General features: G+C 38.8%; 1 protein-coding gene across 1 annotated transcript; it reads left to right on the top strand.

The window, feature by feature from the left end:
• The first annotated feature begins 46,292 nt into the window (after window positions 1-46,292).
• Window positions 46,293-137,358, top strand: LOC141577579 (uncharacterized). The gene is made up of 9 exons (XM_074363187.1): window positions 46,293-46,371; window positions 47,647-47,813; window positions 48,036-48,181; window positions 89,212-89,697; window positions 99,562-99,630; window positions 115,519-115,658; window positions 116,007-116,197; window positions 116,277-116,392; window positions 116,958-137,358. Exons 1-6 carry the CDS (start codon window positions 46,293-46,295, stop codon window positions 115,577-115,579), a joined length of 1,008 nt encoding a protein of 335 aa, XP_074219288.1. The 3' UTR covers window positions 115,580-115,658; window positions 116,007-116,197; window positions 116,277-116,392; window positions 116,958-137,358.
• The last annotated feature ends 6,821 nt before the right edge of the window (window positions 137,359-144,179 follow it).

The following is a 144,179-nucleotide window of genomic DNA, read 5'->3' as shown; positions in this document are numbered from 1 at the left end:
GCTAGATGAACTGCAGATGAATCTCTGAATATCCAAGAACTTATAAACTAAGACTGTGAAAGACAGCGTCTTCTCAGGGAACCCTGGATGAGGAAGCTTATTGCTCGAGCTGTTAGCACTGCTACCAAAACTGTAACCACCAGCCAGCATGCAGGGGGAACTGGAGACCCAGGAAGAGCTGCAGGCTGCCTGGTGTAAGAAGTGAAGCAGCTACGAGTCTCGATGTAACAAAGAGGCCACAGTGACGGGCACAACCTTACCCCGCTCAGGAAGTTAACACTGGGGAATCCTACTTTTGGAACCAGGAAAGACTATGAAATTTGGTGACCAAGTCAGTAGAAATTCCACATTTGCTCATTTCCTAAATAAGTTTCTTTCTGATCAATTGTGACTAAAGACTTTGTAGACAGATTCTAGGCTGTGATAGCAGTGGTGTCTGTTCCCTTGATTTTATCTAATCTATCATCCGTACTTGCCTAATTGCTCTGCAGCCTAAATGTATTTGTCATTCATGTTCTGGTAATTTTTCAACACTTTCCCATTGCAATAAAAAGCAAGTTCAAAATCTTTAACGTGGTTTATGAAGCCTAAACAATTTCTCTTCCCAGTGTCTTCTCTCACCATTGTCAATATACAGTCATCCTGTACAGAAATGGCATGTTTTTCCATGAATGAGCCAGGCTTCTTCACCTCAGATTATCCCCCCTGCCTAGACCCCCAACTCATTAAGTAAGCTAACTCCACTCCATCCTTCACATTGCAGTTTAGATTTTACTTTCTCTGGAACACTTTCTTTAAATTGCATTATGGAAGGATTAAGGAGATTAACAATTTCCCTAAATCCTTCAAATTACATTATGAACCTCCCCTATGTGCTCCCAAAGAATCTCATATTCCTTCCACAATGGTACTTAGCACACTGCATATGATCATTGTTAACTGATCTATAATCCCTCACCAGCCTGTAAATTTCTTGTGGGGGCTACTACATCTTGTTCATCTTTACAGTCCCAGCACAGAATAAGATCTCTTAAATGAATAAATGAATGAATAAAAACAGCTTTGTCACTTAGTGGCAGGAGACCTGCATTCAAGTCAACGCCTCATCATTTAACCTTGAGTATAAGCAAACCATAAACTCCCTGTAGAAAATAATATAGAAGTTATCCTCTGTCTGCACAAAACCAGCAGGCTGGATTGGACAACACCCTTCTGTTCCTGTCAACACTGATCAATAGCTCCATATGCAAAAGATGGCAAGGTGCACTGGGTTGCTCTAAAACACATACAAGGCAATTATCCCTGGGCACTCTGAAGAAGAGGAAAGATGAAGAGTCTCTATAAATGCAGAGATTCAAAAAAATTCTGTTCTAATTGTTATGGGAAAGAGGGAATTAACTGAAATGGCCAGTATAGCAATGTGAATACTTGGCCAGATTATGCCCCAGCTCAGTTCTCTAAGATTCAAGTGTTATCCCCCTCCCCCCAAAAAAAGCTTTTATTAGGTAGGACTATGATCTTTGTTGATCATAAATAAGAGTTTATTTATTAATTTTTAGCACAGCTTCCAGTTCTCATTCTGGCTGTGAACTGGGCCCCTTTCCTTGAGTGAAAAATGTTCACTTGTGCAGAATTTGAGCACTTCCCAGCACTAACCTCCATGACCCCTCTGCCAGGTTTCGGCAAGGGTGGCATCCTGTCCGTTCCAGCAGAGCTCCATCCCTGTTTGAGCTGGCATGCAAATGCAGAGTGTGATCCATCATGTTTTATTTAACAGAGTCGCTGAGAGAAAGGAGGAAGGAAATTGCTGTGAATTAAATGTCCTTGTCTCTTCAGGCAAGAAGATAAAAGTTCTGATTGATTGCCGGGATGGCTGAAAATGGAAGTATTAATGCAAAACAATGATTTTGTTATGTTTCTATACTCTGGAGTGTTGCAAATGGCAGAGAAAATTTTATTTCGGAAGCAGATTAAGAGAGATTTTCTGCCTTGCCTGAACAAGCAAATTCAGTGAAATCACAAAGCAGATGGTGAAGAACCAGGGAGTAGGGCCTGGAGATTTACATACAGGTCCTGGCCCTGCTCTGTTGCCTTGGTGGCCTTGGACGAGTCATTTACTGTCCTGACCTTAAATTCCTTAATATTCAAAGGTTTGGTTAGATATGAGAGCTAAAGTCTCTTCACTGCCCGTAATGCCATACAACTCTTTCTCCTTCTAAACTAAACCAAGGAACGAGCCTTAAGTAGGCGCCATCCTCTGGATGCTGACCTGCTCTGTCCTCGAGAATCTTGCATAAAATTATCAGCAGAGATTTTACCACGTTCTACATGTCTCTTCAACAATATAGAGAGAATTACTCTACTAAGAATTTTATAGCCACTAAAGAAAGTATAAGGTGTTAAGTGACACCCCCCCCCAAACAGTGGCTTAAACCTGACAATTTACCAGTTAACTCAAGCACAGTTAACTACATTGAATAGGTAGTGTGGTTTGGGTGTTGGCTTCTATCTTTTCCTCGCTTAAAAACTAGGAAAAACTCTTAGTTAATTAGAGATAATGAAAATAGCTCTCTGGTGCCCTGGTCCCAATCCTCCTTATTTCTCCCCTTCCTGAGTCTGTAACTTTCTCTGATTGCATGAATCCCTGAGTCCAGCTGTTTCATCTCCCATGCTTGCTGGATCTCTGATACACCCAGGCTTCTAAATTCCTCACAGAGAATTCCCAAGTCGGGCAAGGTTCAGAGTTTCTGTCAAATGTCTTTATCTACTACACTTCTGTCTCTTCCCTAAAAACTTCTATTCAGCCTTGGGCATTGCTGAAAACTAAGGAATGTTTGATTTTTCTCCAAAGTGGGTTTTTTTCCTGCAGGACACCCAAGACGGTTACCTTAGAATTTGGTCCTGTTACCTCACTTCACTCTGTGGCTGTGAGTGTGTGTGTGTGTGTGTGTGTGTGTGTGTGTGTGTGTGTGTAGGGGAGTGAGAGAGAGATGCAGCACAGAGAAAGCTATGAAGGAACAATTACCAGATTCTATAGCTTAAAACAAGAGTCTGTCTGATCTCAGGCCACGCCCAATATCAGCTCCAGGACCAGAACTCAAATTCAATAGGAGACCAGATTTTAACATGGAATTTAGGTTTGGCCGTCAAACAAAAGCCAGACCACTTTCAGAACTCACTCCAGCAAACATACGCATTACTGAAGTAGTCGTAAAATATTATTTTACTTTATATGTGTCTCGGCTTCCTTTTTGTGAAATACCTGATTCTTAAAACACAAAGTCCTGCAGAACTTGAAATAATTCTGTTTGAATCACAAGAGATGCTGACTTGACTATTGCTTTTGTTCAAAACAAGTTACTTCCTAATTTCAACCAGTAAAATCCGTATGTTAGCACCAGGTCCCCCAGAGTGCACTGGTTTTCTCTACTGCTTTGATGGTTTCATTTTATTCAAAAGTTCCTTCTGGATGCAGGAAGTCAAGTACAGAAAGATGAAGTCCGGTGTTATGGGTAAAACTCAAGAAGACAAATCTTTCCCCTCGGTGAAAGGACTCACAGATGATAAACTACAAGCATTCTCTCAGGCCGCCAGGGGGGAGTCACACACACAGTGTGAGCCATTCCATAACAGAGCAAATTAACAAATGTAACTCAGATGAACTTAACTTGTTAGAGTATAGAGTTAATGAGCCTGAAACATGTGACATTAGTTTAGGGGAGTGAGCTTAGGCAGGCTCCGAAGCAACACACTGCATCCCAAACACCAGGAGATCTAGGCTGTTTGTCACAGATGGAGCAGGGGTAAGAGAGTCAGTGGTCGGCACCCTCACCTCACCCTGCAGGAAGGGCTCCAAAAATGGATGAGTAGGGCTTCCAAAATATCACAGATCCATGCTTTATAGGGATGGGTGGAGCACTCTCAGATGTAGTAGGTGCGCTGGGAAGACAGATTTATATTTGTACACTTATATTTGTATTTAATGATTGTCTTTAGACTTTAACTTTTAACATCTTTATTTCTCTCATAATTCCATCTGATAGTACATAGTTTTGTCCTATTGTTTAAATGTTTATAAGGGAAAACAAAGATAAAAAATATAATTATGAGGAAAATGTTATCCTACTTAAATCACTTAGCATAAAGTTCTAAATCTTCAGCCGGTCTCTCCGGTCAGATTATCTGCTGAAAGAGACTGACTTCCATGATTCGTAAAGCCAAATACTATTACTTAAACTTGGGTAAATCACATAATATTTCTGTGACTTTCTGTGCATCAGTTTCTTCTGCTGAAAAATGGGAATAAAAACAGTGCCTACTCATAGCCTGTTACTATGTGCCTGGTACTTATTGCATTCATGTTTATTATTTCAAAGATGTATTATTCTCAAAATGGAATGAGGTTACATTTCCTTCTTACCTCATACCAAAAAATAATAATAATTGGATTAAAAATTTTTAAGTTAACAATGAAGAAGAAAATTCCATGCAAAGGATACAAAGTTTCAGTTACACAAGATGAATAAATTCTAGAGAGGTGCTGCACAGGGCAGCGCCGTTAGTAAACAAGGCTGTATTATATACTTAATAATCTGCTAAGATCTTGTGTTGTGCTCTTATCACCAGAAAGTAATAAGAATAATAATAAATCAAGAAGGTAAGAGAAAACTTTTGGAGGGGATGGATATGTTTATGACAGAGATTACGACGACAGTTTCACATGTAAATACTTATCTCCAAACTCATTGTTTTATACATTAAATATGTGCAGCTTTTTGTATGTCAATTATACCTCAATAAAGTGGTCTTGAAAAGAAAAGGAAAAAATATACTAAAATATATTTTATGATCCTGAAGTGAAGAAGCCTGTGGAAGGCAGACAACAAAGCGAGGAATCATAGCAGAAACAGGTTCAACTTTATAAAGATTTAAATCTTCCACGTGGAAAAATAGCTTCCATAAACAAACTAAAAAAGAATAATGACAATTATTTTATAAAAGACTTGAAACATATGTGACAAAGAGATAATGTACTTAATATATATTAAAAAAAACTTACAGAAATTAACAAAGAGGACTTCCCAATGGGCGGAAAATTAGGGAGAGCACCTGAGCAGGCTGCTCACAAAAAAGGTGATGTTTCTTTTCTCAGCGCTCTCCTCACTAATAACCAAAGCCATGAAAATTAAAACAACTTTCAGGTCGATAATATCCAGGGTCATGGCAGTGGTGAAATGGGAACCTGGTAAAGATCCGGGAGATGTGAAATGAGGTGCAAGAATAGGGAAATGAGACGTAAACTGTGGAGAATGGAATCAATGGGAGGAAAGAAAAGGAACCAGGCGCAAAGTCTGAGGCAATTAACCTGGAGGCAGCCTACAAGGCATTTAGGTCTAGGCATGAAATAGACTTGGATCTGAGTCTTTTCTCTGATGACCGCAAGCTACACAGCCTTGGCAAGTTACTGGAACTCGTGACGCATCTATAAATTGCAGCACAATTCTGAGGACTGAGTAAACGATGCACTGGCCCCGGTCAGCCCCCACTTGCATCCAGCCTCCAGGGTTAGCACAACCATGTTTACTGATTAGGGCGACTCTCCCTCCTGGCCTTAGCCACACGGCCCTGGAAGAGCAGGCAGGGCTCCTTCGTCCTCATGCCCCATCCGTAACACCGTCAGCAAGGCTAACAATGGCACGCTCCTCCTAGGTTAAAAGCAAAACAGCCAAGGGGAGGTTTTCAGATCTCAGCCTGAGCTGTCTGCTCCAGCAACAGGGAACATTCCCCTCTTGACCAGTGAGGAAGCAAAAGCAGTCAGTTTTGCCAATCACTTTTTCCCTAGGGAGTGCAGGATGGGCTATACTCGCCTTGGGTCTTTGGTTATTTTAAGTAATTTTCTTTTTGGTGGGGGCCTTGTGTTTGATTTTTTAAATTCATCACCTTTTATGTACATTTATGAAGTGTTTAGGGGAATCATCGCTCCTGCTGCTACAGCATTCAGAAACCTCCCCACAACTCCTGGGCTGGAAATAAAGTGTTTAATAATATATATGTTCATAAAGACATAAATAAAATGTTTCTTGGGAATGGCTGGTTAGAAAGAAAAAGGGAAAGAGAGAAAGAGAACAGAAGAGGGGGAGAGACAGAGAGAGAGAAAGGAATAAAAAAACAACTGGTGCTTACAACTGAGAGAGGGGGTTTATCCATCCAAGACTGCCACCTAGGGACACTGTACTGCGCCTGTCCCTTCAGCCTCCCTTGCCCTGGAAGGCCACCAAAAGAATCAGAGGCAGCTGACCTGCAGGCCTTCAAAGCTAAATAAAAAGCAGATGAATAAATGTTGGTGCATCAGTAGATTCTAAATCTTGACAACACAGAGCCTTATTTAATTTGATCCCTGTGCGTCAGAGACTTTAACCGACCATTAGTCAGGCAGGCTGCCACTCTCCTCTCAGTTGCTGAAGGCTAGCCCTCTTTATGGGGCATCAACCAGCCATATTTCATGTGAGCGAGTGAAAGGAAACAAAATCTCTGGTGATAAAATAAAGAATAAATATAAACACGATTCCTTCATCCTGCATAAATCTTCACAGACTTCTTGTTAAGTCATTTAGATAGGTTTCTTTAAAACAAAAAAAAGTATATATATTTGAAATTTTTGAATAAATGAAATGACCTCTGACATTTTTTTAAATGACCAAAGGTGGTTTAAATTAGACTAGATTTTTAAGAGGTTCATTGTATCTGGTAAAAAAAAAAAAAAAAAAAGAATACTGATGAAAAAAATATGTTCATATTTAATATTTTCTCTCTGTTCTATCAAACAAAGCAGAAAAATCATATATATGAAGAATTTATCCTTAATTTTGTGCCTCCACACTCCTTTGCTGACTTAAACAAGGATTAGTATACTATACACCAAGAATTATTTAAATGCCAAAAGCAACTCTGTATTTCTAAGCCTTTGTGATGCCTTTTTATGTGGTAGAGAAAAAAGCAAGTAAGATTTGTCTTTTATTTTTAACTCCTGCCCAGAAAACAAAACCCTCAGAAGCTCTCATATTCTCTTTAATCACATTTTCTACCTCCAGGCTCCAAATTCAATTCTCATGTACAGATTTCTAAGGTTTGCATAATTTTAAAGCACAGCACTATATATTTCTATCCTATAAGTTGAATACTCTGAATTCGCTGTTTCAGTGCACAGATTTAATGACCATCCAGATTCTTGCAAAGAAAACAGGTAAACAGATTCAAAAGGATACTTTCTCAGCTAGGCTAATGTTAACTAAAAAGTTAATTGAATGAAATTAGAACATAACACCTACTAAAATAAAAAACCAAAGTTAACAATAAGATTTTCATTTGAGTACCCAATCTAAAAGTTTAACAAAGAAACAAAAAATAGTTACAGTGTGCATATATTTATCATTCAATTTAGATGAGTCACATTAAAAAAAAAGACAAAATTTATTATGCAATCTAGAAATAGTCTGAGAAGTAGATTAGGACACAAGAAAGTAAAATTTCAGCGGTACCGAAGGGTGTAGAGTTTTTAAAAAGAAGTAAATGCAACAGAGAAGTCCAGTAAAATAGTCCTGAAAAAATGTCCATTAGATACGGCCTTAGGGAGAGCAGTCTCAGTAGCGTGCTCAAGGCACAGTAGAGGGAAGAGGAAGCTGGAATACGAGAAGCAGGGATAGCAATACTACCCTTTCAGTAAACATGGATAATATAGGAAGCAAAATAAAAATGAATGGAAACACAGGGTCCAATGGAGAAATATTTTTAGGGTAAGAGAGCCAGGAACATGTTTATTCACTGCAAGAACGGCCCAGTGGACATGCAGCACTGAGGACACGAGACAGAGGGAATGTCAAAGGAAGTTCATCTTGGAATCAAGGCAAAGGGGTGTCAAGGGCAAAGGGAGGTGGGGAGTGACCTGGAACGAGAGAAGAAATTATTCATTTTTTCTGGAACTGGAGGAAAAGATGGGGGGATAGCTGTGAATATAGATACGTGTTTAGGTTCAGGAGACAGGAGCACATTTGATGGCTTCTATTAAGCAGAAAGTGAGGTAGCTGTTGAAACCCAAGGAGATGGGCGGGTTAGTGAGAGAGCCTAAGGAAAGCAGTGATGATTTGAAGCAGTAAAAGCACTGACCGAGAATCCCCTGCACGTAAGAGGAGGGGAGCTAAACAGTCCCACGGGTCCCAAACTGTGTATTTGCTGGGTAGCTGTAGGAGGAGGATTATGAGGGGTTATTTTCTATACCCAAAATAATCCCCAGTAATTTTTCACAGAATAAGGTGATGATCACCGAGAATTTATGGTTGATCTTTCAAGTCCAATTATACACACCACGTGCTTAGCACCTGATGCTAAGCTTTATCCCATCTCTACCACTATTCTTCTGTTCTCAAAAAAAACAAAAACAAAATTCCATGGCAATTTTTTCTTCTTTTCTTCCCTCTTCCCAGGAAAGTTTCAAAAGTTTTAAAATTCCTTCTGTCACTAATTTGCCACTCGCAGCTCTCTTAAATTTCTGAAATAATATATATTTTCTTCATTATATTTGTATATTCCATACACTAAGAATATTTCATACATGTTTGCATATTTGATTATCATACAGTGGACAGAAAACTAAAAGATGGAAATTCAATCCTAGACAAGAAATTTTTAAGCAGCAAAGATTTCTTAAATACAACTCCAAAATTACAAACCATAAAACACAAAATTGGCAAATGTGACTGCATCAAAATTGATAACTATTGTACTGTAAAAGATAACATTAAGAGGAAAAATAGACATGCCACATAGGGAAAGAAAAATTTGAAATCACGTAGGTGGCAATGAATGAACTTTTCAACAAATGTCAAAAAAATTTTTTTTAATTGAACCTGGAGCTATACTTCATATCACATAAAAAACTCAAAATGGACCACAGATCTAAAGATAAAGACTAAAAGCTATAAAACTTCTAGACACAAAGACATAGAAAAAAAAATCACTGAGACCTTGGGTTTGGCAAAGATTTCTTAGCTACATTACCAAAATCATTATACGTAAAAGAACAAATTCATAAACTGGACTTCACATTTAAGTCTTTACTATTAATTTGCATTTTCATAATAATTAGCAATATTCAGCATCTTTTCATGTACCTGTGAGCCCTTTGTACATCTTCTTTGGAAAATGTCTATTCATGTCTTTTGCCCATTTTTCAATTGAATTGTTTTGTTTTTTGGTATTGAGTTGTATGAGCTGTTTATAGATTTTGGATATTAACCCCTTATCAGTCATATCATTTGAAAATATTTTCTCCCATTTGGTAGGCTTTCTTTTCATTTTGTCAATGGTTTCCTTTACTGTGCAAAAGCTTTTAAGTTTAATTAGGTATCATTTATTTATTTTTGCTTTTGTTTCTTTTGCCTGAGGAGACAGATCCAAAAAAAATACTGCTATGATTTATGTCAAAGAGTGTTCTGCCTATGGTTTCTTCTAGGAGATTTATGGTTTCTGGTCTTACATTTAGGTCTTTAATCCATTTGAGTTTACTCTTTGTATATGATGTGAGAAAATGTTTTAATTTCACCTAATATCTGTCAGAATGGCTATCATCAAAAAACTACAAATAACAAATGGTGGCAAGGATGTGGAGAAAAGGGAACCCTTGTACACTGCTGGTGGGAATATAAATTGGTGCAGCCACTATGGAAAACAGTATGGAGGTTCCTAAAGAAACTAAAAATAGAACTACCATATGATCTGGCAATTCCATTCCTGAGCATATACCCAAAGAAAATGAAAACACTAATTTGAAAAGATACATGTATCCCATTGTTCATAGCAGCATTATATACAATAGCCAAGATATAGAAGCAGCATAAGTATCCATCAGCAGATAAATGGATAAAGAAGAAGTGGTATATACATACAATGGAATATTACTCTGCCATTAAAAAGAATGGAATTTTGCCTTTTCCAACAACATGGATGGACCTGAAAGGTATTATGCTTAGTGAAATAAGTCAGAGAAAGATAAATACCACATGTTATCACTTATATGAGATATATAAAAAATAAAACAAATGAATATAACAAAACAAACAGACTCATAGAAAACCAACTAATGATTATCAGTGGAGAGATGGAAGGGGAGGGGCAAAATAGGGGTAGGGGATTAAGAGGTACAAACTACTATGTATAACATAAACAAGCTACAAAGATATATTATGCAGCACAGGGAATATAGCCAGTATTTTATAATAACTTCAAGTGAAGTGTAATCTATAAAATTACTGAATCACTATGTTGTACATGTGAAACTAATATAATATTGTAAATCAACTATAATTTTTAAAAATAAAATAAAGATAAATCCAACCTCCAAAAATAACATTAAATTAAATTAAATTAAAACTTCTACTCCTCAGAAGACACTGTAAAGAGAATAAAATGGCAAGTCATTAGCTGGAAGGAAGGTTCTGCAAATTATATACCTGATAAAGAACTTACATCTAGAAAATACAAAGAACTATTAAAACCAAACAAGAAAACAAACAGCCCAACTTTTTAAATGGGGAAAAGATTTGAACACGCACTTTTACAAATTAGATAGATAGATAGATAGATAGATGACAAGTACACGAAAAGGTGCTCAACGTCACTGCTCATGGAGGAAATGCATATTAAAACCACAGTGATATTACTATACACCTATTAGAATGGCTAAAAGTAAAAAGCCTGACCATACAAAGCATTAGAGAGGATGTGGAGGAAACAGAACTCCCAAACCCTCTTGGTGGGAATGTAAAATAGTACAACTACTTTGGAAAACAGTTTGGTATTTTCTTAAAAAAACTAAATATACACTACCAGATGATCCAGTCATTCCATTCCTAGGTATTTACTCAAGAGAAATGGAAGCATATGTACACATACACAAAAGCATAAACTTGTACAAGAATGTTGATAGCAGCTTGATTTATGGTAACCAAAACCTGGAAGCAACCTAATGTCCATCAGCAGGTGAATGAGTAAACAAATCATGGTGTATCCATACAAGGGAATCCTACTCAGCAAAGAGGTAACTACTGCTTCATGCAACAGCATTGATGAATCTTAAAATAAATATGCTGAGTGAAAGAAATGAACCAACATGGAGTACATACCATATGGTTCCACTTATAGAAAATTCTCGGAATTGCAAACTAATCTATAGTGACAGAAAGGGAATCAACGGTTGGGAAGGGTGGAAACAGTGTGGAGGGTCAGAAGAGGCAGATTACAGAGGCGCATAAAGAAATTCTTAAGGATGGTGGACATACTCATTTTCTTGATTGCGGTGCTGGTTTCACAGGTGTACACATGTGTCAAACTTTTCAGACTGTATACTCTAAATGTGTACAGTTATGTATATCAACCTCAATAAACCTATTTAAATATTCCATTGCCAACTTTCTTTTTGCCAAAAAAAAGTATAATAAAATAATATAGTGAACACCTGTATATTAATCACCCAGCTTAAAAATAAATCATTAAAAATATATGCGAGACCCCCTCGATTTACCTTTTGCACCGGTTGGAGACCCTCATCACCTTCCTACTGAGGAGGACCCGCAGCATCTCCAAAGCCCACATTTTCCTTTTGTGAATACAGATGTATGACAAATTATATGTAGTTCTCTTTGCAGAATAAGTCTTAATCCTTCCCTACAAATTCTTCTGCCTTCTTCATGTGACAAGTTCAAGAAACCCCCGTGGGTCATGGTAAATATAGAGAGTCCCTTGAACCACACAGGCCACCTCTAAGTTTAGAAGTTCACACGTGGACTGGCCACCGCACTGCGCAGCCTCAGCACCGCCCTGTGCCGGGAGCAGCTCAAGGGGGCAGAGCTGACTCCAAGCAAACTCAGTGCCAGCACGGCCTCTTCTCACCTCTCAGCTGACTGACAACAGTGGGACAGGCTGCTCTGTTACTCAAAGCTCTTCCTGGTTTCATGAATTATATACTCCCTGTTGGAAATGGCAATGTCTCTCCTGGAAAATGAAAAAAGTTCCTTCAGCCTTTTGGTAGTACAGTGGGAAGGAAATGCATTTACAAGTTCCCATGTTATCTGAGCAACTGCTTCTCTACACATTTTGCAATGATACAAGAAGAAAAAGCCTTTCTCCACAATGATATGACCCCAAAGCATCAAAAAATTCATGTAAGGCTGAAATGGGAAGAACAGAGCCTGCCCTAAGATTCATCTCAGAAGTAAACAAGCAGATTTCTAAGTAATTGTATCTCTTAGAGAAAAGATCAGAACATGAAACTCACCATGTTCAAGACTTGCTTTACAAACAAGAAACTGAGGCATGATGCTTTACTGTGTTCTGTTTCAAAAACTAAACCTCTAAAAGGCCACCAGAGTACACCCATATTTATTGTCTTTTAGACCTTTGCTAATGGCTTTTCAAAACTTTCCAACTACAGCACAGTAAGCTTCAAAACAGGGTCAGCGGGAAGGTTCTGAATCAGCGGGGCGGAAGTGAGCAAGCTGTAAAAGCTAACTGCATTTTATCCCCCTAGGGGATGAACCAGCGACTGCTCCTGATCTAAGTTTTCCCAGTTTTCCTGGGTAAGAAAAAGAGATCAGCCACCCAGTCTTCCACCATCTCTCGACCTGCACCACACCCGGCCCCATAATCTAGGGACAGATGATTAATGGCTCATTGGATAGCCTCAAACTGCTTGCTTCTGCACGACCAGAAAAGCTGAGATGCACGTTGATTATGAGAGCCTAATGGGATCAGTTGTAAGTGGAATAAATGAGCCCTTTATCAACACTGCCAAAAGAGTCATCTTCCCACAGTAACTAGGAAACCTTGACTCTCCTTAAAAACCCTAACTGGTTTCCCAGCACCTTGGGGTAAAGTTCAAGCTCCTCCATTTCTCTATACAAAGCCCTCCATAACCTGTATTTTCCCTGTCTTTGCAGCCTCACTCTCATCCACGACCATCCCCTCATCTATCCTACCCCTACACCCTGTGCTCCACCCAAATGCCAAGGTTCCCCATCAGGCCTTGCTCGTGCTGTCATGGCTGAGTTCATCTGGGTCCCTCTTCCTCGGACATGCCTCTCCTCTTCCGCCATCAAGTCTGCCTTGACGAGGCCCTCCGTCCAACAGCCTGAAAGGAACTGAACCTTTCCAACAACCCCACGGGTGAGCGTGGGGGCAGGGCCCTCCCCAGCCAAGCACTCAGGATGACTGCAGCCCCAGCGGACGCGTCGACTGCAGCCTCGTGGCAAACTCTGAGCAAGAACCACACGGTATATCATGCCCAGAATCCTGACCCACAGAAACTATGATAAATGTTGGAAGCCACAAGTTTGGTGGTAGATAATTAACACAGCAACTCTTCACGCTCAGTTCCTAGTACCTACCCGCCTAGGAAGAATTACCTCCCTTCTGCTTTCTAACTGTGTCCTCTCCTCTGACTCTGTCAGAGATTGTCTTACATGAGCTGGCCTCTTCCTTCCTGGCTGAAGCTTTCAAGGCTGGGAGCAGGTCCTTTCACCTCTTTAGTCCCAAGATCCTAGCACAAGGCCTGGCACATGGAAGGACTCCACAAATGTTTGTGAATTGATGGAATAAATTCAATTACAAACTAGTTTCAGAATTGAAATTTAAAAAACAATTTACAAGTCAAATTTGTTTTCTTTCAAGTACAGAAGACTGCTGGGAACTATCAGCATAGTCTGAAACCCCAGCAGAAGTCTTCTTCATTCAAAGGCCACCCTTGCTGACCACATCGTTATCCAGCATGAGGGATGTTTGAGGTAAGTACTCCTGGGTGAGGCAGAGACTCGGTTAAAGTAGAAGTCACCCAGGCTAAACACCCTCAGAGATACACATTGCTCACTTGAGACAAGGAAGAAGCACCTACTCATCCACGTTGTCTCATCGTAACTGCTGAAGGAGGTCCCTTCTAGAAGGAAGAAGCTGGAAGGACAGCAGGCTGGATGAGCCCTTCCCCCATTACCAGGGCACAGGCTGGGAACCTAAGAGGGACTCTACTTACTTTTGCAGAAGGGAATTACAAAATGTTTAGCAGGGACTACATTTATTGTATAAGCCACCTCCTATTTTTGCTTCATATTTTGAATAATATTAAAATGCATACAATCAAAAAGCCTGGGATTTATCTTCTGGGAAACAGAGCGTGTAGAGATTGTAGGCCGCTCTATTGCTTGTGGGTCTCCTTTAGCTGTAGAGTGCCTCAAAAGATTGGAAAAGATGGAAAAGCAGGCTAATTTTCTGAGGCCAGCCAATCAGCTGCATTCAACTAGCACCATCATCTCCCAGTTGTTGACCAGTCCCACAAAATTAACAGCATTTTCCCACGTTACAGATTCAGAATCCAACCTCAGGGGCACTAAGTAACTTGTCTTAGGTTACTCAGGATAGTGATTTGGAGCCTGAACACACTCAAAGCCTTCGATCACATATTCCTTCCCCCCAGACTGTGCATAAGATGGGGGCCCAGACCTTAACTCACTTTTCCTTTATTGTAACATTTACAAGCATTGTCCACATGCCAGGCTCTTTGCCAAGAGAGGGTCTGAAAGATGTGGCGCCAGGGTGCCGCGGTGGGGTGACTCTCCCAGGATGAATGTCCTGCCAGTAGCGGCCCTTAGAGTTCAGGAATTTTTTTTTCAGCTGATAGTTTTTCTGACATTATCTAAAACCTTTATCATCCTGTTTCATCACTGTTACAAGAGAACAGATATTCTAGCACAGACAAGATTGATTTTGTCAAGTGTAGGGAGGGCAAGCTAAGGCAATACTGAGTTAATGACGCTTCCAACAATAAGGTCTATTTAGTTAAACCTACTTCATGGAAAAAACTGTGCCCAGAACAATATGCTCACCTGTCTCACACTTCACTACATGGAGCACAATGCTTGGTAGCTTTGGATTTTAAAATTTGAATAACAGTAGTGTGAATGTTTGAAGACCCAGTTATCAGAAAAGTCAAATATCTACAGGCTCCCAAATAAATAGATGTTGAATAGCCAAATGTCAATCCTTTTCCGTCCCCATTACATGAACACAACACTAGGCATCCCACACAGGGTGGCTGACGACTCAGTGCACCAGGAGCTGCAGCTGGTGCCTTTCACATATTACTGCAACTGATCGCTCCACCAGAGCTGTGAAATAGATAATATATCCAATATGTGATTATCTAACATAGATTGGCATCTATTATGTGCCAGGCACTGTGCTAAACATTTAATATGTTTTCTCTTTTATTCATTCATCCAATAACTGTTTATTGAGAGTTTATTATAATCCAGGAATGGGATTAACCCCTAAGGATACAACAAAAAGCAAACCAAATAGAGCACTTTCCTCATGGAGTGTACTTTTCAGGTGGGTAGAGACAGTAATAAGAAAAAAATACCAAGATGATTGCAGATAATGATGGTACCAGGAAGGAAAATAATTAAAGAGAGAAAAGTGCCTCGAGAAGGGAATGTCCACATTAGAGAGCATGATCAGGGGAGATGTTCTGGGGTGGTGATGTCCAAGCTGAGTCCTGAAGAACATGAAGGATATGGCCATGGAAGGTCCTAGACAGAGAGAACAAGTGCAAAGGCCCTGAGGTAGGAAACAGCCTGCTTGCTAGATGAGCAGAAAAGACACCAGAGATAGAGTGGTCCACAGTGAGTCTAGAAAGCTAGGCAGCAGTCAGATGATGCAGAGCCTTGTTATTCATGGCAAGGAATTTTGATCTGTTTTAAAAACACATGAAAGCACTGAATGTTTTAAGCAGAGGTATGGCATGATCTGACTTGTACTCTTTAAAGATGATTCTGATTTCTGTGTGGGGAATGAACCTTAGAAAAGCAAGAGTGGAAGTAGGGAAACTGGCGAGGAGGCCATTACTGCCACCCAGGTCAGAGATGGCAGAGGCTTGGCCTAGGGAGGTGGCAGCGGGATGCAGAAAAGTGGGTTGATCTGAGACATGATGTAGTGGTGGCACTAAAAGAGCTCATGGAAAAATTAAATATGAAAAGTGACCTTAGGGGGCTGGCAAATTTATTGCCCATTTATTACCCTTTTATACAGATTTTTTTAAAAAACCCTGAAACTTAAGATGTTAAATTACTGTCAATTACATCCCAATAAAACAGAGGTTGAGGAGACTTACTGGCAAGAGCTAGAGAGTGGAAGCTCTGTGAATCACACCAGGTAAGCTGAACATGAAGCCCTTACCCACTGTGCTCCACTGCTTCACATACATCCCTGCTTCTTAGCCAGAATTTCTCTGAGTAATCTCAGGTTTTTCTCATCTTCTACTCCTAGTTCTTGATCTTTCTGTTTTCATCCAGAACTTCCATGTGCAGCTGTGTAAGCTGTGCACTGCACAACTAGGGGAGGGAGGAAACAGTCTATTGTGGAGGTTTTAAAGAAAGGTTTACAAATTCACTGCTACTCTTCTCTTAAAGTACTTAAGTCCCCCGCTCTTGGGTACGGGTGGGACTTAGCGATGCACTTATGATAGCAGAACACACAGAAGTGACAGGATGTCACTTCAAAGATTAGATTAGAATAAGACTTTTACAGCTTCTATCTGAAGGATATTCCCTCTCTCTCTCTCTTTCTTTCTCTCTCTCTCCTCTTTACTCCCCCTCGCTCCTCCTACTCTCTCTTCTCTCCTCTCTCTCTATAGTCACTGGCTGTGGAAAAGCCAACTGCCACACCTAATGGCCCAGAACCAAGGCCTGCCAGCAATCATGTGAGTGAGCTTGGAAGGAGACTTTCTGAGGCCTGCCAACAGGCACCAAAAATGAGCCTAGAAGCAGATCAAGCTTTAAGATGACTCCAGCCCCAATCAACAGCTTGAAAGCAACCCCATGAGAGACTCAGATGTCTGACCCACAGAAACTGTGATAAAATAGTTATCTGTTGCTTTAAGCTGCTAAGTGGGGGGTGATTTGTTACACAGCAATGGATAACTAATACAACTGCAACTGAAGTTATACAGCATGGCAGCACTGTTCCCACCCTTCACTGCTTCTCTATTACCAGCTTTGGACTTTATTCCAGTTGAAATCTAATCATTTTCCCAGATAGAATCCTCAGCCTCTATCTACTGAATTCACATCCCTCATCCACAGGTGAAAAGGTGTTCCACCTCCATCCACCTCAGACTCAAGGGACTGGTCCTGGTTAGACCAGCACCTTTGCCTATATTAAACAATACTTTAATATTTCTGTATATTCCCCGGATAAGATACTGACTGTCAAACAGTGTTCAGAGGAATAATGGTATCAGAATCTCTAGGGAGATTTACATACATAGAGATTCCTGGGCCCCAACACTAGAGAGGCTGATTAGCTAGGTTTTGAGTCAGGTCCAGGAAGCAGTATTTTTAGAGTCCCCAGGTAATTTTGAGGCATGGCCAGGTTTTGTAAGCTCAGGCTTAGTGTTTGCCCCTGACTTGCTGTGGAAACAAAGCCCATTACTGGGACTAGACGCTAGGTTTCCTGAGTCCTCTTCGGGAAATCTCTCTCATACATACAACATAAAGTTTACATTTTTCATCTACACGTTTTCTTGAAGGCAATAACTGAATGTTATTTGCTGAATGTCAGCAAAGATGCAGCAATAAGTATATATTGAATTTACATGTAAGACACTTTGTACTTTCAGGAAACTGGGATCCAATGTGATGGAAGTTAGTACTGTGAACATACAAATGCATTTTCTGTGATCTCACTTTTGCAGTAACAAATTTAATTGGCATCTTCTCTGACTCTGTGGAGAATGTGAAGAGCATCTCAATAAATTAATAAATGACAGCTTCAGGATTATCAGCGATTGAGGCTGCAAAACCAATAGCTAAAGAAAATACAGCAAAGCAAAAACAGAGCCATTTATTCCGTTAGAGTCAAATTCAGGGAAACAAGGAAGTCAGCAAAATGCCGGAGTCAAAGACGCTACTGGAGAGAGTTTCTGGTAGCAAAAAAGGAAACTGCAGTTTTCTAATTAACAGTGCAAAGAATATTGAAAATGACATTAAAGGGGAGCTTAAAAGGTATTTTAATGAATTTTTGGCAGGGACTGATGATGAGCCCTTTTTCATAAGTGAAGACAAATGTCTTAAAATTAACCAAGGCTTATGATCATCATATTGGAATCATATTTCAGGGAAATAAAACCCTTCGCTGGAAGCTAAGCAAAAGGCCCAGTAGGAATACTGATCAAGCTTGTATCTTATTCTAATAACTCTAAGAAGAGCCAGACTCCTGAAGTCTAATTATTATGGCATTGTCTCTTTTTAACCTTCTTTCTGAGAAACTGTCAGTGATCTTAAACACACACACACCCCACCAGACACAGACACGCACACCCCACTCATCGCTCCATGTTTACCTATTCGTCTGTCTCGATGTCTTTCCCTTCCCTTCCAATCATTCTTCAGAATCCTTCCTAATCACAGTTACATTAAACTACACCAGCATCTCACATATTTTGTAAAGCCTTCACTTGCCCTAGACTTCTAGTTTAGCATAATCTGTGAAAATATCTCTGTAGATGGACAGAAACAGCCTACGTTCTAGCGTGCAACCCTATGCCCCCAACAAACTGACCAACTCCCACAGTCACTTCAGAGCTTGAGACTAGGATCACCTGGTCACTTCTGCAGTGGCTCCTCCTTTGTGCTTATGGGAAGCACCTGTTTATCTTCAGCCCTCCTCCATCTGTTTTTTTATGTTTTTATGTTTACTTTCCCCTCCCTGATTTCAGTACTGATATGGAATTCTGCCTATCATCATACTTGTCTTGTCCTTTTTAGGGAGAAAGGCAAAATCAACTTGTGGGCTCAGAATTGATGTTTTTATTAAATAAAGAACAGACCTTTGACCCATTTCTCTGAAACTATAATACAGGTTTAGTTTCCTCCAGGACCAGTCAGTGGTTGGTCTGGAAAATCTATATGGATGTTCACAGTATCCCTGGGGAGGAGGTGGGTAGGTGGAGAAAAGATACTGTATTCTCAGTTTGGTGAAGGCAAAACTAGCTTTTGACTATATAAAAGAGTTCTGTCTTCTGGGGAAACTTTGACAGCAAAAATGAAAGTAGGAATTTTTTTTATTTTAGAGCTAGATAAGTAAGTTATGTAAATTATTTCAGAACAAAAATAAATGATTTTTTAAAAAATAAGTGATTTGTCATCAAGAAATGGGAAATAGTTTTAGACATTTCATCCACAGCGTAATCCATGAACCCTAGGCAAAAACCCTGTCTAGCTCAACAGCTTTGCCAAGAGAGGAGTAAAAGAGTAAAGGAAATTCTCTCCCGCAGAGTCCCTGTGAATTCCACCATCAGTCTGGGGTCTCGGTCTAGACTCTAGATTGGAGCACAGACGAAGTGGAAGGCAGAGACCATGTCAGCCCCGTGCAACTCAGAGTGTGGTCCTTGGAGCAGCACATCCTGGAAGCCAGTTAGAAATGCAGAATCACATGCCACACCCTGGAACTACTGAATCGTAATCTCCCATTTTTAAAACACCTCTATTGTGCTATGATTCCTGTACAGTAAACTACACATACTTCAGATGTACAATTTGATGAATTTTGATAGATCTATACAGCAATGAAACCACCATCACAATCAAGATAACTAACATTTCCATCACTCCCCAAGAGGTGCAAATTTTGAATTTCCAATTTATTCCTTCCCACCTCTTTTACTCCCTGGTAACCATGAGTTTGTTCTCTATGTCTGTGAGTTTGTTTCTGTTTTTTAGATAAATTCATTTGCGTCCTTTTTTTTTTTTTTAGATTCCACATATAAACAATATCATATGGTATTTTTCTTTCTCTTTCTGACTTACTTCACTAAGAATGACAGTCTCCAGGTGACTGGATAAAGAAGTTGTGGTATATTTATACAATGGAATACTACTCAGCCATAGAAAAGAATAAAATAATGCCATTTGCAGCAACATGGATGGACCCGGAGATTGTCATTTGAAGTGAAGTAAGTTAGAAAGAGAATGTAGTCTCCCTTTTTAACAAGATCCTCAGGTAATTTGCATACCCCCTTAAAATTTAAGAGGATCTGCCCTGGAGGACTCTTCTCTAAGCAGGCTCTGCAGGAAAGTGGGACAGCTGGATTGTTAACTTTGCCAGCTTCACGTCCTCCTAGTTCCTCCTCTTCCTCACTTTCCTGGGCCAGAGGGGTAACAGCTTTCATGAACGCAACTGCAGTGGAGCTGCAGGGCAAGGAGTTGGAATCCCAGTGTATTTCCCTGTCATTTGGGGAGTGTCCATTATCCCAATATGATATCTACAATATAATAAGCTCAAATTACATTGAAAGCTATGTGGATTGGCAGCACTACTTGCTTACTTCTTCCAAATGACAAGGTCTGACCCAACAACCTTCCTTAAGAAAGGTGAAAATCATTAGCCAGTGAAACTATAGAAGAAAAAATCACTGTGAGGTTGACAGATCTCTGGGCAAGGCTGTGACATATGCCAATTTGGTCCTAATTAGTGTCCAGTGCCACATGCTATGAACTAACTTGGAAGGTTTTAGCCCTGGCCAAAGTTCTCGACAATCTCCACTGCCTCTGGGAAGTGTGACTTTGCCTCAAGGAAACACTAACCTCTCTCTGTGTCTGAAAAATCTGGATACAGAGTTGTGGGTTGCCTTCAGAGATGTTCAATTTTGTTCTCCACTACTCAACTCTCAAGTGAACTATTCTGTACAAATCTACTTTAATTATGTATTAAATTCAATATTATTACATGCAGAACACAACCGCTACTCATTAAAAATTAATCTGGAATCTATTGGTTTTATTTAGTATTCATTATAAGGCAACATTCACTTTTTTTAAAAAGGCCTCCAGATAAATGTGTTGCTCTACATAACCAAGGAGTGATTTGCCAGAAACAGAAATACCTTAACAAGAATTCTGCCCACTTTTCCGTTCCCTCCTCTCTTTGGCAGCTTCATTCATAACCATCAATAATGAACCAGTGGAAGGAGGAATTGGCAAGGACTAAGTACAGCATTTGCGGGTCCTGATGTTCTAGGATGTTGGAGTTGGACACCAAAATTCTACTCTCATTTTGCTACTGAAAGTAATGATGCTATGTCCTTGTCTTCAACTGCCCTGCTCTGGAGATCCTGCAGCAGGAATGCCATTGTTTAGATACTGACAAGAAGCCCTGTGCTTTACTTCACACCCATTATGGTACTTCTCCATACAGACAGGTTCAGAGTAAAATAAAGGCTTAAATTGCATGTGGGAAGAATCACATGGGATTGCAAAGATAAGTGAGTGAACACTTGAGCTGCTTTCTTCTAAATCTGAAGATAATAGCTGACATTTACAGAATCTTCACTATGTGCCAGGTGCTGAGCACGTATCTTATTTAATCCCACGGTGAGGACTGCAGGTACTTCTCACAGCGAATTTTGCATTGTTGTCCTAACACCTTAGAAGGATGTCTGTACATGTTCACAATTACTGAGTAGTCCTTTGACAAAGAAACAAACCTTAACCCTGAATTCATGATGCCAAATGATTTACAGAGAAGGTTCATTCTTGCAGTGTAGTTGTTGTCTCTTCTGACAGTATCAAATCAACATTTCAAAAATAAGTAATACATTCTGGCTTGAGCATTATTTTCTTAATGTAGAAACTAATGCTACTCTTTAGGTTGTTTCATGAAAATGCAGGTTTCCAATTAGAACTGACTGTTTTGTGGCTTCTTCTCAGTGAGCTACACCTGAACAGATCCCCACCCCACCTTTTCCTTGACTTTCTCACCAGCTCTAGTTAACAAGCAAGCAGAAGTAAAAAAATGGGCCAGGCCAGTGTATTAGTTAGCCTACCAATGCAAGTACATAAAAATAACTTCAACTAACATAAGTAAAAGATAAAATACATGGTGGAGGGGAAGGGGTCTGATACAGGGGTGTTACAAGAAACCAAAGGCAAGAAGCTTCCAGGCTTGAGGAAGTGATGGGAAGAGGAATGAGAAGTTCATTCAGAAGGTCAGGGCCCCTTCGTTGTTCTTCAGCAGTGACACTTTCTGTTCTCTTTGCAGAATAGCTTTCTCTGCTTCTCCACCACATGCCAGAAAACAGCCACCCACAGCTCCCAAGTCTAAATGTCACATGCTGGCCAAGTAGGAAACTATGCTTTCTCCCTCCTTCTTAGAACTAATTTCAAATTCTTGAGATAAATCATCTGAAAGGCCCACCTGGAGCCAGATGTCCACCTCTGGGCTACTCAACTGTGTCTGTGAGGTGGAGTCAAATAGGAGAAAATGGCTATAGGACCCATCAATGCAGGTTGGAAGGCAGATGCCAAAGAAGAAGGAGTGAATGTGAAATGAGAAGGTGCCCTAAAGGATGTTAAAGCTGGTCCGGGTTCTGCAGAGAAGCCAAATCAATAGGATATTGATTCCAGGTGATGATTGATTGGTTGATTGATTGATAGGCAGATAGATAGATAGATAGATAGATAGATAGATAGATAGATAGATAGATAGATAGATAGATAGATAGCTGTATGTTATAAGGAACTGGCTTGCACAATTATGGAGGCTGAGAAGTCTCAGGACCTACAGTCACCATGCTGGAGGCTCGGAAGAGCCAATGCCATAGTTCCAGTCTGAAGGCCTGAGAACCAGGAGAACTAATGTACATTCCAGTTCGAGGGCAGGAGACCAATGTCCACCTCAACAGTCAGGAGGTAAAGTTCCCTCTTATCCAAATTTCTTATTCTATTCGATTGGATGAGGCACACCAACATTAGGGAAGGCAATCTGTTCTACTCAGTCTACCAATTTAGATGTTAGTCTCTCCAGAAACACCCTCATAGACTCACTCAGAACACTGTTTGGCCAAATGTTTGGGCACCCCGTGGCCCAGCCAAGGTGACAAATAAAATTAATCATTACAGATTTCTCCACCACAAATAACACAGTGTCTTCTTGAATCTGATCATATAGACATAATCAGAATGTTCATCTAATGATATTTTAACTTCTTATGACAATATAGATGAATTATGTCAACAATAAAATATTGCTATCTATTTGGAAGGAAAGTAGAATGCCAAATAGGCGCCTTGACCCCAAACTGTCTCTACAATCCAGCTGATTACAGATTTCTCTCAAAAAAGACATTAGCACAAGTAACCCCATCCCATTTTCCTCACCAAAAATGATGATGTAATGACAAGAAAATTCTTGATTCAGATCCTTTCAGATTTATCTTAAGATTTTAGACTTTTTATGTCATAGTATTCTTCTTTCTTAAAGACACATGCATTCCCTGATTCCAAATCCAAAATAATAGAAGTTATCTTAAGACTTACCACAGTTGTGATGACTTTTTGCAGAATTAAGCTTAAGCAGAAGCTAATAAAAACACATTTTAATTCACTAATGTAAAGATAACTTATAGTTTGTGGCTTGCATTATTAAGGAAGTTTGGAGGGTTAAACACTCATGTTCTAAATGACAGAATAAAAGTTACTCTCATCCATCTCCTTGTTGCAGAAAGAACGTGTGTTAAGAAGAAATACAATTTTGCAATATTTATGCTTTTAAATAATTTATAATCATTTATTCACTGAATACTTAAATACCTACTATGTGGCAGAATTAGCCCTAAATATAAGAGATTTATTTCAAATGCAAAATGCACGCTTTTTTATTCTTGAATTATTTGGCTCTATTAAACATTACTGCTATTTAAAGACTTGTCTTTAAAACAAGCCAATACTATTATTTTCAGGATATACCAATCTTCTAAATATTGAGCACTTACATACTCAGAACTCTGAGAAAATCAGGTTATGTCTTATCCATTTCCCACATTCAGAAAAAAAAAGGAAAGAGAACAAGAGCAATAGAGAGGAGAGAATATGATAAAGCAAATGGGGTAAAATACAAACAACTGGCATAACTGAAGTAGAGAATCTAGAGGCATTCTTTATACTGTTCTTGTGATTCTTCCAGGTATATTTAAAATTATATAAATATGAAAAGTTACCCCATATGGAAAAATTTAAAATAGGACCACCACATAATCCAGCAATCCCACTCCTGGGTATATATCCAAAGGAAATGAAATCACTATCTCAAAGAAATATCTGTATTCCCATATTCACTGCAACGTTATTTACAGTGGCCAAGGCATGGAAACAAGTGAAGTGTCCCGTGATGGGTGAATGGATAAAGAAAACCTCTCTCTCTCTCTCTTTCTATGTGTCACACACACACACACACACACACACACACACACACACACACACACAGAGGAATATTATACAGCCATTACAAACAAGGAAATTCTGCCATTTACAACAATATGGATGGACCATAAGGTCATTATACGAAGTGAAATAAGTCAGACAGCTAAAGATAAATACTATAAGATCTCATTATACACGCTGAATCTAAAACATCGAATCATAGAAGAGATTCACGGTTGCCATGGTTGCCAAATGTCAGGGGTTGCCAGGGGTTGGGGAGGCAAGAGATATGTAGAAAGGTAATCGAAAAGTACAAACCTCCATTTATAAAATAAAAGAGTCCTGTGGATTTAATGTACAGCCTGCTGACTATTGTTAACAATACTATGTATCTGAAAGTTGCTAAAACAGTAAATCTTAAAAGTTCTCATCACAAGGAGAAACTATAATTATTCATTTTTAATACATACATATATCAAGCCATCATGTTGTATACCTTAAACTAATACAATGTTATATGTCAGTTATATCTCAATAAAACTGCGAGAAAGAGTTGATAAAGTTGTTAAGTTGATAAATGGCCACAGTCAGTTTATGTAAATGTAAGGCAGGCCGTCGCCAGGAGAATGCTTGAACGGTTTACTGCAATCATGGAAGTCACTTGTATTGAATCTAACTTTCACCTTTCCCTGCAGTGAGAAACGTACCATAGGGACTGTCTGCCTGCCTGGAGCCACGGTACTCCGGGAAGCTCCGACTCACTTACACCTTCAGAAAGTCACAGATAAGCTCTCAAGCAGCGACTGGCCAGCTCCATCTGACTCAGTCTCATCTTTGGGTCTCCAGGAGGCAGTAATAAATCTATCACTGAGGAAGACACCAAGGAGGATGAAAACCACATTCAAATTGAAAGTTATTCAAATTAAACTAAGCTGATGAACAACAAAAAAGGAAGGGTAACAATTTTTCCACTTTATTATACAGAGGGTGGGAGGATTAATTAGCTTATTTTTATAAAGCACTTTAAAGACAAATTGTGCTGTTAACTTGCCAAAACTCATTCTTATTGTGCTTGTTTGCTGTGTCCTACATAAATATTTAACAGTTTCCCTGGGAAAGTAACTCTTGTTTAATCTATCATCCTTTCCTTATTAGTAGATAGTATATAACAGCCAATTTTTTCCCTTGAATATATTATTTTTAAAAATGCCTGCAAGATAGCTTCCTATCAACCAAGGAATAATCCACAAATGAATCACTATTTTGATCTCTCTAAACAATGAGAATCACATAATATGGCTGAACTTATATATTGGAGTTCTTTCAATGTAAAATAGGGGTTAATTTTCCTCTGCACCACTGTGGTCATAATCAAATTGGTTCTTGCTAAGGTAAGCTTTTTAATAAAGAAGAAACAATACAGGTTCTGATTTATTCAGCTATTTGAAAGCCATTACTGACCACAAAACATGCCTTATTTCTGGAAACAAGGGTTTCACAAATTAAGGGAAGACTCCTGATGTCACCCAAAGTGGTAATTTTCAACTAGCATGTTTCATGTCCTACAAATCAATCTACTTGTTGAGAAGGGAGAGGAAGGAGGAAGGAGTACCAAAACCCCTTTTTACTGGATTTTTAACTCTTGAGTGAGATCAGCGCAGGCCCCAGGCTTTAGCCAGGGTGCTCAGCTGTGCTGCGTGCAGGATCCCTGGCTGGCTTGCTTCTTGCTCTGCATGTCCCTGGACCTCTTTATGTGGCCTTGGCAGAGGCGCATCCTGGCCTCCCACTGCTGCAAGAGCAGACCCCTCGGCATACGCAGCACCGGGCACTGGAAGGCATCAGGGCAGAGAGCCAGCAGATAATCCCTGGCAAGTAACGTTGGCAGGAAAATAGCAGGACGTGAGCAACGGGGTGATGATTAGGAGAAATACCGGGTACACAGTGAAACTTCCCAGGCTGCAGGGTTACAGTGTGCCTGTCACACTTACCAGTGAACACGGGAACAGAGAAGTGGCATAGTCTTAATATTTTCACGTGTCACCAGGAAAACTCTGTGTCCCTAATACACGAAATCTAAGTCCAACCAGTTCAGCACCACTGACCCAAGGAACAGAGTAAATTCAAGAACCCTAGATAATTTCCTTCCCAGATGAAGCCTTCATGATCTGGCAAGATCTCCCTCCATGAGCAGAAAGGTCCTAACTGGGAGGCCAGGCTGCAAACATGGAAATGAAGATGGCTCCCCTTTGCCCCTAGCACAGTCTCTACTGACTCAATCAAACCAGAAAATCTGACCCAACTTTTCCCTGGAAAATTTCTCGCAGCCACAGGTGGCAGAATCAAGACTATTATCCCTGCTTCCCCCTGGGTGACCTTGGTCTTGAACTCATCCTTGGAGAAGCAGGGCTATTTGGGCAGGTTGAAGACCCAATTCTGTGCCCTTTAAAGAGTCATGTTCCCTCAAAGGGATGTAGTGTTCATAGGGTAAGCCTGTAGCTTGCAGACGAAGCTGAATTAGAATCTAGGCTTGGGAGCTGTGTGACCTTCAAAAGTTAATCAGCATTTCTGAGGCTCAGTTTACTCACTATCAAAATGAAGAAATAATATTTTAATGATTAAGTGCCAGCTATTACCATCTTTTCATTCTAAAGTGCAGTCAATTATATTTTAATGTAGACAATAAATTTAATGTAAATGAAAAGGAATACAGATCTATTCATACAATTATATCCATCTCTCTATCCTTAAGTACCATAAAGAAAATTTAAGTGATGTGTTCTTTAATTGAGAATCTAAAGATGTTTCGAATTCATTTGTGGCCATTTTCAGTTACATACTTTCCGTTTTTTTAAAACCTGTGCTCATGAGTTGTTGTCCCATTTCAGGTTTGACAATGAAATTCCTGAGCATTCAAAGCTGCTGTCGATGGTTATTCAGGTTATGCACTGACAGCACTGAAAATGTCATTCACGCGGTCTGTGAGGGTGTGTCTAAAAACACCACATTTCCTTAAATGAATCATGTATTGCTGCAAACAAACCTGCTCTTCATGAAAGCTACCAGACCCTGGTATAGACAGATGCTCAGGTCCTGTGGCATCAATGTCTGTATGATGCATAACTTGACTGAACTAACCTCTCTTCGTGTTGAAAATTTTGATTTATTCAAGAATATAAGGCTGGCTGATACTTTAATGAAACAATTATTTGCAATCACAAATAGAATTATCTTACACTGCTGGAAAGAGACAACAAGGAAGATGCATGGACTTTAGTATGGTTTTAGAGACACACTTGTTCTGTTGGATGTTCTATAGTTGAGTGACCAACAAATAGTCCAAAGAAATTTTAAAATCCCATCTTGGCTTTCTAAATTATATATACCATTATTCAAAGTTCAATGTGCCTGGGAGAAATACTTTCTATACAGTAATATTAGACTGCTATTCTTATGAAGCTATTTTTAATATAACACATTTAACTAATCATGAAATATTATATACTCATTGCAAACAATTCTGGAGTGAACGAACAGCAAGCATAATAAAAAAAGACCGTTAAAATCACACACACTGTTTCCACCTCTTTAAACACTTCACTGTATTTGTTCTCATCTTTCTTCAAATAGTATACTTGTGTATATGAAACATTTCTATAAATTCAAAATTATCCAATTATATATGTAGTTTTAATTTTAATATCATTAATATCCTATTAAATATCTTCAAAAATATCACTTTTAATACTTGCATGTTATCATGTATTAGATGTTTTGGTTTCTTTCAATTTTTAACTATTATAAATAATGTGATAAATGTCTTATGTCAAAGATCACAAATCTTTGATCAAATATCTGTTGCATTCTCATGGGATAAACTCCTACAGGTTTTGAGGAACCTGTTAAGGACTTTGTCACACATTATCAGGTTCCCTCCATAAAGTTCATGCCTATAGCCATTCCCGTCAGAAGAATAAAAAAGCATTCATTTTCTCACATACTTGCCAATATTCGATTTGCAAAAATATTTCTATCAATAAATTAAATATCTTGAAGAGATATCTATACTCCCATGTTTATTATAGCATTATTCACAACAGCCAAGATATAGAAACAACCTAAATGTCCTTCAATGAATGAATGTATAGAGAAAATATGATAAATATATAACACATGCATAGAAATATTAATCAGCCATTAAAAATATACATACACATCCACCCAAAAGCAGTACACTACACATTCTTCTCAAGTGCACATAGAATATTCTCCCGAATACATCACATGCTAGGACACACACAAATAAAGCCTTGATAAATTTAAGTAAATTGAAATCATATTAAGCATCTTCTCCAACCACAAGACTATGAAAGTAGAAATCAACCACAAGAAAAAAAACTGCAAAAAACAGAAACACATGGAGACTAAACAATATGCTACTAAACAACCAATGGATCACTGAAAAACTCAAAGAGGAAATCAGAAAAATACCTAGAGACCACAGAAAATGAAAACACAATGATCCAAAATCTATGGGACTCAGCAAAAGCAGTTTTAACAGGGAAATTTTAGCAATACAAACTCACCTCCAAATGAAGAAAAACCTCAAATAAACAACTTAATCTCACACCTAAAGGAACTAGAAAAAGAATTTTAAAAAAAAGTTAATTGAAGGAAAGAAATCATAATAATCAAAGTAGAAATAAATGAAACAGAGACCAAAAAAAAAGAAAAAAAAAGAAAGAAAGAAAGAAAAAAGAAAAGATAATGAAACTAAGAGCTGGTTCTTTGAAAAGATAAATAAAAGAGATAAGCCTTTAGCCAGACTCATCAAGAAAAAAGAGAGAGGGCCCAAATCAATAAAAATCAAAGTGAAAAAGAAGTTAAATCAATACCACAGAAATACAAAGGCTCATAAGAGATGACCACAAACAACTATATTCCAATAAATGGACAACCTAGAAGAAATGGGCAAATTTCTATAAGCGTACAATCTCCAGACTAAACTAGGAAAACACAGAAAATATGAACTGACCAATTACCAGTAATGGAACTGAATGAGTAATTTAAAAACTCCCAACAAACAAAAATCCAGGACCATCACAGAATTCACAGGTGAATTCTACCAAACATTTAGAGAAAAGTTAACACCTATCCTTCTCAAAATATTCCAAAAAATTGCAGAGGAAGAAATGTTTCTGAACTCATTCTAAAAGGCCAGCATCAGGGGGAGGGCATAGCTAAGTGGTAGAGCATATGCTTAGCATGCATGAGATCCTGGGTTCAATTCCCAGTACCTCCATTAAAATAAATATATAAACAAACAAAAAAACAAACCTTATTACTTCCCCCACCAAAAAGTATTTTTTGTAAAAGACCAGCATCACTCTGATGTCAAAATCAGACAAAGATATCACAAAAAAGAAAATTACAGACCAATAACACTGATGAGCAGAGATGCAAAAATCCTCAACAAAATATTAACAAACTGAATCCAACAATACACTGAAAGGATCATACACCATGATCAAGTGGGATTTATCCCAGGGACATAAGGATGATTCAATATCCACAAATGAATCAGTGTGGTAAAACCACATTAACAAATTGAAGAATAAAACCACATAATCACCTCAATAGATACAGAAAAGGCTTTTGGCAAAATTCAACATTCATTTGTGATAAAAACTCTCAACAAAGTAGGTATAGAAGGAACATACCTCAACATGATAAAGGCCATATATGATAAGCCCACAGCTAACATCACATTCAATGGTGAAAAGCTGAAAGTATTTCCTCTAAGATCAGGAACAAGACAAGGATGCCCACTTTTTTCACTTTCATTCAACATAATATTGGAAATCCAGCCTCACCAATCAGACAAGACAAAGAAATAAATCTATATTATAGGAAAGGAAAAAGTAAAACTGTAACTGTTTGCAGATGACATGATACCATACATGGAAAATCCTAAAGTCACCACCAGAAAACTATTAGAGCTCATCAATATATTCAGTAAAGTTGCAGGATACAAAATTAATATACAGAAATCTGTTGCATTTCTATACACTAACAATGAATTATCCGAAAGTCAAATTAAGGAGATATTTACCATCGCATCAAAAAGAATAAAATACCTCGGAATAAACCCACCTAAGAAGGTAAAAGACATGTATTTGGAACTACAACACTGATAAAAGGAATTACAGATGACATGAACAGATGGAAAGATATATCGTGTTCCTGGATTCGAAGACTATTTTTAAAATGATCATACCACTCAAGGCAATCTACAGATTCAATGCAATCCCTATCAAAATACCTATGACATTCTTTACAGAATTAGAAATTTTTTTTTTTAATTTCTATGGAAACACAGAAGATCCTGAATAGCCAAAACCATCCTGAGAAAGAAGAGGAGAGCTGGAGGTATCATGCTTCCTGACTTCAAACTATACTACAAAGTATTCAAAACAGTACACTACTAGCACAAAAACAGACACACAGATCAATGGAACAGAACGGATAGCCCAGAACTAAACTCATTCAGTTACGGTCAATTAATCTATGACAAAGAAGGCAAAAATACACAATGGAGAAAAGACAGTCTCCTGAATAAATTGTGCTGGGAAAACTGAACAGCTACATGTAAAAGAAAAAAGTTAGAACAATTTTTTACATCATATATAAAGTAAACTCAAAATGGATTCCAGAACAGAAACCATACAACTCCTATATGAAAACATAGAATACTCTTTGACATAAACTATAGCAATATTTTTTTGATTTGTCTGCTAAGGCAAAAGAAACAAAAGCAAAAATAAACAAATGGAACCTAAATTTAAAAGCCTTCGTACAGCAAAGGAAACCATCAACAAAACAAAAGGACAATCTACTGAATGGAGAAGATATCTGCAAATGACATGACTAATAAGAGGTTAATACCCAAAATATATAAACAGTGCATACAACTCAATATCAAGAAAGCAAATAATCTGATTAAAAAATGCGCAGAAGACCTAAATAGACATTTTTCCAAAGAAGACATACAGATAGCCAACAGGCACTTAAAAAGATGTTCAACATCACTAATTATTAGAGAAATGTAAAATAAAATCACAATGAGGTATCACCTCAAACCTGTCAGAATGGCTATCACCTACACTGGAATTTGACACAACATTGTAAAATGATTATAAATCAATAAAAAATGTTAAAAAAAAAAAGAATGGCTATCACCAAAAAGACCACAAACAAATGTTCATGAGGATGTAGTTAAAAGAGATCCCTTGTATGCTGTTGGTGGGAATGTAAATTGGTGCAGCCACTATGGAAAACAGTATGGAAAGTCCTAAAAAAAAAAACTAAACTAAAAATAGAACTACCATATGACCCAGCAATCCACTCCTGGGTATATATCTGAAGAGAACAAAAACACTAATTTGAAAAGATACATGGACCCCAATTTTCATAGAATCATTATTTTCAATAGCCAAGACATGGAAACAACATAAATGTCCATCAACAGATGAATGGACAAAGAATATCTAGTGTATATACACAATGAAATATTACTCAGCCACAAAAAGAATGAAGTTTTGCCATTTGCAACAACATGAATGGACCTGGATGGCATTATGCTTGGTGAAATAAGTGAGACAGAGAAAGACAAAAACAGATTGTTATCACTTATATGTGGAATCTAAAAAAATAAACTAGTGAATATAACAAAAAAACAAACAAAAAAAACATTTAGACACACACACACACAATGGAATATTATTCAGCCACAAGAAAAAGGAAATTCTTTTCAGAGTCATCCTTTAAACAGTTAGAAGGACTTGCTGAACATTTTTTGGTAAATGGTACTACCATTTTTGTAAGTCTTCTAAAACCAAGAAAAAGATAAGTAACGTGGAAATAATGCAGGCAAATTAATATCTGAAATTTCAATGCACCTCAGGAATACAAATACAAAATTTCAGTGTAAGTTGACGAAAGGCATGAAGTTACAATCAGCAAGGCTCTCAAGTAGAGAGCAGCAAATGTAGCCAAAAACGTTCAAAGAAAACAGAGCGGAACTAAATTGAATAGAAAGGAATTTAAAACAATGCCAAAATGCAAAATTAACCTTTCTTGTTCTCTCATTTTGCAGTTAATTTACCCTATTATAATCCTTTGACCTATCATTTACCACTAATTTTACTGTCAGCATTTTAGCTGTTCTGTTAATATGCCCTCAGTTGAAGATATATTAACCTCAGACATAGATGACCTTCTGAAAAAAGAGAAAGAACTCATTGTACCCAAAGCAATGCATGCTTGCCACACTCTGCAATTCCTCCCAGCATCTGGAAGTACTTGTGTGTGATTGATCCTGCTCTGGGCCATTGTTCAAGCAACAAATTGCAAAATATAGATGCCAAGGGATATTTAATGAGACTCTAAGAGGATACATCTTTGCTTTAAATTCCAACATTCTGTGATTTTGGCAAATCACTTAGTGGTTTTTTAAGCCTATAAAATGTGTATCACCAAAATAATACTTACTCAAGAGTTGTGAAAATTAAATGAGATAATGCATGTTAAAAAGTCTTAGTATATAGTACAATATTATCACTGTTGTTACATTGTACATTTGTACATCATTGTAGTACAAAATAATCATTGTTGTTATGACTATTTGCTTATTATGCTTACAAAACAATTTCTAGTCTTCTTATATGTCACAGCAACTACTTGTTGAAATATCCAGGGAAATACAATCATTCAAGATCTTGCTTTGCCCAAATACAAACCTCGAAAAGTATAATTCTCTCCTCACATGCAGTTAGTTTCTAATAGCATGTGATATTCGAAGCCTACCTAATATTTCTTATTCCTGTCTTTAAGTGTATTAACCTCAATAAGGTTCATGAAGTGCAAATGAAAATGCAGATTTCCAGGCTTCAGAAACATTTACTTTTCAAATGTATTACTCGGGAATGATTTTTTGCTCTGAATTTAAAATTTAAAAAAAAAATGTGTCAAAAACCACAGACATCAGGCCATCTCAGAGGGGCAGGTACAGTCTGCTTAGACCCACGCTGACACTGCCTTCCCTACAGGACAGCGGAGTAGGACAGCCTGTGCCAGAAGGATGAGGACCTCTGGCTACAGACTCTGTCTAGGGTGATGGCTTTCCTAGGTAGACGATACTGATATCTGGGCAAGTAACAGAGAGCTCTGTTTTAATCATAAAGATAATGACATCCTGCCTGGCTCCTCTCTGCAGATTGCCGTCATGTGGAAGTCAGCAGGATGTCTGAGATTCGAGACCACTAGGATGAGGGAGGTAAAGAGGGATCCTGCCTACAGCACCAAGTTGTTGAATCAAAGTTTACAGAATGCCTTACAGGATCCTATGCCAAAGAAGGCATAAGCTTCTCATTGAGACATTAGTGAAATCTGTCTCAGTGTTTTTGAGGAATGATCAAAACACAATGTGTCTGGGAAATAAAATTCCCAAACCAAGGCTCTATGTACTTCATTCTTCACTGTGTTTGTCTATCTAGATTCTCACCCGGAGAGACGGGGAGGACCAAAAACAGAGAAAGTGCGCCTCTAACTGCAGGTTGCTGTGCTTATGGAAGTCGGAAAGCCTGAGTCATTACTGGAAAGATAATCTGCATCTCCTTCACATCAGCACAGTTCCACGTGGGCAGCTTTCTTTCTAAGTCAGTCTTGGCAAATGAATTTAACCCAAAGAAATGCATTCGCTTACTATTCCCTTGGACAAACAGATTGTTGGTGTGCTTTGGCACTCTGAAATAGTAACCTTCATTATTTTCTCTGTTTGTTATCCACAAACTTTGACATCTTCCCATCAGTAGCATTATACATGCAATTCATCAAAGCTTCAGTTCCAACATAAGCTCCTCGAACACACCTCGCTTGTGAAGTATCCTTGCTGGCTTTCTTCTGTTATATCCCTTCAAGTTAACTTCCAGCTGACAGACCAAGATTTTTTTTTTCTCTTTTCTGTAACCATTAATCTTCACTGAAAAGCTGTTCAAATGCCTTCCAACAGCTTCAGGGGCAAAGCCTCCTGCTGGTACTAGTAACTCCCATAAATATTATTGGGATTGTACGTGTACATCAGGGAGAGATTTTTAACCCCAGAGAACATGAAAGGAACACCAGCAGTCTCATTCTGAGTGAGGATGTGTCATGCACTGGAGCGCAGGTGAGAAGGCAGACAGGAAATTAGTTAGCAATTGAAAGGCCAAACAGGTGTTCCACAAAGGCTCTGCTTCCAGGGAGCAGTAACAATGTCACACTTTATTATATACTATTGTTCCTTATTATTACATCTTATCTCCCCTGGTAAATGATAAGCTCCCTGCAAGAAGCATCTTTGTCGTATTCATGAAGTGTTTGGCAGATGGGCATTCAGAAGATGTTTGTTGACTAAAGTAATGGATGAGTGGATAAATGGGCGGACAGCCAGGTAGCTGGGTGAATAGCTTGTGAAATAAAGCTTATATTATTCACATGTCAAAATAGTCACTGATAAGAACATACTCCCCAATATCAAGATGAATAAAATATTCTTTTAAAGGTCTTTTTTAAAAGAACTGTCACATTATTTGTGTGTGTATCTGTTTATGCTTCAAAGCCACCCACAGAATTTTTGCAGCTGACTCTTCAGCAACCAAAAACACCACTGTAATTTTGTCTTTTTTAAATTTTATTTTTATTGAAGTGTAGTTGATTTACAATGTTAGTTTCAAATGCACAGCAGTGATTCATACATATACATACATATTTTTTTCAGATACTTTTGCATTATACGTTATTACAAGAAACTGAATATACTTTCCTGTGCTACACAGTAGGTCCTTACTGTTAATCCTGTTCATCTATTTTATATATAGTAATGTGTATATGTTAGTCCCAAACTCCTAATTTATTCTTCTCCCACCCTTTCTCCTTTGGTAACCATAGCTTAATTCCTATGTCCAAATACTACTGTATTTTGAAAAAATCTTGGTATTAGTTGTCTGGCCGTGTGCTGGAGACTTAGGGGCATTTTCTAAAGACATACTGCCTGTAGAAATTAGTGAGGGAATATTATGATGGAAAAAAAGAAACATTCTTAACAAATTAGGACAAAAAGAACCTATAATATACTCCTTAAAAAGTTACACTTAAATTAATGCTCAGAGCATTTATTTAAGAGCTAAAGGAGGAATAAAGCTCTTGTGATGAAGAGCTTATGAATTTAGAGTAGTGGAATTAGGTTTACCAGGTTTAAGTGTTCTAGTGAGAATAAAATCCTAATGAAGAGATTGCCAGAGTGTTTCTACTATTATCTCAGTTTCACTCCCAACAAGCTGGCCAGCTAAGCATGCTGGTCTGTGATGGTTCTCTATAAACTCACTTAGGAATAAGCAACTCTGAGCACAACTGAAAACCCTATGAAAATCCAGCTTCTGCCCCAGGCAGAAGAAACTATTTGGCAGAGAATTTAAAATACTTTTGATTAACAAGTTAAAGTTTCTAATTTAAAAGGTAGAAGACATCCAAGATCAGAGGGGTAATTTCACCACAGAGATGCTGGAAATGAATAAAACAGCAACAGAGATAAAGAACACCTTCAACTGCTCATCAGTAGACTTATACTTGAAAGAAAAAACAGACTTGAAAAAAAGTCAACAACAATTACCCAAACTGAAATTCAACAAGAAAAAAGGAAAGAAAAATTTTTTTAAAAGAACATCCAAGAGATTCTGAACAATATTGCAGAGGATGAGAAAGAAAGAAAGGTCCAGAAGAATGTATTTGAAGAGATAAAGGACAAGAGTTTTCCAAATTAGTGATAGTTATGAAGCAAACAGATCCAAGTCCAGAGAACAGCAAGCATGATAAACATTTTTTAATTCTAGACCTATCATATTTGAACTACTAAGAACAAAGGCAATGAGAAATTCTTGAAAACAGTCAGAGATAAAAGAAACATTACATACTGAGGAATAAAGACAAGAATTACAGAAAACTTCTTATCAGAAACATCCAAGCTAGAAGATAATATCATTTAAATGGTAAAAGAAAAACTGTCAACCCAGAATTCTTTATCCAACAAAAATATCTGTCAAAAATGAAGAAAAAACACCTTTCAGACAAAAACTAAGGAAATTTATTGCCAACAAATCTAACAAGAAATGTTAAACTTCTTCAAGCAGAAATAATGTATCAGACTGAAAACTGTATCTACCAAAAAAAAAAAAAAAGAAAAGAAAAGAAAGAAAGAAAATGGAATAAATGAAGATAAAATTAAATTTAATTTTTCTTATTTTTCAATTACTCTTAAGCAAAAATTATAGTAATGTAGTAATGCATTCTATGTTAATAGCACTTGAAAACATAAAAAGTATGACAATAGCACAAGGATGGGAAGAAGGAATTGAGAATATACATGTGAAGGCCCTTTCAGCACACATAAAGCAGTATTATATCATTTGAAAATACTGTTAGTTAAACATGCATATTATAAGCCCTAGGTTAACCACTAAAACAGATTTTAATAGAAGTATAAATAATCAGTTGGTAGAGAAGATAACATAGAAACATTGCAAAATGCTCTAGGGAGAAAAGTGAGGAGTAAAGAACAGATAGAAGAAATGGCAAACAGCTAGGAAAAAAAACAGTAAGTTTTAATACAATCATACAAATAATAACATCAAATGTAAATTTAATTTTCAAAACAATTTTCAAATTGGATTTTAAAAAGCAAGATTCAAATATGTGCTATCAACAAGAAATCTACTTTACGCTTAAAGACGTATAGGTAAGAAGGAAAAGGATAGAGAAAGATGTACCATGCAAACATACAAATGAAAGCTGGAGGAACTATATTAATATCAAAGTAAGCCTCAGGAGAAAAAGCAATATTGGGGATAATTAGGGACACTACATAATGATAATAAAGTCGACACTCCAGGAAGGCTTGTACCTAACAACAGAGCTTCAAATACATGAGCCAAAAACCAAAGGAGCTAAAAGAAATTCAAAAAATCCATAATTACAGATTAACATTTCAATATTGCCCTCAGTAATTGATAAAACAAGTAAACACAATATCATTAAAGATTACAGAAGAACTAAACAACACTATCAAACAGCTAAACTTGAATAACATACAGAACACTCCACTCAACAGTAAAATTTAATTTCATGTCCCCATAGAACAGTCACCAAGAGAGGTTATATTCTGAGACATGAAACAAAGTTCAAAAAATTTAGAATAGAAATCATATTATAATATCAGAATACTATATATATTATATATAATATAAATTTAATATAAAGTCTTATTATTACCAAATGAGAGTGGAAATTTAGGTTCTCCTCTCAGTCCTTGCTGACTAGGGTAGCAGGGGACCTGTGTTTTTCCATGATATTTGGTTGGAAAGCTTGTTACTGTCATAAAATTTTCTGTCTTGCTAAGTAGCTTTTTTCCCACCTAGAGAGAGGAGGCTTTTCTTTGGGCTTTTAATCTGAAGCCACTGATCTTTTCCAGGGTGCAGGTTTCTCCAACACCCAAACTGGAATATATGGGAGCCAAAAAGGAATCTCAGGAAACTCACCACTGTCTCATTCCTTGGGTCCCAAGATCCCTAAATAGCCTTGTCTTTTTCTCTCCACCTTTCAGAGTCTTTTTTCTTATTTTTTCAGATTATACTATATTTTAAGTTTCTTACATTTTAAAATTTTAAATATATCATATTTAAGTTTCCTATATTTTAAGACTATATTATATTATAAAACACTATATTATATTATAGGAATGGAGGTTAAAGAGACCTAAATGGAGGTAAATTTTCTAAACTTACTTGAACTACAAAAATGTTGACACCAATAGATTGTGAATAATTTCTGTATGCATAACTACAATCACTAAAAGAAAAAGATCGATACAAAAAGGTCCACTCAAAAACACTATACCTGAATCAAAATGGAATCAAATTCAAAAATTCTACAATATGTTCACGTGACTCACAAAAAAGGCAGGCAGGGAAAGGAAAATAGAGAAATGAAAAACAGAAAGCAAATATTTAAATGGCAAGGTTAAGCACTAACATATTAAAAATTACATTAAATGTAAACAGTCTAAATATATAATTAAAAGACAAAGATTGAAAGAATGGATAAAAACAAAAATGACCCAAGTCCTCTGCTATCTTAGAAAAATTCACTTCAATTATAACTAATTGAATATAAAATGATGGGAAAAGATATATCAAGCATTAATCAAAAAAGAAAGCAAGAGTGTCTACATTAATAACAGAAAAAGTAGGCTTTAGAAAAAAGAAAATTACCTAGAACAAAGTGGAATATCACACAATGATAAAAGGGTAGATCCACCAAAGAGATAGAGCAATCCTAAACATGAATACACCCAAAAAACAGCTGCAAAATCAGTGTAACAAGAACTGAGAGAACTGAAAGGAAAAGTAGACAAATTCACAACTGTAACTGGAGACTTTAACACTCTTGTCTCAACAACTGACAGAACTACTAAACAGTAGTCTTCACAATCAGTAAGGACACAGAAGAATCTAACAGCCCCATCAGCTAACAGAATCTAACTGATGTGTGTAAAACACTACACATCTACAGCAGAATACACATTTTTTTCAAGTAAATAAGGATACAAACATGCACTGAAGCATTTACTACATCCACTACACTTCTTTTAATTACCTTTTTCCAAAGAGAAAACATAATAAATACTTGTTAATTATAACCAGTGAAATAATATAATACAATGATAAATAAAGGTAAATGTAATCATGTCAGACCCACTCCTCTACAATTCCTATCCACATTGTTATTGTGGGCATGAGAGATCTGCAACCCACAGACTTACTGGCTGCCTCTCATACTGACAAATTCTCAGATTCTCTAAGCATCTTTTCCCTCATCTGTGTAAGAAGGGAAAGAATTACACCTACCTTACAGGCTGTCTTTACTCTCTCTCAGGACCTGCACTGTCTCACAATTGCTTCTCTGTAAGTTTGTTCTTTTCTTCCCTCTGCAGACTAGACAAAAACAAACAAACAAACAAACAAAAAAACGAAATGGAAGGAAACTTCTCTACAAATATGGCAAAGTTTTAAAGTTCTTATTACATAAATTTCAATTAAAAATGAATATGGCAATGAAAAACTTGACAAAGAACATTAATGTGCAGTTTAGAAAAAAAGGAAATTTAAAGGGTCAAAAAGGAATGAAAACCTCAATTTTATTCAAAAATTAACTAAGATAAAAACACAAATGGACAGAAAATACTCACCTTAATGACCAAAGAAATGAAAACTATGATTTTTCCTTAAGAATTGGTCAAAATAAAATGAAACCAGTATTATTGAGAATGCAGAATAATTTACTTTTGATTATACTAATGATAATATAAATTGATAAAATTTTCTACAAGGAATTTGTCAACATCTATTTCAAATTTTTAAAGTAGTAATCCCCCTTCTTGATGTTTATGGATCATTTGTATTTGTTTTAAGGAGTTATTATGCCACAGAAAACATCAGAGATTCACACAAAGACTCATAGAAGGTAGTTCTCATGTTTTAGCTATGGTCTAGTGAAAAACTAGAAACCTAAATTTACAACAAGGAGAGTGATACTGAAATGAACTGTGATCTGTGCATATGAGGTAAGCCCAGCCATTAAAATCACGTTTCCTAAAATTATTTAATCATATGAAAAAATGAATGCAATATAATGTTAGGAAAAAAGCCTTATACAAATCATATATTCAGTTTATATGTTAAAATATATAAGGAAAGACTTAAAAAATCAAAACTGTAAAGAGTGAATTACTTCTGGGAAGTGAGATTATATGTGATTTTTTTCCATCCTTCTTTATGTTTTTATGTCTCTTACAATTTTCTTATTTTTAAAAGTACTAATCTGTTCATCTCTTGATATTTTCTACTAGACTAGGCTCCTTGTAGAGGGGTGACATTATCTTCACAGGGGTGCTCTCCCTATCAGCCCAGGACTGATACAAAATAGGAATTCCCAGATGTCAAATCAATAAAGCAATGCTTTTGTAACCAAAGAAATTGCAACTGATTTTATTCTCAAATTAGCTGTGATTTATTCAGGAAATAATTATTTTTATGTAAATGGCATTAACAATCCATTGAACCTAACTGATCATTTCTCAGTTATTTCTGGATTTTCATGCAAGTCAAAAATCATAAAGAAGACACTATTAACATGACATTATAATAAATTAAAGGAGGTTATGTTTTTAAAATACTCTTATTTTCTATATTATGTCTCATTCCAAACAAAGTCTTTATGTGGCTTAAATAAGAACATACAATAATAGCGTTTACTTTTGTCACATGCTTACTAAATGTCAAGGTTTCTTCTAAGTGCTTTAACCCTAGAAGTTATTTAATCTTCATAACAACACTATTATCATCCCCATTTCACAAATGAAGAAACTGGGGCACCATGTTTAGGAAAATATACAAGATCACACAGCTGAGAATTAGATGAGTTAGGATTACACTCTGGCCCCAGAGCCCAAACCCTTGAGGCTACAGAACTGCCTCTGCCTGAATAGAGATTGGAGGCTGTCAGAATCAGCTGAACTGAAGCCGAAGCACACTGACCACAAGCTGAGGTGGAGAGTGCTCCCATTTATAGCCCAGCCTTCTCTCAGGGCTTGACCTCTCCCTTAGTTGTCACCTTCCCTTCCCAAAGCAACACCTACATCCTCACGTTCTGTCTGCCCCCAACTCCACCAGCACTTACAAAATTGAAAGGACCTTCTCCAGTTGTTCACTCTAAAAGATACAATGACTGATGTGACACTGTTGCCTCTCCCAAGGAATCTGGAATTTTGACAAGAAATAGATTCTTAAAGCAAAAGACCAAATCTCTAACAGTGAGGGTTTCAAGGACTCGCAAGGCTGTGATGGAAACAATTGGATCGAGAGAATTTCTGTTGACACTAAATTTATATCCACAAAGGAGACAGTCTGGGCTTCTAAAAATAGTATGCATTTTGGAGTCTACAATTTTCTAGCTGTGTGAACATAGGAAATGTAGTTAATTGGGCCTGTTTTCTAATTTTTAAAGGAGGACACAAAACCTATCTCCAGACATATGACAAGATTCAGTGATAATGCGTATAAATTAGCACCCACAGTCTCTGGTGTAGGGTTAACACTTTCCATAAATTGTTGGTATTGATATTTAGAATTCATTTTGGTATAGGTATTAATATTAGTGTTATTAACACTGACATTAATTAACATTAATGAAAAAGTACTGAAGCCAGCATCAGAAAACCTAGATTTGAGCATCAGCTCAACGCTGACTCTGTTGAGCAGACAATACCCATGGGCCCTGAACACCCTTGCACATCCTTTCTGAGTGTGCCAAGAACAGAAGGCCCTGGGAGCTCTTTATCTGGGCCACTTCTCAGGGCTGTTTTTGCAACAAGCAACTTTGAAGGATAAGGTAATGTCTCCACGCAGACGAAGAGCAGGTTTGCTTAGCGCTCGCTATAAAAACAGTACGTTCCTCTTCTGTGACACAACCCGCTGCAAAGACAGCATCCAGCCAGGTCGATCTGTGTCATCCCATGGGACTCAGAGGGCATGAAGAAACGGACGTGATACCACCACTCTCATGCTGTTTGCTGTGTGGCCTTTACCTCTGACCTGGGAGTCTTACTTCTGCTGTCAGCATCCAGAGAACATAAACAGGCTAGTTTGTCAGCTTACAGGTAGGGTAAAATCTGAATCTTCACAGGTCATAACAGACCCCTAATTTACCATAGAAGAATGGAGCCATCTGCCCTCTCTCCCACAGAATTATTGGAAGAGCTAAACAAAATATATATTCATGAAGATTGTCAACTTTTAAATAAGATGAGAAACTAGTTTAACATAAGTGACTGCAGACATAAGGAGAGCCTTGTGTCATAGCATTGAGAGACTCTCAAAAAAAGTAACACTTCATTGTTAATTACAGGTCAGTTAGTATCTGTATTTTTTAGACTCCATCTTAAAAGCATTCTATGTGGTTTAGGCATCAAGAGATACCAGATCCAGGGAATGGCATGTGAGTGATACAGTCCTATGTGTGCATGCCAATGAACCTTCTAGTTACTCCAACTGAAACAAAAATAAAAGTTTCCAAAATATCAACTTTGCTCTGCTGAGAATTATATCATCTTTTTCATTTTAGTTTTGATGTAATAGCTTACAAGTTCATTTTTCACTCACTCAAATGAACTGTATCCTGTGAGGATTCTGTACTGCTTTCCATAAGTATTTGGTCTTTTCCTTTTGGATTAAAAACCATGAAGATTTACATAGATAATCAGATTTCCCCCACTCCTCCTACCTCACACGCACCAAGGCCAAAGAAAAAAAACATCTGCTCTGAGACCTACTGCCAACTGCAAAGAACTAACAGAAAATCAGGGCCACTGAGTGGTGTGAATGCTAGTCACAGTTTGAATCTATCAAGTAATTACTGAATATGCAATGACACATATGCTGAACTTTTCAAAGGACCAGATGGGTTCCTACCCAAATTCAGAGAGTCACTGAGGTCATTCAAAATCACCGTAACTAGTACCCTCAACATTTACCAAACCAAACACCAATCTCACTTACACGAAAGTGATTCAGGGAACAGTCACTAATACGGTTTTCATATTTCATTAGAAGTCTCTCATTCAAGGGTAGCCTTTTGTTTCAATAGTAAACCAAAGTGATAAGAAATCCATATGCATGCGAGTATGATGACTGTTTTATTAATAACAAATGGGCCCACAATGAGATCCACACGTCTGGGAAAATAATGGGAGGCCAAAGGGAAGTAATTTTCCTGAATCAGTTTACAGGTGAGTTTTGCTGTTGCTGTTTTCTTTTGACTGATGAAAGAAGGAAGTTTTGAACGGCACCTAAACAAACCTGAGAAGTGGACGAGGGAATACGGTGCACACACCTCCCATTTGCCACTGGACTCCTGAGCACAAGGAGGACGCTGCCTGTCAGGCTCTGGGAAATTTCAGAGTACAGACTGCAGCACTGATTCCAAGTGACAGAATGAAAGCTCAGAAGGGACAGCCTCCCTGGCACTCAGAAATTGTGTCCGAGAGCTTTTGTTGCTCTTACGCTAACCCTTTAACCACGTGTCAGCTCTATGTGCTCTGGTTCAGTGAGCTCTTGACAATAGACTTTAATGTGAAAAACAAACAGCTCAGTATTACTAACTGAACACTACAATAATTTCTTCAAGGTTTGAGGGGTTTCTTTGCAGCTGGCATTTTCTCATAACAGCCAATCAAGAGAGTGATGTTGGGCAATAATTTCTCTCCACCCCAAGTTGTTCACTCACATGGGGTAAACCCCCTAACTCAAAGGTATTTCAGATTCACCTCTATTGCACAGTCAAATTTCCTCAGACACTGTAGAAGGCCTCTTACTGATGCAATTGAAGCCAGAAGTTCATGGGTTAAAAAAAAACAGAAATATGGAGGAATATTAAGAATTAATAATACTTAATGTGGTAAGCAAACAACAGCTTCACAAAGATGTCCACACCCTAAATCCCAGAGCTCGTGAGTATGTTATGTTACACTGGCAAAGAGAAATTAAGGTTGTTAATCAGATGCTCTTAACATAGGAAGATTATCCTGGAGGGCCCAATGTAATCACAAAGGTCTTTAAAAGCAGAAGAGGATGGCAAAGGAGGAACCATCAGAGAGATGACAGCATGAGAAGGATTCCACCTGATGTCGCTGTCTTAGAAGATGGAGGAACAAAGCCATGGCCAAGGGGTTTGGGAGCCCTCCAAAAGATAGAAAAGGCAAAGAAATGGATTATCTCCTAGAGACTTCAGAAGATAAGTGCCCCTGCTAACACTCTGATTTTAGCCCAGTAAGATCCTTCTCAGACTTGTGACCTATAGACCTTGTAAGATAATAAATTTGTGCTGTTTTCAACCACTGTGTTGGCAATCTGTCACAGCATTAGGAACAAAATGCACATGTGTTACATACGAACGTATGCCACAGATTGCAGTTACATAAAGTCCTTTCTTATCAACGCATACCCATATGTTTGGTTACAATTTCCAACTCAATTTCTTAAAGTGAAGCAGATATCTGCTAAGACTGTATCTAAATAAAAAATAACTCTTACAACTCAATAAGAAGAAGAAAAGCAAGCCAACAAAAAGTAAGCAAAACAGTTAAACAATTATTTCAAAAGAGAAAGGACAGGAATGTTCAATGAGCATATGAAAAGATGCTCAACATCACAAGTCACCAAAAACCCCACAAATTAAAATCACAATGAGATAACACTACATACCCATCAGAATAGCTAAAATTTTAAGAGCTGACAATACCAAGCGTTGGAAAGGATTATACTTTTAATTATGTAGCATTTGAAATATATTTTGCTATCTTTTTTTGGAAGTTTCATGAGTAGTTCAACTGACTCTACAATTTATTCAAGAAGCAAACTGATTTTCAAAGAGAATTTTTACATATTTTTGGAGATTAAGATGTACATTCAAAGAAAAACATATCAGATTAGCATGACACGTCTTTCCCAAAACAATAATTCAAAAAATATAGAAGCAACATGAACAGAGTTTCAAGGAAAGAATATTGTGACCCAGAATTACTGTTCATGTGAAAGGGAAAAAAAATTAAAGCATTAAAGAAATGCTGGTAAGCCATGTAACAAGAAGGGGGATTAGGAGAAGGAGGAAAGAAAGGGAAGGAGGAGAGAAAGAGGAAAAAAAGAGGAATGGAGAAAGTAAGAAGTGAGGAAGGAAGGGAAAGGGGAAGATAAATTGTTTTGAATATGTTCAATAAAATGGAACACATATCAAAAATAATCCTTTAAAAAAGGCAATAGGACATAACCAATAATAATAATATGGATCTAAAATACTATGTTTTAATATCTTAAGATATCATTAATGATATGAGAAGTAAAAGGACACTAAGTTTCTTAGCTTTTAGGCTCTGCCATAAGTGAAATGTTTTAAATTTTTTGAGGACTTTCACACAGCTAAATGTTATATATTCATTAGAAATATGTATTTCTGCAGCCATAAAAAGGAATGAAATCTTACTATTTGTGAAAACAAGGATGGACCTAGAGGGCATTAATAAGTCAGAGGAAAACTATCACTGTATGATTTCACTTATGTGTGGAATCTAAAAGACAAAGACAAATGAACAAACAAAACAAAACAGAACAGACTCAGATACAGAGAGCAAATAGGTGGTTACCAGAGGGGAAGGGGTTGGAGGATGAGTAAAATAGGTGAGGGAAATTAAGAGGTACAAACTTCCAATTACAGAAGAAATAAGTCATGGGGATGAAATGAAAGATGTGGGGAATACAGTCAATTATATTGTAATATCTTTGTATGGTGACAGAGGTAACTAGACACATCATGGTGATCATTTTGTAATGTACAGAAACATTAAATCACTATGTTGTGCAACTGGAACTAACATAGTCAGGTGGGTAAATCACACTTCAGTTAAGAAAACATATGTAGACACTGGGAATAAATACATCAAAATGCTAACGATGGTTATCTCTGGGGGGTGGAGATTATGGGTGATTATTAATTTTTATTTTATGCCTTTCTGTATTTCTAGTTGTCTGTAATGAACATTTTGCCCTGTATTGCTTGTAAAACTGGAAAGGAAACAGTAAATGTCATTAAAAAATTTTTATGTATATCTGCTTGAAGACAGCACAATAAATCCATTTTCCCTCAGGTAACAATGACCAGATTTGGTTCCCATGCCCACCCCTAAACCTAACATTTGCAAAGACCAACCATGAGGTGTTCTGGGTTGGAAGTGAGGCTGACCTTCCTGAAGAACAAGAGGGTTTCCTAACCAAACATCATGGTTTTGTTTTCAGCAAAGAAGGGATGGAAGGACTGGCTATTGAGAAACCAGTGAATAGTACCAACGGCCTCCATCCGAAGACCACCAGGAACACACCTCTAGGTGAGCTAGCTGGGTCTGGTGCTCATAGCAGGGAGCGAGACACACAGCACCGGGACTGCAGGGCACCTCGGTAAAAGTGAGAAAGGATTCATTCCAGAAGTTAGGCATGGGTTAGTGATCAGGGGAGGCTTAGAGGAAGCAGGATGCTGCTATGGATTGGATACCATCAGGAGAGCAGAGCAATTCTAGACTGAATTCCTAATAAATCTTATCTGTGAGGCCAAAGCTGTGAAAGTCACTCACAGTAGCCAAGACAGAAGGATGTCTGGTATTTGTGTTGTTTGTCTGTATCTGTGTGTAGACAAAGTTATCAGGTTCTCTCATTTGTTTTTTCTGTCACTTCACTGTGGTAACAGAACACCCTCGTCTGACGTCAGTGCCCTATGAGATTGTTAATGTCCAACAGCAGAACATGTGGCCCAGTTGTGAGTGTCCTGCCAGCTCCCGAAGGTCAGCAGCTGCTTCCCTCCTTTACCATCATTTTAACCAGATGGTGGGGGTGGAGTGAGAGTTAATCTCAATGCTGTTATTTGTACCTAATATTCTTGATGCTTCATATACCTAGTAAGAGGCACAAATTTGGCAAGATTAAGCACTATTTTTAAAAGAAAAATGTGTCTGTATCAAAACTAATGAAACACTCCATTTCCTCTGTGCAGGAAATGATGACCCCTCTCCACTCCTCAGTCCCACCAGGAAACCTCAAGAGTGGTTCTGTTTACAATAAATATTTAGGGCTCTGTTTACTTGGTCTTCCCTAATGCTCACAAATACTGATCTATATCAGTGGATTTATTTAAATGGCAAACAAAAAAGAGCCTCCCCAAATGAGCATTTCTAAGCTGCGTTTCTGGCCTGGGGGACTATGTTTCCGTTTCAGTTATAATTCTCACCAAACAAGGTACCATCAGGGGAAGCCTAAGGTATGTGACTTAGGCATATGTGACTCTGCCTACTGTGGCTTTATGTCAAGTTCCAGCTCCAACCAGGGCTGAGTCACAGAGCACAGAAACCAACAGAAACAAAAAAGACTCCATTCTCATTGAAAAGAGGAGCTTCTAGGCCTCAGTGGACAACAAAAAGGAAAGAGTCCTTCCTGGAGACAGAAAATGAGGCTTTTTCTATTCCTAATCTACCTGCAGAGTGCTACCCTGCTGCACTTTCTCACCACCTGAACCCTCTCAGCTCAAGGGAACCAAAATAAACTGGCAGTCGTTAAGTCCGCTAGACAAATAAACCCCTCGAAATGGCCTGTTTGGTAACTACCTTCTACAGTCTCCTGGGCTGGCACAGAAGACAGCCTGAGACACAAGTCAGGCGAGCGCACCTCTGAGGAGCTGGAGAGCCCAGGAACCGGGACAGAGCTGAGTCTCAGCTGCGCCAGGTCACCCAATCACCCGAGACACAGCAACAGCCAGCGGGCGAAGCTCGCCTATCTGAGGGTGTGTCTTGCCGTGTGATCGCTCGATGGGCTGGAGAACCCACTCTCTGCAGTTTTCCTTCCTCCACCCATCACTGCCCGTACTGCCCTATATGTCTTTTTAATCCATGGTCAGCTGGTTTTTTAGGGCATTAGTCGATGACAGTCTTTCAAGAAAAACTTCACAAAAGATCAGTTCCTGCCTTGTTCTTCTGATTTTGCCTTCCCCATCCCTTCCCAACAGGAATACCCGACGACCCACGTACAGCCCAGGTCCAGTGTGGCAGTGACAGGCATTACAACAGCAGCTTCAGATTTCAGGGTGGTGGTGCCTGGACCTGATACTGTTGCCCATGGTCTTGGGATCTGGGCTCTGCCCTGTGCCATCTGGTAGACTCCAAGTCACAGGTGTTCTTTTTGTCAACCCACCCCCCCCCACACCTGGCCCCATCCCCTCCCTTGTAGTGTTGATCCAGACCGTGGAACAGAACTTCCTTCATTTCCCTGCCTTAAACTCCCACTGCTCCCTAGGGCCACCTGAGCTCAGGGAAGTCTGATTAGGGCACAAAGATCAGGGAGACTGGTTACTATTACATCTCCCTGTCCCTGGCTGGGGACATAGTTTAAGTTTAATTGTCTTTACCTTTTCCAAAGTTAAGCTTTTTGCACTTATTCTGACCTGAACCAAAGGTTTCCATTCCTCTATTCTTCTTCAGAATATTGTGCACTGACTAGGAAATAATAAAAACAGATTCACAGCCTTTCTCTACAAACCTCAAACCAATGATGTAATGTAATCATGTCATCATTGAAAGAGGGAATGGTGTATGTGTAATAAAGGGGAAACTAGTTTACTGTGAATCATGAGTCTGAGTCAGTTTCTACTCAATGCTGGGGGTAGAGATGGCCCCGGAACAAGGAGCACATATATCTGAAATCAAATGCCTGCCTAGAATACATCTACATGTCAATCGTGTGATGAATCAGCTCCACACAATGGTCACATTATAAATATCATTACAGACGTTAAAGGTGAAAAAGTATGGCCCCTTCTAATGTGGAGGCGCTCACTTCCTCCCCGAGTTGGTAAATCACAGGCCCAAGGCACCTGCACGGCCCTCCCTCTCCCTCTTCCCCGGACTGTTCTGAGGGTTACACTGTGCCCTTCAGCCGTGATGAATGGAGTGTTGTGCTAACCTGGGCAGCTCCATTATTCATGTCCCCATCCTCTGTCCAGGCTGATAATTGCAGCATCCAGGAATTAGAAGCAAAAACTGTATTACAGTTGAAAGTTTCATCTTCCTGATTATAATATCTGACAAAAGGTAGGCTTTTCTATTAATCTCAGCTCCCTTCCACCAGAGTGGCATTTATTCACTGGTCGTACCTGTGCAGGGCCCGCATCCAGGCAGCGTCCCACAGAAACGGAATAGGTGACTCTTGGGATCTATCACTTCAGCCTGGAGAAGCTGAGGTGATAATCACATCACTCCATTAATAGGATGATAAACATATCAACCCTTAATCGGCCCACAACAGGCATAAACTCAGAGTTTTACTGGAGACAGTCTGTGTCCCAGAATTCCTGACTGCCAGGACCCGAGTGAGCGCTGCTGAATATAAAGCATTCCAGTATATTCAGGCTCTTTCACTGCAGCCTATTAAAATCCAATTCACACTTACTCAGAACTGCCCTGGATTTGTCAGAGTCATTTATTTCCTCCTTTTAGTTCTTAAAGCAATACTCAGAAAAGGGTATTCAGTTACACAAATTATATCTAAAGGATACTGGTCAAAGATTCATTGTTGAAAACGTATAATTATAGGGATTTTTTCATAATTAACAAAGAGGCAGAACAAGTGACAAGCCCATCAGAGTACAATAAAAGCATCAATTTGGGTTACAAGGCAGTCCATTACCATAGTTGATCGTGGTTTCTATTAAGTCTTAGAGCGACAAAGGTTGTAACTTTGCCATCTGCTACTTCATCAAATGGTTTATAGGAAAGCTTCTGGCCTAGAGGAAAACTGTAATACAGCTGCAGGCTGCTCACTGCTCTTTTTAAATTAAGACTTTTCAAGGAAGTCTAGCATTCAATCCAAACTGCAGAAAAAAGGTAAATGAATTTGTGTGGTGTAGTACCCACAAACCCTGGAATTCACAATTGTAAAACTTCAGCCATGAGTCATTTCAAATTTCCTGTATATTGAGCATGGGGCATATCTAGAGAAAGAAAACAGAGTGAGACCTGGCCCATTAGCCAGGTGGGATGTCTCTGCAATTGCTTCCCATCTGAGACACATCTGTCTCTCCAGACAGACGCAGCAGACTTCCCTCCAGGTTGCCAGCAACACTGGAAGCCCCTACCTGACATCTTTATAGCTGTGGAGACATCAGGAGAGGAAGGTAAAGGCAGGGCCTTCGCCCCTCCATCTGCCCTGGCTCTCCCTTTTCCTGAGTCCACAGCAGAACTGTCTCTAGACAAGACTGACTCTCAGCGAACAAAGGAGAGGCAGGGTCTGCTCCTAGACTACACACAGACTAGTGTCCCAAAACAGGCAACTTCAAGGTTTCTTTAAGTAACTTAAGTTTTACTAATTAAGGTGTCTTTGTAGCCTTAAGACTGAAGAGAAAAGAAAATCAACTACAAGATATTAAAAAAAAAAAAAGACAGGGTCACAGAGCAAACAGGGAATTACTCATCTATACGTACCATTTTCTGACAACAGGCCCCCTTTCTCAAGAGCTGAGGGTGGATCTGTTCCTTCAATATCTGGGGAAAAACTGGCTCTACCACCTCATGGTGGTGTACAGGGAGAGGCAGTCAAAAAAGATCCCAGATCCCAGTTGGTGCAAATGGCCAAGGATCTTGGCCAGCAGCTTCCTATTCTATCCTGCAATATCCTTCTTTTAGAATTGATAATGTGTGTATGTGTGTGTGTCTCTGTTTGTGTATACACGTGTGTAGAGACAGAGAGGATCAAAGTTACAGCAAGCTTTTAGAGAGTGTCTATTCTTGCAAGCATCTCACAGTCTAATCAGGGAAATGAACAAGTAAATTGTAATAATTAGAAAACATCGTATGACACTTCACAATGGAAGTGTCGTGTGGGCGCCAAGGAAGGAGTGGTTGATGCTGTCAGATGAAGGCAGAAAGGCTTCATGGAAGAGGTGATGATAAATTGACTCTTGAAGGACAGGAATTTCCAGATACCTTAGGGGTTATCTGCTTAGGTGGGTAGTTCTCAGCCTTGAGCACGCACGGAGTCACCTGGAGAGTTTATTAAAACACAGATTGCTGTGCCTCACCCCAGAGCTTCTGACTGGATAGGTCTGATATGGGCACACGAATTTGCATTTCTACCAAGTTCACAAGTGATGCTGATGCTGAGAACCTGAGGCTTATGTGCAGAGTAAGGAGTGGAAGCGGAGGGAGATGTGCTGGGAAAAGGCAGACGCTGGATCGTAAGGAACCCTGGGGTCGACGGAGAGACCATTCACTATCTGGACTGTAAGGACCCCTCGACAGGTTTTAAGCCACAGACTGCAATTATCGTATTTGTGTTTTCGGAGGGCAACTCTGGGGAAGGAAAGAGTAGTTATAACATGGTTCCAGTCAGCCTCTCAGGAAATGAAGTTAGAACAAAAGCCCAGGGGAGTGATAGGAACGTGGAGGATGGATCTGTGGTTACTTCTGTGAAAATGAGAACAAAAGCCTGGTCTCTTGAGCTATCCTCTCTAAGGGGAAAAATAAATCAACTATCTCCTTTGCCTCCAGAAACTGTTATTCCTTCTCACCCTTTATTAAAATATGCATGAAGTCTCTTCTGGGAAAGGACACACTGATTTTAGCATCATTTCCTTAACAGCCATAGTTTGTTAATTCTCTTTTCCAAGAAAAAGGGAAATATCCTAATTGAATGAAGTCAGAGGATCCCCATGGGTCTTTCATATGCCTGTCTGTTATCCACAAAGCTCTCGGGTAAGGGCACGTGGGGAACAAAAAAGATGGGGTGGGGCTGGGGCAGGGGAGTCTGTGTGTTCATAGTTTGGGAAGAAGCCCACCAGAGAAGGCAGGAGGAGGACAGAGCAGTGATGTAGAGAAGGCAAGAGGAGCAGCAGAAATAACAAAAGCTGGGGCACCTGAGGATTTCTAGGAAGTCTCAGAAATATTTGGTAGGCAACTGAATTTCCTGCAGAACGTGCTACACAAGGGAAATACAAAATTATATTATTTTACAATATTAACCAAAGCCAACATTTACTGATGTTTACTGTCTTAGCTGGAGTTTCCCCATCAGCAGAGCCTGAGGTTCACCAGCTGGTGGTTTATTTGGGAATGGGGCCAGAGGGAGCAGGACTGTGGAAGAGAGGAGGGGCTTGGGAGCAGGGGAAGCCAATCCCAGGCTGCAGGGTAGAACTGGCAACTACCAGGGGCCACTGCTCACTTGATCTCACAGGACCTCCTGAGAAGCTCTAGGAGACACTCCTCAGGACCATCCACCCAGGGAAGAAAGGGCCCGGGATTCCCGCAGTTGTCAAGGGATGGCCTGCAGGACATTAAATCTCTCACCCTTCTGAGCTGCATACACAGGAGTGCCCACTGCAGGTGTCAGAGAGCCCTGGGTAGGAAGTGAGGACAGCAAGGACCTGTCAGGGTACACCTGCACCAAGCAGGCAGGGCTTGGGCAGGACTGGCTACCATGAGTAACCATCAGAGGCAAGACCACAAGTATGTTTGGTCCGGGAGGCCTCCAGTGTGGCTGAGATGGGCCAGTTCCTGGGCTGAGGGTTTTACATGCATTATTTTATTTAAGCCACACAACAACACTGTAAGGCAAGCATTGCTATCCCCATGTGGCAGAAGAGGGAATGAGGGTTAGAGGCCCAAGGTGAGACAGATGGGAAGTGGTAGGGTTAGAGCCCAAATCCACCTCTTTCTGACTTTAAAGCCTGTGCTTAACCACAATATTAGCCTGTAACCAACATATTCAACTAGATGGTAACTCAAGAAGTTAGTTGAGGAAGCCATATCAACAGTCTTTAAAACAGTTATTAATTTTATTTCTATTCTAGAAATCTACCTTAAGGGAACAATCAGAAATGTGTACAAAGAATGTTTATTCCAGCCTTATTTATATTGGAATAGATAGAAAAATAGATAGATACGTGTATACATATATGTACATACATGTGGTATCATGCAATCATTTAAACTGATGACTATTAAAAATATAATATGGAGAAATACTTGTGATACAGTTAAAATATAGCTTAAGAACATACAGTATAAGATTAACAACATGTAAAACAGAAACACACAGGGAAAAAAGACTGAAAGGAAAAGACAAAAAGGCTAAAAGGAAAAGGAAAATTATTAAAGTGGGTGGTGGGAGATAATACTAATTTTAAAACTTTTTTCTTTATACTTCTTAGTATTTTAAATGTTCTACAAAAACACATATTACTTGTATACTCAGGGACATATTTATTTTAGTTTAATAGGCAGTGGTTGAAGTGGCTGTTACCCACCAGGGGCTCCCCACCAGTGCCCTGGGTCACCTTCCAGCACCAGCTGGGCGGGGTGGCCTGCCCTGCCCTGCACACCTCACAGCAGCTGCTGTCAGTGCTGTCACTAAGGGTCCTTTGTGGCTAAGAGAAGGGTTTGTGTTCTTCACAAAAGTCTCCTTCAAATATTCTGCTTGAGCCTACAGCCGTGTCTCTACCCACGGGCTCCAGAGACATCTCGGCCATCCCAAGCAGGGCATCACCGCAGCCTGGCCACTACTCTCCGTGTCCACAGCAGGGCTAATGACCCCGGAATGCTTGTGTCTGAGAAGATCTCAATGAGGGGCAGCCTTGCTGCAAGTCTGGCCTGTCAGGATGAGCTCTCTGTCCCGGGCAGGGCTAGAGCTGTTTCTCCTGAATTCCCTGAAACCCCAGGTGTTTTCCTGGTGCCTGGAGAAGATAAGGATGTGGGAGGGAAAAGGGCATGGGACCTACATCTTCTCACCCTTCACTAAAGACTAGATGTACAGTTGGCCCTCCATATAGGCAGGTTCTGCATCTGCAGATTCAACAAACCATGGATCAAAAGTATTTGGAAAAAAAATTTCCAGAAAGTTCCAAAAAGCAAAACTTGGATGTGCTGCACACCAGCAACTATTTACATAGTATTTACATTGTATTACGTATTATATGTAATCAGGAGCTGATTTAAAGTATACAGAAGGATGTGTGTAGGTTATATGCAAACACTACATCATTTCATATAAGGGACTTGAGCATCCTCGGATTTTGGTATCCTGGGAGGGGCACGGGACCAATACCCTGCAGTAACCGAGGGACGACTATAGTTCAATGTTCACACCCTTGCCAACCCAATTTCCCTTATTCCCAATGGAGAGTCTTCATCTTCATCTATAGGATTTCTCACTTCTAAATCTGCCAACGAAGTCCCTCCTCTTTTTTTTTTTTTTGCTTTTTTTTTTTTAGGCATGGAGGTGCCCTACGCTACATCTGTCTCATCATTGCTCTGTGGCCATTTCTATCATCATTTTTATCTTGGAGTCTATCCTCTTGACATCCCTCCTAGAAATAATTCCCAGAGTCCCAAAACTAGAAGACTACCATGCTCAGGATGGTCATAGCCCAGGGCCTCAGAGTGATGTTTCCTTAGGCCACATGGTTCCCTTCTGCCCTTTAATAAACAGTCTGAGCAATTTCAGGGAAACACAGTTGCTTGGCAGGGTGCCCAGTGGGGCAGACAAACATGAAAATTTTGGCTCTAACCTGAAGCACACTCTCAGATCTACTTCACTCCACATTACCAGACATCAAAAGATACCCTGACAAGGGAATCACTTGAAGGAAACCTTGCTATATGGCATATTTTAAATAGCATTCCCCTATCTAGAGAATTGCACCCACTATGAGGTCCACCTTCCCAAAGGAACTGTGAGATCAATCTACCCAGCATCCTTTGCAATGACGTGATGGCAAATATTTCTCAATTCCATTACTTTGTATCACTTGCCAACTTCCATGGCGTAAACCCCCCTACTGTGGCCTACTTCAAGTTACCAACAGTTTAAAAACTGGCCTATAAAGTCGATGAAACTTAACTGTCACTGCTCAGAGCTGGCTTGAGCCAGCTTCAACATCCCACTAGGCAGACGTGTGACTCATATTCCATAATGAGATGCACCTGCATGAAACTTCAGTTTTGAAAAGAGAAGAGAAACATATTAGGAAGCAAGCTCCATAAGGAATCTGTCTTTTTGCAGTGTGGCAGGAGAAGCACCCTATTTCGGACTGTGGAAGACACGGTGGTCCTGGTGCCCCATGGTAGCACCTGCAGCATGGGCTGCTATGTTTGGCACCACAGCAACGGTGACAGGGTCCTCCCTGGAGCAGACTGAGGTGTTTTTGAGCACTGTTCCTGACTTCAGGGCCTCCAAGCCCACCCGGAGGTTCTGTGAACTTCTTTATATTCTTTAATAAATCCCTTTTGCATTTGGATTGAATAGAATGCATTATCTTATTTGCAAATAAGAGCCCTAGTCGATTCTGCCTGAGGCAGAGATACATAATTGTAAGCAGAATTAAATACTTTTTCCATTAAATCTGTCTTTAGAGTTAACGATTTTCCCCCATTGGGGTGAAAATTCAGGTTCATTCAATCCTATTGCTCCCCATTGATAGGAGTGGTGGACAGAAACAACTTCAAAACTGATTACTCTGCAGCTCAAGATGTAGGAAGGCTGTGGCTGTATCACCCAATGAAGCATCGAATGAGAGTCCTAAAAAGACCAGGGGAGAGTGAAGGTAATACCTCCACTCAGCTGTGCCATGTCTCACTTCACCAAAGAAACTGAAAAATTCCTCTGAAGAGAAACACAGGAACCATGACGATTATCCATTATGTACATTTTGATAACCTCTCCCAAATAAGTAATTCTTCCAACTTTACTTTATATACTGTTTTAGTAATTTCTGGACCACCCACCTCCAAGATGCCTGAAATATTTGTTAAAATTGGTTAAAATAAAATTATCTCTGCCTTGCCCGACCTCTTTAATCAGAATCTCTAGGGATAAAGATCAGGAGTTTATATTTCCAAATTGTGCTTAAATTTTTGAGAACCTAACTTTTTTTCATTAATATCACAAAAAAGGGCCCTCCCCAAAAACATACGTTAAAAAGTTTAACAGAAAACCCCAGGCATAAAACACAAATTATATGTTTAGACAAGCAGATATAACATTGTCATGAAATGTTTAATTAAAAACACTTAACCCATAGTTTTAGGCCAATAAAATTGGATTTCAAGAGAAGGTGAGAGGAGCCCTGACCATTTTGCTGGAAGTCACCATCTTCCCTTACTTTCTCTCCACATCCAGAAACCTCCTGTGTCCCTAGATAGCTCTCTAAAGAGCGCTCTACCCAGGGCGGATTCCAAACACTGCTGCAGGTACCACGCCTGAAGATGTGGTGGAGCTTAAAATAGCTAAGCTTCAAGGAGGGCTGTTTACAAGATACCATGCTAAGCACTCCGAATGAATTGTTTCATTTAATCCTTACAACATTGTGATGCAGGCACAATCATTACTGTCATTTTACAGATGAGGAAAGTAGACGCAAACAAACTGTCCAGGTTCTCAGTGAGTTAGTGGCAGAGGCAGGTCATGACCTGTGGGAGTCTGACTCCAGGGTCTACACTCTTCAGGATGGCACCATACTGACAGAACTGGACAATGGTCAGAGCAAAGACAGAGGAAGGAAATGCGGGCTGCTGCAAGGAAGCTGCCCCCATGTGCATAAGGATCTGTCCAAAAATCCCAAGAATCACAGAGAATCTTGGAGAATTTGACAGGGAGGCTGGGTTTTCTCATTAGCCAGTGAGGACCAGTCTCTGACACGTGGATGGCAGCAGCGATTGGGACCTCACCACGGTTTGTGGCCTGAAGAGTCACAAACCATATATGTAAAGTGGTGACAGTACTTATTACAGAGAATGGACTCTGTCACTGCCATCTGATCCTTTTGTTGTCTTCATTTAAAAATGAGCTAAGATAAAAATCGAAGACTGTACAGCACAGGGAACTATATTCAACATCTTGTAATTATGTATAATGGAAAAGAATCTGAAAAAGAATACATATATGATTTATATATATATATATACATGTATAAGCATAACTGAATCACTTTGCTCTACACCTGAAACTAACACAATATTGTAAATCAACTGTACTTCAATTTTTTTTAAAAAAGCAGCTAAAAAACACCTTCCAGGGTGTTTTTGCTGGGAAGAGCGGACACAGGGTGCTTGCTGAAGCAGCCCTTTACTCAATTCTACCTCCTCTTCTGTCTTGTGTTCCTGGGTTTCATAGGAACTGAAGCCCTCCCCTTGAAGCAGTGCAGCAAGGACCTAGGCTCAAATCCTAACTCCACCACACAAGATCCGAAACCTTAAGCAAGTTAGCTGACCTCTCTGAACTTCAATTACATCATCTGTAGGGGGAAAAAATAACCTTCTTAACTCACAGGAATGATATGAGGATTAAATGAAACCAATAATTAACAAAAGTTCTGGCAAAGACTAAATGCTTAATATATAGTAACTACTTGGATTGTTATAAGAGCCCACATCTCTCCCTGCATCACTTGTGCATTAATTCCTTTATGCCCAGCTCCCTTCAACAGATATTTCTGAGTTCTGCGCTTTTGCTTTGTGGACACACACAGCCAGCAGGACATTGACAGAGGGAGGGTGCGGGTGAGTCATCAGGCCTCTGCTCCCGTTCTCTGCAAAAGCCCTACCTGAAAGAGCATGCCGGCCACTGCGGTTTGCTTTCACAGAGACGCCTGCTAGGGAGCGAGGCCCAGGGACCCAGGGAATCAAGCTGTCTCTTCCTCAGTGCTCTTTATTTTTTCTCTGAAAACAGCAAAAGCATGGCTTCTTTTCACACGGGAATAAAAGGGATGCAGAAACTTTCTCTTCCCTTTCACAGCTTCCCTCCCATCCCTCTGCCCTCTGTGCACTGGCTGCCTGGCTCTCTGTTTCTCTCCATACTGTGCTACCTCAAGACTGTCCATAACAGAGAGCAGCAAATCAAGTCCTCATCCCAAAGTCACACGAAAGGGTAAAACAAACTCAGATAAGAGACTGCGCCTATTCTGATGAGTGAGGACTGCCAGTCCCATCAGCTAAGACTGAATGACACCTTTCTAAAGAAATGTTACATGAATTTCATTTTCTGGCTTGCCCCTAGCACCCCTCAGGTTGGCTTTTTTCATGTTTTTTGATGTTTATTCATAGGAATAAATTGTTTGATGTTTCTGGATTTTTCTTTCAGTGACTAAACAAGAAAAGAAAAAAAAAAGAAATACATAATTTCAAGCCCTCATACCACTGGTTGCAATGGTAAAAAGTGATAAGAAAAAAACAGACTTTGTTCTTTAACCAACTGTTTGGTTTATCACTTACTATGTCTCATGTACCTAGCTACAGGCCCCCTGCCCTCAAATCTCATGGACTAGAGCAGGGTTTCTCAAACTCATCATTATTGACATTTGGGGAAGGATAATTCTTTATTGTGGAGAGTCTTCCTGTGCAGTGCAGGATTTGGTAATATCCGTAGCCTCTCCTTTCTGGATGCCAGTAGCATCCCCACCCCAGCTGTGCCAACCAAAAGTATTTCCAAACATTGCCAAATGTCCCTTGGGAGACAAAATTTCCCCTGGGTAAGAACCAGTAGACTAAATACACATGAAAACAAATGCAAATAATGAAATGAAACAGATACCAAAATGAAATGAGATCGTGATGGAAGGCAGAAATATGATAAGTGCCACAGAAGGGAAAACTAACTCCACCAGGCAAAATGAGGAAAAAAGAGAAAATGACGGAGACGGAGGATCAAGCCAGATTTAGAGCTTTTGTTGTCTGAAATAACCCCCTATGTTGAACTCAAACTAGCCTTCTTATACAGCTACTATCCTTCAGTCTAGATCCTCTCATTTGATCCTTTGAAGTTAGTAAATGCAAAAACTAGTCGTCTATGCAAGTATTTCCCAGCTCACGTGATACAGTCTGAATTCTCTACTCCAGACTCCAGTCCTCTAAAAGAGAAGCATGGGGCAGAGATCACTGGTTGAGCCTCAGCCATTGCCAGTGAAGAGGAGGGCAAAGAAGAGAGCAGCCCCTGGGGAAAAACTTGGGGGAGCATAAGTGTATAATCCAGCACTAAGCATAAGCATCCGAATTTACTTTTAAAGTCAAAGTCTGGGAAAGGATTTTACCAGCCTGATATATTTTTCTAATGTGCAATGAAATAAAAATGAGCTGTAACAATGGAGTTTTTTGAAATGTCATAAAATTAAGGTACTTCATTCAACACTTAACCAGAAACTTTATGCACACAACCACGCTGTTTAGTGGTGTTCCCTTTGCTCTCCTTCCATGTTTTAACCATTTGCTCCTCTCCAAGTTAAGAAAAATTCCAGCTGAAATAGCAGCCACTCAGACACTCACTGCCGTAGGTCATTCATGCCAGCCAGCCACCCAGGATCACTGTCCCACGTGTGCAGAGTTGTGTGAATACACAGGAGTCTGTTTAATCTCACTGATCTTAATGCTGATAAATGTACAAAGTGAAAATGAAGGGACTGGAAAGAAGCATTTACAGAATGGTCAAGTAAGAACTGAAACTTAGCAGGACCTTGCGGGACCTTCCTGGCTACAAGCCCTTCCGTGTAACCTGCTCCTTGTTTGTAAAAAACTTCAGTCTCCTAGGCCCTCCTCAAGTTCCAAAGAGCAGACTCGAACAGTTAATGATTAGAGAAGGGAGAAAATGCAGAAAAAAAGGAAAAGCAGTCAAGCAAATAAAGTAATACTGGTTTGAACAACAATTCAGGGATAAAACAAAGTCAAAGGCCTCCCAGCTCCTCCTCAAGGGTTGTAGGTAACAATCTAATGCATATCTTTGAGTCATTTTGCAGAAACAAAAACCCCCACCCAGTGGAAGTTGTTGATTATATGCTGATCACAAGCATATGGATCCCAGACTGGTTGAAACCAGAAGATTAATGATTAAAATTCCCAGAACATCACCCTGTTACCTCACCACAAATCAATCAGAAGAGTGTCCACAAGGTGATTACACACCCAATGGCCCTACTCCTAATGTTGCCTTTAAAAACCCTTGCTAAAGAATATACCAAGGAGAAAGATGGTCTCTTTAGCAAGCAGTGTTGGGAAAAATGGACAGCTATGTGTAAATCAATGAAGTTAGAATACTTCCTCACACCATATACAAAAATAAACTCAAAAAGATTTAAAGACTTAAATAAAAGACAAGACACTATAAACCTCCTAGAAGAAAACATAGGCATAACATTCTCTGACATAAATCTTAGCAATGTTCCCCTAGGGCAATCTACCCAGGGAATAGAAATAAAAGCAAAAATAAACAAAGGGGACATAATTAAACTTACAAGCTTTTGCACAGCAAAGGAAACTATACACAAAACAAAAAGACAACCTAGAGAATGGGAGAAAATCTTTGCAAAAGCTGCAACTGACAATGGCTTAATTTGCAGAATATATAAATAGCAATTTTCATAATATATAAACAGCTCATATAATTTAATACAAAAAATCAAAGAACCCAATCCAAAAATGGGCAGAAGACCTAAAAAAGCAATTCTCTAATATGGACATACAAATGGCCAATAGGCACATAAAAAATGCTCAATATCACTAATTATCAGAGAAATGCAAATCAAAACTACTATGAGGTATCACTTCACACCAGTCAGAATGGCCATCATTCAAAACTTCACAAACAATAAATGCTGGAGAGGCTGTGGAGAAAAGAGAACCCTCTTATACTGTTGGTAAGATGGTCTGGTGCAACCATTATGGAAAACAGTATAGAGATTCCTCAAAAGACTAAAAACAGACTTACCATATGATCCATCAATCCCACTCCTGGAAATATATTAGGAGGGAACTTAATTTGAAAAGATACATGCACCTCAGTGTTCATAGCAGCACAATTTACAATAGCTAAGACATGGAAACAATCGAAATGTCCACTGACAGATGACTAGATAAAGAAGTTTTGGTATATTTATACAGTGGAATACTATTCAGCCATAAAAATAATAAAGTAATGTCATTTGAAGCAACAATGGATGGACCTTGAGAGCATCACTCTAAGTGAAGTAAGCCAGAAAGAGAAAGAAAGATACCATATAATATGACTTACATGTGGAATCTAAAAAAAAAAAAAAAAAAAAAGACACAAATGAAATTGTTTACAAAACAGAAACAGATTCACAGACATAGAAAACAAACTTATGGTTACTGGGGGGAAAGGGGGTGGTAAGGGATAAATTGGGAGTTCAAGATTCGCAGATTCTAACTACTATATATAAAATATGTAAATAACAAGTTTCTTCTGTATAGCACAGGGAACTATATTCAATATCTTGTAGTAATGTATAATGAAAAAGAATATGAAAATGAATGTATGTATATGACTGAAACTTGCTGTACATCAGAAATTGACACATTTTAAACTGACTATATTCAAATTTAAGAATGGAAAAAAGTAAACAGAAAAAAAGAAAAGAAAAACCCTTCCCTAAAAGCCACTGAGGAGTTCCAGCTCTTTTGAGCATCAGTTGCCCACTCTCCTTGCCTGTCTATCTGAAAATAAACAGTGTACTTTCCTTCATCACAACCCAGTGTCAGGAGATTGGCTTTGCTGTGTGTCGGGCAAGTGAACCTGAGTTCAGTTAGGTACTAGAACCTCCGAAAACCTATTCCTCCATAAAAGCAACCAGAACACTGGCAAAGAAAAGAGTCAAAATTAACTTTTTCAGAATTCTATGAATTAACTCAAGGCATGCAATGATCCAAGGAGTGTTTATTTAAGAAAAGTGGCTGAATCTCAGTTAAAAATGGCAAGCTTTCTGACATTTGAACTTGTCCTATTACCATTTTGTTTTGAATCAGAAAGTCTGTACCATTATTTGTTGAATAGATGTAGTTTGCTCTGGTTGATTAAGCATCAATCAATTTATAATAAGGCTGAGTATACACAGTAATAACAAAGCAATTTCACCATTCATAAATCCATTTTTGGCCACGTGAGGTTTTCACCAGTAAGTGAATGGACACAGTAATTGTTCTCACAGCCTACTAGAGTTCATGTGGACCATAAGAGATGACTTTAATAAGGAGAGACTCTGAGAGATTTGGGTACATGGCACACATTTAGTTTTGATATGCTACCATTATCACTACCTTCACTATAAAACATGTCCATGATCTTTTAACTGGGCCTCTGCCACTAAGCTTAGAATTAGAAAATAAGAGTTGTAGGGGAAGCAACAACACCCTTCACTGTAACTACCACTCCTGCTGGCATGTAACTCTGCCATCAGAATGAAAAAAGAAAAGTTAAATTGCCTAGAACTGTTAGTGAGTGTTTCAGGACTTTTCACGCCTTTTTTTTTCCAATTCATTTTTACCAAGAGTATAAGTTCCTTTCACATCATCTCTGACTAAATTGGTTGCCATGGTTTTCTAGCTTTCAATACCCCCTGGAAACAAACAACCCATTAGATTTATGTCATTGTTAATTTGTCTCTTTGTATAAAACACATAGGTGATTTGTAGCTTGGAAATCAGCACTAGTCATCTCAAGTCTCCCTTTGCCAAAAGTTGGCACCAGAATGTTTTAACCATAGATAAAATAGCATGACTTCAATTTGAAGAGCCCATGAAAAGATAAGTACCGTTTTTAATTAGTATGTCAATTTTGCCTGCTTTTAGAGTTGCTAGAGACAGTTTATTAATCATTTATGCATTTTCAGTATTATCCTGTGTCCAAGCCTCCTTTTTTTTAGATAATGTGAAAATACAAATTATCCTAAATTTTCCAAAAAAATCACAAATTCCAAATTGATAGACTCCAAATTTCTTAAAAACATATTTACTTGAAAGTGATATTACAGCATTATCTGAGTGTTCTTTCTGGAGGTTCTAAACTGTTTTTACTCACAAAGCTTCTGACACCAAATATGTGGGGGGTTTTCCCCACACCAACCAATTCTCCAACTTCTCCAAAGACAATTGGGTGTCTACAATTCAATCCTGACACTAACTGCCCAGAGTTCAACAGACTCCACAGGCTAAGAGCTCCGTCCCACAAGACTACTCCCACTTCAGATGCCAACAACAAGCCATGGCCTCTCAAACTTCTGACTGACCACCTATAAATCTGGGTTCTCATGATGGCCTCCTCAGATTTGATGATTTGCTAGAATGACTCACAGAACTCAGGAAAGGTTTACTTACTATTAGTGGTTTATTCTTAAAAATACAACTCAGATGGGGAAGGTATAGCTCTAAGTGGTAGAGCACATGCTTAGCATGCACGAGGTCCTGGGTTAGATCCCCAGTACCTCCTCTAAAAAAAAGTAAGTAAATAAATAAACCTAATTACCTCCCCTCTCCCAAAAAAATACAACTCAGAAACAGCCAAATGGAGAAGATACGTAGGGCAAGTTACAGGGTCAGGAGCACAGAGTTTCCATACCCTCTCCAGGCAGGCCACCTCCCAGCACTTTTAAGTGTTCACTGCCCAGAAGCTCTCCAAACCCCATCTTTAGGACTTTTTATGGAGGGTTCATTAAGTAAGCATGATTAAATCCTCAGCTATTGATGATTAACTCAATCTCAAGCCCTTCCCAGAGGTCAGAGGCTGAGGATGAAAGTTCCAACCCTCTTAGTCATGCACTGGTCTTTCCAGCAGCCAGCCTCATCCTGGAGCTATCTAAGTGCCCCCAGCCACCAACAATCTCATCAGCATACAAAACACACCCAATCACACCAGAGAGTCCAAGGGTCTTAGAGGCTCTTGTGTCAAGAACTAAGGACTAAGGCCAAATGTTAAAACAAAAGATGCTCCTATCATCTCTATCACTCAGGAAACAACAAGAGAGTTGGGAGCTCTAGAACTGAGGACAAAGGCCAAATACATATTTCTTCCTATATCACAATATCACAAAGGCTCATCAATTCTTTCAAGCCACGAAGAGAACCAGTCTACATCTGGTGGGTGTGAATCTCCCAATGACTTCAGCCCCATTCAGTTCAGGCCCAAAAGAGAAGTCAGTCTAGAAGAATATAAACAGCTTCATACCCACGAGCAAGAAAGAAAGTTGGTAAAAAGTTTATTATGTCCTAAGGGACCAGGTCCTATTTCCTGTGGAAGTTATCTTAAAAGCTCCTGAATCATGACTGACCGGACACTGCCCCCAGCCCCAGGCCCACTGTTACAATTAGGGTTAGAGTCAGAGTTCGTAATTTCCCTGTCTGTTTTACCTTACTCTGGCAATTGAAATTTACAATCATGTTTGGATTCTGAGTCATTCCCCTAGGAATGGAGTCACCGGACGACAACCTCAGGAGAATGACCAGACCCTCCGAAGTCCCTCCTGGCACCTAACGAGTCTGATCAGATAAAGAAGGTTGCACTGATAAAGAAGGTTGTGGGCTGATGACCCTCCAGACCACTGGATGGCCCCATGACACCGGACAGACCCACCAAGATTCAGGAGGAAGCTTCACCAGAGACTCTTGTTGATCAATATCCCCTTTTACTCTCCAGTTTGTTCACTATATAATCACTAAGCCCCAACCCTAAGATGGGCTCTCAGCTTTGAAGGCACTAGTCTGCCAGCAGTCCCCTTTGCCTGGCAAAGGAATAAAGCTGCCTCTTTTCTTCTAAGCTCCAAGATCTTGTCTCTGGGTTATTTGGCTCCTCAGGGACAGGGGCCGATCTTTTGGCAACAATATTCCCCTCTGATGTCATGGAGAACTGCTCCCAAAAATTTTAATGCTGGGACTTCCCATCCATCCACTCCTCCCTACCCCCACCATCTCTGGCTCAGCTGAACCTTGGCAGGTGATACTTTCTAGTAGCCTAGGGCAGAGGTCCTGTCTTATGCATTCTTGTATTGTCAGCACATACCACAGAGCCCGGGCAGAGGAAGCTCTCACTTGTGTTGAAATAAGAGGAACTGAAATATTTGTTAAATGAGTGATGTATGCACAGGCCTACAATTGTAACAACTTGAATGTAGCAAAAGTGAGATATTTAAGAGAGTAGGCCAACGTGCCCATCCTAGCCTAAGCCCAGTCAGCCTGACAGAAGAAGGCAGGATAGCAGATCTGAGGAGAGTGGCCAAGAACCAGAACTAGGAAAGTCAGGTCCAACTTGGCCACTGGCAAGTCCAGGCAGCACTGAAGAGTCAAGGTCACACATTAGGATTCACTTCCTTCCCTTCTGGCTGCAGGATATAGACTTGATTTCCAATGCTTATTGTTTGATTCAGTTTATTCTTTGATTCAACATTCAACAGGCTCACTTACAAAACCCCTATGTGAGCAACACAAGGAAACGGAAGGCTTTCCAGAGCCTGCGATGCACGTTAGTCATAATACCAAGTCAAGTGGTCACGGCCATAAGAGGGAGATGAATGAAGGTCTACCTGGTAAGAGACCTGTTAATAATCATCTGATTATTACAGAGAAGCACTTTCTCACCTAATACATATATATCTGCACAGCAGAAAGGAATTATGAAGTGGTCCTCAGACTGGTCCTCAGACTGGTCCCCCTGCTTACAACACTGGTCTCTCCCCACTCCCCTTTCCTAACTCCACTTATCTTTAGGTCTCAACTTAGAAGTCAGTTCCACCAGAACAACTTCTTTGATCCTTCCAAGGTCCCTACTACATGCTCCCAGACACACATGACCTCCCTTATTAGAGCACTTACTACACTGTCTCCTAATTATTTGCTTAATTGTCTGTCCCCCTAATTGGATTAAATTCCACAAAGACAGAACTGCACATGGCTGGGTCACCCTGTATCTCTGCTCAGGGTTTGGTGCATGGTAGGCATGCAGTGAACGTTTTATATGGATTTCTCAGTCAGTCAACAAGTGCACATTTAAAGGGCCTCAGCAAAATCAAAGTGGAATAACATGGAGTGGTCAAACTGCTCATCAGTCGAATTGGACATGAAAATAGACTAATGCAAATTTTCCCCCAAGTATATAATTCAAGGCTATAGGCCACACCCTCATTCCAGAAAGGGGTTCCCTTGTACTAGCAATAATTCACTGCAGAAATGGAAGCTGCGAGAGCATTTGAAACCCCAAATTATCCAACATTTGTTTGTTCCTATGACTGGTTTCACCACAATACCTCTTAACAGAACTACTAATAAAGAGGAGAAATCATGCCCCATCTTTCCTCCCCTCCTGCCTCTGCCTTCTGAGCGCCTTGAGAGCCAGCTGGCAATAGCCAGAAGAAGAATGAAGAATGAAGGGAGCGAATAATCCCTGCACTTCAACTTTCAGTTGTTACACACTGTCAGATTCTGACAAAGGGTCAGAGTCGTGCCCAAGGCTTGAACAACCTGGGATGCCTGTTCCCAGGGCTCTGTATTCCCAGTCCTGGACCCCCTGCTCAGGAAGCTTCCCCATACAGCCTCTCTACCTAAGAACCAGGCTACCAGAGGTGGCTGGGTCCAACACCCATCAGCATCACTGGGTGTCATACACACCTGGACACTGCTGAATGTGACCCTGAGTAGCCATATTACCACTGGGATGCAAAAAGCAAGCTGCACTGCACTTTTCAATGGAAATGCTCCTATTTGATCTGTATCTGTACAGACTGCTTTTTCTACAAGCCTGTCACTGTATGTGATGTCTCTATTACACACACACAGCCTCTGGCACCATGGACGAGGTTTAATCCCTGCCCAAAATCAAAATGTGCCAGAGCAGATCAAAATACGAAGCAGTGCTTAAGTCGAGGTGAAGAGCAATTCACAGGTACAGACATCTAACTTAACTCTTCCTTTGCTTCTACGGCTAATTTTCAATTGGACTGTAGCAATCTAATTGGATGCCACATCACCACCCTCTCCTCCCTGCTCCTCAAAGCCATTATCAACACCTAGAATCACCAGATTCTACTACATCACACAATGCTAGTCATTGGATTCTAGCAGAGAGGCAATGCAAACACCACAGGGTATCTTCCATTTCCAAACAGAGCCCAGGGAAAGCATCGTTCCACCGTCAGTCACTCCCCACGATCCCGAGGTGGTTCATATGCAACCCAGTTGGAAAGTGGCACTTTCCAGTCTAGAGCAGCTGCTCCACTGAAACTCCCACCGAGAAGGTTGCCTCGTCTGAAAGCCAATTTTCTATGGCAGTGCCCACAGATTAATAAAACATGTGCAAAGAGACAGTCCTCCAAATAATCAGCCTTCCTATTCCAGATCTTGGGAAGTCATGCCTGATCCAAGCCCGTCTGCAAACTTGGCTCCTTCACCAGCCCAGGTGCGAGCAAATAAGGTCTTCTGTTATAAATTTCAAGTGCCTTTCTTAAAGCACAGGTAAGAAACATGGGACAGAGTAACTTGTCCTAGCTCTTACCAGGATGCAAACGTGCTTCTCCCTCTGACCCAGAAAGCATCCATGGAGTGGCCATAAATCTCCCAATTAACATAAGTCCACAGTAGGAGGAGGGTGGGAGCAAGGACAGACATTACAGCCCCTTGAGCCCGTATTTGAGGAGGCATGAGAAAGAGGACTGGTAACAGACCTTGCTGGGATTGATTCTTATAGCTGTTTAAAGAATGATGCGGTTCTCATTACAAAAGTAATCAGTGTTCACTGTAGAAATAGAGACAAGCATGGCAAGAAAGGTAAATTAGCAGTAATCCACTTTCAAAAAGTAAGCACTGTTAAGATTTTAGTGCTATTCCTCCATTCCACGTTAGTGTGTGTATGTTTTTTGTTGTGAGTACTATTTTGTAACTGACATTTTTACTTATAAAATTGTTATATGAATATTTGTGTACATTTTTTAAAGGTCACATGTATGAGTACTAAAAAACAGCTAACATTTATTGAGCCAGGAATCTTACTGCATTAAAGGTAAACTGAGGCACAATAGACATTTTAAGAGTTGAACAAAAGTCTATTCAAATTCTGTAGCGCCAACCTGAAAGTAGTTATTAGCGCTCCACTGACAGGAGCTCGGGCAGAAGCAAATAAAGTGCTGAAGCGAAGTAAGAAAATTATTGATTGGCTGAAGCTTACAGCCTAGCTGGCTATCTGTGACTAGTTTCCCTTAGCATTTTGATTTCATAACTTTGAGGCATTTACAGGCTTAGACTTTGATTTTCTTACATAGGCACAATGGCATAAGAACCAGGTCAGCCGAATGGCCTCCTTCTTTAATTAAATTAGTATTCACTTACTCTTCACAAGGGCTCTCTGAGTTAGATATACTACATTTCACCCTTTTATAAAAGAGGAAACAGAGATGTAGAGATAAGCTCTGATGCCCCATCAGCTCCTCCTCCTCCGCTATACCATCCTCACAGCAACAGTGAAAAGACAGTTTCCAGGTGCCTTCTCAACTCTCTGAACACCAGCTAGACCAGACCAGAAACAACAGGTCACCACAAAGGTCTTCCAAGGCCATCTCTGCCAGTGCAGAGCAGGTAAGTCTGCCACACAGACCTCGGGCTACCAACTTCTGCCCCCTGACACTTTCCTGCCCTGCTTCCACCCTGGGTTGGACCAGGACTCGGTTTTATTATGAATTTGGGAGACACAGGGTACCATTTTCTGTGCAGTGTTCCCTCTGTATCATTTTGAAGCCAGAGTTCATGCCCTTGCCAGGACCAGAAATCACATTCACCATATCTTCTCTTGTTTGTACCACCTCTTAATAAACAAGTGATTGAATCTTGTTCTCTCCTGCTTTTTGTCTCTTGTTTTGAATTATTTTTCACACTGTTTTAGTTACTGCTTCTGTCTTTGCAAGACAGTATTTGTTCTCCGTTCTTCTCTTGTTCCCTTTGTTCAATGCACCTCTCCCACACCCCAACCAGGTCTCCTCCACTAACTCGTGGGTTCTGGGCTTCACTTTCTGTAGATATCATGCTGGTAGAGAAGCTTCCCTTCCTTTTCCCCTGGGTCTAGCATGATCATTCAAGGCTGCTTCTGGCACACGAAGGAGTCAATGGCACCAAAATTGACAAATCCCAGCTTCATATAATAAAGAGACAGAAACCATCTCATCCCATACCTAGCTGCTGCCACACACAAGCACTTTGTGTTTCTCTGCACTCTTCCTTGGTGATTTCCAGCTCCCACAGTTCCTCATACAACCAAAACCTCCATGATGTTGCTAATGCTACAGGTACCACCTGAAGGCAGCCCTCTTAGCTTTCTGACAAAGGCCGAGGTGTTCCGGAGACATTTCACTGCAATCCAACCTGCTACCTAGAAACCAGGCTGCTTAATATCACTTGTCACCAATAAGTCAGGGTTAGGAGTCAGAATACTGCAAGCATTTTAGGGTGAGGTGGGAGAGAGGAGCAGTCTGAAATTCAATTCATTTTGCTTCTGGGCTGGCTCTCCAGTAAGACTTTAAGGAAGCATTTGTTTTGCAGTCTGATTATATTCCCATATCCCTCCAGTGTCTCCAGCACCTCCTTTTTCTTCTCTGCACCCTGCTGACCCCCTAGTTTGCACACAGAGACACACACACATGAAAATAGACACCCAAGATTCCAAGGTTTTTGAAACGTACTCACTGATAGGAATTAAGTGCTGATTATAACAAGTCTTTCTGTGTATTTGTCATTTTTACCATAATAGAAAATAAAGAAGAGAATTAAAGATAGGTGGCACATATCATGAGGACAAACCCTACATATCTGCTGAGACCTGATCACTGAACATCTCCTCAGAGGACTGGGCAGGGCAGCCCTGATGAGACTGGTCCCCACAGGGTGGCTGCTTTAGGGTCCCAAGTTGTTGGCAGCACCACCTGAAAACAATGAACGAACCCAGACTTTGTGCTGTGGCTACCCGCTGGGTGTGCTTTCTAGAAGCAGAGCCAATCCTGACCCATCCTCTAAGGGTAACACTGGAGGGCTATAGCACAGACAAAGGTGTTGCACTCAGGAGTAAAGGGGCTCCCGTTTGAACAGCGTAAGATCAAAAGCGTGTGGCTGCTTTATCTCAACTCAGTCTCTCACTGGAAGCTAAATGGCAGGGGTGCAACTCTGCTTTGCACTGAGCTAGGAAAGAGCTGGTGAGATTTTCTCAGGGATGACAGAAGCATGCAAAAATATGTCAGGATACACATATCTTACTTAAGACAGAGTGCACAGGATTAAGACAAAAGTCTATGGAAAAATGAGAAGAATCATTGATTTGGGATGATCTCAAGCAGGTAGGAGTGAGAATCACAGTTTTAAATAGCTGCCACCAGCTATAAAAATAAGTGAACTGTAAATTCTTCTGACTGGAGGTTTCATAAAACAGCCGAGATAGAAATATTCCTAAAATCCAAATGAAGGGAAAGTCACTCAAATAAATACTTCTTAAGGTAATCGATGCATTAAGAGGAAGCATTTGCAGACGAAAAGCCACATAATACACAGAGGTTGCATCCTGACAGGATAGTTGTTAAAAGAATCCATTTGTGGATTTCAATATTCAGGGTCAGTAATTTCTCAGAAAAAAGGTTAATGGAAACAAAACAGAATTCAGAGCACATTCTCCCAACCAGCATGTAGAAATATAAGCAAAAATACACCCTTAGCATATCGTCAGCTAATAGAATGTAAAATTGTTGCAACATTCTATTTAGTAGAATTTGCCATCAATAAAATGGAGAACAGAGGGAGGCCAGATGTTGGGGGACATTTGTGTGATTTGGCAGGGGAACTAAATGACCTCTGGTCACTTTCAGCCTGAGGCTGCAATGATTCAATATCTGAAGGCAGAAAGGATGGATGGGAATAAAGCAAGTGGTGACTGGATGGACCAGAAGAAATTTTCTCAAATCAGCTTCTAGTCCCAGAAGCTGCTCTGAAAATATTAGAAATATGTCACAGACTCAGAGAAATTATAGTAAGTTGACCGAGAATGAAGCCATAAAAGCTAATGGCTGTGGTCTAATTTTCCTTCCTGGAAAGAGGAAAATCTGAAATGGGCAGCAATGTGTTAGAAAGGTTGGGATAGTGGGAGTCTGGTCTGGGTTTCAGGGTCTAGAGCAGCAATGTCCTTTGGAACATCACAGCCAGAGCAAGAGAAGGATCAAGCTAAGGAAGATGTCAAGAGAGTGTCCAGAAACTCAGACAGGACCCAGGAACTTTGTATGAGAGGTTTGGATCCAGATGAATGAGCAAACGTGAGGCTGAAGTGAATCCTTTTGGAAGGGGATGTCAAAGCTATCCCAGTTCAAATGACTTTTGAAAAATACACCGCTGCATGTAAAAGACCACAAAGATAACCACACGAGCCAGACACAGCAAGTAGCGTGTGCCCTTTGGCTGAGGGTGGTGCATGGTCCAGGCAGGTCATGAATGGCTTTTATCAAGGCCTCACTCTCTCAACTCAGAGCTAGTGTTGTGCATGTAACACATTATTTACTCTTCACAGCAACTCTCCATCCTTATCAAACCTTTCAGTTAGAGAAATAGTATTTATGGAGGATTGGTAGATTGTAAATTGTATATGTCAATTAAACTAGACAATGAGGGAGCTATACTACAAGGAATGTCTGGAGTTACATGATGCTTTCCCACCCTTCTCTACCTCCAGCTCTAACTGAACAGCACTGTGGTACCACCCACCAGCTGACACTGAATGACACAGTCATGTGAAAAGTATCATTGTGCTTAATGTAAGAATAATACCTATTACATTACACAGTATCCTCTTCGTGAGTCCTCAGGTGACATAATTCCTGACCTTAGTGCCATTATAACTAAGAATTATTATGGCTCTCCTAGCACTTGGCATGTGTTATGTTGTAGACACTAGATTATGCAACTGATACTGTTTCCTTACTAGCACTGGCTGCTAGGAAGCTCCAGGCCAGATTTGTGACCCAACTCAAGACATGCTATTACCCTCACTTCACTTCATTCTTCCTTGACTCACTTTTGAAATTAGTTATGTTTTATCTTTTTTATCCTACAAAATTGTGTATATTGTTTAAAATCCTTTGTGTACAAGATCAGGTATAAACACATACATACACACATTTATATGTACAGATCTAAAAGTGCTACAGCCTAATTATAAAAATGGTGCAGGTACTAAGGCTTTCTTTCATGTAGATAAAACTGTCCTCTGTTAAAATTATGTCTTATTAAAATTTATAAGTAACCGACTTTTCCTGTTTCACATTTTTATTGAGGAAATCCATTTTCAACTTCCCAGAAACCTGTATTTCTTTAGTCCTCCTGGAGGAACCAAGCATTCTAATTTATATGGAACAACTTCTCCATCTATTGGCACAATTTAACATTGGAAATAGTATCTCAAAATCAAATGTTCCCTTGTTATCCTATGGAAATTTTTCCCCCACTAAGAATCTCAAAAAGTTGCCACTGTCAGTAATTAAATGCATCTCCCCTGTTTTAAGCTCTTTGCCTTTAGGAGCTAATAAACCCATGGAAATTAAATTTATGGCACTATCACTGGGCTGAGAGGCTTCCTGGACCACAATCCCTATCTCCTAAAGGAAGTCAAGCTAAATTTTCCAGAATAAGATATAAAAGAATGAAGAAGTATTATATATAGACTTAATCTAAACCAACTTAGGATGTGATAATTATTTTTAAAATGTATTTAAAGACAGTGAAATACTGGACATGACAACATTTCAATCCTCATTTGTTTGTTAGTTTTTCTCTTGCAGAAGCAGGTAATTAGGTTTATTTTTTAGTGGAGGTACTGGGGATCGAACCCAGGACCTCATGCATGCTGAGCACGCACTCTACCACTGAGCTATACCCTGCCTGCTCCCACCATTTGTTACAGATTGTAAGTGACAAAACACATGGACATCCAAAAGGGTCAGTGAATTTTATAAGTATGTATCATAAACTAATCCTGAATATTGAGACAGAACCAGTCTTACCATTCCTCACCCACCAACAAATATCCAACTTCAAATGTCATTCCCTGAAGCTAACAAAGCAATCCCACTTTCTCATAAATAAAATACATCATCCTTAAATTTTTTAAACATAAGATGTTTTCAAAATGCCTGTGATGTTGCAATCCCTATATGACTATACAGCTGCACTGAATTTATTTGTAGGTACATCTCTTATATTATTACTCTGTAGATCTGAGCTTAAAAGCCAACCCTTCCACTTATATAAGTTGTGCAGCCTTGAGCAAGTTACTTTACCTTTGGAACCCTCTTTCCTCATGTATACATGAAAATAATACTAATTACCTTGTAGGACTATTGTGAGGATTTAATAAAATATTTTTGAAATACCTAGAACTCAGTAAAAAATACAATAAATAGTAGATTTTAGTAATAGTTATAATTGTTGTAGAAAAAAAAAAGCTTTGTTAGGTTTTTCCCTTCAGTCCCTTCACCTCCCAATCCTTCAGAAATTTAATCTCTGGTCTGAAGAAAGATTTTAAGAGGACCTAAAAGCAGAAAGGTTCATAAACAACAAGAAATAAGACACTTAATGAAACCTCTTAAATTTCAGACAGAAAGAAGAAAATGGGATCAAAAGAAAAAATAATAAGGATTCGAACAGAAGTCAATGAAATTGAAAATAGTAAGTCAATAGGGAAAATCAACAAAACGCAAAGTTGGTCCTCTGGAAAAAAAATCAATAAAATTTTGATAAGCCTCTAACCAGACTAACTAAGCAAAAAGGAGAGAAGACATAAATTACTAATATCAGAAATGAAAGAGGGGACGTCACTATAGCTCTCATGGACACTGAAAACATAATAAAGGAATACTATGAACCTCTATGTCCACAAATTTGATAACCTACGTGATACAAACCAATTCTGCAAATGACAATATCTGCCAAAACTCACACAAAAAGAAGTAGACAACCTGAACATGCCTACAAAGGAAAGTAAACACATAATTAGTAACCTTCCAAAACAGAAAGCGTAAGACTCAGATGCGTTCACTGGTGAATTCCACTGAACACTTAAGGAAGAAATTTTCCCAATTGTCTACAATCTCTTTCACAAGATAAAAGCAGAGGAAATACTTCCTAACTCATTCTACAAGGCCAGCATTATCCTAAAAGAAAACCAGACAAAGACATTCAAGAAAACTACAGATCAATATCTCTCATGAACATAGATGCAAAAATCCTCAACAAAATATTAGCAAAAGAAACTCAACAATGCATGAAAGAAAAAGAAGTGGTACACCACAACCAAGTCAGAACTACCCCAGGTATGCACAGCTCGTTCAGCATTTGAAAATCAGTGAATGCAACCCATCACATCAACAGACTAAAGAAGAAAAATCACATGAGCATATCAACATATGAAAACAAAGCATTTTTTCACAAAGCAAAGTCCAACACTCATTCAGGATAAAAACTCTTAGCAAATAAGGAACAGACAGGAACTTCCTCAAGTTGATGAAGAGCATCTACAGAAAAGCTTATAGCTAACCTAAAACTTAATAATGAAAAACTCAAAGATTTCCCCCTAAGATTAGGAAAAAGGTAAGGATGTCCCACCTCCACTGCTTTTAACACCTTATTGGAAGTTTTAGCTAATTCAATAAGACAAGGAAAGGAAATAAAAGGCATACAGATTGGGAAGGAAGAAGTAAAACTCTCTGTTTGCTGAAGACAGGACTGTCTATGCAGAAAACCCAAAAGAACCAACAACAACAAAAGAAATTCTAACACTAATAAGCCATAACAGCAAAGTTGCAGGAAACAAAACTAAAATATAGAAGTCAATCAATTCCCTATATACCAGCAATGAACAAGTGGAATTTGAAATTTAAAACAAATTACTATTTACATTAACACCCAAAAAAATGAAATGCCTAGGTGTAAATCTAACAAAATATGAACAGTGATGAGAGAAATTAAAGAAGAACAAAATAAATGGAGAGATATTCCATGTTCATGGATAGTAAGATTCAATATTGTCAAAGTGTCAATCTTTCCCAACTTGATCTATAGATTCAACACAATCCCAGTCAAAATCTTAGCAAGACATTTTGTGGCTATCAAGAAGCTGATTTTAAAGTTAATACAGAGGGACAAAAGACTCAATAATAGCCAATTCAGTATTAAAGGACTGACTACTTGACTACTCGACTTCAAGACTTGCTATGAAACTACAGTAATCAAGACAGTATGGTAGTAGTGAAAGAATAGACAAATAGATCAATTGAACAGAACAGAGAACCCAGAAATAGACCCATATAAATATAGTCAATTGATATTTGACAAAGGAACAAAGGCAATACAGTAGAGCAAAGATAGTCTTTCAACAAATGGTGCTGAAACAGCTAGATATTCAAAAGCAGAAAAAAAAAATCTAAGCACAGACCCTTCACAAAAATTAATTCAAAATGGATCACAGACCTAAATGTTAAATAAAAGCTATAAAACTCCTAGAAGATAACATAGGAGAAAACCTAGATGACCTTAAGCATGGCAATGACTTTTTACATACAACACTAAAGGCCTGATCCATGAAAGAAAGTTTTGAGAAGCTGGACTTCATTAAAATTAAAAACTTTTGCTCTGTAAAAGTTAATGTCAAGAAAATGAGAAGACAAGCCACACACTAAGAGAAAATATTTGCAAAAGACACATCTGACAAAGGACTGTAATCCAAAATACACAACGAATACTTAAAACTCAACAATAAGAAAACAATAAGAAACAATCTGATTAAAAATGGGCAAAAGCCCTGAACAGACACATCACCAAAGAAGATATACAAATGGCAAGTAAACACATGAAAAGATGTTCAATATCATAGGTCACTAGGGATTTGCAAACTTAACAAAAAATGAGATACCACTATATACCTTTTAAAATGACTAAAATCTAGAAGACAAACAACATCAAATGCTGGAGAGGATGTGGAGCAATAGAAACTCCTATCGACCGTGGGTAGGATTGTAAAATGCTACAGCCACTTTGGAAGCCAATTGGCAATTTCTTACAAAACTAAACATATTATCACACAATTCAGCAACTGCACTTCTTGATATTTACCCAAATGAATTAAAAACTTATGTCCACACAAAAACTTGCATGCAGATGTTTAAAGCAGCTTTAGTCGTTACTGCCAAAACTTAGAAGTAACCAAGTTATCCTTAAATAAACTATGGTATTCCAGACAATAGAATGTTACTCAGCACAAAAAAGAAATGAGCTTTAGAACCATGAGAAGACATGGAAGAATCTTAAATACAAATTAGTTAGTGAAACAGTGAGTACAGAGGGTACCTAGGAACTCTGTACCTCCCACTCAATTTTGCTGTGAACCTAAAGTGGCTCTAAAAAATAAAGTGTTCATTTCTTTTTAAGTTCCTGGTAGTTTCTCTGACAGGTAATAATAAAATATAAAAGATACTTTCATATGTATTATGTGCTGTCAAGGAAGTAAAGAGGGATGTGACAGAATGTGACAGGTGGGGGGAATCTCAGTTTTTTTCTTTCTTGCTTTGTGCTTTTAGTGTCATGTCTATGAAATCTATGCCTAACCCACATAAATATTTTCTCCTATGTTTTCCTCTGAAACTTTTATAGTCTTTTTAGATTTAAGGATATGATCTATTTTGAGTAATTTTTACTATGATTTGAGGTATGGGTTGAAGTTGATTTTCTTATATATGGATATCTAATTATTCTTACCTTTTTTCCACTAAATTGCACTTGCATCTTTGTTGAAAATCAATTGTCTTTGAAAAAAGATACATAAATATATGTATATGCATATCTATTTCCAGACTCTCTAGTCTCTTGCACTGATTTACGTGTCTGTTCTTTTGCCAGTACTACATTATCTTAATTAAAATAGTTTCAGAATAAATCTTGAAATCAGGCACAGTGAATGCTTCAGCTTGATTCTTCTTTTTCAAAATGTTATAGATATTCTATTTCATTTGCTTTTTCATCATAGAAAATTTTAGAATCAGCTTATCAACTTCTACAAAACAAAATTCCTGCTGGATTTGATTGGTACTGCATCAAATCTGCAGTTCAAATTGGAAAGAACTGACATCCTAACCGGTTATATTGAGACCTCAAATCCATGAACACTGTATGGCTCTCCATTTACTGAGTTACGCCTTGATTTCATTCATCAGTGTTTTGTAGTTTTCAGCATACAGATCCCACATGTATTTTTTGAGATTTATGCCTAAGTATTACATAATTTTGTGCTATTATAAGTTGTACTGATCTTTAACTTTAATTCCCAATTGTTTGTTGCTAATATGTAAAAATAAAACTGAATTTTATATATTGACCTGGTATCCTAAAATCCTGCTAAACTTATTTGTTAGTTCTACTAATCTTTTTGTAAATTCTTTAGGATTCTCCTCATAGTCATTCATGTCACCTACAAATAGAATACAGCTATTTCTTTCCAGATTGCATGCCTCTTTCCTGGCTTATTTCACTGGCTTGGATCTGTAACAAAACTGAATAGAAGTAATGACAGTAGACATCCTTGTCTTGTTTCTGTTCTTACAGGGAAAGCAGTCTTTTATCATTAAGCATGATGTTAGCTGTAGGTTTGTTGAACCTGCCCTTTATCAGGCTGAGGAAGTTCCCTTCTGTTCCTAGTTTGCTGAAGTTTTTATTATGAATGGATGTTGAATTTTTTCAGATGATTTTTCTCCATCTATTGAGGCAAATATAGTTTTTCTCAGTCTGTTGATACAGTGAATTACAGCGGTTAATCTTCAAATGTTGATCACCCTTGCTTTTCTAAGATAAATATCTTTTTTTCAGGATATACAATCCTTTTTATATATTGATAAATTTGACTGACTAATATTTTGTTGAGGATTTACCTGTTCTGAACATTTCATACAAATGGAATCACACAATATGTGGTCTTTTGTCACTGGCTTCTTTCATTTAGCATGACGTTTTCGAGATTCATCCACAGTATAACACGTATCAATACTTCATTCCTTTTTATATTCCAAACAATATCCCATTAAATGGATATATCATTTTTTGTTTATACATTAATCAGTTGATGGACATTTGTGTTGTTTCTACTTTTGGCCACCATAAATAATGCTTCCATAAACATTCATGTGTAAATTTTTATATAGACATATGTTTTCATTTCATATCTCTTGAGTATATACCTTGCAGCAAAACTACTGGGTCATAATGGTAAGTATGTCTAATATTTTGAGAAATTTCCAAACTGTTTTCAAGGTGTTTGCACTACTGTATACTCCCACCAGCAATGTATGAAGGTTCCAATTTCTCCACATCCTCATCAATACTTGTTATTGTCTGTATTTTTAAAATATGGTTGGATTTTAAATGTTTCTGCTTTAAATGCCATATATTTATACCATGCAGCCCCATTTATTTCCAAGAGAATCTTTTATATGGTTTGTTTAATTATAGCAAGGTCAATAAACACATAATCAGTTAGTGAAATAGTATAAAATTCAAATATAAATGTCTATAATTGGTGTTAAATAAATAAAATTTTCTACTCCAAAATGGTTTTTAAAAATAATCTCAAGGGTTGAGATCAGTGGGTCACTGGAGAACATCTTCCTGATGAACTAGTCAGATCCAAATTCATGATGACAAAAAATAAATTCTCCAACCCTTATTAATATTTATATTTTTTTCTCAAAGAGCTAAATAATGTTTTCTAGCTGTATCAAGGTATAATTGACAAATAAAAATTGTATCTATTTAAGTTATACAGTGAGATATTCTGACATATGTATATAGAGAAATTATTACCATTATTACCACAATCAAGTTAATTAACACATCTAACACCACGTAGTTACTCTTTTTTGTGTGTGGTGAAAACACTTAAGACCTACTCTCTTAGCAAATAAAACAATAAGACATTGATTAAACAAACTAAAGAAGACATAAATAAATGGGAAAATATCCCACATCTATGTATTGGAAGAATTAATACTGTTAAAATGTCCGTACTACCAAAAGTAAGCCATAGATTCAATACAATCCTCATCAAAATTCCAATGGCATTTTTCACAGAAATGGAAAAAGCAATTCTAAAATTAACATGGAACCACAAAAAACTCCAAATAGCCAAAGCAATCTTGAGAAAGAACAATGCTGGAGGTATCATATTTCCTGATTTCAAACTATATTACAAAGCCATAGTAATCTAAACAGTATGGTACTGGCTAATATTACACTTTGAAAATATCAAGTGTTTAGCTTTGCCCTCATCTCCTTAATAGCATAAAACAACCATCTCAGTGCTTTACATTTTCAAATCACCCATGTCAACAATTATTTTTCTCCCCAAGATTCCTGCTATTGAAATGTGTGGCTTCTGGTTTCAACTATAATTTTGATCAAAGCTATATCAGGAATATTTTGGTCTTATAATTACATTTACAAATTAATATTTAAGAAATATACATTTTTAACAAATACTGATTATCAATTTCTCCCATCAAGTTAACACACACACAAAAATGATAACATCAAGCATTGTGAAGGATCAAAAGACAGTTATTCTGCCTCAAAAGGTGGAAATTTAAACTAATACAAGTTTTCCAGAGGATAATATGGAAACATATTTTTTAAATTTTAAGAATGTGTATACCCTTCAGCCCAACTATTCTTCTAGGAATTTGTGCAAAGGAAATCATTAGAAATGTAGTCAAAATTTTATGCATAAGGGGGATATAGCTCAGTAGTAGAGTGCATGCTTAGCATGCACAAGGTCCTGGGTTCAACCCCAGTATCTCTATTAAAAAAAATTTTATGCATAAAAATGTTCATCTTTATAAAAGGAAAATAAGGAAATTATTACATAGCTAAAGATGGGGGATGCTCAATTGTTAAATAAAATACAATCTATTTGTGTGATGCACTATTATGCAGGAGTACAAAAATCATGTTTTCAATTAACTTTTAATGGCCCTAGAAAATTTTTTGTCATTGTGTTTTGACAAAAATGCAATACATAAAACTTCCTGCTATGTGTTGCCCGCTTATTGAGATAAGACAGAGACCAACAGAACAAAATACATTAACAGTGATAAGTTATTCATGGGTGGTGGAGATTATGGGCAGTTTTTATGGAGTGTGTGTGTGTGTGTGTGCACGCATACATGTGCACATGGGTATATTTTCAGTTTTCTGCAGTGAACGTGTTTTACTTTTATAATGATAATTAAAGTAATGTACAGAAATGTTCTTAATTTCACCTCTGTCTAAAATCACTTTTTTATTTTACTGCACAGCCATAAATATCTTCTTCAAGAATACCTCATTTTGCTTTCTCCAAAAGCTGCAAAAACAACTTAGATAATGAGCAGTTTATCTGCAGTAATAACATATTGGCTCCACTTAGGGAACCAGCTCACAGAACTTTTCCCTATGGCAAAACAAAAATGTCATACACGGAGGCATTACAATGTTTATGCTAACACTGGCATTTTACATGCTTGAGCTCATTATTATTCTCATTAATTTTGTGATTGTTAATAGCCCTGCTATTTATATGGTGACTTAACCTTTACAGATTTCAATCAAAGATTTCAAAACTCAGCGGAGAATATGTCTAGAACGTAAGAGGATATATCTCTGAGTGATTTTCCCCAGTAGGGAGCATATTTAGATCTACGATATACTTAAATGACTGGGACACCTAGCTAGAGAGAAGTCAAGAAACAATTATTTTCATCAGCAAAGATACAAAATTTTTAAATGATTAGTTGATTTTCATAAAAATATATATGAATGTTGAAATTACATGTGAAATGAAAACAACCTACAAGGCTATTTTCTAGGTGTTCACTTTTATATAGCTAATCTTAAAATAAGCAAGGAAAAAAACCTTTTTTTAACAAAGATCCTTATTTTACAGCAAAAGCTGTTCTAGGCTTAAATCTGAGCAGGAAAAATTTTAAATTTCCAAGGGATAAAAATACAGAAGATTCCACTGTTCACTTTTGCCTACAGGCCATCTTGCATAATCATTTTATCCTTGGTCACAGAGCTATCCATTAGTCTGTGACATCAGTTATGTTTCTGTAGAGTTGTGAAGTGTTTTACAAGAATCATTAAAGCCATTATGTATAATAAGCCTAAAAGCAGTAAGAACTATTATATCTTCCATCTTTTCCTATACTTTACAATAGTTTATAAAGCATGATAATTATCCATTGTTTAAAAGAACCAGCTGATGGTAAAAATCTACAAGTCTGACAAAATATCCTGTTGCTGGTGCCATGGTGAAAAGGCACTTGGTGGTGGAGATGCTTCACAGTTCTACCACACCTACGGAGATGCTACCTGCGGGGTTTTTTAATTGCTTCCTCTCAGCTCCAAATCCATCCTTTTTGCACTGTGTTTTGATGATGGGGCGGGGACTCTCAGACCACCTTTCTGCTTGGTCGGGTGGTTCTAAGTTGGGATGTGTTACTAGGGGCACCAGAGGGAGGACAAAAGGACATGCTCCTTCCTGTCTGTTTCCTGGGGGCTTCCTGCCTGCTTGCAGCTCCCGGGAGTCAGCCCTGCAGCGCTTCACCCTGCGGGAGAAGTATCTGTCCAGGGCACCAGCCAAATTCAGTCTTCAGTGTCCTCCACACGTGGAAACCCCTGTCTCCCACAGAGACAGCAGGATCAGCTGGCTCTCTCCTCCTTCAAGGTCTGGGTCCCAGGCCCACAGGACTCCCCATTTCAAACTCAGAAGCACCCACCAGTCCAGCAGCAGCACCTCCTAAGAGGTCTGAGTTGCGGCTCCATAGGTCCTCTCTGCTATGTGTCCTCAGCTGAGGGCTGGAAGCATCTTCCCACAACTGCTACCTTTTGATACCTTAAAGTTCTCTTTTTATCTTCAGCAACTGATAGCACTACATCTAGCCGACAAGTCATATATTAAATTCTTTTGGTTCAAAAAATAGTGTGCTTTCTGTTTCCAAATTTGACCTTGTCTTTGTCAGTTTGGGCTGCTATTACAAGTTACCATAGATGGAATGCCTGAAACAACAAACATTTATTTCTCAGTTCTGGAGGCTAAAAGTCCAAGATGAAGGTGCTAGCGTGTTCGGGTTCTGGTGAGAGTCCTCTTCTGGGTTGCAGAAGAAGTTACAGGGGCTAATACTGTATCTTCACAAGGCAAAAAGAAACCTAGCTAGCTCTCTGGTCTCTTCCTATAAGGGCACTACTCCCTTTCATGAGGGCTCCACCTTCATGACCTAATCATCTCCCAAAGACACCCCCTCCCCCCCACTTCAAACACCATCACATGGGGACGGGTAAAGATTTCAACACAGCAATTTGGGGTGAGGACACTAACATTCAGTCCATTGCAGAACCTAACTGATACAGAAAAGAATTTGGCAATATCTAATAAAAATGACATGGATTTATCCTTTGACCCATCAATACCACTTCCAGTAATCTATGCAAAAAGATATATGGTCTAAGAGTTTGAAGTGCTACTTATAATGAATACTAGAGAAAAAAATGTCTACCAACGATACACACACATAATAGGGTATTATAAACTCATATAAAGGAATGGTAAAACGCATTGTATACTAACTGCTATGCAGTGATCTCCATGATATGTGGTTAGGCAAAAAAATAAAAATCAAGAGGAAGAAAAATGTGTTGAATGATGCTATTTGTCTAAGAAAGAGAAGAATAAGAACATAGTCATATACTCACTTTTGTTAAATTCAATTGATTAATAACAAAACTAAAAAATACAGAGTACCTATTGGAGGTAGGAAGGAATAGGTTGAAGAAGACTGAAATAGAAGCTAGACTTCTCTGGCCATACTTTGCTTTACAGATTTGACTTTTTAAAGGTTTTGGTGAACAATTCCAACATTTGGGTGTGTGTGTGGGGTGGGGGTCACCACACGCACAAGCAGTTCTTCAACACCAGCTGGGTGTCCTACAAATCAACTGAACTCAGACTCTATCCAGACACTGCATCAGACCCCACAGATTAAGGGCTACAATACTGCCTCCCCCAGCTTCAGACACCATCACAAGGCCAGGTTATCACCTATACTTCTGAAAAACCAGCAATAGATTGGAGGTTCCAACAATCCCTTCTTTGGGTTCAATTAATTTGCTACAGCAGCTCACAGAACTCAGAGGAACATTTTACTTACTAGATCACCAGTTTATAATGCAAAGTTGTAACTCAGGAGCAGCCGGATGGAAATGATGCACAGGAAAGGGCACTGGGAAAGGGCATGGAGCTTCCATTCCCCTTTCCAGGCACACCACTCTGCCCAAATCTCCACGTGTTCACCAGCCTGGAAGCTCTTCAAACCCTGACCTTCTGGGGTTTTATGGAGGCTTCATTATATACACAGGATTGACTAAATCACTGGCTGTGACAGATTCAACCTCCAGCCACTCACCACTCCCTAGAGATCAGGGGTGGGACTGAAAGCTCCAACTATAATCACAAGGTGGGCTCCTCTGGCAACCAGTCCCCATCCTTGGGTACTCTCCAGGAGCCACCTCATTAACAAAACAAAAGACACTTTTAAGCTCTCATCCTCAGGAAATTCCAAGGGTATTAGGAGCTCTGCCAGAAACAAAGACCAAATATATATTTCTTACTACATATCACAGTATCACAACTTTGAAACCATAAAAATAATTTCCATAATCATAAATAAAATTAAAGTTTTTTAAATGATGTATTTTATAAACAAACAAAGACTCTATCCACTGAAAAGGCACTGTTTCTACAAAGACCAATGCAACAGCAATGAGGACCCCTAGTGCCCAGACGATGCCTCTGGGTACCATTTCCCACTAATGGGGATCAGGGCTTTTTTGAGAAATGGCAGATTCTAGATCTCGAGAAGAAAATATACAAATTGAGTAAGGAACCCCTCGTTAGACTGGAAAGCAAGGCTACAACCCAGGATGGCTGGATTATGTCAAAAGGACTCAGGAGTCCACTTGAAGAGATTCTATTAGAATATCTTCATTTGCAAACCCTAGTGATTAATCAGTCTAGGCTCTGATCATCAATGCCTGCTCACATTCACCCAGAAAAAGTGACAATCAGATATGATGTATGTCCTGATAAAAGTGCACATCATCGATGAAGTATTCTCATGCAAAACATGGAAGCATAATCTAATCAAGCTTCAAGATACATGGGTCTATTTGCAGGGGACAGAAGAACGTATTAAATGACATCATGGAGATGCAATTAGCAAAATCCAGATGGTAGAACACAAACAATTATTTCCTCAACAAACTATAAGGAAAAAAATAGAGTGTACATCTGTAAATTAACAAAGAAAAGATTATGCACCTGATTTAAACAAACAAGTTATTTTAAAAACGTTGGAAGACTGTTCGGAAAATCTGAGCACAGAAGGGATATTTTATATTTGGGAATTATTTTTAACTTTGTTGTGTGATGATACTGCATTTACATTTTTAAAACAAAATCTGTAATACATGAAATTGTACAAAATCAGGTATTTGCTTCACAATTATCAGGCGTGAGGAAGAACTGAGTGAGGATATAGAAGAAAGAATACTGCCCAAGTATTTATAATTATAGAGTGACATGGAGGGGCTCAGAAGGATGTAATACACATACTGAGTTTGTGCTGCAAACAAGGAACACTGAGTATGGGGATCTACCATGTTTATGGGAAACGTAAGTAAGAAAGCCTGCACTTTGAACCTACCTGCACCCATGACTCAGACTTGACAATTTTTAATTCTTAGACGATATTGTTTCCTCACTCAATTCCCTCCACCCCACCCAATAATTTTGAAGCCAACGTCTCACTTTCTATAACTCAACACTCAAAGCTGCTCACTGTAAACAGCAGCCTGAGGAATGGAGTGGGTAAAGTGCATTCAGGAGCTTGCGTTCCTGCCACACCCAGCAAGAGTGTGCAGGGATGCTCAGGGCACATGGCAGTCACCTTCCCCATCACTCCATCTGTTGTCCCCACGTCCTGGCTTCCGGCAAACTTTTGCAGAAGTATGCCACTCTGCTGGCCACTCTGATTCATTTGAACAACGAAGGCTAGAACTGAATCTGTTCAATTGGTCTTATACAGCATTTAATTAAGGCTACTACCAACTGGACTCCAAATAACAAGATGAAGGTAACGTGCAGTACTGACTTCAAATATGCCAGCCAGTCAGGATGTGGCCTAGTCTAAGGCCAGTCCATTATCCATTACCACCCACGCAAGGGAGTTTACACTGACCTGCTGGTCTTTGGTGTCGGTGCTGATAATTACAGAAAGCAACAGATGGGCCAGAAAACCACCTCCATCCCCAATGGAGAGAGATTCTATGGCCCACTTCCAGCCACACGCAAACATAAAACCCAAACAGGCACAGGTAATTCCTACCAGGATTTCTCATTAAATTTGATTTGGATCAGCCTTACATTGGTTTGGCTAAGTCACACGGTCAGTGTCACTGAGTGGTTGTAGCCCCCTTTTCCATACATGGCATAAATCAAGACCTCTCAAGCACCAGAGTAGCATGTAAATATATGTCAGAATGAAATGAGGTTCATACCTGTTTAAAGGGGGTCCATGTCGAGGGCTGCTATTGATGGCATCAGGTACAGGAGAACAATTCAGGGTCAGACATGTCCACAGAATGTCAGCTGCAGTTGCCATTTGACTCCAGTGGCAGTGTTGGACCTAGGCGACAAAGAGACTATTAATCGCCTCCACCCTTGTATATCTTGGGTCTAAAGTGTCCCCACCTCAGGTGCCAGGGTTGTTTAACGTATGAGTCTGTAGTCTTCCAAGTAGCAAATCAAATAGCAGACCAGGCAGCTGAATCATTGGCAATACCCCAAGAGTCAGTAAAAAATACTCATTATCAAATCATTTTCTGGAAAAAAACGATATTAACTCAGTAGCAGCAACCTCGGAACGGTGACAGTTCTGCTCCCGATTTCCAGCACCTCCATCTCCAGGATGGGGAGCATATTTGTCTGTGTGCACTTCAAGTACATGGCTGCAGCAAAGATCTAATATCAGGGAGAATAAAATAAATGAACAGGTGTTCACCAATCTGTGGACATGCTAGGGTGAATAGGGCCCTGAAAATAAGTGAATAGGTATTCTAGACCATCTAGTAATAAAGCTCCCACCCTGAACATTTAAGTTGCTCTTTTCTGCAAAGAATCAATGACTTCTAACCTCAGAGTATCCAAAGATTTCACTTAGATAAAATTATACTTGATGGCATAGAGTGTAAGCCCCCAGCTCTGGAGCTGGACCAGCCTTTGCTCAAGCCCCAGCATCACCATTTATGAGTTACATGATCTGAAGAAAGGTATATAAACACTCTGACTCTCAGTCTCCTTATCAGTGAAATGGCAACAACATCATCAGTCTGGAAGTGTTGTTGTGAAGATTCAATGGGACATTTCATCAGGTTGAGTTGTTATGGGGAACACTGCTTAATTGTAAAGCAGGTGTCTAGAGGATCCTGGTTCCTGGGGAGGCAGCTCAGGAATTCAGGCACTTAGGTGATAAGACAGAGTGCAAAAAATTAAGACAGGCAGGGAAGGGGGTGGCAGTTGGATATTTGTGCGAGGCCAAGATAAGCCTAAAAACTGCCTTTCCTTGTTACGAATGGAGCATTTTCAAAAAGAGGAACAGAAAACATTTATTTCAAACTTCCTCTGCCATGAGGAAGATGTACAGCCAGTGATGCACTTAGGCATTCCAGAGTCCTCTCCAACAGGAAGTTCAGGAGGGACCACCTTTACTTCATTCATTGTCATACAGTTATCTCCCCTCTGGGTCACGCTAGAGAACACTAAACAGCACGCAGGCCAGCAAAGTAGGGGACAGAAAGAAACACACAGTAAGTTAATCAACAGATGTACTGAGCACCTTCTGGGCTCCAGGCTCTGAGTTAGGGGTGATGAACAAACTGACATGGTACCCGGTTCATGGAGTAAGTATTTTCAGGAGCAGCTCCCTGATGGCAATCTGTGGACATGCTCAGGCAGCATCTCCTGTAGTATTTAGATTCCTTGGACTCTAAGCACAGATCCCACCCCTGACCTACTGAATCAGACATTCTAGGAAGTGGGGACTCAGGAGACTGTATTTTTAATAAGTGCCCTCTAGTGATTCTAAGAAACACCCAGTTTGGGAACCACCACCGGTGTTTCTCAATGCGTGGTGAGACCCTCACACTCAGCGTCTCTAAGAGTGCTGTATAGGAATGTGTGTCTTCAGTGAACCTCGAGGCTTGAGAACCGCTATGCTAGGCTGCCCTTCTCTTACACTTCTTCCTTTCTATTAGATATTACGTGTGCAAGTGCATTATGGATTACAAAGCATGATACAAAGTTCATGGGCTCTAGTTTTTAGGATGGCCCAGTTTATACAAGTAACTGAAGTCAGTGTGGAGCATAATGAGGCATTGCTCAGAGCTTAACATGTCTCCGACCAAATCCTCATGATTCCTTTTATAGTCACAGAAGCTTCTGGCAGTTAAGGCTAATAGAACAGTACTATTACCTCTCTGAAGGCCCTTCCTCCTGCCACTGGCCCCTGCAGCAGACCCACGGTGCCTGAGCAGTTACCACCCCTGGGTGGCTTCCTCTCAGAAGGGCCTTAAAGTCTACCCACTCTTCTGGACCACTTGCAGAATCTTTTGATCATGACAGAACTATGTATCAGGTGAACCTTGTATGAGCAAAGTGATACCGTTCAAACCTCCTTAAATGTTTAGCTCTCTCAATACACCATGAAATCCAAACTCAGGATGTGGGATTCAGGATGAGGAACCAACGATGGGTTGGTAGGGCAGACAGATGGCTAGAGTAGATCTGCACTGCCACCGTACACCTGAAGAATGTCCAGTGCCTTGGGAACACCCAGGTGGTGATGCCCCAGGAGCGGCTGTCACCAACGGTGTGGAGATCTGTGAGTGTTAAGGTCAAGGACAGAGACAGAGCGGGCTTCAGCTGCAGGTGGCAAGGGGTTCATGTAGAGAAAAAATAAACAAAGAAGAACCCATGCGTGTGTGGAGTTACGTGTAAGATGAGAGGAGGAAAAGTACAGTGAAAAAGCCTAAGAAAGAGGGATCAAAGAGGCAAGAGGCGAATCATGAGAGCGGAGGGCTCAAAAGCCAAAAGGAGGTTAAAATTTCAACGAAAGATTTGTCGCCAGTGCCAAATACCACAGAGCAGTGAGCAAGGGCAAGAACAGAAGAGAGGACAATGGATGTGCAAATCACTGGTGATATTTCCAAGAGCAAAAGAGCAGAGTGATGTGGGAACTATTTCCTTCATGCTTCTGGCCAGAGTGTTTACCAATAAATCAATTCCTTTTATAGCTTGGATTTAATTCTTTTCTGTCAAGGATTATCACTTCTCATTTTATACATATGTTATCACTCAACACTAAGAAATTCTGCTTTCCGAAAGGCTGCCTCAGAAGAATCAAAATTTAGCTGGATGTGTTTTCTCTCTACCCCTCAGCCTTCCCTGCACTCCCCCTAACTTCTCAGGGGACCCCAGTGTTACTATTTTTCAGGGTTTGTGGTGACCCTCTGGCAGTGGGGGCACTCAAGGAGTTTGTTCACTGAATGTGAGTGGAAGGACTTTAGGAAGTGGGTGGAAAGAAAGTCTTCTCCTACATTGCAAGTGTAGTAAATAGCTTCTTCAAAACTAAATATAACCGTTTATATTTAAACATTAAATATAACTAAGGTGGCCTACAGTGTAGTATGATGAGAAAAGCGTGGGCTTGGGAATCAGACAAGCCTAAAATTGGAAGCCTTGTTAGCAATATTTCATGCCTGCAAAATAGGATCATCTCCCTCACTTCATGGGGCAACTGGAAGAGCTGAACTAAATAATTTATATAAAGATCCAGAGGGCTCTGAACAGAGCAGGGCTGTGGTAACTGGCAGCAGTCGGTATCAGTATTAGCTATTAGTTATTTGTCTTATAAGCTGCTTATTCAGATACTCGAGACAGAAAACTACAATAACTCGCCATCTGAATTGGGCAGGAAAACTCACCTTTCATCTAGAAAGGTCTCAGCACTCACATTTGCTTGAGCGGGCACAACTCCAAACAACCTATCAAAAGCAGGTGAGATGAAGGCCTACTCAGTGCCAACTCGGCCATTTCTGACTTCTGACGGGTGAACAGTCTTCAATAGGAAGTGTTGTTACACGTTAAAAAAAAAAATTAAACACGTGAACTCTGCACTCGTAACCGTGGGAGCGGTGGGGTCCGGTCAGCTCGCTCGGCTCTCCTCACAGGGAATTAGGGGGCAGCGGGGAGGCAGGGGAGGTGGCCGCACGTACCGGGGTGTCAGATAGTGAAGCCTCCACCGTGACGGGCCAGTCACTTTTACAAGCAGCATTTCTTCCCCGCCCCTCCGGCTCATTTCCTAGAGCGCGAGCTGAGCGGTCACCTTCCACGCCACAGAGGGAGCGCGTTGCAGGCCCCGGGCCGCGGGGAGGACCGGCCCAAGGCGGCGTCGGGCGGCTTCCGGCGGCTGACCCCGAGCTGCTCCCTCCCGCCCGCAGACCTCGCCCCGCCCCCTCGGCCGCGGCCCCTGGCGGCTCGGGCCCAGCGCCCCGCCCCCCGCCCGGCCCCACCCCGGCTCCGCCCCTCGGCCGGTGGACCCCAGGGCGACAGTGTGGGAGGAGCGCGGAGGCGGCGGCTGGAGCCGAGCAGCGCACGGGAGCGCGCCCCGCAGCCTGCTTCCCGGCCTCCGGTCAGAGCCCGCCGTGCAGTCCGCGGTGAGTACGACGCGGCCCGGCCGACGTCCCCGGGCCGGATGGTCGACCGCCCAGGCCCCGGCGGGGTGGGTGCCAGTCCGCCGCTCCCCCCCGGCACCTTCCTGGAGCCGGGCTTCCGTGCACAGGACAGCCCGGGACCGGGCGGAGGGGGCGTCCAGGGAAGGCCGAGGGGAGAGTCGGGGACTAGTTTCCGAGAACCGAATCCTCCGCCCTGTCTCCAGTCTGTGCTGCGCCGAGGACAGGGTCCGGGGACTGGAAACGGCTCTCCTTTGCCGAGCCTGTGCCGGCCGCCGGGGCAGCCCTCCCTGAGGCTGTTCGGGGCGGCTGACCTGGGAGTCCTCACCCCGAGGAGGGCGTGCGGGCCTCACCCGGGAGTCCTCGCCGGCCCGGGTGTGGCCAGATAAGAGAAATCCTCAGTGGTGGGGACAGATCGGGAATCCACAGCAAGTGGCAAGGGGAAAATGGGGTGAGGGGGAAGGGACCCTGGGTAGGAGGTTTGGGCACAGAGCCCATACTAATAGATTCAGAGATCAGGAAGGAGCACGCGCTGCCTTTCCTCACTCAGCCAGCACATCAGAAGGGCACTTCTCTCCTGCAGCATACGTAACACTCCTCACCTGTGTGTGTGTGTGTGTGTGCGTGTTGTGTGTGGGGAGGGGGGAGGGAGAGTGTGTGTGTGTGTGTGTGTGTGTGTGTGTGTTTGTGTGTTGCGGGGATGGGGGTTAGGAGTCGGGGACAAACTTTTGAGAAGCCTCAGGAATCCCTTTATGCTCTTAAAAGTTAGTACACTAAGGAGCTTTTTGTGTATGTGTAGGGGGGATTATCTGTTTGAATATTTACCGTGTATAACTAAAACTCAGAAGTTTTTTTCTGTATGTAGTAATTCACTTAAAAATAATGGTGGACCTATTATACATTAACATATTTTTGTGAAAATAACCATACTTTTCAAAACAGAATGTTACTGACTGGCACTGTATTCTATTTTTTGCAGATCTCTTTTAATGTCAGGTTTAATAGACAGCAGCTACATTCTCGTATCTGCTTCTGCATTCAGTCTGTTGCAGTATTACATGTCAGACAGCCTCTGAAAAACTCTACCGTATACCTCTGAAAACGTGAGAGTGAAAATGGCAAAGAGCACCTTGCCATTATGAAACTGGTTTTGACCTTGTGGGTCCCTAGAGTCCCCTGTCCCACACTTTGAGAACCACTGTTGTGGGAAATGCTTCAGAGGCTTAAGTGACTGGGCCTATTTCTTGTTTGTGATTTTTCCTGTGAATGTGAACCACCCCATGCACCGGTGGTTTTAACATCTAGTAGTTATGAGCAAGCTTGACCTCACTCTGGAAACCAAGTGATAGGTCCCATTTAAGAGATGGTGAGCCCTGCTGGCCTCTTGAAAACCAGCAAGGCTCTCATATGCCTTTGGTTGTTTTCGTGCCTGCATAGCTGAGCTGTGTGTGCACCCAGGTCGCAGCAGTGATGTGGCACACAGGACCTGTGTGTTCAGAGAGATGCCCGTGGGGAGCCCATGCCTTGGGGGGGTTCAGAGCAGGGGCAGGGGGGAGGGTTGTTGTAGGAGCATTTCCAAGTGGTGGAGAAGCGATTCCCAGAAGAACTGGGAGGCATGTTTTGGCCTTCGTCTCGTCCATGTTCATTTCTGTTTGCGGTTGTGCAGCCTTGAGTTTATTGGACTAGGACTCCCCAGTCTTGGGGCTCTTTCCCTTTCCACTTTCAGAGGGGTGTGTCCCTGTGAATGGCCCTTCCTCAGCCCCTGCCAGAACCCAGTGTCCCGCATGCTGGTGTCTGGTAGGTGGGATCCCTCACTGTATCGTTTCCTTCGCTTCTTGTTCTGTCAACATAAGTCCCAGCTAGAAATGACATACAAACATAACCTGATGAAGGTTTGCAAGACAGACATACCAAACTATTAACAGTAGCCGGTTCTGGGCAGTGGAGTCTGGTGGAAGGCAGGCAGGCAGGGAATTTGTACTTGTTCTTTGTAATACCGTATTTCTGCCTGGCCTGCAGCATTCCTTCGTTGCTTTTACAACCTGAAAACAGACAAACTAAAATCCCAAAAACCTATACTTTGTAAAGGAAGATAGGATTATTTCTCTGGGAAGAATGGTGGTTAACCACTCCCTCAGCTCCAGTAAAACAAATTAATTGTCACATCACGTTTCTGAACTAGTATATATGATACTAGTATCTATAAATTCAAAATAATATTGAGAGAGAGAGCCCTCTCAGATCAAAACATTTTACTGAATAGCATTGTTTGATGTAAGCCCCTGTCCAAGGTTAGAAGCACCAGATCAGAGAATCTTCTTTAATGGACTATCATGCAGCCCTTAACTGATGTTGCAAAATGCTGTTTCATGAAATACCTTGAAGTACAATTTTTAAATTTAAAAACATATTACCCAAGACTTCCCTGTGTTCCTGCTTTTATGAGGAAAGCATGTGTGTATGTCCAGGCGCACACATGCATGGACAGAGGCAACAGATGTGCCAAAAGCTGAGTGGTTTTCTCTTGGTAGTAGGGTACAGCTGATTTTTAAATTTTCTAACAAGTATTAAACTTGATACAACCAAAAATAACCCTTAGTTACTTGTACGTTGCGGACCACACTGTTGCCTTTTTTCTTAGAGTGATTTACCACCAACTTGCCAGTAGCAGATGCCAGCTGCTCCCTCTCTCCCAGTGGAAAGTGGGGAAACAAGTATGGAGCGAGAGGCATGGGGAACTGAGAACGGTGACCCACAGACCTCAGTCACACTGTGCAGCGTCTCCTTTCCCCTGTGGAGTCAGCTCCAGCCTCAGCCCTGCCCTCTCCCTGCAGCTGATCCAGAGGTTAGAAAGTTCTTATTGGATTAGCACCATCACCTGAGAAGCCATCAGCTGACCATCTCCCCAGACTGACTGGCCTTCATTCATTGTTAGCATTTTTTTTAATTGAAGTATATTTGATTTAGTGTCCTGTTAGTGTCTGGTGTACAGCATAGGGACTCGGTTATATATATTCTTTTTCATATTCTTTTTCATTACAGGTTACTACAAACAATTGAATACAGTTCCCTGTGCTATACAGTAGGCCCTTGTAATTTATCTTTTTTTAGCCACTTTCAGTGGAAAATTGCAGACCAAAGAAGTGGAGAGTATAAATCAGCTTCAATTATGAAAATTAGCATTTGGCCAATCTTGTTTCATCTAGACCTGTCCTCAAACTCAGTTCTTTTTTCCCTCTTCTAGGAGTTAGCATCTTCATTTCCAACTGTATAAGCTAACAAAAAAAAGTATTTTGTTGTGTCTTTTTAGCAACAAGCGTGTACTGACTACTGTAGCAAAATCTTTTCTACGTTAATGTCAGCACAACTGAACTCCTGAGTGGGCTCTGAACACCTGCCATGTGGTCGTGTTTCTGTGCTCCCGCGTTTGCTATCCTCCTGCCTTCCGGTCCTCCAGCTTGCCTTCTCCCAGTTCTTCTGTTAAGCCTTTCTGCATCCCCCTAATTACAGCCGATCTCCCTAGTTACAACCGCCTGTTTCCTGTGACAACTCTTACAAACCTTAGCATATTACAGTTCTTTGCTTGCTTATCTGAGTCTCCCTGTCAGATTGTAATCTATATAATGTTTATGTAAAACTAGGTTTTCCTTATCTGCCTTTCCCCTGTAGTGTTTAACAATGTTTAATGCAAAGAAGATGCCCAAGAAACAGATGCTAAATTAAGTTATGTCGATTAAGTTCACTGGAGGAAATTTTTGATTATAAAAGAAATGCATCATGTTCAAAGGAAAAATTTCAGATATTGCCTAGGACCAAGAATATTTTATATCACTTGCAAGAGTTTTAAAGCTTTGAAAGAACTGTGACAAAAATAAGCTTTAATTTGAAACTATTAAAAGGCAACTCTTTTAGAGGAAAATCTTTCTTTATGGTCTGTTGTGATTTTTTTCACATCTATCTGGAGCTTTTTGGGGTCTTCTCTGATTTTACAATGCTTTTTTTCCCTCAGTAGATAAGAGTGGCTCTGAAAATAATTTGTAATCCCCATTGTGTTTTAAGATGTAGGTTTAAATCTGCAGTAAAAGAAACAGGCTACAAATTTAGAGTCCGCACACCCCACGAAGCAAGTAGGTGTCAATCAGGCGCTCAGCACGCCGCAGCAGCAGCGCCTGCGCAGTGATGGAGTGCTCGGGCGCAGCGCCTGTCCCAACTTCTGTCTCAGCCCAGACCTCCTGGGCTCCAGGCCCACACATGCTGCTGCCTGCTGAAGTCTTCATCCAAAATTCACAACATCTAAAACCAACATCCAGGTTCTCATCGCCATCACTGGCTCTGCCAGTTTGCCCAAATGAGGAGCACGGAGCTCTCCCAGACCTCTCTTCCTCACCCACCCTCAGTCCGTTCTGCTCCCTTCACTCTCCCTGGGATCCCTTGCCCCAGCCCTCTTTTTCTGACTTGATGACTGTAATGGCACCATAACCTACCTCCCTGACACCAATCTGGCATCCTTCCCCCAAGTCAGCTCCCACTACTACCAGAGTGATTTCTGAAAATCAAGGCAGATCTTGAAGAATCCAGCCAAGAATCCATTAATGATTCCTCCTTGTCTTCAGGATAAATCTACGCCTTTCTGCAAGGTCCCTCATGATGTGGGCCCTGCCCCTGCCTTTTTCTCTCATCTTAGCCCTGCCCATCCTGAACCCTGTCCTTCATCCACGTGGAAATGCTTTATGAGTCCCACAGGGTCAGACTTCCATGCTGTACAATATTCTCTGCCCAGAATATTCTTTCCCTGACACCCTGGCTCTGTGTGACTGAAGAGGAAGGGGGATTCTTAACCCTTAATCCCATCAATGTCAAATCAATGTCAGACCAATGTCTATCAATGTGAGATGTATGAATGAATCTACGTCAGTCCCTTCTCTTAGACAATCCAGAGAGTCCCAAGTACCAGATGTGTCATGGTCAAATGCTGCTCTATTACTTGTGACATCTTTGACCCAATGAAATGGCCATTGCCTGTAGATGCCATGCTGCTGTGTTGGTCCCTGAGATGGGAGTAGAGCATCGTTGCCTAAGAGCTGGGCTTAAAGTCAGATGGACTGGCATTTGAGTTCCCTCTCAAACAGTCTGGCTGTGGCTTTCTAGCTCCTAAACACATGGCTGTACCGCTGCAGGGAAAGAACGTGCTGGTCAGAAAATATGCTAGCAGTTGCCTTTCTTCTAGAAAACCAAGAAACGTGTGGATTTATATCTCTCGCTTCTAGGAACTTGATTACGTGAGTCATCATTCTTGAGTCCAAGCAGTGCTAGAAGTGGGCGGGGTAGATGACCTCAGAAACGTGGTGGGTTCATGGAGAGAGATGCTGCCCTAGGAGACCTCTGGCAGCCTGACATCCAGCCTTTTGTGGTGATGCTCTAATTCCTAAAATCTGAGTTAGAAAAGTTCATTACCACGGATCTACTAAATGAATTCGGGAGCTTGAGGAAATCATGCTGCTTTCTTAAAGAGTGGCTGTGCACCAGGCCTGCTACGTATGCTTATAACCACTACAGTTGCCACCCCTCCACTCCTCTGCTCCCAGGACTTAGATGAAGTAGGATTTGGCTGGGGTCTCTACAGGTGTCATTTGTGAAGCCCCACTGGTGACGGTGGGTTGCTGCAGGGTAGGGGACCCCCATTCCAAGAAGGAGCTGAGGACTGACCTTTAAGAGGAAAGGATGAGGTCAGGAGCAAAGGGCTGGTGAGGACACCTGGTTCTGAAGGGGTCCTGCCCCGCTTCTCCCTTTACTTTCTGGACTAATGTTTCATGACACCACAGTGAATTTGTTTTCTCAGTGCATCTCCGGAATTATAAATCTGAAGTCCACCAAGACTTTTTTTTAAATTCTGTTTGTATTAGCCCACAGTGATATCAGAAAATAAAAAGACTATTTCTGTTCTTTGGAGTTTGTGCTACTGCTTACAAATGAGCTTAAAGGATGTGTCAGGTAACTGCATATGATACTGTGCCTTCTTGGCCACTGAGCCTGGAATAGGGGAGCCTTAAAGAGGCAGGGGCTGCTCGATCAGACAGTGCCATGGCCACGGCCCCCATGCCCCAAATCCTGACCATTGGGTTTGGTGGTGGCTATGCACATCTGCTGAGTGAGTCATGATCATTTTTGTGATACAGCCTGAAAATTTCCAGTGTTACTTAATGAAGTTCAGGGCAAAAGAAGGGCTAGATTTCAGGAAGTAGATACTTTTTTAAATGGTGATCTAATATTGTCACATTATGAGTTAATTTCTTACCGATCCTAAATTCTGATGTTGGAAATATACAATTTAAACCAAATGTAAAGTTAAGAGAGTGCTCTGTAGTTTGTCCTTAGTCAGAGTCACTAGAGTGTTACTCCCCACATTATCTTTTCATTTTCTTCCCTCACTCACCCTGCTGTGGCCCCCTTGCTTTCCCTCAGACCTACCTCATGGCTTTTGCACATGATATGACACCTCCTCCAGATTGCCATAGTTTGCCCCTTCACTTCTTTCAAGGATGTGCTCAGTTGACTCCATCTCAGTGAGGCCTTTGTTCTCCTGATACCCTTCACTCCCCGACATTCCTCACTGCCCTTGTCCTTCTTTATCCACAGAACTGGTCACAGTCTGACATTCTGTTTCCATGCTTGTTTAGTCAATCTCCCTCCAGTGAAATGGAAGCACCATGAGGGGGCTTTATCAGTTTTATTCTAGGGCACATCCCTAGTGCCTAAAACAGCTCCCAACACATATTAGATGGTTAACATAATTACATGTTGAATAAATGAATGAAAAAATCATACAATTTTTTCACTCAGGAGGAACTTTTTAGATCATCAACTAACCTTATGTTAGAAACTGGGAAACTGAGGCACAGAAAGGCTATTTAGCTATTCAGAATGAAACTGAATCAAATGATTCAACTGACAAGGGCTCAATTTCCTGAATGTACAAACAGCTCATACAACTCAATAACAACAACAACAACAACAAAACCCAATCAAAAAATGGGCAGAAGACCTAAATAGACATTTCTCCAAAGAAGACATACAAATGACCATAGGTACATGATAAGATGCTCAATATCACTAATTATCAGAGAAACACAAATCCCGACTACAATGAAGTATCACCTCACACCTATCTGAATGGCCATCATTAGAAAGTCTACAGATAATAAATGCTGGAGAGAGTGTGGAGAAAAGAGAACTTTCCTACACTGTTGGTGGGAATGTAAATTGGTGCAGCCACTATGGAGGATAGTATGGAGGTTCCTTAAAAAACTAAAAATGGAATTACCATATGATCCAGCAATCCTACTCCTGGGCATATACCCAGAAAAAACTCTAATTAGAAAAGACATATGCACCCCAATATTCATAGCAGCACTATTTACAATAGACAAGACATGGAAACAAACTAAATGTCCATCAACACATGACTGGATATACAATGAAATACTATTCAGCCATAAAAAAGAATGAAAGAATGTAATTTGCAGCAACATGAATGGACCTAGAAGTTATCATACTAAGTGAAGTAAGTCAGACAGAAAGACAAATATCATATATCACTTATATGTGGACTCTAAAACAAAATGATACAAATGAACTTATTTACAAATAAGTAAGAGACTCAAAGACAGAAAAGAAACTTACGGTTACCAAAGAGGAGGAAGGATAAATTTGGGATTAGCAGATACAAACTACTATATGTAAAATAGATAGACAACAAGGTCCTAATGTATAGCACAGTGCACTACATTCCATATGTTATATAGCCTATAATGAAAAAGATTATATGCGAATAACTATATAACTGAAGCCATAGTTTGTGGACCCCTGCTCTAAGGTTCTCTCAGGAGCAACTAACACATCAAGAGAAAAGACAAAAATCAGCGTGATAACTGAATGTATTCTTGTAGGGTAGACAACAGCCTCCAGCCCTTTTCTTCTCAAGGAGTGCCTACCCACTGTTATCTGGCAGACTTCCCCTCGCCCTTCAGACTACATCGATGTCACTTCCTCCCAGAAGGCACCCCTGGCTCCCTGGTCTTGTGCACGGCACTTTCTGATGGCTCCCATGGCTCCCTGTACTGCCCGCATCATGACGTGGATAGCCACTCTCGTACAGTTGCCTGGTTGCCGTCTGCATCTCTCACCAGCCTCTGAGCCCCAGCTGGGCAGCACACATGCCACTTCTGCACCATCATGTGCCCAGCATGTGGCAGAGGTCAGCTCTGTAGCTCATTAATAAGGGAAGGAAGAAGGTGTGTATACTGGTTAAGACAGAGGCTCCAGGACTAGTCAGACCTGGGTTCAGGTGACAGCTCTGTAATCTACAAGCATCTGACCCTGGAGAAGTTATCTAAGTCTGTGCCTCAGCTTCCTCTTCTGTACTTTGGGGTAACAGCAGTACCTACGTGAGGGATTGTCACTGTGACAAAATGAGCTCCTGGCTATAAAGCACTTGGAGCCTACGATGTATCTAGCAATCCCACACTTCAGCTCCTGCTGTTATTATCATGATAGCTGCTGTTATTACCATTACAGCCGTTCCTGCTACAGCTTCTGTGACTACTGCGACAGGGAGCAGTATGGTACAGAGATTTAGAGTGTCGACTCTGGAATCAGACTGCCTGGGTTTCAGTTCCAGTTCCATTTATTAGCTGTGTGGTCCTGAGCAAGTTTCTTACCCTCTCTGTGTCTCAGTTTCCTCTTGAAAAAAAATGTGGATATTAGTTGCACCTAACTCAATGGGATATTTTGGCAACTAAATGAGAAAATACATGTAAAGCATTTTAAATAGTGGCCTATTCCTAATAGTGTCAGCCAGTGTAACTATCAATTAGTGAAGTCAGACTTGGGTCCCAACTATTAATTTTACTGTCCTTTTCTGTATTCACTCAATCCATGACACAGTTTATAAGCATTTCCTGTGTGCTAAACATGCAAAGTTGCAACTATGACTTATTCTACCTTGACTCAAAACAGTGTAGTTTGATTATAAAAAATTCTGGAGAAGCTTCCTCATGCCCTGCATTGTCCGTGTCAGTCCTGATGGACGGAATGACTTTAAGCAAACCTTGGCGTATAACCTGGGCGTTACAGATGCTCTTGGGTGGCACTACCCTTCATATAAACCTCTGTTTGAAAGGTAGGAGACTGTGTTTCTATAAATTCCTGTGCCTCCTGGCATCACTGGTTCCCTTTCTCCCAATACAAACAGATGAAAATACCAGCCTGGACATGGCTCAGCTCAGAGAGGTACTGTAACAGGGTCACAGATGAGAAAGGAATATAGAAGGGTTTCTTTAAATATTTAAGCTACTGTTGTCATTATAAATGGCTTGAGTCTGTTCCTAAGAGCCAGACTTTAAGATCAGAATAGTTTTAACTTAAATGCACTTAATGTTTTCTACCCACCATGTTTACAGGCATCTTAAGAATCACTTGAACCAAATAATGCTTATTCTTTTTACTTTCTTTAACTACCTTTCTTTCCCATGTGAGTGAGGGCATATACTACTCAGCAAGCCTGCAGATGAAATTGCCATTTTGTTTATTATCACTAATAAATTTGACCAGTAACACTCTAAGCCATAAAATTTATACATTTAGTTTTTCTCTTTCACAAGGCAGACAGTTTACAGAAGAATCAAGACTTGGAATTTGAAAGAAACAGAGAACAATTTGAATTTTTAAAGGTATGGGTGGAGTTTTGTTCCAATAGTTGAATCTTTGTGTGTCCCATGTCAGGGAGAGGTGCCTAGGAGGTAAGCTGCATAAGGTGTGTCTGGTACTCATAGCATTCTTCCTATTTTTCAGTTCTAGTGGGGTTCTCAGGACTTTTGCAACATGCGGATTATTCCCCCTGGCTCAGGAGTCATCCACCAGGTGAGTCTGGAGTATTTGGCAAGAGTGATATTTGATCAGGATGGATACTATTACCCAGAATGCTTTGTGAGCATGGACTCGCACACCACTATGATTGATGGTTTGGGCGTTCTCGGTTGGGTTGAGTGTTCTGCATTCATAGTCCACATACGCTGTCCTATGGCACGTATTATGATTTACTCTGATACCATTACATCCAGGAGGATGAATTTGAGTAACCACAAGTATCAGAGAGCTATTTTTGTCTGTTTTGTGTACTGCTGTATTTCTAGAACCCAGAAAAGTGTCTCGTGCCTCTTAGGCACTCAGTATAATGTCTGGAAGAATGAACTGGAATAAGGGGTTGGGGACATTTAGAATGAAAATCACCTGGGCTGCTTGTTAAACACGGAGATTCTGGAACCCCCATTCTCCTTTTTAGCATCAAATTGAGGAAATTTTGATACAGGTGTTTGGAGGACCACACTTTGAGAAATACTTATTAAACTTCTGTAGAGGGGAACAGAGAAAAGACAACTGCTCTTTATGAAAACATAACTCAACTCTATACTAGTAAAACTCTGTTACTGGAGGAAGAGAGAAGATGGCGGAGTAGAAGGACGCTCGCAGATCACCCTCTCCCACATTGCACCAAGACTCACATCCACAGACCCACTCAGCCAACCAGAGCACCTGCGGAACTCTGACAGAACATTGCCCTCTTAAAAAGATAAAGATTCCAATAATCTGGTAGGAGAAAAGGAAAAAAGAAAGAACAAAAGGCAAAGCAGAGTGGGACGGGTCCTGCAGGGAGGGAGCGGCAAAGGAGGATTGGCAGCGCTCATTCGCTGGGTCTCCTCTCTCCAACTGAGAGGCCAGCGGGATGGAGGGGGAGCCTCCGAGGCTTGGATCTATATGGAGCAGCCATTCACTGACAGAACTAAGTTAAATGGGCACAGAGGGTCCCCCCGAAACCCAGCCTGAGACTCAGGGCGGCAGCTGCAGGCAGGGCCAGGCTGCCCGAGCCGGGCAGAGGATGGAGGTGGCTGCACTGAGGCAGCCCCAGGGGACTGCAAGGGGCTACGCGCCATGCCTGTGGGTGTACAGGACAGAACAACCTGGGCCCTCCATAAAACAACACGGTTGATGTGCCCTGGGGGGAAAAGTGCATACCCCCATCTCTGAAAACCGCAGAAAGTTTTTGGGGGAAGAGAGGAGGGGCTCAGGCACAGCCGCCATATCCTCCAGCAGTGAGCATCCAGTCAGGGGCAAAACCTGTAACCACACCGAAGGGCTTAGCAGCATCAAAGGCCAGACTGAGACTTGTCTACAGCCCAAAGCAGATAGGATCCTTCCATCCAGGTCCCTCAGAGAACTTGCTTCACAAAGACAAACAAGGAGCTGAATTTTGGCCCGGAGCAGGGACAAGGCTGCCCTCAGTCTTCCCCGAGCCCACCTGCGGAGCGCCGACCAGGGCAGAGCATGCAGCAGCACAGAGCACAGGAGCTACTGGCGCCAGGAGAGGGAGAGCGGCCCCCCGCCTTTTGGGCAGGAATACAGCCCCTGACCGCGGTGCTGGGAGGGGGCGCGACCCGCCCTCCAACCTGACCATTCTGCAACATCTGACTGTGGCATCAGGAGGGGCACTGACCCGCTCACCCACAGCAAAGGAGAGCTGCACCTGACCCAGTGTTGGGAGGAGGCGCTATCTGTTTGCCGACAGGTACTGGGAGCAGCACAGAAGAGGGCGCCAACGGAGGGCCTCTGGAAACAGCAAACTGAAGTTCCAAAACAGGACGAAGACAGAAAGACTTCACATTAAAAGCACACAGACTCCAGGAGAACACCGACACCCCTCCCCCCTTTTTTTTAAATCTGTTTTTACCTATTCTGTTTTCTACTACCCTCTTAATTTTTACTTCTTAATTCACTTCTATTTCTCTTGGGTTTTGATGTCCTGTTATTGATTAGACACAGGTTTCAAATACATCTTTTCATCTTTTCCCCTTTTTTTAAAGGTTTTAAAAGGACGTCTCAACCCGATTGATAGTCTGCTTCAACTCAATCTTCTATTATTCATTATACACTGTTTTCAAACCTTCTTTCTCCCTTCTTTTAAAATTCCTTCTTACTCTCTCTTATTTTTTCTTTTTTTCCTGTCTTATTTCTAAATAGGCATTAGATTAATAAACTCCTTAAGGACCAAAATAGATAACTGGTACTCCATAAACCACAGTGCCAGAGAGGTATGAGCAAGATGAAGAAGCAGAGAAACCTTTCCCAATTAAAAGAACAAGAGAAATCCCCTGAAAGAAAGATCAATGAAATAGATATCAATAGCCTACTAGATGAAGATTTCAAAAAAGGAGTGATCAAAGTGCTGAAGGAATTAAAAGAGATAGTGTTTAGAGATATAAAATATGTCAAAAATTAAATTGAAGCTATACAGAAGAGCCAAGTAGAATGGGTAAACTCATTGACAGGATGAGGAATGATCTAATAGCTGTGCAAGCTGACTAGATAATGCAGAGGAACAAATTAGTGGCTTAGAAGATAGGACAATAGAAAGCACCCATTCAGAAGAGCTACAAGATAAACAAATAAAAAATAATGAAAATAGCATAAGGGACCTATGGGATAATATAAAGCATCCCAATCTTCACATAATGGGGGTCGCAGAAGGGGAAGAAAGATCAAAAGGGAACAAATAGGATATACCAATTCAACTGCAAAGATAAGTTCAAAATGGCAATAAACACACATCTATCATTAATTACTGTAAATGTTAATGGACTGAATGCTCCAGTCAAAAGACATAGAGTGGCAGAATGGATAATAAAGCAAGAACCTTGAATATACTGCATACAAGAGACCCACTTTAGGGAGAAGGACACATATAGATTGAGAGAGAAAGGATGGAAAAGGATATTCCATGCAAATGGAAAAGCCAAAAAAGCAGGTGTTGCAGTACTGATTTCAGACAAAATAGACTTTAAAACAAAGACCATAAAGAAAGACAAAAAGGACATTTTATAATGATTAAAGGAGTGATACAAGATGAGGATATTACACCCATTAATATATATGCACCCAATATAGGAGCACCTAAGTACATAGAACAATTACTAACAGAGATAAAGGGGGATATTGATGGGAATACAATCATAGTTGGAGATTTTAACACTGCATTAACATCACTAGACAGATCTTCCAGACAAAAAATAAACAAGGCAACAGAGAAATTAAATAATACATTAGAAAAACTAGATTTAGTGGATATATTCAGAGCATTACACCCCCCAAAAATAGGATATACATTCTTTTCAAGTGCACATGGAACATTTTCTAGGATTGATCATGTACTTGGGCACAAAAGAAACCTCAACAATTTCAAGGAGATAGAAATTATCTGAAGCATCTTTACTTGAAACTGGAAATCAACAACAGAGTAACAAAGGAGAAAAAAAGGAAAGCATGGAGATTAAACAATATGTTATTGAAAAAACAATGGATCAATGAGGAAATCAAAGCTGAAATTAAATTATATCTTGAGACAAATGACAATGAAAGCAAAACCACTCAAAATCTATGGGACACATCAAAGGCAGGGCCAAGAGGGAAGTTTATACCGATACAGGACTTCCTCAAAAAAGAACAATCTCAATTAAACAATTTTACCCACCACCTGAATGAATTGGAAAAATAAGAACAAAAAGCCCCAAAAAGCAGCTGAAAGAAGGAAATAATAAAGATCAGAGAGGAATTAAATACAATAGAGAGTAACAAGGCCATAGAAAAAAATCAACCAAACCAAAAGCTGGTTTTTTGAAAAAGTAAATAAAATCGACAAACCTCTGGCCGAACTCACAAACAAGAAAAAAGAGACAGCACAAATTAGCAAAATAAGAAAGGAAAATGGAGAAATTACAACAAATAAAATAGAAAAACAGAATATCATATGAGAATATTATGAAAAACTATATGGAACCAAACTGGATAACCTAGAGGAGATGGACAAGTTTCTGGAAACATACTGTCCACCAAAACTGAATCAAGAAGAATCTGAACACTTGAACAGTCCGATCACTAGAAAGGAAATAGAAATAGCAATTAAAAACCTCCCTACAAATAAAAGTCCAGGACCGGACAGCTTCACTGGGGAATTCTACCAAACATACAAAGAAGAACTCATACCAGTCCTTCTGAAACTCTTCCAGACAATTGAAAAGGAGGGAATACTCCCAAACTCATTCTATGAAGCTACCATCATCCTGATACCAAAACCAGGCAGACACTACCAAAAAAGAATTATAGTCCAATATCACTGATGAACATAGACGCCAAAATCCTCACCAAAATTTTAGCAAATTGAATCCAACATCACATAAAAAAGATTATACATCATGACCAAGTGGTATTCATCCCAGGGACACAAGGGTGGTTCAACATACGCAAATCAATCAGCGTAATACATCACATCAACAAGAGAAAGGACAAAAACCACATGATCATCTCAATCGATGCAGAAAAAGCATTTGATAAAATTCAAAACCCATTTATGATAAAAAAAAAAACTCTTGCCAAAGTGGGTATAGAGGGAACATAACTCAACATAATAAAAGCTATATATGACAAACCTACAGCCAGCATAGTACTCAATGGTGAAAAACTCAAAAGCTTCCCACTAAAATCTGGGACAAGACAAGGATGCTCACTATATCCACTCCTATTCAACATAGTCCTGAAAGTCCTAGCCACAGCAATCAGGCAAGAGAGAGAAATAAAAGGGATCCAAATTGGAAAAGAAGAGGTAAAAGTGTCACTATATGCTGATGACATGTCACTATATGTAGAAAACCCTAAAAGGTCCACGCAAAAACTACTAGAGCTGATTGAAGAATTCAGCAAGGTAGCAGGTTACAAAATTAACGTTCAAAAATCAGTTGTGTTTCTTTATACTAATGATGAGTCAACAGAAAAAGAAAGTAAAGAAAAATCCCCTTTAAAATAGCACCCAAAATAATAAAATATCTGGGAATAAATCTAACCAAGGAGGTGAAAAATTTATACACAGAAAACTACAAACCATTGATGAAGGAAATTAAAGAAGACTTTAAAAAATGGAAAGATATCCCATGCTCTTGGATTGGGGGAATCAATATTGTTAAAATGGTCACACTGCCCAAGGTAATCTACAGATTTAATGCAATCCCTATCAAATTACCCAGGACATATTTCACAGAACTAGAACAAATCATAATAAACTTTATATGCAACCATCAAAGACCTAGAATTGACAAAGCTTTACTGAAGAGAGAGAAAGAGGCTGGAGGAATAACTCTCCTGGACTTCAGACAATACTATAAGAGCTACAGTCATCAAGACAGCATGGTATTGGTACAAAAACAGACATATAGACCAATGGAACAGAATAGAGAGCCCAGAAGTGAACCCACAAACTTTTGGTCAACTCATCTTTGACAAAGGAGGCAAGAATATACAATGGAATAAAGACAGTCTCTTCAGCAAATGGTGTTGGGAAAACAGGACAGCAGCATGTAAAACAATGAAGCTAGAACACTCCCTTACACCATATACAAAAATCAACTCAAAATTAATCAAAGATTTAAACATAAGAGAAGATACAATAAACCTCCTAGAGGAAAACATAGGCAAAACATTATCTGACATACATCTCAAAAATTTTTCCTAGAGGAAATAAAAGCAAGAATAAACAAATGGGACCTAATGAAACTTACAAGCTTCTGCACAGCAAAGGAAACCATAAGTAAAACAAGAAGACAACCTACGGAATGGGAGAACATTTTTGCAAATGAAACCAACAAAGGCTTGATCTCCAGAATATATAAGCAGCTCATACGACTCAATAAGGAAAAAAAAATAAACAACCCAATCCAAAAATGGGCAGAAGACCTAAACAAGCAATTCTCCAAGGAAGACATACAAATGATCAAAAGGCACATGAAAAAAATGTTCAATATCACTAATTATCAAAGGAATGCAAATCAAAACTACAATGAGGTATCACCTCACACCAGTCAGAATGGCCGTCATTCAAAAATCCACAAATGACAAATGCTGGAGAGGCTGTGGAGAAAGGGGAACCCTCCTACACTGCCGGTGGGAATGCAGTTTTATGGAGCCACTATGGAAAACAGTGTGGGGATTCCTCAAAAGACTAGGAATAGACTTACCTTGTGACCCAGGAATCCCATTCCTGGGCTTGTATCCAGAAGGAACCCTACTTCAGGATGACACCTGCACCTCAGTGTTCATAGCAGCACTATTTACAATAGCCAAAACATGGAAACAGCCTAAATGTCCATCAACAGATGACTGGATGAAGAAGAAGTGGTATATTTATACAATGGAATACTACTCAGCCATAAAAACCGACAACATAATGCCATTTGCAGCAACATGGATGCTCCTGGAGAATGTCATTCTAAGTGAAGTAAGTCAGAAAGAGAAAGAAAAATACCATATGAGATCACTCATATGTGACTCTAGAAACCAAAACCAAAAACAAACAAACAAAAAAAAAGTGTAAATACGGGACAGAAATAGACTTATAGAGAATACAGACTTGTGGTTGCCAGGAGGGCAGAGGGTGGGAAGGGATAGACTGGGATTTCAAAATTGTAGAATAGGTAAGCAAGATTGTACTGTATAGCACAGGGAAATATACACAAAATGTTATGGTAGCTCACAGAGAAAAAAATGTGGCAATGAGTGTGTATATGTCCATGTATGACTGAAAATTTGTGCTGAACACTGGAATTTGACACAAAATTGTAAAATGGTTATAAATCAATAAAAAATGTTAAAAAGAAAAAAAAAACAGTGCTGAATTAAATTACAAATTAATAGTGCTAATTTTTTGAGAGAGTGGAAAGTCTCCTGTACCATTCACGTTAACATTTAAACATTTATATTTTTGTTATTTTTGTACTATACACATAATATAAATAAAACAGTGTATATATACTATTTATGAATAAATACACAAACAACAAACAAACATTGTAGTCTGGTCAATATTTTTATCCAATTATACATGATCAAAATAAAATGTGGAGACCACTGCTCTTGTGAGCTGTGTTTCTGCCCCACTTCAGGACGTTGTTCGTACTTTGCCACTTGCCTGATAGGCTCTCAGCCTTTTTTAATCCCTCATCATCATTGCTTACGTTGGGCTTATCCGTATCTCAGTTTAAATGGCACTTTCTTTGAGAAGCCTTATCTGTCTCCTTCAGAAGTTAATTACTGTATTCTCCAGTGGCTCTTTTTCCTTTATCTTCATAGTACTTAGATGCAATATGCAATTCTGTGTTCATTTCTGTGATATTTGCTTAACGTTTCTACACTCCAGCCCTACCGACAAAACAAAACGAAACAAAAAACTTGGCTCTCAGCTGCAGGAAGGCAGAGTCCATGTAACCTTGGTGCCTAGCAGTTTCTGACATATAGTAGTTGTTGAATGAATATTCTAGTCATGTGTGAAGGAATGAATTGTCTTTCAAACTTTGTTATGAATGAACACCAGTTCAGAACTGGTGTTTGGGAATCATGAGTTGGATTAACCTTTCCATTTTTACAGATAATGCAAAAGAGATGAAATTATTATGACTATTAAACAGTTCTGGGGTAAGAAATTAGGTCTTCTCATTCCTCATTGAGTTATTAATGCTGTCATGTTGTCTCAGTTTTTATACCATATTGATTTGGAATCTGTGTTCCTTGCCTTCAAGTCAGTGATCGACTTCTCCATTCCAGAAATTATGTTTCATCCAGGGTTTTGTGGGTCATGAAGCTTATACATTGCTGGGGACCTTTTCAAGCAAAATAAAATAAAATTATAAATACAAAATTGGATGCAAAACTGAGTAGGTAGATAAATATATCAGATGTAATTGCCACCCTGAAAGAGCTAGAAATAAGTTAACTGGTTATGAAGAAGTAACTGGGAATCACAGATACCATCATTCTAAAACCGGTCCGCAACTCAACCTCCTTCTGGCTAGATCCCAGTAATGACTGAGGTCATACCAAAAAGCTGCCTGATTTGACAGGAAGAGACTTGTCACAGAGGGTAACTTGGAGAGGAAAGAGACAGTGATTTTTTTTCCTTCCTTAAGTCTCATTTTTTTATTTTATTAAAAAAATTTTTTAGAGTAAATTTTTTAATGGACTGAAGTCAGTATACAGTGTACTGTCAACTTCTGGTGTACAGCAAAATATTTCAGACATATAGGAACATATATCTATTTGTATTCATGTACTTTTTAACCATAAGTTACTACAAGATATTGAATACAGTTCCCTGTGCTATGCAGTGTAAACTTGTTGTTTATCTATTTTATATATAGTAGTTAGTATCTGCAGATCTCGAACTTCCAATTTATCTCTTCCCACCCCCTTGCCCCGCCCCCATAACCGTAAGTTTGTTATCTTAACTAACTTCGGTTAACAAACTTATTTTGCAAATTTTTCAAGATGTATGATCATATAAACACATTGTTAGAGCCTCTCCCAGGACCCTGGAAGGAAACAGTAGAAATAAAGAAACTTTAAAATTAATCTTACAGTTTTATAATAAACACTCCTCTGCATGTATATTTTGTATAATAGCTTAGCAAGTTTGCTCTCCTTGGCCTGCCCCATTTGTTCTTCCTCTGTACTGTGTATGCCCAGAAAATTGAATTTATCAAACTACCAAGTTTCTAACACCATCGTACTAGCTGGTCCACTCTTTTTCCCACCCTCCTATTGATTGATTTATTTTGGTTTTTCTCCTTTGGGATTTCTTTTCACATTTAGAGGAAAACTATGTCCTGAATTCTGAACATTTGAAAGCTTCTCTGGAGAGACTTTTCACCTCTGAGTCAAGTTCAAAACCTTTACGGCTCTTCCAGCAGAAAATGGCACACTTCATTATTCCTAGAGCTCAAATGCTACATATATGTATATTCAAGATGTAACATTGATCTTCTAAAGAGTGTGTGTTCTCTTTCATGTGGAGGGAAGTTAAAAGTTAGAAACAGCAGGAGAGAAGCCCAGTTGTCTTACAGTCGGCAGGTGTGCCTCTCATTCTATAATGTTCTGAAGAATTCCTCCCTCCCTGGGTACATTTATATAGCTTATTTCTCTACCCACTTCTGTGTCTTGCATCTCTGCCTATTTCATTTGGCCCATTTTCCATGAACCCTTGGCTCATATCTTCCCCTGTATTCACTTCAGTGAAATACAGATCAGCAACTTTGGGATTAAATATACATTCAGTATTTATTAAATCCTCCTTTTAAGAACTGTTGTATTTGTATACCCAGCTCTGTGACTGTGCTAACTCCACATCCACACAAGAACTACACCCTTTCCTCTTTATATTCTTCATATTGTCTAGCACAATGGCTTAGACATGTGAGATACTAAATAAATTAATGTAAATTTGAACTGATCTGGACTGTTGTTATGTTGATTACTTAATAGAATCTGAAAGGATAGAATTCCAGTACTAAAAGAAAGGACTATTAAGGCTACTGATACTATTATTGTTATTATTATTTTTAAAGACTTTCTCTTGACCTGGTAGATCCTCTCTTGGTGTGCATGTCTGCATATGTTTTAGGCACTTTCTTTACTTTTTGGTTATTTTGGTTATTCCTTTTTTCTGAGGGGGGTTTGCCCAAAATATTTGAACCTGGTTACATGTTGTGTATCTTTTTTTTTGAAGCTCTCAGATAGAATAAGCCTGACATTTCTTGCACAAATTAGATTTTTGGGGGGAGGGGAGGATGTAGCATGGGGAGGTGGGGATGGGACAGGTGGGGTGAATTACAATTATGAAATGATACAGGGCCAGATGTGAGTTGGGCATATTATTGTTTTTCAGGGCAGGTCTGTACTGTGTTGTAGTGCTGTTACCTGGTTGACTTTAGGCTGTAATAATTATTTTAAAAGGTTTATACAGAATTGAATAACAGTGTTAACTGGTAACCACATTGCATTGTTTCCCAGCCAGTTTAAATCTTTTGGAGAGCTAAGGCCAGCCAAGAGCATTTGTAGTCTTGTTAAAAAACCCCTTTTGAACTAATTTATCTGAAACCCTTATTTTCTTCACTTCTTGCTCATTGACCTGTTGCATGGACCTGTTGCATTCATGTTGAGTTTATCCATCAACATATGCACCTGTCAGTCAAGTGAGCAGTTGTTTTTAGAACATGTACTAGAATCACATAAAGCATTGAATGCAGAGAAAGCAGTGCTACCTAAGTTTTGCTGGAAGTGGAGTTTGACAGTTTTCTTTCTTTGATGAATTTTTTGTATTTTCATGTTGTAAGTGGTATGGAGCTCTGCTTGAATTAAAAAAAACACATTTTTTTTGAGTATCATCAGCTTACTTCTCTGGCAAGTGCAGAAGCCTGGGGCCAGCCTGAACTCAGCCAAACAAATATAGAAGTGTATTTAATAGTTATACGTGTGTTCTGTCCCTTCTTGCTGCACCTATGTTGTCACTTATCCCCCAGAAGTTATTTATTATCTTCTTTGTTAATGTCAGGCTCCTGTGGGGTAACGTGATGACTGTTTAGGTTTACATGACCCTCTTTCCTCTACCCCCAAATATGTATATATACATATATAGATATGTATGTATTTTATCTATATATAAATATATATACACATATTAAAAACTCTTAATGATCAAATATCCATATTTTATCAATTGACGGTTTAACTGCTAGAATATATCCTTATATATGGATTATATTCCAACAGGTTATTTCCAGAAGGATGCAGAAGTTTCATGAAACTCGTGGGCCTACCAAAGGGGGTCTTCTCTGTGAAGCCTTGTCATCTTGTTTGCAAACTCTGAGAGCTTTCAAGGACAGGGAACAGTTGAAAGTACAACTATCCTCAAAATCCATGTATATGTCATGTAAATTAGAAAAATACATTGAGACTTGTAGCTCAACATAACAGAGTAATATCGCTCATATACCCCTCTTCCTTTCTCAAATTTCCACAAAAATTAGGAAAATAAGGGAAGAAATGAATACATTTATAAAAGCGCTAGGTGCTAGCAAAGGGTGCCAAGGGTAGTTTAAAAATTCTAAGGCAATTCTCTTAAGACATAATGGAAATGAAACTCTTTTCATGAAGAAAGATACTCCAAAGAACTGATGATGCAAACAGATAAAAATATTCCAACACCAGCTTCTCAAGTTCAAAGAGTGAATTTACTTACCTTCATATGCACTCTTCAGGGGACATTTTCTATTTACAATGTTTTGAGCTCAGAGTCAGTAGGAATGAGAGCAGTTGACCTTGCAAATGTTATCAGAGAAATTAATTAAAAGATTTCATTTTGTCTTTATAACATCCTGATGAGGTTGATGTTATTTTATAAATGGTGGAAAAAATGAGGATTAGAGTTCACCCAACATTGTACTTCAAGTTAATGGTGAAGCTTTCACTTGAGTCCAGGTTCACTTGACCCCAGGATACTTGTCTTAACCACAGGTAACTGATTCTTCAGAGACAGAGCTAGCTGTGTCTTATACTCTGAGACTGTTCAAGTATTCACCAATAATAGATTCATATGCATTATGAATTAATGTTGAGAGTTTTTAACATTTTAACAAAAGAATGAGACTCCAATACAAAATAACCCACTCCTTTTTTTTTTTTTTTTTTTTTTGGTATAACTCAAGAAGGATGCTAGTTAACTTCTGCAATGTGGAAGTTAATCAATAAAAAACTCTGATGTAACCTTTGTTGAGTAAGGTTATTTTTTCCCTTCTCCATTCATAAAAAGTCAATGAATTTTGTGTTAAGTCATCAGAATATTAACCCAACAATTGCACAAAGAACTGATGGACTAGTAATGGACAAAAAATGGTTTCTAAGCTAAAGTAAGAACAAAGTATGGTATTTGATGTGCCTTTTGGAGCTGGCCACATGGAATTACAGGAAATGTTCTGAACTAGAAAATAGGAAGTTAATTCAACACCCCAGCCCCCAGATGTTTCACTAGGTTTTAGTTCAGCTCCTGGAGGGTGATTTTCCTCACAACATTAAGTGTGTAAATAAAGGCTGTGCACAGTCTCTAGTCAGTGGGTTTCTGAGAGAAAGAATGGCCTGAGAATAATTCATGTGAAATGAATTGACAATAGCTTATGGAATCCTGTCTCTCTTCACACACACACACAACAGGCACACACACATACACACACACACACACCCTGGTCCTAAGAATCCCAGCAAGACCAACTTTCAGCTACTTTTGTAAGGATACAAAGAAGAGAAAGAATAAATTATGTTTCCAATTACAGGCAATCCTTTAATGTGAGAGTTCTTAATATATCCATTGGATTCTAGAAAAATACATTATTCTACATTTAGTATTCATTCACTATTCATTATTTCAGTTTCACATTGCTTTCTGCAGTGTAAAAAGAATCAACTCTGGGTAGAATATATGAAGAATGTGGGAACCATATCCTAGTTCTCATACCAGTGGTTCCTCAGTGGGCGTGACAGATTTATAGTCACCATTGTTGACACCACACCCAAATTACCCTCTTTCCAATCATTTTTTTCTTCCCATGCTGCCTTGGTCTTGCATGTTGGTCTGTCTTAGGGTCAACTATCCCCCAAATAATGAGACTTTCGCATTGCCTGATGACATTGTTTGGGCTGACTGTTTATATTCTTATGCTAACAAAGTATCACTTTATCCTGCCTACTTTTAATTTATTACAAAAGCCCCCATCTACTATTCTAACATGGAGTCAGCCAGGTTTATGGAAAACCCCCTCTTCATTTCCAAGCTTCACAGATACTCTCATTCTTACTCAAATCCCCCAGTAATGCAGAAAAAGGAGAGAGCATGCAAGTTAGTCTTTTTTCTTCCATATAGATGGTCAAATGATTTTTCACTTTCTGACTTATGAGGACATCTTTAGGAAAAGTTACTATTCAAGAAATGTTATACACAATGTTGAGGAGAAATTGACTCCACATGTGTTTGAAGGCTCATATGGTTACATGTGGATGATTACTTTATTACTTAACATTAAACAAGAATGATACATTTTCTTCTGATTTTCTGAAATGTTATCACTAGCGTACAACTCCATGTTTGTAGAGAATTTTGGGCTAACACAAGTCTTCTTGTAGAAGAACATTTTATTATGCAATTGAGTGTAACTCCAACTCATGTGTAATGATTTCTTTTTGCCAGCTCCATTTTCTATTTATTATTGATTTCTCACATTTTGTACATATTGCTTATAACAAAGAATGCTTGGTCAGATAATTATTATGCTAGATGCTGGTAAATGTGGCGACACAATCAGCTTCAAAAAAATGTATTATCTCATCTCAATTCATCACAAACCCTATTGGGTTCCCTATAGAAATATAAAGTGTCAGACTCAGCAGGTGTAAGAATAATTCTAACACTGTAATTGCTTTTCTACTAGCTGTCATTACTGTGGAGAGGTGGTTAATAATTAAGTGCACTCTTCATCAAAATAATTAGTCTATTAACTGTACAATCTCTTTTTGGAGCTTGTTTTTATGATTATCTGATAATTCAATTTTTCTTCTATTTCTGGGGACAATTAATTTAAGAGCCTTATCCCACCTGTACAAACTGAGCAAAGTAAAATAATTCCAACCCGCAATTTAATTAATTAAAAATAAAAAGCTTTGTTAATTTTTTTTGCATTTCAGATGCATTAGGGGATAATGAATTTCTCCATAAAAACAAAGGATGTTTTCCAGTAATCACTATATTTTTAATTTTCATAAACACTGTAGTGGGAAACATATTTTTTGTCATAATAGTCAATGATTTTAAAGTGTAAATGAATATTAAAAGTATCTGAATGCCATATTCGCAGGAAACACATTATTTTTAAAAACAGATAATACTTAAATAACATATCTAGTTTGGAATGTTTATTTTAATTACCAGTTTCTTATTAATAAACAATTTATTATATTACATTTAGTTCCTCTATTTAGATATAATAGTATTTAAATCTTTCATTCTCTCTCTCTTTTTTTAAACATTATTTCAACATTGGAATGAGCTCCACTTATAAGAAAATCTATTTTATCTGTATAAATTGAAGAGAGTTTTGCATTGGTTTTATCTGTGCACATAATCAAAATTGAATTGTATTCTATGAGCTTCAGTGCCTCTAGTGGCAAATGGATAAGCTCAAATTCAGTTGCTGTGCTTGATAAGATTACACATTTGCTTTTGGTGCCTTCTATCTGATGTTGATTTAAAACAAAGCGTATTAAATCATGGTTCCCACCTGTTCAACGGCTCCAACTGAAGATAAATACCATGTATATCTGCTTAATGTACTACAGCTATAAAAGTGCTTTCTCTCCTCTTTCCTTTTTGTTTTTTTTTTTTATGTGTAGGATTATTTCAGCTTTGTGTGATATTAAATATAGGCCCTTGATTTATGTTTCCTGTGTCGAGAAAGTTTTCAGGATTTTAGAACTTCACTGAGCACAAGCTTACATATTAAAATAATAATATAGTTCTGTATTTTTCAGAAAGCTCTATTTTTAGATAAAAAGGAATCACATGTATTCTATAGTGCTGTCACAGAATGTGGTTAACCTTTCATGAACCAAGAGTCTTGAATCTCAAAGGCAGGATAACAGGAGCAGTATATTGAGTGCTCCCATCCCTTTTAGCCTTCTCTCCTCTCTGTCCACAATATTTTTAAATCTGCCAATAGAAACATGGGCATGGTGGGGAAAAGAGCACTAAGCTCTCGAGCTTGGCTGCTGTACTACTAGGTGGGTGGCAGAATAAATCAGAAAATGTATCCCTAGTTCTACTTTTATTTCTTATTTAAACTGTTATTGTTTCAGAATTTAGCCCAAAACTCTTAAACTAAGGATGTGTGGTATGAACCTCTGCATTCTAAAGATTGCTACAACCACTGCAGGCGCTATCACCACCCATCTTCGAACAATATTTAGAGTAGACTGGAGATTCACTGAGAAAGCCTTCTTTCAAAGAATCTTACAGGAATAAGAAGTTGTAGGATTTTTTCCATCCTTCCGGCTGGTGGGAGAGGCTCCTCTCCTCCCATCAACTACTGCGGAGTGAAGGGATCCTGAGAGAATCATTCCAAAAACGTGGGCTGCTTACAGGAAAGGAAGCAGGCATCCTATTTCTGGACTGGGTGCTTGTTGAGCTACAAATCCTAGTCCTTATCAGGCTGCTCCTGGAGAGGAATGCAAAAGAGTTCTTAATCCCCAGCAATTTTAGTTTTAAGCCAACCAAGAAGTTGATGGCTGTCTCTTGCCTGCATAATTTTGAAGGTAGAAGATTGGCTGGAGTTACCCGCTTATGGCCGGATAAGGCAAAAAGTCAGCAAGGGCTAAATAGTATCAGAGCCCTAGCAGTCTTAAAAGCAACTCACCCAAAAGGGCTGGCCAGTGACGGGAGGGGCTTTAGCAGAAGGATGCTGGGAGTTTTCTGCTACCGACAAGAGATGGAAGAGGGTGTGAGTAGCCAGACAGGGAAATACATTAAATATCAGGGAAGAGGACACCCTGCAGGGGAGCAGGGAAGGAGGATATTCTAAGGAACATGAAAATGGACCTTGAGATAAAAAGTCAACTTTTTGATGGTGCCCATGACAGAGGGCACCCAAGAGCCACATTAAAACAAACAAACAAAAAAATGAGTAAACAAAAACTTGACACATAAAGCATTTGTATTTCTTTTTCCAAGTCCTTCTTATGCTCCCAATCCTAGACAGTCAAAAGCATAAGAGGGGCGGTGGAAGAAATAGAAACTTAACTGGATAAAAAATAAAATCAAGATCATGCCTCTCTCTCCCACAGGCAAGTCTACATGCCATCCATCAGGCCTGAGCAGAGCAGGAGGGGAGGAGCAGGAAGTTAGACTGAAGTTGAATCTTGGCCTTGGAGAGCCCTGGATATAGTAACAGTAGACGGAGGTCGGGTCAGGATGCACTCCAGAGGTAGGTAAGCTGGATACTGCCGAGTGTGTTTGCAGCCCCTGGTGGGAGAAAAATAAAACTGCTTTCTGTTTCTACCCTAACCTATATCCAGCCCAGTCATAAGTCAGTCCCTCATTTTGGCATAAATCATTTTATCCTCTCATCTATTCCCTTGTCTTTTAAGAGTTCTGGTTGTCATTTTAGGATTTTCTTTGCTAAGAACTCATGTTTTGGAGGAAATAAACTCCTTCCCTCTCTCTCCAAATAAGGCCTATGGCTCAGGCCAAGAGACTTCAGCATAAGCTCATGTCCTGGACACATTATTAGTTCAAAATGACAGTGATTGAACGTCTGGGTCTTGGGCTCCAGGGGCAGGTTTCAGCACTGACAGCGCAGCTGCAGGGATCTTGGAGGCAATGCCTGGCTGTGCTTCTGAGTCCCGCTGCCCCAGCGATGGCCCCAGTACGTGAGACTTGTCCTTCTGGCCCTGCACCCAACATCCGATCCAGCCCATTGGACTTGTACACCTGCTTCTTCTCTGACCTCTGGATTCGTGAAAGGTGAGATCACATTCCCATTTCTGAGGCAAGGGCTGGCAGAGAGATTGGAGTATGTAATGACAGAAATGTCTTCTTTCAGGTAATCTCAGGACACCATCAGCTCAACAGTTACAGAACTACTGTAGTCGCGTCTTCAGGAATTGCTTGCTTTTTAAGGATGAAAATGCTGGAGGCAAACACTGTTTAACAGGCAAGGTGAGAAGGATCTAGAAGAGAGAGCAGGAAGTAAGCATGGCTCAGAGTGTGAGCAAATACAAGGAGAGCTTCAGGAAGGTTCCCATCTCTAGCCAGTATATTTTGGATATTTTTGCATGAATTGCATTTTAATTTGAATGCTACTCAGTTCGCTACTCTTAACTGGAGGGTGGCAAAAGCGAAATCATTCCATCTCTTTAAAGTGGAAGCTTTAATGCACATTGCAAAATAGTTCAAGTTATTAAAGATGGCTATGAAACTGCTAGAATCTGTGTGATTTGTATTATATTACCTCTCCTGAAAGAAACTGTGACCAAACACAAAATCACCAGAACAGCCAATACGAGTGCCTTCTGTATCATCCATCCCTCTCCCAGGGGGTTTGAACTTTTCAGGAATGCATGTGACCGGTCATGAAACTCCATACTGACAAAGGTAGCTGACCCCTGTTTTCAAGTTCATGTCAAATTAAGTAATTAGGACTTGACAGACAAAGTGATTGTGAATATGCTGTTCCTCTGATGAAAAGCGATAGATTCTTCAACTATGTGTATTTACATTCCAGCCTCCTGTGGCAATATTTGGAGTCACACCCTGGTGGATTTGGATTACAGACAGCCCATACGATGTCTCATCCAACATTTCAAGGAGAACTTAAGCTATGTTCCCTAGAATGTAATGGGACAGTTATATTTATCTAAATAAGACTTCCCAGCATATAACACAGCTGCCTTGAAGCATGACGGCACCAACAGCATGCTCATTTTAGGTTTATACCAAGAAGACAGCCAAAGCACATGAAGACATTCTGCAGTGGCTACAGACTCCAGGGCTCCTGGAAAAACCACATGTGGTTTTGTATTAAGTTTCCAAGGAATGGTGTTGATTCTTGGAACCAAATGTTTTATTTCATTTTATTTTATTTGTGGTAATTATGTTTGTTTGTTTGTTTCTTTCTTTCTTTCTTTCTTTCTTTCTTTATGGTGCAGGTGCTGGGGATTGAACCCAGAACCTTGATGCATGCCAAGCAAGTGCTCTACCACTGAGGTATACCCTCCCACCCCCAAAAGTTGTATGTCTCATTGTCATAATTAAGTCTTCTGTGTAGAATGAATAGAATGTAAAATCTATACATGCTTTAAACTTCCTAAAGGTTGAATTTGCATCTATTTTACACATATTTTTGCAGTTAGTTTATTTGTCAACAATAGTAATTTTGTTTAACTTTTTTGTCCTATTTGTGGTAAACTCCAGAGGCATGGGGATCTTTAAATTTCTACAGGAAACTGTGCAGTTTATTTTACACTTTTCATTTAGGCCTGCGAGAAATATTTTCTCAGAAATGCTGATTAGCTACTTAGCCAAGTTTTTGTCGTTTAGAGATCTTCCCTGTTTTATTTTGTAATGACAGCTGTTATGAGATTGTCTCTGTTGATCAGTGGATGACTATAAACAAAGCAGAAACAATTGGCTCCTAAGGGTAACACCACTCACTTCTCACCATCTACTTGCTGTGTCTTAGCTCTACCAGTAACATAATGTTTTAAGGCTTTCTTGTAGAAGATTCTTATAGGTAGTTCTCTATGGATATTTATACATTTTCTTTGAATGTGCTTATGATCAATGTCAGAGGAAAAATTTTTATTTGTTATAAAACATAAGCAACAGCTATTAAAATTGAGAGCTAAGTAGTTTTTCCCAAAATAGCAGTTTCTAGAATTGCCAGGGGGGGATTTTGAGAAACAGCTCTCCTATGTCCTGCCCCAGACATATTAAATAACACACTGTAAGGCCTCAGAATCATAAAAAAAAAAAGCCCTTCCCAGTTTAGGGAGCCATTGTTTTAAAACGGGTGGTGATACCAGATTTGCCAGAGTAACAGAGAGATCTTTAGGTATTCATTCTTGTGTATTCAGAGGTCAAAATTCTAGACTCTGGGAGAAGCAAACTGAGGATCATGTCCTACTAATTAGGAGATAAAGCAGCAAATTAAAAACAAAGCAAAATGACTACAAAATAGTCAAGTTAATTGAACAATTTGAATCATAAATGTACAAGTTCTAAGAAATGTATATATTCTATGTAATTTACAAATTATAGTAAATCCAGCTATTTTAATCAAGAACAAGTCAAAACTGGTCACCAAAATAATAATTCTTTGCATTGGTATGGTGATTTGTTGTTTAAATATACTTTGATAAATAGAATCTCTTTTGTCTTCAAAACTGAGAGAGAGACAGGGAAGTGTCTGGTATTCTCATTTTGAGACTCAGAGTTCTTTCCAGGATTGCAGAGAATTGGAGCCATGGCACAGAAATCCCTGCATGCTGATCCAGTCAATCAGATCCCAAATTTGAGAGGCAGAATTTAGGAGGTTGCATTATCACTTATCTCATGTTATTTTAGGGTGAATGGAAGGATATAATGCATTTATTGTAAAAGTAAAGCTTTACAACTTAAAGGGGAGCTTTATGTATCTAGAAACTCTCATTCCTCAAAGGATTACTTAAGAGAACAATGCTACATCAATGTTTAGGTTGGGAGGGATATTAAAGTTCATTTAGTGTAGATCTCTAATTTTATAGATGAAGATCATAAGACTCAGAGACTTGTAGAGTTTGCCTAGTGATTCAAAGTTAATCTGACCAATTTTGGCAAAAAAGGACATCTTTCCTAAGTTCCATAATTATGGATTTGTTAAACAGTAAACTACATTGGTGAGTGATTTATGTTAGTTCAATTTGCTAATATGTTTAACTTTAAATTTCACTTTGCTTGCAACATAAAATATTTTGTAATGCTTTAAAATAAAGTAACCTCTTTATTCTCTAAATAAGTTATTGTAAAACTGTGATAAAATTGATAATTTTATGTCTAAGGAATTTCACCCTCACCCAAATTACAAGTTTGCTCTCTTTGTTTGAACACTAATAATGGCATTTTCAAAGGAGCAGCAAAAGTAAAATATTTTCTTTTAGTTTCTTTGTAAAGTTTAACCGTTTTTACTTTGCTATTATGGTAATAGCTAGAAAATTACATAAAACAATATTTTGAGGGCACATTCTCCTAGTTGATTTAAATCACTGTGCTAACTGAAAAGTTTAATATTTCAAAAACTCCAGAAGTTACTACATCGATCAGTATCTGATTTATGCATTGTGGATATAAAAATGTATTTAAGGAGAGGAAATTGATTCTATGTGCTTCTTATAATCTGAGAAGTTAGTGAATGTGGCAATATTTTAAAGGAGGGGGTAGAAAAAAATGTTCTGCTTTATAATCAAAATGATGTCTTCCTATTATGAGGTCATTATATTCTGGCACTGTGAAATTCTTACATGAAGATGTTAAAGTGGAAATAAACCCATAATCGTTTATAAAATATTTTCAGTATGACAATAATCTAAAAATATGGGGAAAATTGTCATCTCTGACTTAGGTCCAACAAGACTGGATAAAATGTGTGTTATGGTTCAATGCAAAATAAGCTTCTCCTGTCTTATCAGAAATTTTCTGTCAGTGAGTCTCTCTCCCTCCACTGATGTGAAGAAAGAAGTGTAGAGCCCTTAAAATTGTTACTAGGATGAGTGTGGCAGTTTGGGGATGAAGTTAACACTGCTGAAAGTAAAGAAGAAAGATGGAGAAAATCTGTGTCTTGATTGACATTCCGTTACACCTGAATCAAATCAGCTCCAAAGGCTGGTCTCTCTTTGCTTCTACTTATTAAAGCCAATTAATGCCCTTTATCTTTTTAAGCCACTTTGAGACAGGTTTTCTGTTGCTTATAAATGAATGCCCCTTAAAGGGCAGATCATTGTAAAACCTAAAATTGTACCTTATGCTGCTGTCATTGATGCTGTATTTTTCTGTGGATTTATATCCAATGATGTGAGTGTTGTAGAGCCTGAGGCTCTATAAGTGTATCCATTTATGAATCAAACAGACAAATAAACCCTAGGTATAAAAACAGCCTCCAAAGGATTATTTAAAATTCCCCTAGAAGCATCATGAGGAATAAATATTAATGCCTTTTAATAGCTTTATAGCTTACAATGTTGACAGGCAGCATCATGACGAGTTTTAAAGATGAGAGTAGATAAATATTACTCAAAAGTGTAAATTTATATCCATATCTACTCCAAAGTAATTTCCTAAAAATTGCATTTGTGTTCTAGTTACCTTCCCAGGGAGTGAATCTTTTCCTTGAGAGTATAGGAGTATAGTATGAAAAAGTTTGTCAAACTTTGTTTCTTTGTAGGAATCTTGGCTACTTGTGTATGACCTTTATTATTGGAAAACTTAAGAGAGATGAACTGTCTAGTCACTGGCTCAAAGCCATCTTTTTTGAGGTCATTTACATCTGTCTGTCTTAGAAATCAAGACATTTGTTGGGGTAGCAGTTTCTATGGGGAATTTATGAGCCAGGATGCAGCTTAAAACATGTAGTCTTTCTGAGGCTCAACTCCACCTCACCAGTTGATTGATAACCACTCTTTGCTCTGAAATGTGAGTGGTTTATATGTTACAAACCTTGGTTCTACACTTAGGACATAACAGCAAGTAGTGTCAGCCATCCATGAAGAACAGATCCTTATTTTATTTTTCCTCACTTCTCTTGATGTTTGTAAGTAATGACATGATTTCTGAAAGCTTCTAATAGCACTCGTGAGTTCCCCCAGGTTCCTTCATCCTTTCTCACTGCTATCGCCAGCCCGCAGTTCCCCTCAGCTAGTCTCTCATCCTGTTCTGACATTATTGAGACTAAGCTGTGCATACCCTAGAGTTTTGGCACGTTTTACTGTATCTGGAGGACTAGTGATGGTTGTGGGGCTTTAAAGTAGTCATCTACATGCGTTGTTGAGCAGAACTCTGGGACATGTGGGCATAGTAGAACACTTCCTAATGAAGAAAGATCTGAAATATAAGTTTGATTCAAAGTCAATGGATGAAATCCAGCCAATGGCGTAACTGGGCATAGAATAATACCACTTTCTCAAATATCCTCTGATCATGAGTCATAAATTTATTTTTGAACTCTAGGATAAAGGACTATAAAAAGAGAACAAGAACATTGAATTTCCTATGTTTGTATTCCCTTGGGAGAAAAAGTAGTGTAATATATGAATAGCATCGATGCCTATGGCTTCTAATCTGAAGGGGAACTGTGCTAGACTTCTTCCCAATGATTATAAGGTTTGAGTTTTATAAGTGAAAGTCATTAGTACCAATATTGACATAAGCAAAAGTTGGACACTGGCAGTCTTGGTGTACACGTTAGCCGACAGTGATGGTATTTCTGATAGACAACATCAGGGGCATTTGGGGCAATGAAAACCTAAACAAACCTAAACTGAAATTTAATACAGGCATACAGAAGAAATGGAAGTAAAGGATAGAGCTCATTTTGTGCTTGTGAGGATTGTGTTTTTGCAAACACAAGAAACAATCCTTAGGGACTCTGCAGAGAGTATAGTGAAAAAATGTTTATAGCTAATGCATGTGGAATACCTAGCATGTCCTCAACACTAGGCTAAGTTCTTAACAATGTTACAATAATCCTAGGAAGTAGGTGCTAAAATGATTTTCCCATTTCTCCAATAAGAATGACTGGATATTTTTTACCTTGTGCAAGATCACTTGATATCTGAGAGAGCTGGGATTAGAAGCAAGGCAGTTTGGCTCTCTATTTTTTAGACTTGTGTTTTTTAAAACCACTAGAATTCCAGTACTTCGTGGGTGTACTACCATGATACGAATTTTCCCCTCAAGGCAAAGGTGGATTTTGAAATTCAAGGTTGCTTAATGGGTGCACAATACAAGTTTAGGGGATTAAAAGGAAAAATGAACATACTTTTAGCCTGTGGGTAAGATATTACCTCTAACTTACTTCATCTGGTGTTATTACTGTAGTCCCACCAGGGTGATTTGAGTGTAACTCCCTTCCCTGTAGGCTGAAGGGTACATTTCTCCATTTATCAATTCAAAATTGTTGTATTAAATGTCTGCCTACCATATGCCAGACATTGTAGCGGGTACAAGGATTCAGTGAAAATGAAAGAAAGATAGAAGCTCTTCTAGAAAAATTACTTTCTAGCATGTAACTAGGAGCTAAAGGGTTGCGAATGGTGTTTGATTGGTTAGCAGCTTCAAAGAGGAGTGTTTTGAGGTGCTAAATATTTTGTGACAGCTGAGGAACTAGCAGAGGGAGACTTAAAAACTAATTAACATGTACTCCATGATCTGATGAACCTCCGTCTCCTTCTATTTCTCTCTCTGTTTCTGTGTCTCTGATCTTCTCTTCCTGTATGCATCCCCCATACTGCTCTCCTCTTTCACTGTTTTCTCTTAAAATGTAATCACATATAATGTAGCTAAATGAAGTATCCTTATTATTGTTTCTTTTCCCCATTGGTCTAGAAGGCTGAGGTACATAGAGAATTTTTTTTAAAAATTTCAACTCCAGAGTAATATGTCAGTCCTTTTGAAGAGAGGAGACCTCATTTTCAGCCAAGGGGCTACTGCCAAATGGCTGTGCATCCAGAAGGCAGTGGGAATGGGAAAAGGAGCAGGAATACTGGTGATCCCCCAAAGCCAATGGAGGTATCCGTAAGAGGAAGAGACAGCTTTAATCATATGTCAGTTGCAAAGAGAACTGAAGCCAAATTTCCACATTACCAAACAGTGAGAAAGTTCTTAACTCATTCGACTTCATTCCTCTTTTCCTTTGTATATTTTTCTGAAGCTAGAGAGGAAAGACCAATGATAATCTCCTCTCCCAACCAGGGGAAAGAGGGAAGTTCTAATATTAAGTCAGTATTAAAGTTTTGACTATTACACAGGTCAGGGCATTATAATGACAAGATTAAGACTGGATTGTGCAAATAAACATGATTTGAGAACATTTTATATTGTCAAAAAGTGATCAGAAATTTATGGGGTTATCTTCATCGTTGGGCAGGGAATGAGCCAGCCCAGAAGACCAAATGAAAGGGACAAGAAGACAAGCATAATTTTGCTTTCTGAAAAATTTACTTTAGAATTTTACTCCCTGCATTAAGAAAGCTACACTTGCACATATATGAGAATATCTCCAGGATGTATACTCGGAGCAGATTTGGTGAGTTATAAATTATTGACATGTTTTTTACATATGTACATATTTATATGTTATATATATATATATGTTATATATGTGTGTGTGTGTGCATATATATATATATATACTTTTAATATAATGCTAATTATTTCAAATCAGAATAGCCTTAACGTTTCTCTCAGCTTCATTAAACTTCAGCAGACTTCCTCCTGTGTCTCGGGCCCTGACATCTCTCTCACCCCCTCACCCCAGCCAGGTGGCCCAAACACAGTGGTCCTTCCCCTCCCTTATCTTACAGCATTTATTTAAGAAAACACATGCTTGTAAATCCTTTCTTTGCCTCTTGAGATGTCATACTTTTAGACATCCTCTTGCAAGTTGAACAGCCCAGGAATGTGTTTCTCAAAGACCTGAGAGCCCCTCTCTTTGGAAAGGAATTTTCAAGGAAGAGAGGGCACTATTTTCCAGTCCCTGTGGACCCCAACTTCAGGGGCACCTTGGTCCAAGTTGCAAAACTACTGTCCATCATACAAATAGAAGAATGCTTACTTCTCCTTTGGAAAAACTCAGCAAACACAGATGGGCCAGGATTCCTCTAATCACAGCTATGAGATCCTCTGCCACCCTTTGCTTCGGTGAGTTGAGTTCAGCCTGAACTCAGGCCTCTCTCTCCCACAGCAATAACTTTGAGTGAAGTCTTACATGTCTGTCTGACAGAGCAGTCACTGGTCCTGTAGATTTCTGAATTTCTCCTGGGCAAATGTTGTCAGGTCCATGTAGCCTAGAGCAGGATCTGCACAGGTTGGCCCATCAAGCAAGATACTGCCACTCATTGTCTTTTTTATGATCTAGGAACTGAGGAAGGCTTTTAAGTTTAAAAAAGTTGTTAAAAACAAAATGAAAGCAAAGAAAAATATGCAGAGACCACAGGTGGCCAGCAAGCCTGAACTATTTACTATCCATTCCTTTACAGGGAAAATGGGCCCACCTCTGCCCTAAAGCTAGGGGGGAAGCTTTTGGTGCCTGGTCAGCTTTCCCAGTGTACTCTCTGCCTGTAGGAATTTAGAAGCCCTGAGAGTTTTTCTCTTTTGAAGTGGTTTCAGTTTTCTTTCATCCAGGCTGCCAGGGCATTAGCCAATTCAACATTTTCAAAAACTCTGTAGCTGTTATTTTATATCAATTCTAGAGGTGCAGGGTGCATCAGACTTCTGTGTAACCACACCTTTAACCATCCTAGAACCTTCTTTGGCTGAGTGTATCTGAGGTGTTCATATTGATTCTTTCAGAGTTTTTTAGAAATGGGCTTTCGATTTATAATCTTGTTTTTGTCTTTTGCCTGAGGCCAAGTTTTCCTGGCCCTATCCCTACCCCCTCTTCCATATTTGGTTTCTTTCCTGAAGTTGATTTTGTGAGAAATAGTTTTATTTTCCATCCCTTTAATTTCTGGCCTGACTATGTTGCAGCAAAGAGTGTTACAGCTCAGTGTTACAGCTTAGTTGTGACAGCAACCTGGATCCAGGTGAGACAAAGCAGTACTTGGAGGGTTGGAGAACTCAGGTTTATTATGCCAGTGGGCCCAAAGGAGTTAATACTCCAAGCTCTGGACCCTGTCTGTAGGTTTACATAGGCTTTTATAGGCTGCTGGTCAAGACTTTGCAACATCATATGCAAATAAGATGTAACAAAAGTTGACTCATTAGGAATGAGCTTTGTAGAACTGGACCAGTCAGGAGTGATAGAAATGGACCAATCAGAAGTGACAGAAATGGACCAATCAGGAGTGAGCTCCATGCAAATGAAGTGCTATAAATGGACCAGTCAGGAGTTAGCTCAGGGAACCAATGGAATCTTAGGGTTAAGTTCCGCTTTCCTAGAAGCAAGCCGTTTTAGATGCAAAAAGCGTGATAATGCCACTGGGCCAGGGAACTGGATGGTGCTGGCAGGAGAGTAGTGGCCCTGCCTGAGGGTCCTGCTGATCTTTTTCATGGGGCTTCCCAGCTCAACTATATTCTCTTCAAATTCTGTTCCCAACTGGCCACTTTCTTTCTGAGCTCAATTCTTTCTTTTCAGTACCTTATCAAATGCATCCAATAACAACACACATTTTCAGAATCTTCTTAAAATTACCTCTTCCTACCCTTTTAAGGTCATTAGGTAGATTTTATTCCTTCCATGTTATCACAGGCAGTGGTTTTTACTAAGTGTTTTCCCACTCATATAGGTCACCATTTTTATAGTTGCTTTAACTGTTTCTTCAGTGCCTACCACTTGGTGTCAAATCCTTTGTCACACGTTTGAGAATTTTATTACCACAAGACCTCATTTCTAGTTACCAATCTCTGAGTTTATCAACTATTGTCATAACAATGCTGACTAATTACATGAAATTCAGTAGCTTGAAACAGCATTGACATATTCTTGGTGCAGAATCTATGAGTGAGATAAGATTGAGAGATTGACAGATTTTGGCTGAGTTTTTCCACTAGACTAGGCTGGGCTTGGTTCAGTAGGTTCTCCAAGACATCTTCTTGTGATGGATAGCAGAAACATAAAAATGCAAGTGCAGCTGCACAAGCACATGAAGGTCTCTAGTTGTATCATTGCCAATCACCTCTGGTCTAAGAAATTCCCATGGATGTGCCCAAAGGCCAAGGGGCAGAGAAATACACTCTAGAACAATAAAGTTATGGTTAAGGGTGTGAATATAAGGGAGAGTGAAAGACTAAGACCCATAATTCATTCTCCTACTGAAGGTAATTGATACAGAGTGCAAATAATGCAAACCCATTCCAACATTTATAGGTGGCTCTGAATAATGAATAAGAACATTCAGAAGAGAACTGGAAATCAATGTCATTTAAAAAAATATCAGAACTGAAAAAAGAAATGACACAGCTGTGTATTTCTGAAGTGCTTACCCTATTATACAATTAAATGAACTCAACTCAATCAAAAAAGAACTATAAAATATACTCCAGGAAAGGCAAAAATAGGAAATAATAAAGATAAAAGTATAAACGAATGCATTTGAACATAGAAAAGGGAATATATTGTAAACATGTCCTTGAACTTATTTTAGAAAAACATAATAGAAAAGTCCTGGCAGATCAAATTAAGGACAAAAGAGAGGAAGTGTAAATAAGTAAAAATTAGAAGTAGAAGGAGCACAGACATGTGCATTTAAAAAATGATTTTATTAAAATTTGATCTCAATAACATAATTACATAGTGATTATAGAGATTAGATTTCAAAAATATATGTTTCTTAAACTGGTTAATTATTAATTCTCTAGTAAATATTATGTCTTCAAGTATGAAGAAAAAGTGTAAAATGTCATGAAAATTTGTACCTCAAAGAATTCTTTTGACTTAACCATAATAAAACATCTAACTTTCATTGTTGATAAAGTGTCAACCTATGTGCTATATGCTTTGCATGATTAATATGTTATGTATCTCACAATATAATGGAAGTTGTATAATCCCTCTATGACAAGTGAGAAAACTAAAGTTCAGAAGGTAAAAAATTTACCTGAGTCTGCCCAGTTTGGCAGACGCGTTCGGGATTTGGATGGAGGTAGCTGGATAGAGAGCTTCTGCTTTTAATCACAGTGCCATTCCTGATTTTGGGGCACTTAAAAAATTTCTTTTTTACTTCTGAAGTTTTAAGAAAGCATAAAAGTGAAAAGTGTGAGGATGTAAAAGTTACTTTTCCTTTAGGGAAACGTTTCTAAAACACAAATTAAAAAATCCAATGTTGAAGTAGAAAAAAATTACAAAGGGTATATTAGATCCCTCGATTACTCTGATTTATCTTTTTATGTGAAATAAATGCAAACAACAAATACTGGTAGTCATTCCCAATGGAATTCTGGAGCAAATTTAATCCTTTTAACAAAGTACGCATTAAATTTGGCATCATTGAGCACCCTGAATATGGTGAAAGTAGCTAATGATAATTTGTTTTATGACAAAAATTAAAACTTAAAACAAATTGATTATATATCCTAAGTACAAAATTCCATCAAGAGTATAATACCCCATGCATTTACCAACATCACTTTTTTCCAGAGGAAAAGATAAGAAAAGAAACAGTAAGTAAGTACATTTAACATACATATCAATTTTATGAAGCTCCAGAATAAAAAAAAATTATTAAAATGTGAAAAATGTGTTTTAGAATTTTGGAACTACAAATAGTATTGATTAATAGCAGTTTAAATTTGGGTTACAGTGCTTTAGTGCAATTTTCATTGTTTGTAAATGTATAATTTAGAAATAGATGTAATCATTTTATATAAGTAATTCTATCTTCTAAGTAATTCTAATTTCTAATTAGAATTCTAAATTCTAAATTTTAAAACCACTGTTTCTTGATTTTTAAGTTGTAACACAGTATAGTAAACATTTTTGAGTCTGCAAAAAAAGTCTCTATGTCTGAAAAAATTGTGTTTTGCCTTATACTTACTGTAGAAAGATTAATATTTAATATTTTATAAATATTTAGATTTTTATGCAAACTTTTTATGTGTTTATATAAAGAGTACAGTTAGCAGGATCCTAAATGCCCTTGTATTCTGGAAAAGCCAAGATATTGCCCTCATAATGTTACCGTGTCCAAACTCGTTCTGCTCTCCACACAACAGGCCAATGAATCGGAGATGAGGTGCTGGGGCAAGGAATAGTGACTTTTTCAGAAAGGTGGCAGACTGAGAAGATGGCAGACTAATGTCTTGGAGAACCTTCTTACTCAAGTCAGAATTCAGGCTCCTTTTATACTAAAAAAGGGGAGGGGTGTGATTGGTTGTTGCAAACTTCTTGATGTAGGAATTCTTTGTTCTTGTAACTGTCCTCTTGGGTCAGGTCATGGTGCCCCTGTAAAACCTCTAACAAAATAAACGTTATTTTCTATTCTGGACCTTGTTATCTTTATATATGTGCAAAAGTATTAATATCCTTACAGGTCAGAGCCCCAAGAAAAGGCTCTCCTGTATATTTCAGGCTAAAGGCAACATTCTTTTACAAAAGGTGCAGAGCTAGCAAGACTAAGCCTAGAAAACAGGGCACAGGGTTAAAGCCAAAGAAACAGATTTAATATGGAGTCAGGTTTGTTCTTTTCTGTTACAGTAATTCTATCAGGGCACTTCCATTCATCAAAACACTCATATAAATATCATATAGTATTTATTGTCACTTATATAGGATACAAAAGCATGAACATAGACTGATAATATATACATGTAATTCATTATAGTGATTGCCTCCAAGGAGTTTCTGGAATTGGGGCAAATGTTAGTTTACTACCATTTATTGCTTTATTTCTTTATTACAAAATCAGTTTTAGGTATATACAGCACAAACTTAACATTTATCACCTCTCAGTTCTGTATTCACAGGTATATTTATATTATTATATGTACTGTTTTATATTAAAAACCTCAGTATAAAAAAAAGATGGTCCTTAATGTTTATAGGCAAAGAAAGAGTGACAATCTCTTCTCACTGTTTCAGTCAAGAAGAGGTTAACTGAAAGTTGGCTTCTCTTAGAATAGAAAGACATGAGGTGGCATGTTTGATTAGAAAACTGGTGCAACAGTAGAAATGAATTGTAGGTCAGTGCAATAGTCTTCAATGTGTAGGGATTAGAATTGAGACAGAACTGGGCTGATATACTGAATCTGTGGCTTAATCCTCTGTTATGTGGATCATGATACTTAATGACTTATTGTCCTATAATGTATTCTTTATACAATGAGAACCATGAAACCTACTATATATAGTTAGAATTAAATGAAATCATATATGTAATGGGTTTAGGACAATGAATGCAAAATATTATTACTTTGTTCCTCCATATTATTGCTCCATGTTGCCCCCAAGATTCTTGAGGGGTTTTCTTTGGCTTCTCTTACTTATCTCATCTATGTAGACACATGCATTAGTAGCTCATGTTTTTGTTGGCTGGTTCCTATTCTTCTTAATGGGAATAATTGTATTCCTTTGTAGAAATATGTTACAATTTGTTTATTCACTCTTCTGGAATAGGATTTGGGGATTTTTTTTTTTTTTTTAGCTTTGTCCCATTCTAAGTAAAACTGCTCTAAATATCTCATACTAGTCTTTTCATTGACACATATATTTATTCTCTTGGATAAATGCATAGGAATGTCTTTGTTGGTTTGAAACTTTGGGAGCTTCCTGGGGGAAATCTGAAACTGGCCCCATACAAAGAGGACAGGGACAAACCAAAGAAAGAGCCAGAGCACTCCAGATTGATAGGTAGCAAGTTTTATAAGCTATGGAACTTACATACGAGGCTTGTCTTGGGTGGCCACAAGAGGATTAAATCTCTGCACCCACCTGCCAGCATCTCAAAAGTTTGTATAGAGGCTTTAACTGGGTTCAGACACATATACCTTCCAGATGGTCTCAGCAACACATTACTCTCTTAAGGCGGTGTCCTTGAAAATGGGAAATGGTGGACAGAAAGTATTTTCTAAGTTCAAGGAACAGTGTGAGTAATATCCAATTGCCTGGGTCCAGCTCAGAGGTCAACCTACAGTCACATCCTCTAGTTGACCTCCTGCCACAGTCATAGCATTAAGTGTCTGTTTAAATTTCTAAGATACTTGCAGTTTTTCAAAATTATTGTACACTTTACACTCTCACCAGCGATGTGTGAGAGTTCCTGTTGCTCCACATCTGCTCAGCATTTTATGTTCTCAGTCATTTTAATTGTAGCCATTTCTGTGGACATGAAGTTGTATCTCACATTGTGACATTAATGATCATTTTCCCGTTGACTAATGCTGAGCATTTTCATGTGCTTATTGGACATACATATATATATATATACATATATAGATATGTATAAATATATACATGTACATATACATATATAAATATATACATATAAAGATATATACATATAATTAAAAATACACTTATATATATTTATTTATATATATAAATATATATAAAATATACTTATAAATATAATACATAATAATATAACATAAATATATAAAACATACAATATAAAGTATAAAAATAAATAATAATATAAAATATAACATATAAATTTATATAGATAAATAAATATCTAAATATATATAAAGTGTTCAAGTCTTCTGCTTATCTTTTCCATTGGGGTTGTTTGGTTTTTATTATTGATTTTTATCAGCTATTGATAAAATCTGATATATCAGGTATTAATATATTTTGAACAGAAGTCCTTTGGTATGTTTATCAACTGTGAACATTCTCTTCTATTCTCTGGTTGCCTAATCATTTTCTCAATTATATTGTTTGAACAGGAGAAAGTCACTATTTTGACGTAGCCCAGGTTATCAATTTTTTTTTATGGTTAGTGATTCATATGAACTTTCTCTGTCTAAAAAAGATTTTGCTATTTAAATTTAGAGTCCATACTCCAATGATTTTTTCTAGGGGCTTTTAGATTTCACATTTAGTTGTACATCCCAAATTGAATTATTTTTATTTGTTTATTTTTTGAGAAGTAGCTGTCATGAGTCATTTCATTCCATATATGTAGCAATGCCAGGAACATTTGTGAAAAACTTTCCTTTCCCCACTGAAGCACCTTGGCACCTTTGTAAAGAAAACCTTAATTGTATATATTTGGGTCAACTACTAAGCTTCTATTTTGTCCCATGGTTACATGGAGAGAGGAGGGAGGAGAGAGGAGTATCACTCTAAATGAACAAACTCGTTATGCATGAGTTGACACTTTTACTTCTCTACCTTCCAAACTTTAGGCATTTTGTTTTCTAGCTTTGTTCAAAGTCTAGGCCCTCTAATAGGATATTGAATAGAATTAGTGAGAGCAAACATCCTTGCTTTTTTTTGCAATATTTGGGGAAAAGTTTAATTTTTACCATAAGAAGTGAGTGATGTTACCTCTAGGTTTTCTGTAGATGCTCTTTATCATATGTAGCTTCCTTCTTTTCTTAATTTTCTTACTACCAAGAATGAATGTTCTCATAATTTTTTCCTATGATTGATCTCCTTCATTTTCTCTTTTAATTTGTTAATAGGGTGAATTGCAATGACTGATTTTCAAACATTAAATTATCCTTTGACTCCTGGGACAGCTTTATTATGACACATTATTTGCTGTATAAATTGTTAGATTCCATTGCTAATATTTTATGGAGGATATCTTTGTTTATGGTCATGAGGGATGGCCACTTGTAAACTGATTATGTGATTTGATGTTTTGTTTTCAGTGCTCTGTTGGCCCTTAAAATGAGTTATTTGATCCCTCCTTTCGTATTTTTTGAAGCATTTGTTTAAGGTTGGGATTATTTCCTCTGTGAAAAAATTCTGTACTGGGATTTTCTTTGTGAGAAATTTATTGATTCTGTATTTAATTTCTTAAAAAGATTTTGTAGTTCTCCTTGTATCCATTACGGTAAGTTATGATTTCTAAGGGATTTGTCCATTTCATTTAATTTGTTGAATTTATTTTTTGAATTTAACTCACTATTCTTTTTAAATTCTGCAGGATCTTTAATAATGTTCTCTCTTTTATTTCTGATAATGTTAATTTGTGTCTTTCCCAGACATATTAAGGCCTTGTCAATTTCTATTCTCTAGGAAACACATTTTGTCTTTGTTGATCCTTTCTACTATTTATCTATTTGCTTCTTGACTTATTACTTTTATTGTGTTCTTCCTTATACTCACTTTGAGTTTATTTTTCTCTTCCTGCATTATCTTCTTGAGGTAGAAATGTAGATAATTAGTATTAACACTTTCATCTTCCCTAAGCATATAATGCTATAAATTTCCCTCTAACCAGTGTTTAAGCTGCATCCCACAAATTTTGGCCTGTTGTATTTTCATTATCATTTACTTTAAACTATTTTCTATTTTTCTTGTGATTTGTTTGTTGACCTATGTGATATTTGGAAAAGAATTGTTTCACTTGTGAATGTGACTTTCTTCATAACAGAACATATTTCTGTTTTATGGATTTCTCATTTAATTCCACTGTGTTCAGACAAAATAACTTGCTAGAATGAGCAATTTTGACAGTTGTTGAGAATTATTTTTTGGCCCCCTCATTATGGTCCTTTGTTATAATCTTTGAAAAAATGTGTTTAGTGCATTTGTTGTGTACAGTGTCCTATAAATACCAATTAGGTCAAGTTAATTGGTAGTGTTTAAATTGTCTAAATTTTAGAAACTCCTATCTTACATAATAGTTTAACCAAATTTTGTGTACAGTTTTAGGAGTCGGGGTCACAGACTCGTGGAAACACATACCTGAATTGTGATTAGTAGATGATGTGCCCTCGTGGTGCCAGCCAGTCAAATGTTGCATAGATTAGTTGCTGGCTGATAGCTGTTGTACAGATGTACTTGCTGAGAGGGGTGTCCTGCCTCTGTCCAGGGTACTTTTTCTGAGAAAGCAGGTGGTTCATAAGTTGACAGCGCTTGATCATGGTGTGACTATCTGTTTATCATTTAAAATTCTCCAGACCAGATGATTTTCACAATGACCTCATCAGGTAATGTCAGGAGGATCCCCTGCTGGGAAGCAAGTCCCTGGATGCAGAACAAGTTTACCAGTTTGCCCTCAGTGAGTGTCAGAGCAGAACAGTGAACCAAAGTTACGTGAAGGTGTGGAGCCAGCCAGCAGACCTGTGTGATGCTCTTTTACCTACACCATAACTCGAGCTGGAAGCAGATTTGTTTCCACTTGAACCCCTGGTTAATGAGAGAAAGTGTACCATATTTTGCCTAATGGTCTGTCATTTTATTAATTTGATTTAGAAGTTTTCTTTACTTCTGTGAGTACATATGGGGAGGACAGTTGAGGGTAGAGAAGAGCAGGCAAATGTTCAGTCTTCCATTGCAAACCAGATGCTGCCTGACTGGAAGGGAGAAATATATAAATTGTTTGGCTAATCCCTGCCAACAACCTAATGTCCACCCATGAAAAGCAAATCGGTAGGTCATGTCAGAACTGATATTTTTGTTTCCAACCTTATCTTTTGTTCACCCATCTCAGGGATTTTCAATATGTTTTTCAACAAGAAAATTGTCCCTGGTAAGCCTCAGCTGTTTCCCAAAATGCCCAATAAGAAATAAATGGTAATTTATGTTTAGTAAAGCCTGTGTGCTTGAAGGTCTCTGAGAGGTTTCTGTATAGTAGAAGATGACAATGGAATCTGATTCTTTTCTTAACACTTACCCACTTTAAATAGAAGTGATTCTAAATTCACTCCACAATTCCCTGTGAACTTAATCAAGATGTTCTGAATATAATGGAACATAATATTGAAGGGAAGAGAAGAATTAATAGTTATTGAGAAATTTAATCCATTTTTAACTTCAAGGCAGAGAGCAGAGTCTATGCCAGGCTCTGTGTTCCAAGTTGTTCCTACATTTCCTCATTCAGTCCTGATAAAAATCTTGTAAGATGAGCAGTATTGGCCCAATTTAGAGAAAGTGAAGCTGAGTTTCAGATGAAGTCACTACCTGCTCTAGGACTCTGACCAGTAAATACAAAATCAAAGATGCAAATTCAATTCTTTGCTGTTCCAAAATATGTATTAACTCTTCCACTACACCATATTAACTCCTTTCCTTTCTTTTCTAACTCCAGAAACATTATTACTATATTAGGCACTATACTGGCTTATTAGATGTATTACATTTAATTGTGTTTAAATGTAATGCAACAAAAATAATCTAAAGTGAAACTTCTGATATTCAAATAAATATTTTCTCTCTGGGAGAAATAGTCTAAGAGATATGTGTAACATTAAAATATAATAAGAACTATTAAGATATTAATGACATACTTTTAAGTTATATGATACTAACCAGTGACAACTCATAAATTTTCTCCTTTCTGTAAAAGGTGGTGACCTAGATTTTTAAAATCCCTCTAATGGCCTTCCTATAACTTCCAAATTTTTGTTTTCTTACAGGTTTACATTTATAATATTCTGAAAATCATAATTTCCTTATTTATTTGGTAATAAGATTAGTTCTATTTTTAACGGATTCAGTATTCATCCCTGGTCATTTATAGAGTTCCTAAACATGAATTTTAATCAGCTGAATTCTATTTTTTAATAAAACTTTAAATTTTGAGGTAACTGTAGGTTCACATGCACTTTCAATAAATAATGCAGAATGATCTCAAGTACCCTTTCCCCAATGTCCCCCAATAGTAGTGTTTTATAGAACGTAGTATAATATCACCACTAGGATGATATGATACAGTCAAGATACAGAGAATTTCCATCACCACAAGAGTGCCTCACGTTGCCCTTTTATAGCCACAACCACTTTCCTCTGACCCCACCCCTACTTAACTGTGGCAACCACAATCTTCTCTCTGTTTCTATAATAACATCCTTTCAAGAATATAAGAAATGTCAAATTACTCCTCCTCCCGACTTCCTTCTAGGCTCTTTAAATTACAGGATGATGAGAGCAGAGAGGTGGGCTAAACTGGGACTGGGAGGCAAAAAAGATTTTTAATGGAAAGGTTTAAGGACATATTTGTAGATGTACATGCAATTGTCAACATAATACAGGGAGATCCTGTATACTTTGTCCAGTTTCCCCCAATGTGACAAAAAATTGTTTTAGGGACTGTAATATAATACCACAACTAGGATATTGACATTGATACATGCCATCAATGGTATTTTGATTTCCCCAGTTTTACTTGTACTCATGTGTGTGTCTGCTTGTAGGTTCTACACAGTTTTACCTCAGACCTGGGGCTTGTTCAGCTTTTGAAAATAAGTTGTTGTATGTCTTTTGAAAATCTGGGAAGTTTTCAGCAGTTATTTCTTTGCATACTTTTTAAGCCCCATTTTCTTTCTCCTCCCTCTGAGACTGATACCAAGAATTTTAAATATTCTGTTACTGTTCCATCATTCCCTGAGGCTCTGTTATTTCTTGTTAATCAGTCTTTCATCTGTCATTCAATTGGGTAATTTTATTGTTCTCTATTCTGCTTAATTGGCTTGTTTTTTGTTCCCTCCACTCTGATGTTTAGTGCATCTATTGCATTTTTAGTTCAGCTATTGTATTTTAAGGTCTAAAATTTTCATTTGGTTCTTCTTTATGCTTTGTATTGCCTTTCTGAGGCTTTCTATTTCTTTGCTGAGACTTTCTAGTTTTTCACATGTTTGAAATATATTCCTCACTATGTTGAGGCATTTTATGATGGCTGCTTTAAAACATTTGTCAGATAATTTTAACATCTCTGTCATATTAGTGGTGACATCTTATTGTTCTCTATTCATCTTGTTTGAAATTTTTCTGGTTCTTGGTATTATAATTTTAAAAAAATTGAATCATGGGTATTTGGGGTATTATGTTAAACTCTGGGTCTTATTTCAACTTTGTATTTTAGCTGGCTTCCTCTGAAATTGCTTTAACAGGGAAAGAGTGGGCTTTTACTGCAAGAAGTGGGTAGAAATCCAGGCTTCCTACTTGGCCTTCCTTGACACCCAAGGATATTCCTTGTTGCTGCTCAGCGTGGGAAGAAGTTTTGGCTTCCCAAGGGGCTTCCATAATACTTCTATGGCTGGGAAGGGTAGGAGTGCCTGGTTACTGCTCCTCACATGGTCTCAACTGACTGATACAATGGGGCCAGAGTGTCTTGGTTAGTGCTGAGTGGTGGTGACATTCCTTAGTTTCCACCAGGCCACCTCTGTTACTATCACCATGTCGATGGGAGTGGGTGCCCTGTTACTGCCTTCTGTTTTCTAATATAAAGTGTTAATGCCTCAAATATTTTTTTCCACCTTAAGAATTTTACTAGAACAAATCTCTGGGGCACTCTTTCTGAGAAATTTTCTCTGGTACTTAATGTGAAATTTCAATATGTAAGTTCTAGAGGTGATTTGGGGGTGGATGGAATGCTATGGTTTTTAAGTATTTATTCTGTTTCATTGCTTTTTTTTTTTTTCCTACTGATACTTACTGAGTACTACCCTTATACATGTATGTCTAACTTCTCTATCATTTTCTTCAGTATCATTTGGATCCGTTCATATCTTTTTGTTTTTAAAGATAATTTTCTTAGACAAAAATTGTTTTAGGTTCACGGTAAATTTGAAAGGAAAGTCCAGAGATTTGCCATATACTTCTTGTTCCTACAATGCAAAGCCTCCCCTGTTATAAACAGCCCCCACCAGAGTGGCACATTTGTTGCAGATGATGAACGTACATTGACATGTCATAATCTCCCAAAGTCCATAATTTACATTAGGGTTCACTCCTGGTGTTTTACGTTCTATGTGCTTGAACATTATTTAATGACTTGTATTGATCCTAATGGTATTATACAGAGCACGTTCATCATCCCCCCAAATCCTCTGTGCTCCACCTATTCATCCCTTCTCTCCAACCGCTGGCAACCACTGAATTTTTTTACTGACTCCATAGTTTTGCTTGTCCAGAATATCATATAGTTTTGATAATATAGTATATAGCATTTTTAGATTAGCTTCTTTGATTTACTAATACACATTTAAAGTTCCTCCATGTCTTTTCATGCCTTGATAGCTCACTTCCTTTTTAGAACTGAATAATATTCCATTGTCTGAAATGTACTACATTTTATTTATTCACTCACCTACTAAAGGACATCTTGGTTACCTCAGGTTTTGGCAATTATGAGTAAAGCTGTTACACACTCCCACAGCTAGGTTTTTCTGGGGATGTACATTTTCAACTCCTTTGGTTAAATACCAAGGAGGACTATTGCTGAAATATATGATAACTGTATGCTTGGTTTTGTAAGAAACCCCCAAACTGTCTTCCAAGTGTGCATCCCCATTATTAATGAATAAAAGTTCCTTTTGCTCTGCATCCTTGTCAGCATTTGGTGTTGTCAATATTCTGGATTTTGTCCATTTTAATATATGTGTAGTGTTATCTCATTGTTGTCTTCATTGCTTTTTGCTTTAAATTTTTTTTCTCTGCATCTTTTATTCCTTTAAGGTCTATTTGTTTTCTATATTTGTTCTTTTCATCTTAGTTTAGATTTCACACTTAAATGATTTTTACTTTTGTGAAAAAGAAATTTTTTTTCTAGAAGACCTTTAGACTTACTAATTTTAGAACTTAATTTTAGAAAAATTAAAAAGATAGCACAGTTTCCATATGGCCCACACTTAGTTTTGCCTATTATTAGCATCTTATATTATGTGGTGCAATTGTTTAATGAATGGACCGATGTTGTAACATTATTATGAAGTCAAGTCCATATTTTGTTCTAGTGTCCTTTTCTGTTCCATGATCCCCTCCAAGATTACATTTAATCATCATGTCTCCTTAGGTTCCTCTTGGGTATGACAGTTTCTCAGACTTTCCTTTTTTGGATGAACTTGACAGTTTTAAAGGGCACTGGTCAGGTCTTTTGTAGAATGTCCCCTTTTTTGGACATTCTTATTCTCAGACAGGGTTATAAGTTTTGGGGAAGGAGCAGGCTACAAAGGATATGTGTCATTTTCTTCATAAAAAATCAAAAGTACATACACTAAACATGACTTTACTGTAGATGTTTAGCTTGACCATCTGGCTGAGATAATGTTTGCCAGTTTTCTCCAGTAACGTTAGTTACTCTTTCTCCCATCCTCCACCCTTTCCTTACTAGACTATCTGGAATGGAGTTACTGTGCACAACTCCCACTTACGGAATGGGAAGTTATGCTTCACCAACTTTAGGGCAGATCATTTACATAAATTATTTGGACTTCTGCACAGATTTGTCTGTTTGCCTCATTTATTGAATCATTTACTTAGTATGGACTCATGGATATTTAGTTTATACTTTGGACTATAAAATTATTATACTTTCAAATATTATTTTCACTAAGTACTTTATTTTTTAAATTTTCTCTTTTAGATTTTTCATTATTTTAAATTTCTATCATTTAACATTTTATAGCTTGCTGATTTGTTTTATTCTTTGAAATTTCTATAATTTTTCTCATTTTCTCATAGCTTATTTTGAAACATTAACTTAGTAATTTTTAACCTGCTATATAGGTAGATGTTAATGGCATGCTTTCCTTATGTAAAGTGATATAATTCCTCTCCTTCTTTTCTTTTTTTAAATTATAACAGCTTTGCATGAGATTCTGTTTCATACCTTTTCTGTGACACATCTGTAGGAGAAACTGTTACCGAGTCCAGACACATTCTGCTTGACACACGACAGGCCAGTAAATCGGGAGACGAGATGTTGGGGCAAGGAACAGTGACTTTATTCGGAAAGCTGGCAGACTAAGAAGATGGCAGACTAATATCTTGGAGAACCATCTTACTCCAGTCAGAATTAAGCCTCCTTTTATACTGAAAAGGGGAGGAGGTGTGATTGGTTGTTGCAAACTTCTAGGTGTAGGAATTCTTTGTTCTTGCTGCTGTCCACGTGGGTCAGGTCATGGTGCCCCTGTAAAACCTCTAACAAAACAAATGTTATTTAATATTCTGCATCTCGTTATCTTTATATATGTGCAAAAGTGTTAATACCCTTAAAGGTCAGAGCCTTGAGAATAGGCTGTCCTGTATATTTCAAGTTAAAGGCAACATTCTTTTACAAAAGGTGCAGAGCTAGCAAGACTAAGCCTAGAAAACAGGGCGCAGGGTTAAAGCCAAAGAAACAGACCTAATATGGACACAGATTTGTTCTTTTCTGTTAAAAAATGATCATATTGCAGTTTTAGGGACTGGAGGCAAACAAGGATATTTACTGCAGTTTCACCCTGCTAGAGCCCCCTCTTCTGTTGTTTTCACCAGCTAATCAAAAATAAGGCCTCTACTTGCTGAGAACCTCCTCCACAGCTCCCCCCCGGCTTCAGCCCTGCCTCCCCTTATCTGACTCTTCTCTGTCCTCTGCCCCTATGCGCCCTGACCTGATCAGTTTGGATTCTATATCAGCACTATCTCTTCAATATCAAAAGGGGGCTTCAGTGGGTTGGTTTCTAGATTTCACAGGGTACAGACCCCCAGATAACCTTACCATTTTCAGATGTTCACATGGTTCGGTGGACTCTCATCCAATTTGGTGGTTCCCACGTGACCCTCCAGCTTTTGCTTCCTTTTTTTGAGAGGGACTAAGAAGCTTTGCAGCGAGTACCTGATAATGATTTGGGGTTTTCTGGATCTAAGGTTTGTCACTAGGCCCTTTGTTTTCCCTTTACTTTCTCTTATACAGTTTCTGATGTTAAGCAGGTAGTTTAGTTGTTGTTAGTTTGTCTTCACCCACTTTTATTTGTTTTTTTAATGAAGTAAAATATACATGTAACTGTGTAAGTCTAAGTTGTACAACTTGTTGATTTGCTACATTTTTATATTACAGTGTGATTACTGTCATAGCATTAACTTATATCTCTATCACATTATGTAATTATTCTTATTATTATTATTTTTGGTGGTGGGAATAATTAAGATCTAGGCTCTTAGCAACTTTGCAGTTCCTAATACAGAGTTATGGACCATAATCACTCTGCTGTGCATCAGCTCTCCAGACTTATTTTTCTACTAGTTCCAAGTTTGTATCCTTAAACAAGGTATCTTGAGATTCTTGAAGTTAACTTATCACCTTAGTTACATTTCTGAAAGAATTTCAAAAGATGCAAATTGCCCATTTATGCCCTAACTATCCTCCCACTATCCTACTTTTATTTAAATTAGATTTTTCACACTGTCTCTTTTGCTCACCTCTGACTTATTGTCCATATATTTCTACATCATATTTTAATTACTTTTAATTCCGTCATCTCCCATCATTTTTCTATCACACGTCATCTTTAATAAAATAGAATTCTAGGATCTAGCCTGATGTGATTAAGAAAAAAATAATGTATATAAAAATCATTTCCTCCTTCTAGTGCATGTGTTTGTGTGAGGATAATAAATAAGATGTGTGATAAGCACCTTGAGCAATTTGAGGAAACATGCAAAGATAATACAGAGGCAACAACATATTTATGTATTTGTTTATTTATACTTTGTAGCTTCTTCCAAACAAAGGCGAAGAGGTTGGATTATAGTCATTTTAATTACGTTGCATCTTTCACTACTTTCAGATTTGCTAAATCATGAATTCTGAATCCTTGCAGAAAAAGAGAATGAAGTATAAAGCCCCTGTATACTTGACAATCTATTTCCATCCCTTTCTTTTCTTTTTTCTCCTTTCTCTTCCCCTTCCTTCCCTTTGCACTTTCCTACTATGTTTCTTTCTTTTTTTCCTCCCTCCTTGTCTCTCCTCTGGCTGTGAAGGACTTAACTGACACATGATTACTGATGCTTCGAATCTAGTATAACATAAAGTTTGGGGAAATAATAAATGCACCTAATCACAAAATAGGGCTCCGATTCTATCCTGGTGGTCTAAATCTTTTAAAAATGAAATTCAACAGTTTCAGATGTGAGAAGGCAAACTAGAACATGATGCTAACTGCAGAAAACGTAGGAAGAGAGTAAAAGGCTCTCAGCAGCAGTGTTTTAGTCCGTAGTGACTATAATTTCAGTCAACAATATGAAATGCCCACTGAAGTGCTAAACACCTGAGCCTGCAGTGATTACAGGGAAATTAAGGGGAAAAAAGCCCCACACACTTTAGTCTAGAGTGAGACTGTGATATTGTTTTGCTGTGAAGACATAATTTAAGTATTGTTTGTACTTAGTGCTTCACTCTAACAAGGTTTTATTCCTGCCAGATGTGTTCTAGTCAGAGAGACTAGAATGGTGGAGATGCTCACAACTTTTCAATAAGAGTTAGTACCCCGGCTGGTAGCTTGAAGAAGAATATTGTGAATGTTTTCCCCACGTATTGATAGTGTTATTGTGTAGAAGAATTACCTAAGTTCCCCAGTGGAGGATTCACAAAGTGCGGGTCAATATGAGAAAGAGTTCAGATGAGTATATGAGGCTTTTATCAAAACCAGGCAAAAGACAGTAAGGGCTGCCTCAGGGGTGCTGAGGGATGTAACCCACATTTCGAGGACCACTTGGCAAAAATTTTATAGAATATTCTACAATTTCAAAGATGACTAGGTTTATATGCCTTTTAGAATCTCTTTAAGTTAGAATGCCTGTAAGTTTATGAAAGATTCAGCTCGCCTGCAAATAATGACAAGTATTATCCCTGACTTAAATTTAGAATGCCTGTAAGTTTATGAAAGATTCAGCTCGCCTGCAAATAATGACAAGTATTATCCCTGACTTAAATTCAAATAACATCTTTAAAAAGGAAGTGATTTATACTCAATTATACTTTGAATTATACTTTGAATCCAACTGGGAAAACTATTAATTAAAATATAATTTAGCCCCTATTTGCATTCTGTTCTAGTGAGATAATTAAAATTAACATACAATCCCTGATAATGGGGGAAAAAAGTTGCAAGAGATTGAAATATATGTTACTGACCTCTCACTATCTCATGGCTTTTATTCATCAATAAATAATCCCAAGCTGGTCCTGCCGTCTTTGTGATAACACCATGTAAGGAGCATACAAACTAATATAATAAGCTATAAGAAGAACTGTTGCTTTTGCATAAAAGGAAAAATTAAGAAGCATCTGAAACAGAGAGGAAGGAGCTGCACAGATTAATTCTTGCTCCTTTCCCAGTAGTAGCTGTGATGAAATATTGACAAAACTCTGCACATTGTCACTGAGAGAGAAAAACTGGTAGATCACCTTTATTGTTTCCTTTCCTGAAGGGGGAGTAAAAAAGATGGCTGCAGTTCCTCCGGCTAAGGTACTGAGTTCTTATAAGGACATTTAGCAGAATAGTAGGACTTTAGGTTTTCAAACTGCAACCTCAGTTTCCTGCTGTTTCTTCCTCTACAATTCCCCCAGGGTATAGAATAGCTGAAGAGCAGAAATCATCTAGAGTTCTCGAACTTTATGTCTGAAGAAAAAAACAAAATTCATATAAGAAGAGATCCAACAAGATTCATAGGGAGAGACAGCTGCGCATTATGAAAAATATAGAAACAGCATAATTCAGAGAGAAAAACTAAAAGATAAAGCTATTCAATGGCCAATGTTTTTATACAGAAGAAAACAACTCAATCCAGAAAATAAAGCTTTCCCAATCACTTACTGATACAGTGCAACTAAATAAAAACACAAAATCTGTGAAACATGACCTCAAAACTAAGGAAAGGAGATAAAACAATTTTGTGATGTATGAGAAAGAATAATGGCCCCTGAATGATGTCTGTGTCCTGATCTCTAGAATTTGTGAATATGTTAATTGATATGCCAAAAGAAATTTTATAGATAGGATTAAAATTAAGGAGTTTGAGTAAAAGAAATCCTGGGTTATCTGGGTGGGCCAGATATAATCACAAAGGTCTTTATAAGGGAAAGAGAGTGGTAGGAGAATCATAGTTAGAGAGAGGGACTGGAAGATGCTATGCAACCATCTTTGAAGATGGAGGGAACAACAAACGAAGGAATGCAGGTGGCCTCTAGAAGTTGGAAAATGTAAGGAGACATCTTTCACTACTGCTTCCCAAAGGAATGCAGTCTCCTGACCCACTTAAACTTCTTACAGAATTGTAAGAAAGTAAATTTTTGTATTTTAAAGCCCATAAATTTGTGGTGATTTGCTAGAGCAGAAATAGAAAGCCAATGCAAATTATAGGAAACAAATATTGCTCACCTTAAAAAAACAGAGGACATGTAAACATTAAATTTAAAAAGAATTCAAGAAAATAGACACTGCTTCAAGTTGGTTTATTAAAAAGAAAGCAAAGTAAGAGATAACCTTAATCATAGATATGAGTCAAGAACAAATAGTTAAACAGATTAAGAGATAAACATGACAAGTAGAAATGAACATAGGAAAAATGGTTTTCCTGATGAAAACATTCAACAAATATATACAGAATTCTGAAAGTATGACACAGTTTTCATTTGAAGGTGAAGGGCATAGGTGGACATTCTCAAACGTGGTCCACAAGCTCTTTTGGAAAATAATTAAGTTAAAATGGAACTTATAGTTCCCCTTTTAGGAAGAGAGAGCTATATTTCTTCTGTTCAATAAAACTAAAACCCTTGGTTATTGTATAAAACAAACATAAGTAGACTTTGAAAGATGGAGAGAGCAAGGTAGACTGGCTGGGACCTCAGGATCCAAAGGATGACTTAGTGGTGAGTTCTCAGGGTTTTCTTTTTGCCTTAAATATCCCAGATGTGGAGCTAAAGAAGGTGGCAACTCAGAAATGCCAACAAATACTTACAAAAAAAGCCTCAACAAATGCCTGCTCTCCCCAGGAAATGAGTTAGGACAGGGGCAACCTTGCAACACAGAACACTTTTAAACAACAACTACTCAACTCCAGCCAAGCGCCACAAAAAAATCTGTGACCCTCCTCCCACGTGCCCTGCCCCCACCGGCCAAGACCAGGTGTGAAGCCCAGACTTCCACCAGCGTCATGCTGGAAGTGGGCACCAGAAGCTCTCAAGCCGACCAGTTGGTGTCAGAGGGAGCCAAGTAAGAGCCAGGATTTCATCCCCGTCAGCAAGAAGTAGCACTCCTCTACCTCCAGTAACAGTGGAAACCTCTTGGAAAGCCTGGAATGCAAGGGGAAAAAAAAGAATGCTACTTAAGATGTTCAAATAAATAAAATGTCATCCAAGAATTTCATATCCAGCAAGTCTAT

Source organism: Camelus bactrianus, chromosome 4 (genome assembly GCF_048773025.1).
Source record: "Camelus bactrianus isolate YW-2024 breed Bactrian camel chromosome 4, ASM4877302v1, whole genome shotgun sequence".
Taxonomy (NCBI): Eukaryota; Metazoa; Chordata; class Mammalia; order Artiodactyla; family Camelidae; genus Camelus; species Camelus bactrianus.
Note: the sequence above shows the minus strand (reverse complement) of the source record. Positions and strands in the feature narration are given on the sequence as shown.

What these genes read in the sequence shown, in the direction of transcription:
- LOC141577579 (XM_074363187.1), top strand. Translation starts at nt 46,293, where the DNA reads ATGGAAGGACTGGCTATTGAGAAACCAGTGAATAGTACCAACGGCCTC. An exon ending in GCTCTGCCCTGTGCCATCTG is followed by an intron (nt 48,182 to 89,211) that starts GTAGACTCCAAG and finishes CTCTCCTCACAG; the next exon opens with GGAATTAGGGGGCAGCGGGG. An exon ending in GCTCAGGAGTCATCCACCAG is followed by an intron (nt 99,631 to 115,518) that starts GTGAGTCTGGAG and finishes TCTCTCCCACAG; the next exon opens with GCAAGTCTACATGCCATCCA.